The sequence below is a fragment of the Molothrus aeneus genome, chromosome 8 (genome assembly GCF_037042795.1).
Source record: "Molothrus aeneus isolate 106 chromosome 8, BPBGC_Maene_1.0, whole genome shotgun sequence".
Lineage (NCBI taxonomy): Eukaryota > Metazoa > Chordata > Aves > Passeriformes > Icteridae > Molothrus > Molothrus aeneus.
Genome location: NC_089653.1, coordinates 26,837,146 through 26,980,299, shown reverse-complemented (window position 1 = coordinate 26,980,299; position 143,154 = coordinate 26,837,146). Strand labels below are relative to the sequence as shown.

General features: G+C 40.8%; 4 protein-coding genes and 1 long non-coding RNA gene across 9 annotated transcripts in view; 3 read left to right on the top strand and 2 right to left on the bottom strand.

Annotated features, from left to right (window-relative positions):
• The window catches only part of ZDHHC6 (zinc finger DHHC-type palmitoyltransferase 6), a 10,491-nt gene extending 8,575 nt beyond the window's left edge, over nt 1–1,916 (top strand). The window contains exon 10 of the mRNA XM_066554391.1: nt 1,387–1,916. Within this exon, the coding sequence (XP_066410488.1) occupies nt 1,387–1,490 (104 nt within the window). The 3' untranslated portion in view covers nt 1,491–1,916. The remainder of the gene's footprint in view (nt 1–1,386) is intronic.
• A 2,297-nt stretch (nt 1,917–4,213) lies between these two features.
• On the bottom strand, nt 4,214–15,106 carry ACSL5 (acyl-CoA synthetase long chain family member 5). 3 transcript variants are annotated; one of them, XM_066554482.1, is made up of 20 exons: nt 14,951–15,106; nt 14,299–14,407; nt 13,586–13,650; nt 13,405–13,506; nt 12,993–13,092; nt 11,674–11,852; nt 11,002–11,034; nt 10,754–10,805; nt 10,138–10,211; nt 9,618–9,695; nt 9,270–9,404; nt 8,598–8,732; nt 8,430–8,525; nt 7,842–7,914; nt 6,991–7,079; nt 6,794–6,910; nt 6,209–6,352; nt 5,186–5,291; nt 4,747–4,814; nt 4,214–4,354 (listed from the first exon to the last, which is right to left on the bottom strand). In XM_066554482.1, the coding sequence occupies exons 1-20, from the start codon at nt 15,104–15,106 to the stop codon at nt 4,214–4,216; spliced, it is 2,052 nt and encodes a 683-aa protein (XP_066410579.1). The 3 variants fall into 3 exon arrangements, with proteins under 3 accessions (XP_066410579.1, XP_066410578.1, XP_066410580.1); XM_066554481.1 differs by having other exon boundaries at nt 4,747–4,818; nt 5,190–5,291; XM_066554483.1 differs by lacking the exon at nt 4,747–4,814 and having other exon boundaries at nt 5,190–5,291.
• Nucleotides 15,107–41,805: 26,699 nt separating this feature from the next.
• TECTB (tectorin beta) lies at nt 41,806–50,742 on the bottom strand. The gene is made up of 11 exons (XM_066554989.1): nt 50,666–50,742; nt 49,680–49,768; nt 47,853–48,043; nt 47,312–47,454; nt 47,159–47,231; nt 45,738–45,841; nt 45,575–45,658; nt 45,214–45,376; nt 43,400–43,469; nt 42,496–42,528; nt 41,806–42,007 (listed from the first exon to the last, which is right to left on the bottom strand). Exons 2-11 carry the CDS (start codon nt 49,753–49,755, stop codon nt 41,955–41,957), a joined length of 990 nt encoding a protein of 329 aa, XP_066411086.1. The 5' UTR covers nt 49,756–49,768; nt 50,666–50,742; the 3' UTR covers nt 41,806–41,954.
• A 14,912-nt stretch (nt 50,743–65,654) lies between these two features.
• On the top strand, nt 65,655–80,156 carry LOC136559235 (uncharacterized). The gene is made up of 3 exons (XR_010783986.1): nt 65,655–65,721; nt 69,832–69,904; nt 80,089–80,156. It is a non-coding gene; the product is annotated as an uncharacterized lncRNA (long non-coding RNA).
• A 1,895-nt stretch (nt 80,157–82,051) lies between these two features.
• GPAM (glycerol-3-phosphate acyltransferase, mitochondrial) lies at nt 82,052–111,663 on the top strand. Of its 3 annotated transcripts, none has more exons than XM_066554498.1 (21): nt 82,052–82,162; nt 83,605–83,735; nt 85,690–85,812; nt 88,757–88,830; nt 91,709–91,822; nt 93,072–93,221; nt 93,784–93,880; nt 94,906–95,042; nt 96,308–96,407; nt 97,139–97,351; nt 97,731–97,844; nt 99,800–99,885; nt 100,780–100,895; nt 101,674–101,744; nt 102,849–103,113; nt 103,613–103,755; nt 105,098–105,175; nt 105,946–106,083; nt 106,805–106,994; nt 107,104–107,162; nt 108,339–111,663. In XM_066554498.1, the coding sequence occupies exons 2-21, from the start codon at nt 83,634–83,636 to the stop codon at nt 108,453–108,455; spliced, it is 2,487 nt and encodes an 828-aa protein (XP_066410595.1). In that variant the 5' UTR covers nt 82,052–82,162; nt 83,605–83,633; the 3' UTR covers nt 108,456–111,663. The 3 variants fall into 3 exon arrangements, with proteins under 3 accessions (XP_066410595.1, XP_066410593.1, XP_066410594.1); XM_066554496.1 differs by having other exon boundaries at nt 105,943–106,083; XM_066554497.1 differs by lacking the exon at nt 82,052–82,162 and adding an exon at nt 82,236–82,336 and having other exon boundaries at nt 105,943–106,083.
• The last annotated feature ends 31,491 nt before the right edge of the window (nt 111,664–143,154 follow it).

Genomic DNA, 143,154 nt, shown 5'->3' with positions numbered 1-143,154 from the left:
ACTCTATGTAAGTATAGAGATTTAATCTTTGCATATCTTAAAAGCCAGGAGACATCATGTCTTTGTTTGGAATAATTTCTAGAGACCTTAGTATGCATTTATAAAACTAACTGGGGGTGTTGAAGATATTAAAGACTCCTGCTGATCTGCAGAGGGTCAGCACCACAGCCACCTGCGCTGAAGCTTTTACATTTTTCACTTCAGACCTCTTGCTTTTGACTGAACTAAAATTTTACCTGCCAGAGGGTGTGTTGGAGTCTGTTGTTTCTTCCAAACAATTGTTAATTCATTGCACCTGCATTTCATATCTGCACAAGTGAGGCTGCCAGCAGTCACTACACTGAAAGAATCTGTGCTCTTCATGGGAGGTCTGAAACCTTCATGGGCTGGAAGTGCCCTGGCAGCTCACTCCAATAAACTCCTTCAAACATCAGATACAAATGAACACGGCAATAGTTTGTATTACATTGCTTATTGTGAAGATTAGTAGGACATATCTCCTCTGTTGAATGTTGGGTTTTTTAAATCAGCTAAAACCTGTTATGAATGGAGAACTTGGTGAACCCTGAGAGGCTGGATCACACTAGGCTTCAAAAATAGGATGAGTTTTGTTAGGAATGTATAGCAAAATACTGTAAATAAGCAGGAATAAAAAGTAGCACTACAGCAAGATGGCAAATGAAAGATTAAGTAGCAGTTCTTCTGTGGAAAAAAGACAGAATGATAATCTTAAGATGAGTCAAGACTTTCAGAAAAGAAAAAGCATACAGCTTCCCAGATGCTGAAGTAAACCTTCCATCCTCCTGAGCGTTGGCAGAGCCTCTGCTGAAATACTCCTACAAATAAAAGCAGTTACTGCATCTCAGGAAAGAGGAAGATCAACTGTAAAGGGCTGAGAGGAAAACAGAGAAAAATGAGAATTATTAGGATAATAGAAAATGTGACTTATAAAGAAAAGCCAGAAGAATTGGATAGTTTACCTGGAGAGGAGTAGGAAATGGGAGACAGCCTGGGTATGAACACATAGTCATCAGCTGTGTGAAAGTCTGTGGTAGAGAAGTTTGTTTTCTGCTTCCTGTGCCCTTGCTGTGTAGAAAAAGGAGCTGTAAACCTGATTTATAGACAGAAAGATTTAGATAGGGTATGAAGATGAATTTTCTCAAGGAAGGTAGAGCACTGCAAAACTTTGGAGATGTCTGAAAACATTTTAGGTAGTTGGAGAAAATCCGTGCATCTCCAGGCAATGATGTTAGAAATGACTTAGGTGTTCTGTCTTGTAGAAGAAAATAACTTGGGTAAGTGCTTGATGTCTCTTCCAGTCCTGTGTTTTTCCTCAGTAGCGGGCCATGTTTTGTTCTAAGTTAATGCAACTTTTCATGTCTTAAGGTGGAATAAGAGAACGAGGCTGGTTCCCTAGGAATTGTGTGGAAAAGTACCAGTATGACTCTGAAACGGATCAACCAGTGGATGGAGAGAAGAAAAGCAAATAGCCTTCTAATTTTTTTAAATATGAAATGGAATTTTTACTTCAGACCACAATCCTTTACTTGAAATTTTCTGTATATTACTTTAGACTTATGCAATGAATATGTTAGGATGAGGTTTTCTTTTCCTCACTGCTGAAAGGGTTGTATATGCCTGTGCCATGGTTTGCATACTTTTTAAACAATAAATAATTGAAGAAGCCATTCAGTGGATTGCCTTCAAGATGCATCTTTTTCATCACAAGTCAGGATTGTTTTTTTCTGTTTATTCCTCAGCCGCATCTGATTGCTATGCGTGCTGCTTATCTTTTGTATTTCTCTGAAGCTGCCCCTGAAAATAAACACCTGATTCAAATTCCAGATAAAATTTGTTACCTGTGACTTTTAATTATGTGAATTGTCCACCTCAAATAAATGATACATTCATATTCACTTGTGGGTTCAATTGTTCTTAGACCTAGAAGAACTTAGTCCATAGGCATGGGAGTGTATACTGACTGGGAAGTAAACATTTAACCTTGTAAGTTGCTTTTCAAAGTTAAAAAGGCTTCTGGTGTTGCAATAGGAATATTTTGTGCTTTTAATGGCAAAAATTACATCCACCACTGTCTGTTCCCTCTGAAATCTGAGCCAGTACCCAAGAGATCTTGATCCATTTTAGAGTAAAAGGAAGCAGTATCCAAGAACAAAAATTTTTGTGAATTTTGCTACTAATGGTTAACAGCCTTCTCAAAGCATTTTCATTTAGCATCTAGTATGGATTATTAGAAGAAAGACCTTAAATTGGAGTAACTTATACCAGCTCAAGGCTTTTTAAATGTCTCCAAAATACAGCAGGTGCTTTTGTTCTCTCATAGGGTAGAGTTACATGTCAGCCAGGTTGAAAGGTTTTGAAAATCAGTTCATGTGGCCAAAGTGGCACACAAGAGACCAGTATAAGACTAGTTTACACTTGAATTGCCATATATGTTTTATTGTTGAGGCAGTGCCATTCGCCGTCCAAGCATATCTGTTCAGGGAGCCATCACTTCATTGTATCAATAGGAGTACTTCCCTGGCACTGCAGCAGGTGGCATCACAGGATTCAGCCTCAATTTCCACAGATCTCAGTTGCACTGGATTTACTCTCGCCAAATAACTTGCTCATTTTTGTGTCCACAACCAGTTGTGGGATACATTTCTTCTTCCCCGTTTCTTTTTTTCTATTTTCCTCCCCAGTCTCCCCTGGGGAGAAAGATTAGGCCACCTCTGATTTCATGTCACATTACTTTAAGGAAAGGATAAGAAAGATAAGCAGCATCGTTACATGCAGTTTCAAAGATGCCTTTATAGCCTCACATTTCTGACAAGCACAGTAAGTGACACAATGGTTACCCTAAGATGTCAAGGTCTTTGGGCCCAGACTAGAAACAGAATTAGGTCAGTTGTTTTTACTAGTCAAAGCTAGAGCTGCCTAACAGCAAGTGGGGATCTTTTGATAAATCTTACTTTCATTTTGGGATAGCTGAGCAAGAGCATTAAAGAGGGAGAGGAAAAGCCACTAGCTGTCTGAACAAGACAAGGAAGACAATTTTTGTCTGCAGTCGAATTGGCCTAGGAAAGCTACAGATATACCTTCCCCATGTTGCATCCTTGTTAGCACTGCCTTATGAACTAGAGCTGACTACTGCAGGGACAGGGAGGAGCTCTCAGCAGAGACAGCACAGACTGATGGAAGACGTAAGACAGTTTTCATCTTGCTTAAATCATTTTCTGAAGCAGCAGCTTAACACAAGAAAATCTCACATCTTATTTCATGTGGTAAATTCATTCTTTCACCTCAGCCTAAGCTGAAGACAAAGGAAAGAAAGTTGGTAGAGGAGCAACTAGACTACAGGAGCAAACCTGGACTACACTACATTATTGCCTCATGTCTGGAGCTGTGGCTGACCAGTGACAGCATAGGGAACAAGTTCACGTTCTGCAGCAGTTGTGTTTTAGCTGCAGCCATACAGAGCCAGGCAGCTGACAATGTGGTTGCAGCAGAGCCACAAGTAGTTCACACAGGCTTTAATTTGATTGTGCAGTCTCAATTTATTGCATCCTATAACCTTAGGATTGACAGCTAAAGGTTTACACTTATTAGGCTCAAATTCATAAGTGTATAGGCTTTAACACTGCCATTTCATTTGAAAATGTGCAAAAACTAATCCAGTGCCTCCTAAACAATGAACATTTGCTGTAGACAAATGTATTTTGCAAATGATTACTCATTTTCATTATTAACAACTTGTACCATGTGGTCCAGGACTAGGAACAGGAAATTCACTTCTGTATTTGCTAAACAGATGTTAGCATGAATTCATACTGTGTTCAGTCTGATTGCAGATCAGTCCACAATGGGTCACAGTGGAGTTTGTAGTTTCAGCAGGAAAACCAGATTTGCTTTTGACAATGAGAGGTGCAAACAGCTGTCTTTTAAAGGCTGAGGTTCTTGCATGTTACTGCATTTCAGGCACAGTCCAAGAAAGATGAAAGTTCTGGCTTAGCCTAGACAGTTGATGCTCAGTCCCACAGGATGTTAACACTGCTAGTTGTCAGTTATACTACAGCCATCTTCATCCACAAGTCATTTTTCAAACTTAAATTTATTTAAGTTCCTGTTCCCCTCCACTCAAGCCTGTCTTCACCATAGGCCATGTAGTGTCACTGATTTAACTACTCTGTGCAGTTTGAGTTAAACTGGTTATTTACTCCTGAGTAGATGAATAGAGGGCCTCAATCTCCTTCTGGAAGAATTTAACAACGTCTCCTCGCTTTGCCTTCAGTGTTGGCGTCAAGAGTCCATTTTCTACAGAAAACAACTCTGTGTGGATGTACAGGTCTTTAACCTATTAAAAGAAAACCATTTAGTGCATGACACATTAGAAGACAAACAACAGTTCTTCCCAGCTTCCTTGGGCAGGAATTCAGTCCCAGGAGATCCAGTAACTGAACTGGTTTTTTGGCTGACACAGCAAGAGGGTGGAATTCCAGAAGAGCCCCTACAGCCTGTTGTGAGCCTCCATTCCATCTCTTGGCAATTACTACAGTTGCCTTTCACAGCTCCTGGTCTCCTGGTATAGGGACAGGCAGCCAATGTTTCACTGACTGCATCAATCAGGTGTGTGGGGCAGCTGCCTCAGGGCCCCTCCTGGAACAGGCAGTAGCAGGAATGGAGACTTCCCAGCCACTATGTTAGCAATACAGGTGCTATTGACAAGCAGGATTTGAAAATACTCACTTGTTCAAAGGATTTAAGGCCAGCCTCTCTCCCCAGTTGGATCATATCATCTAAAATAGCTTTCTTCACTGCCTAGAAGAAACACAGCAGAAGCAGAGTGGGCAAAGCTGTCATTCTGTAATTGCAGCTCAAAACCATAACCATTTGCCCAGTCAAGGACAACTGAGGATGGCAAGAATACGTATTTCAACATTAAAGATTTCTCATATTAAGGCCACTACAGAGTCATGTCTCTCTTCTCACTGGAAAAGGAGCAGTGATAGCCCTTGAAACAAGAGACACACTCAGTTCCAGTTTTTGCTGTAAGGGTACTTTCATGACTCACCCAGCATTAAACCAGTTCAAATTACTGAAAAGGGGTGGATAGAACAAATTCAGAGCAATGTAGGATTGGACTTAGAATTAAATGCTGTCTCTAACCCACTAAACACAATGCCACTCACAGGGTTTTTGCAGAGCTCTTCAAAGGAACCTTTGACTCCCAGTTTTGCTGCAAATTCTGGAAGCATCTCAGCATCAGGAACCACTATACCTATTAGAAAAGACTGAAAACAAGTGGAAATAGTCAGGCTGAGACCAAGCTAAGGAATACTAAATGTCTTTGTGAGCTTGATTGCGGGCAGTATTTCTATGACAAGTCAAATTTACAGTTCCATTCATTTTCAGAGTTTCAAAGGTAGCTATGAAGATTTCCAAGTCACTGAGAGTTGTGACAGCAGTAATTGAAGTACTGACACCGTTTGTTATGTGTGCTGAATGGTCCAGCAATTACTTTTAGCTGTTTACAGACTGAAGACTGGCCTCTGCTAGCATAGGTAACACCTCTGGCAAAGGAATGGAGAAACACTTCTGCTGTTCAGAAAGTCTGAGAGAAGTGGGGTTGTTCAGCCTGAAGAAGAGAAGGCTCCAGGAAGACTTATTTGTGGCCTTTCAAAACTAAAAGGGAGCTTGCAAGAAGTATGAGGACAAATTTTTAGTAGGGCTTGTGGCAATAAAACAAGAGGTAATGGTTTAAAACTATAAGATAGTAAATTTATATTAAATACAAGGAATTTCTTTTAAGTGTGAGGGTGGTGAAACAATGGCAGAAGTTGCCCAGAGAGGTGGCAAATGCCCCTTCCCTAGAAACATTCAAGGTCAGGCTGAATGGGGTTCTGAACAATCTAATCTAGTTGAAGGTGTCCCTGCTTATTGCAGGGGGGATTGTTCTGTGAATCTAAACTGCACAGAAGTGACCTGACATACAAATCCCACACAAGTATGTAATTAGCCTTTACCCAGCTTGCAGCAATGCCAGTTTTCACTCAGCAAGTCTGTAGGTCTGAGAACATCTTCCTATAAACTCAGCTCTCTTAGGAACAGATTTTGTTCAAAGACTCTTGTGCATGCATACATTTGTGCCCTGATGATCCAGAACTTGTAGTGGAAGGAAATCTTGCAGGATACTCCTAACATCACTTACCCTCAGACTTTCCCCATGCACAAAGACCTGGGCTACAGGAGCACTTCTGATATAGACATTTTCTATCTTCTCTGGAGCAATGTATTCTCCTTGTGCAAGTTTAAATATATTCTTCTTCCTATCAATGATCTTCAGCGTTCCATTCTAGAAGTTAAAAGTGGAGGTCATTAGTTCCAAGTCACTGTCTTATATAAGAGAAGATAAATAGGCTTTGTTTAGTTGTATGAAAGGCACATCTTGAACTAGTCTAGAAACCACATACTGGTCTTTGCTTTCTACAGAGAGAAGGGTTTGTGTAATTTCTCCAGTTAGCTCAGGGCATGATTAGACATCTCCTTTATTCTCCTCTGACAGAAACCAAGACACCTTGTTATATCACTTCTACAGTGAAGAATAGTCGTAACTATGGGCCTAGGAGGTGTTATTTGATACCCTGTAACCTAATTGGTCTTTGGAGCTTTGACTGGAGTTACCTAGTGAATCTACTGTGTAGGACTTTTATCCTAGAATTCCATCTTTAGAGAATACTGTGAAGTAACAGGAATTAACATGCCAAGAGATGGTTTGTGTTAAGCAACTACTCACTGGCAACCACTTCCCTATGTCTCCAGTGTGGAGCCAGCCATCTTTATCAATTGCTTCTGCTGTCTTCTCAGGATCTTTCAGATAACCCTTGAACACATTTGGTCCTTTAATGCAGACCTATAGCAAGTAGAGAACAGTGTTAGTCACCAAGTCTTATGTTTCAGTATTTCTTGACATGCACAGGAGATGGTGCCTACCTCGCCTTCATTGTTAGAGGAGAAGTAGCTCATTTCTTCCACATCATCTAGTTTTATGATATTACAAGCCAGAGGAGCTCCAACATGGCCTAAGAGAAAAAAAAACAAAAACAAAAACAAAAAAGGCTGCAGTGATAGTAGATACTTACTGGGTTTGTTCACTGCTTTAACATGAACCAGTATTATTTAAAGGAGTATGGCATCAAATGTTCAAGCAAGTTGTTGCAATGCCATTTTCAGACAGTTAATGTAGGACAAATAGCAGCTAAGTCTAGATGCTTAGAGCACTACTGGTGTCATCTACCACACCAGCCACGAAGCACTGAACCACTCGTGCCTCCTCAGGACCCCCTCTCATAGATCCTGGTATTCATTTGCATTTCATCCTCGTTATGCTCTGCAGTTACTGTGTTCACAAAGATGGTGACTTGAGTCTGAATTTAGAATATCCAGTATTGCTAAAAAAAAAGCTAAATCTTCAAGGTCCTTCAGGAAAATAGTCAAATATCATGTCTAATATTTTTGAGTAAAACATATCATTTAGGAGACAAAGCTGGTTTCTTAAGGCCATTTGGGACGTCTCTATCCAGTTTGCTCAGCTCTCTTTATTCCTTTCCTATATTCTGGGACAAAGTCTAGACTGACCTATGACACTTTACACCGGGGTTCCTCATCTGGTTGAGTCAAGAATTTTAGTACCTATTAAACAGACAGGTGACTGCTGCTACCAAGAATCACTTTGAGTACCTATGATTTAATTTTCACTAAAATAAAAGCATTACAGCACTTAGGCTTGAGTGCCCCTTTATGTGGACAGCTCTGGGAGACTTCACAAGTCTCAGCTCCCATACCTGTTGTCCAGTCTCCAGGCATTGAGAAAGTGGATCCAGCTGAGCATTCAGTCTGGCCATAAGCTTCAAAGATCTGTGTGAGAAAGGATGAGTATTCCTTGAACATCAAGTCCTTGGTGTGAAAGGCCTCAGTTTCGACTGTGCCCATGCTCAAGTTTTCTTAGGAAGGAAGCCAAAACAACCTTTGCCTTTAAAATATCTTGATCTTATTGGTGTAACCAGATGTTAAGGTTCACCTATTCAAACTTTGCTTTGGTCACTACATTTTCTGTTCTCAAATGTGCTACATTGGGAGCTCATTAACTGTCAGAATAAGCCACAAAACTCAGAGGCAGCTGCCTGACTATGAGTGCTGCATGTTCCTATTTCTGCTGCTCCATTCTTCTTCTCAAAGCCTACAGCTTAGTTTTTTGGTAGTGTAGTTTAAAGTGGGCCCTGCAGAATTTTTTTCCTGTTACAGTTAACTCAGATGAAGCAGTCTGTAAATGCCTGAGACTTGACAGCATTGAGCTGGACCCCAGCTATATCACTGGTCACTCATTTGTGCATAGTCAAACAAGGCTTACTTTTAAAGAAAACTCAGCTTACCTGACAGCCTAATGCTGCTCTAAGAAATGTCAGGACAGAGGGAGATATAGGGGCTGCACCTGTCACCATGATACGTACTCTTCCACCCATGGTTTCCTACAAGTAAAAAGAAGTCATCAGCTCCTCCAATATTACCTTGCTAGCTCCCTTACACTTGGAATAACTTACCTGAATTTTTTTGAAGATTAGCTTGTCCCAAATGCTGTCATTTCGAATGATGCCCTGTTTTATTTCAGCTGTCTTCATAAACACAGCAAATTTTAACAGGAAATTCTTTACTGGGGTGTTTGCACCACTCTGGATCTGCAAGGAAAAGTAGTAGTGACTCTTGGGTTTAACTCACATCTGTACATCTCAGTCTTGCCTTATTAAGAGGCACCAAATCTTACTTCAGTGTTCTAGGGCCTGTCTTCACCACTGCAGTATCTAGGAGGTGACTCAAAAGGCAATACTAATTCATGTTACTGCTGAAACACTACAGCCATAGCTTTGAGGAACAGGGATCCTGTTAGCTGTGCACTTGATTCATTTGCATTACAAAAGTAAACAAAGTTTTTGTCTCTTAACAGCAACAAACATAGCCCGGTCATGACTGGATATGCTGACAAAAACAAAGTTTTTGTCTCTTAACAGCAACAAACATAGCCCGGTCATGACTGGATATGCTGTTCTTATACTCCCAGAACGCTTTCCATCTCCTCAGAAAGGATTCTAAAACATTCTTTTTGCTAAGGGGTAATTAGCTAGTGGTGATGTTATGACTTATTCAATACTATTTTGTATTTGTATGCTTGTTTGGATATATGAACACAAAGAACACAGCTAAAATTGCTCACATACCTTGTCATAGACTCTGTTGAGCAGTCTTGGTACAACTGGAAATAGCGTTGGCTTCAAGGTTTTCATGTCATCTGTTAGCAGCTTGATATCTCCTTGGAAGAAGCCTACTTTTGCTCCACAGCTGTATACCACAGTCTAAAAATTGACCAGACTAACCTTAGTCAAGCAGAATTCCTAGCTTCACTAGCTATAATTATTAGTCTATGAAAAGCAGCATGATTTCCAGTGCCCATTTATTACAAAATAGGGAAAGTTATTGTGTGAATAGGTTTTGAGGACATACACATTGCTAATGTCTTTTGCTATAATTTGGTTCATAAAAGCTCAGATACATATATCTGTACATACCTGCACAACTCTCTCAAACATGTGAGCCAGAGGAAGATAGGAAATGGCAACATCTGAACTTGTACACTCAATTGTGTTCTAGATGGAAAGGAAGTAGAAGTAGGTTAGCATTTTCTATGCCTACCTGAGTTACTTTTACGTAGAAAGTAAATAAAATTGGGATCAGTATGAGTACTTTGAGACAGACACTTTCAATGACTGAAGCAACTCAGGCTCATCCATCACCTCTTCAAGATTTGCAGCTGTCACTCAGCCACACTAAATCAAAATTAGTTTAATGTTTAGGCAAATCTTGAAATAGATGGTTTAGTACTCTTGGTATTTAGGACTGACTCATTCTAGAATAACTTCTATGTACAAGTTCTTGTTCAATTCAGACCAAGTTTCTTGCAGTAGTATTGTCTCATTGAAAAAGGGGCACTTAGGAAAGCATCAGTTTCTGGGAGTGAATGGTTTACAGAAAATGCCCACAATAAAGCTGGTTTCATGACTGAGGGACATATCCTGGAAAGCAGCTTACCTCTGTGCATCTAAGGAAGGCAGCAGCATTTGAAACAACATTCTGATGTGTCAGCATGGCTCCTTTAGGGTTACCTTTGGAGAGATCAAGCGAGGTGAGCTGTGGCTCTGACTGCTTCTGCTGGCAGTTCCCATGTCTAGTTTGGCTCAGTTTGAACTATCTCAGTACTAGGCTCAGTCCCAGCAATTATTCTTACGAGAGATCACAAATATGCCTCATCTTGAGTGCTTTCAGCTATGGATGTTACATAAAGAAGATGGATAGTGAAACAGCAGAGCAATTGGGAGTAGCATAGAGAATGCTGAAACAAGATTTTTGCTTTAGCCCCCTGAGGACCAAAATACACAGTTGAACAACCAATCTCTTGAACATTAAGGCTGCATTTTTCATAGGGTAAGATAGCATGAATTTGGCTTTTCTTGCCCCCAGTTTTAAGAAGCTTTATCACAGTGCACTTCACTTGTAATAACAATATCCCAAGTAAAACTGCAAGAGCAGTTTGACATTGCTCTAATTTACTGGTTTACTTCCATGTTCATAGGATTTCTTTACTTTTGTGCAGGGAAGCTGCATGGGGAGGCTCTTTCAGTGGGGAAGCCTCACTATAAATTCTTACCTGTGGTTCCACTTGTAAAACACACAACAGAAAGATCTTCGGGCCTAGGAGGCTAGAGAGAAAAAGCCACATAAAGTCAGCATGAGGATTATGATGGTTATCTGTAACTACATACAATTCTTAACTGTCATGAATCAGGAATTCTGGGTCACAAAAAAATCTGCCAGCCTCCTCTACTAGCAGCATAGCCAGAGTTCTTTCCAGAGACTAGTTTTACAAGTCTTTAGCTGTTTCATAAAGATACTTACAACTGGTTCTCTGATGTTGTTTTTTCCCAGCTCCTGTTTTAGAAAAAAACCACAGCTTAAGAGATGTGCACAATAGGTGAATAGGTAATTGCATTTCAAATGCAACACTTGTTTTACTACTTTGCCTCTTGATACTCGATCTTATTCAAACAGAAACCTCTTCCTGAATCCAATACACAGAACTCCGAAAAACTGTCTGCTGCAAGTGTGGAAAGGACACATTTGAATGTGTGGAAAGTGATCAGAACTACTTTAGGAATGTGGAAGTCCTGAGTGGAGAGGTTTCCTTTTATTTGACATAGGCCACATCTCTTTACATGAATGCAAGCTTAAGCCTAGTATTGGGATGTCTAAGCAGCCAGTAATTTGCACTTACAGTTCCAATTAGATTCAACTGCCAGCTTAGAAGCCAAATAAATCCTGTTACAACAGGATCACAAATTAAGCTAAGCAAGTCTTGGCTGTTCACAGCACATGGGCACAACTTTAGTCAACTGTTTCAACTCTGCAACTCTGTTTAGCTAAAGATATCAAGTTTCAAAATGACTGCTCATTAAGATGTCAGGTACAGGCATGACAACTGGGTAATGCTTACATTAAAGTGTCATTGCTGCCACAGAAGATCAAGATGTTTAAGCTGGCAAAGTATTACAGAAGCCTTTATCCACCTACCTCAACCTCCTGCAGTGACAGAATTTCAATTCCCACTTTAGCTCCTCTGTCCTTGAGCTCTTTATCAAAGAGATCCATGAGAACAATAATCTTTAGACATGGGGTCTTTTTGTCCTCACAGTTCTTAAGCAAGATCTCTGCTTTTGCAGGCGTGTCACAGATCACCACGCTTATGTCAGCTACAGAAAAGAAATTATCAGGAGTCTGTTTAGAAGACATGAGGCCAGTGACAGCTCAGCAGCACATACTTTAAGAACATATCATTGGTTTGGTGCCATTTGCATTTGTTTATATGGATTCAGTGGCTGGCCTACAGTGCTGAGAAGGTTCCTCCTACCATACTCAACTGATTGGGCAAACCTGATGTTCTGGCAGTATAAAGTGAGGGCAAATGCTGAAGAGCTGAAAAGAAATATCATTGCTCATAGTCAAGATGGGCATTGAAACTTTTGGTATTGCCATGATATTGTTTAGGTTTAGCCATCTTCCTTAAATCAAAAGAAATTTAAGCCAAATTGAAAGAGGTAGCTAAAAATAATGAGTTAATACTTCAGCTTCCCTGTAGATGCAGTTACAAAAGCCTTTTCCTTTAAGTCAGCAAAGGACCTGGATTTGCTTGAGCCTGCCAGTTCCCAGTTAGATTGGTAAATTACAGCTGTGTAATCAATCCCAAAACAACACCTGTTTCCAAGATTCACCACCATAACTGTTGAAGTGGTTTTGCTTGGCAAATCCTATTTTTGGGATGGATACCAGATCACTGTAACAACAGTGGATATTTATTCCCCCCATATCTCTCCTAAGACTGGGGGAAGAAAGTCTGAAGATTTATTTAACTTCCTTGCCTGTTTATTCCATGTTCGCCTGCTGGGTGTTGTTTCAGTAGATTTAACAGATTTAGGCAAATCTTTACCCTTTCCTCCTCCACTCTTTTCATCCTACAGACATATACAGACAGACATATAAATCTAGTCTTAATTTACATGCAAGTCTGGCTGCATTCTCTGTTTGTTTGGCAGTGTGGGAGTTCAAGATTGCAAAATCTCAAATAGCAAATAGTTGAGCACTGATTGCAGAATGATCCACAGGACCTAGCAGATCCTTCAGTGGTCTTGCAATCAAGACACTAGGAGACATAGAAAGCCCCCTGGATTCTTGTTGGCATTGAACCATGTGCCCTGCAAAGCATCTTCACTAAGTGTCTATAAGAGCAGTAAGGTTAAAGCTACTCTGATTTTTGCAAATTCCCTTGAACGTAGCCCTCCCAAAACAAAGTTTCCTAGAAAAATCCTTATGAAAGAGTGGAAGTCAATATTTACCTTTGTTAACAATATATACAATGGCCTCTGGTCCCAGAGTGTCGTAGAGTGGAACAGCAACCATTGAGTAGGTGTAGCAGGCATATTCTGAAATGATCCACTGAAAAGAGAAAACAGCACAACTAAGGAAAACTAGGAGCCTTCAAGACAGGATTGCCTACAGACTTCATACAGCTTGACAAGCCCATGCACTTGGTAGTGGGGGGTATGGAAGGAGCACACCCATGAGAATAAGAGTTGTGAGAGGTCATTGCATTACATGCTTGGAATGGTATGTGATCAGTCAGTAAAAAGGGAATTGGAAAGGAAAAGTGATTGTTCCTGATGTGGCCTGAAGCTATTTAAATACAGACTCTCCTCTCGGCCCAAGGTGTCAAAATAGTGCAGGAAAGAATACACAATTTTTGCTTACCTCTGGCCTATTCTGAGCAAAAATGCCAATATACTGGCTTGATGATGGTTGGCATCCTTTTTGCAGAAGTCCTGATCCCAGGTATTTAGTTCTGTCTGAAACCTGCAAGATAGTTTTTCCCCCACTTTAGTGTTACAAAGCAGAATCCCAAATTAATTCATCTGTCATGTACAATACTCACCTGTTTATATGTCAGCCACTGATAAGGTTGCTTGGGTTTCCTGTAGCCTAGACAGTCACCATTTCCTAATGAAAGAGTTCAGAAAAGCAATTTCAAAGCTCAGTACTGAAGTTGCATAACACTAAACACTTGAAGTGGGAAATGTTTTCTGTCAGGCATTCAGGGAACTGCATGGAGAGCAGGTCAGTGTCCATAGTTAAGCACTTTGCCCAAACCAAGGCTGTAAGACGGTTAGCTTTATCCTTACAAGCAATACTTCTAAGATCTGGTGATATTTGTTCGATTGCACAACCCATGTGAGGTTGAAATAGCTTGCAAACCATCACACATTTCCATGCATAGGACTTGTGAAGTGACATGCACAAATTCATATCTGTTGTAAACAGGCAGTAATTTCACAGGAAAACTCACATCATAAGACAAAGGAGAGGTGTTTCCCCCCCAGTTCCTCTGATGCTTCGTATCTGCTGACTCTTGACTGAACTCTACCATCTTCAGCTTCTGGTATTTGTTCCTGCCCAGTCTCCCAAATAAGACTAGTACTAAATTGGGACAGGGAGAAATATGGTCACTTGTCTCTCCACCCCACAGAAGGTTAGAAGAGCTGTTGCTAGCCTGCATTATTACCACAGCCAAGACACAAGGAAAAGGATCTTGGAAAAATTTTGTTTATTTGTCATAGACAAGTACTAACTACCAGATGCAAAGCTTACCAGAAATACTCACTCCTCTCTGGAAAACTTCATACAGGGTTTTAGCATCTTCAAAGTAATAAGAAAGCAGGTTATTATCTGTCAAGAGTGCAGCTCTTCTGGCTCCTCCCTAGGAACAGAGCATGGTTATGAAACAGTGCAGACCAGATAAAATATCATTTGTTCCTCAGCCATTCTCTCATCAATCCCATTTAAAGCATTTCAATAGCATTGTATTGTTAGGGAAATCTTTTCCCTTCCTGATTTTGATCTACTCAGTCACATGCAGAGAGATTTTCTAGATGGCCCACCTTTATGTTGAGTTACAGGTTATTGAGAGGCCTTGACTGAGTGCTACCACTTCCCTTGTTACATGAAGTCTAGCACCAGTTTCAAAGCTGATGCAGTGCATTCAAAATACAAAAGGAAAGTCAGTGACAGCCAAAGCCATCTGGTAAAAATTCCATCCAACCCTGGTTGGAACAAGCTGCTGTTTCTCATCTCAGCATCTTAAGATCTCCCATCTCCCCACTGTGCTTTTGAGTTGTACACCTGGGAGAAAAGGCTGTGCACATCGGACAGGAGAGCTTCCACTGACACCCAGAGTCAGAATGGATCAGTATTCAGATGAAGCTCCAAAACAGACCATGCCCACAAGCAGAGAAAGCATTACCTCAATTCCTATCGACTGTTTGTTCAAGTCAACAGGAGGTAAAAGGGGTTTTGGCCTGCTTATCACCCACAGGAAGATGACAGCTCCAAATGCAATGAGACTGATCAATGCTGGTGTTGGGAGCGGTGAGAACAACACTTGAAGTATCCAGATCATTGTACTGGATCAGTGGAGCCAGAGCTGAATCTGAAACAAATAGGAGGTTTAGTAGACTTGAGTTAGAAGCTTTAATTACCTATGAGCCATGGTTACTTAAGTAGCTTGTTAAATAATACTGCAAATCATTTCAGCAGTTTGCCCCTGGAGAGTCCTGGTACAATAGTGAAGCACATTTATGCAATGCTTTAGGCCTCTTAAGAGATCTTAAGTCACCTGTCCCCATAAATCTTAATCTATGCTGCATCCACCTCCACAGAAAGCCAAAGCCTGATGAAGTCAGACAAGGAACAAATTCTTTCCATCCTTAAGTAAAAAAATCTGCCTGAAGAAAACCAGTATATAATTTCCCAAATATATCTCCCCATGTATAACTAAAAAATGCCTATGGTTCAGTGATGTGAATTGTGGAAGTAAGAAAATTCCTCAATATTGTTAGTGTTCAATAGGAAATGGTTTTGCTGAAATAGGAAGATAAATTATATGTTGGGTACATCTACATATATGTCTGCAGGACAAACAGTATATTCACTGTCAGCTGCTTTTCCTGGTCATGCCAGACAAATATTTCAGAGAGTGACAGTGTGGTCAGCCAAAAAAAAACCAGCACAAATCAAAACTGTGAAAGCCACTTTCCACCAGGAAGTGGTCACCTGGAAGTCAATGTGTGCAATGGAAGTCTAACTGGGAAATACAGAAACAATTCTGCTGCTTGCATTCCCCAGGGTATCTTCCATCAAGGACAGGGAAGCAAAATCTGAGAATGCAGACTTTCTTATAAGACACAGAGACCTGAGCTTTTTTCCTTAGAAACAAGCATTTTATCTCCAAAATGTTCTGACGTGTTTTAAGATTGAATTGCCAAAAGGAAGGACTGCTTTCTGTCTGAATCAGCTTAGATCTCAGCAAATGTATTTGCTAGTGTCTAAATATCTATGCAGGACACACCACTGCACACTTTGCAAGATGAACAACACTCTCAAACGCCTTCATACAGAATCAAAGGAACCCCATCAGTAGATAATATGTCATCTATCAACTAAATCCCTGTACAAGAAGAATACCAGGAGTCCTGATGCAATGAGTTCCAGTTACCTTTTAACTATAATTCTAATGAAGTTGAAGGTATTTTACAAACCAAGAGTAAGTTCAGACAGGACCTGAAGTCAGAATTTGAGTGTCTGAGCCCAGACTGCTCATTTAGATTACCCATATCTATTTTACAGTTTTGTAGTTTCCAGTGGCAGGGTTAATCAGCAATCCTGGTGTGTTCTCTGGTAAAAAAGGCATGCTCTGCCTGCTCTGCATCTGAATAAGAAAGGGTATCTCAGAGGCTTTTCAGCTAGTCCAAGCTGCCAGATGCACATCACCTACATATCTGAGAAATACCAACTCCCTAGTCCTCTTTCCTACTCTAAACCTTAGTTGCCACATGCCCTTCAAACTCCTGACCTTGGCTTCAGAGTCCAAAAAGATTGTGCTACAGCCTGAAAGGCAGGAACTGCCCTTGGGACTCTCTACTGATAGGCAATTCCAGTCACTGGGCATATTGATCCTGTGGGAGCACAAACCTGTTTGTACACAGCATATCACTCATCTCCCTTTGGACCTTTATCAATTGAGCCTGGATTTAAAAAAAAAAAAAAAAAAAAAAAAGCAGAACCTAAATCCAGGTCTGCTGATCAAATTTACATTCAGGACAAAGCTACTTAGCAGTTTAGGTTTAGCACTGCTTGGTTTGGAAAACTGAAGATTATTAATTAAGTGAATTTGGTAATCAGCTGTTCTTGACACTATATATATCTGGACCATTAATGGAGCAGTTAGCAAGCAGCTTTCTGCAGTGATTAAACTGCATATGGTTTGTCGTTTATATTTCTTCTTTCACTACCATGAGCAAGACACTTTTTACAGCATGAGCACTGAGCAGCTAGGTAGAGGCATTTCCATTCTCCATCATGAAAGGTGGAATATACAAACTCTATTCCTTTAGCTCAGAGCCCACTACTAAATCCAAGTGACAGAGCAAATCACATTTGCACCATTTGTATGTCGGAAGCTTTCTAGACTGACAAAGGAATTCACATTCACTGCATTTCACATGACTCTTCCCTGGTCATTTTTCAATCAGCAGTGAGAGAACAGAGCTATATGCAGGTAACCAGAGACACCACAGGCCTGTACAGCTGCACCAGTTTTATTGGCTGAAGTGTGCTCTCTGCTTATTTTAACAGTACTTTTAAGATGATTTCACAGAAACCACAAATGATAGGTTGTTTTTAAAGTATCATGCTAGAGGTAAGAAACAAAACTATCTTATTTATGGCACCAAGTCCTCTTCTTTAACTTATTGATATGGCTTACCATTAACACTGTCTGACTAGGTCAGACAGATCAGAGCAGTTGTCACAAATAGCTACTGTCTGTTACATGGACTTATTGGACAGAAAATTTACTGAAGACATTTGTCTGACCTTTTTGTGACAAGGATCAGAGAACCCAGTAACCTCAAATGCTCCATGCAGCAGTAGACAAGTCACTGAAAATTTTTCCATCAGGGTATTTCCCTGTTCTCACTGACTAACATGCAAAGTACTTTGTACCAGGACATGTAAGAGGACTGAACATCAGACCCTGAAGGATATGATTTTTTTGCTTGCAGCAAAGAACTCAAAGTCCAGAGAGAACACCTAATCAAGAAATGATCATTTAATACAGCAAAACTTTTGCCTTCAGTTTCTGCCTTTCTGAAAAAGGCTTTCACAAGCCTTTTGCATAAAGAGTAAAGGAAAGATCAGGCAGTAGTTTAATCCCATTGCAGCCTACCCAGCATACCTGTAGGGAGTCAAGGATGATTTTCAATTATATTTGAATGAATTTTTCATTTAAAGAAAGACCTGTTGACAAGTTTCTTTAAAGTCTGGGAAGTATTATATGCTCATTAACTTCTAGGGTTTGGTGGGTGTTTGCAGTAACTTTGAGTCTTCATTAGCCCTCTTACAGCCTTGACTGAAACTACATATGCAGGACTTTGCATATATACCCTTTAAAGATAGAGAGCTTAGTGTTGCATATAAAAAAGTACAGATGCACAAAAACACAGATCTAGGTAATACAAAAAAATGTTTTTCATATCTGAAAAACTATTTTCAACACCCTTACTTTATTAATAGAATAGTGACCGTGTTTTCTTTTACTTTCCAACAATGTTTCCACAAAAGGGCTTTAGTTTCTTCAGTCAAAGCACATAGGGTGTGTTACTTAAGCTGTGGCAAGAGATTGTCAGCAAATTTGTCTCAATTCCCAGAATTAGGACAGTTGTTTCCTATGCCTAGAGCTTTTACTGTAACTATTTGTCAATCCAAGTAGCTGCTAATTTATCACCTCTGGCATCATCCAAATGCCATTTAGTCCTGCTGCCATCAAAACAGAAAAGCCAGAGAGAGAACAGGAATCTGTACTTGATAGACCTTCCTGTCCATAGTGAGAGAACAGCTGCAGCCTAAATCTGTGCTATGGAACAGCTACAACCAGAGTTCATCCCACAAATCCAAGTGCCCCTGCATACATGATACCTGATCTACATCAATTTAGTGAAAACTCAGTGCAGAACAAGAAAAAAAAACAAAGCATTTTGGACAGACACCCACTTCCACTGCAGGGTAAGTCTGAGCACCAGTTGCCTTTCTAAACTTCGGAGGGGTCAGAGGTGGAGTGTCTGACACTCCTGAGTTCTGAGGGCTCAACTCCCAGGGACACAAAATGCACAGGATGTCTCAAGCCACCTGTTAAGCTTCTTGTGCAATTAGATGCTGGACAGTTGAAAGTGTACTTAGGTTGTCTGCCCTGATCAATGGTCAATGGGATAAGATTGACCCACTAAAGCCCCAGAGTCAAAGGCTTCATTTTTATCAGAAGAGATTACAGGGATACCATTCACAGCCTTGAGTTCAGGAGTACACATTCTCATTTCTACTGTACCTCCCCCTTTACAGCTATTCCTTCATTACCTAAAAGGAATTAAAGTTATTCTCTATCTTCTCCACGTGAGATTCTCTCCACTGGAAAGTGGCTGATCTTTGTACTTTTGATTACATAAATATGAAGAAAAATCAGTGTCATCTCCATTGCAAGAGTTCATTATGGACAACAATGCAACCTCTGATACTTGCACAATTTTGGAAGCAACAGTCTGCACTGCCTGGGAGAATGTCTTCTGCAGTTATGTACTTTGCATCAAGTTTGCCTAAGCTTTTGGCATGATCATGACATCTTTTTTCTCATCATTAGTAAGGCAACACTGACTGTTTACAAGCAGGAAAAGTGGAGTACAGCCACCTACACTAATTAGTTACTTAACCATCAGTAACTCACTCTTTCCACCTGCTTACACAGTGCAGCTCTTGCCTGGTGTCGTCCTGCAGACGTGAGCCGCTTTGCCAGTTCTTGCTCCTTGGAAACTTTGTATTGCATACTCCTCCTTGATGCAGCTGAAGTCTTGTGTTCCACAGGGTTTAGGAACATCAAGCTTTGAGCATCCAGAGGAAAGTTAAAGCACAGAAGCTCAGCAGTGATTGCTGAGCAGAGCCATGCAAAATACAAAGCAAAATGCTCAGTAACCTGCATTAAGCCCAGGATATGCTTCAGTGAGGCTTTGCTTTTAGAGTACCTCTTCAGAGAGTCAGAGCCAAACAGTTCAAGCACTTTTTGATCTTAGCTGAGAAACACCATGCTGGAGGGTGGGAAAGGACAAGGCCTTAGTAACTTTCAGGAAGCAGAGTGCTATGGTTTCTGAGCCTTGCTGATGAAACCAATTGAATTCAAGCTTTCAGTATGTTTAAATAGAAAGACCATTTTTTTTTACATAAGGAATTTTACTGTCCTGGATATTACTGTCTCTCCATCAGGAGGGCAACAACATCATGACACTACTTAGTACTAAAAGTTTTTTTCTCAGATAAATTGAAAAGCCAATATTTCATATAGTCCTTATATCAGATTTTCTCTTTGAAACTACCTACTCAGAAACATGCACGACTGGCCCTTTGAAGCTTTTAAGAATTTAAAATACAGTCAGTATAGCAGGTTCTGTTACTGTTTATCCTATTGGATAATACAGGTTCACTCTTGCAAAAATGCAAGAAGTGCCTCAAAAAAAGTGCATTCATGCATCAAAACTGTATTAATAGGAAGTTTTCTCTAGTGATAGGGCATGGTTTTAAGAGCAAGGACTTAAGCTTGACTTGAAAATTCACATAGAACTCCTAAGAAAATTAGAATATTATCACTAGGCACCTTAGCCACACAGAGAAAAGGTAGCACTTAAAGTTTCTAGATATTAATGTCCTTACTTCATATTATCACAGCACTTCAATTATGAAGAGCAAAGAACAAACACATATCTGAACTGAACTCAGCCCAAGGTCCACATTTAACTGATAGCACACTACCAGAGATTTCTTAGGAGGCTCCTGAAAAACTCATTATCTTGAACCCTGCATCTAATCACTGCACTTGCACATTGGATTTACTAAAGCCCATGTGAGTAACAACAAGCAAACTCATGAGCAATAAAACAAATACAGTAAAACTTCATTACTTACACAGAAAATCTGGCAGAGCATGTATAGAGATGAGAACTAGTGAGTAAAGGCACCTACCATTTTGAATATAGGGTAGGAAATCAACCTCTTCTTAAGTAAAAGGGAGCCTTAGTAGAACAGTACAAAACCAACACCACTTAGGTAACGCTCATGTCCAAAACTACAGCCAGTTTCTTGTCCCCAGTTTAAATAATTCAGCAACTAGAAAAGCACATTGGTAATCAATTTGGACACTTTTGGGAGGGGAGCTTTAAGGGAGGAACTTGCATGGGGAAATGAGTGATTGAAAAAAATAAACCAAAAATAAAAACCCCCAACAATTCACCCACACAAGAGGAAGTAATTAAGCTTTTTTGTTCGTTAATGTAAACAGCTTGAAGTAGATCTAAATGAAAAGTAAACCAAAACATTTTGAAATTATATTTATAGTTTATTCTTTCTAAGCTGTTTTATTATTTATTTATTTAAGTTTATTTCTTTCTTTGCTATTATCTTTCCTATGTATAAAGCTTGTAGTCTCAACAATAGAAATTTTCTCTCTATAGCTGCATATATGTTATGGTGAGCAAAACTTTGTAGCCTGTAATACCAACAAAATGATTTGACTACAGCATCTCTCATATACTGCTGCAATGGACTTGCTGGTGGGCTGGATTTCTGCTGATGGTTTTGTTTTATTTGGTTTTGATGTTAGTTTTCTAGTTGCTTGTTGTTGGGTTTTTTCTTTTCTTTTTGTTTTTTTCCCCCAAAAAGCTACCTAGTTCTTTCTGTTCTGTTATAGACATACATAGCTGCAATTATTTGTAACAGGTAACAGTGAATCATGTTTCAAGCTTCAGTTTTGTTTTCTGCTGTGACATGGACTTTTTAAAATGATTTCACAGTTTTATTTCTTTGTTTATAAGTTTATAGCTGTTGCAGTTTCCCTTTTCCTCTTCAATCCTTGTCTAATATAACTGGAATTTTGCAGTAGGTTTGGAGGAATGGGAACACAGTAACTTCACCTCTCTTCTTAATTGCCTTAATCTCAGATTTTAGAATTGTTTTCTCCACGTAGAAGTTTCTCATTTGACAGTTTTCCTATGCTGCATGATTTCAGAATAATCTGCTTAGCTAGACAAACTGTAAAGCTGAGATGAAATTAACACAGCCTGTACTTGCATCCAAAATACAACCTGTACTGGACCTTGGCTTGCTAAAACACATAGCCCCTACTAATTGCAATTATATTTTTATTGCTGCTGTAATCTTTATACTATTAAAGTAGAACTAGCTTACATGTAGTTGTAGCATTATTTAGCCATGTAGGTATCTTTTAGGGAAACTGAGGGTTGATTCACTGTTTTTCCTGCAAGCTGAGCATAAAAAAGAAATAGCTTTTTCTTCATGAAACTTCTCTGCCTTTGGCTTTTCCTTCCCAGACTTCTTCCTGTGGCATTTCAGAGAAGCTATGAGCTTCAGCTTTATTAGTGCCTGTCGGGGGCATTTGTGAGGCTTATAGAGAGGAGACAAGGCCAGGCTCCCAGCCCAGCCAGGTCCATTAGCACCCATTCTGTGTGCCTCTCTTAGCATTTCCCCCCTTCAGAAATCTGGCCTCGGGCTGTTATTTTTCCAGGAGCAAGAGAACAAGCAGTGAGTTTGCCCTGTCACTGGTCAGCTGTTGGATAGCAGTCTGTGTATCTCAGGTGCATTCACTTTGCTGCAGGGTGGGAGAGCATGCCCACAGCACGGTCCTGCCTGGCCTGCCAGGAGCCCAGGATGTGACCCAGAGCTCTATAAAGCTACACTCTATTGCCTGGGCTCACTGGGTGTCACAGCTCCAACACAAATTGGATTAAAGGGTGCACATAGGAAAGCTTCTCCTGAATGATCATTTCTGTTCAATGCTCATAAATTAGAATACAGATGACACTCTTCCCCAGTTACACATAACAAGTGACATGCAAATATTGAGGCTTTTAATTTTTCATAAATGATTTGAATAAACTCCAGATTTTTGAAAGGCACGGATCTTTTTTTGCAAGTACTTTTCTGTCAAAATCAAAGCAGAGTTATGAATCTCAGCCTTTGCTTCCCTTTGTGCATGTATATAAAATTTACACCTACAACACCCATCATACCCATTAGTGACTTAAGATGAGCAGTAGGTAGCTCATGCATATGGGGAGTTCATGTTGTTTCCTTTCTGTTGTCACTGTCAAAAAAGTTTTGCAAAGAGGATGAATCAGGTGAGCTTTTGTAACAAACCTTAAGGTCATAGCACAACATGAGCTTTTGTTATCCAAAGATGCCAAAATAATCTTTCTATATATAGGAAATAGCAGAGAATGTAAATAAGTGAAAGGAAAGCATAAACTCCACTTAGTTAGCATTTATTTTGCTGTCCCTTCAAAACTTAGATTTAAATTTGTGAGTCTGTGGGAGGTGTGAGCTCACTTCATTTGAATTATTTTAAATTCTAGTTTGTTTTCGTAATGCTGTAAACACAATAATTCTTTATTGCTCTGTTCTGCTTTTCAAGGGCCGTGTCCAGCTTTGTAAAGCAGAATAACTGCACTGGAACATAAATTATCTTCTCAGAGTACAAGTGAGTTCCTCAGGAAAGGAGGTAGGGATAGGAGATGGGCTTAGGACTTGCAAGAGCAGCATGATTTTTTCCAGTTCTCTTGCTGGTTTCAGATTGATCTTTGTCTCCACCACCCTCTCTGTACACAAGCAAGAGCTTGGAGAAGGCTCCATCTCTATAGCTAGAACAAGCAGTTGCCATTGCCTAGTACCAAGGCAATGGCAACAGTCTAGTGTGCCATACCCTATGATATGGGCTTTTAAACCATTACAAAAGGCATTATAGCCACATCTTCTATCTTCCTAGTTAGGGATTAAGCTAGATTCTGTTGTATAAAATGTTGCCAATAAGCTTGTGCATGTAAATGACCTAGCATATTGCAGCCTTTTAGTGCTTGTGATGCTGTGAAAACAAATATTCTTATATTTTTGGAACCTGGTTTAAACATTAGTGTGAGTGGGAGCCTGGCACTGCTACTTTGTACACTTTATCTTTAAACAGGCATAACTAACAAATTGATAAGAAAATGGCTTCAACCTGGACTGTAGACAGGTTTCTACTTGCAGCTAGCCTATAGCAACAGGGAGTGTTCAGGTGGCTGCTCTCATTCAAGCTGTGATTTCCCTGTATGCCCCCCCTGAGCCCAGACTTGCTTCTTTAATAACATCCAGCTGTTGCCTTTAACAGCACACAGGGTGATAAGAAGGGTGCATTGGATCCAGGTATTGCAACAAATTGGGGTTATTATCCCACTTGCAGTATTTCTCTGCAGGAACAGGAAGCCCAATACTTGGGAAACACAGGCTCTGACTAGGAGGGATTTTCTTACCTTCCTTCAGTGCTGGAGGAGGGTGGAGGGGCTGGTACAGCTTGCTTCCTTTGCTGCTTTACAACTCCCAAGGGGTGTTCTAGGGTTGGTTCTTCCCCAGCTCCAGTGGTGCTTCCCCAGCTCCCGTGGCAGGACTAAGCCCCGAATCATCAGAGTGTGGCTTTAATAAACAGGCGACACTGCACCCAGGTAACCTTTGAACCTGCTTTGCAACAGGTCCAAAGGTAAAAAAAAAATTATTCCTGATCAAATATAAAGAGCAATTTTGGCTGGTTAAAAATGTTAAACATACAAGTCTTGCACAAGAGCGTTAGAAGAGAGCAGTGCATTGTGAAAACTAACCCCAGCCCTGTGAAAGCTGCAGCCCTGGTTTTTCATAGAGCTCTCATTTACTCCAGGTGTGCAGGGGCACTGAATAAGTCTTGCTTCACTGAGAAAAGGAGCCTCTTAGATTGCACTTTGAGCAAGCAAACATATTCCAGTATTTTTCACCAGATGCTTTGTGTAGAGTCCTGTCCTTAACATGTCCAGCCTTTGAGGCATGGGTTTCCCTTGCAGCTCCAGGGGTCTGTGAAGTAGGGACTCCTTTAGGGTCAGGGCTCCCAGCCCCTTTGGGATGTACAGGGTGCTGGTAATCTCTCCATTGTGCACCTTCCCTTTTGACACTGTGCAAAGGTTAGTGCACTTGCTCAACTGCCAAGTAGACCAAGCCTGTTTTGTGAGAGATTTTTTGTGTTGATTTAAACAACTGTGGTTTTGGTTTGGGTTTTTTTGCCTACCTCTATATCTGAAATGGGAATAAGAGAGCACCTGTGCTTAATGCTGCGTGAGAAAGACAAGTGCTTGTTGTGAGGTGAGGTATGAAAGCTGGGCTAGCAGCTGGAGCTTCCTAGCTTTGCTTCCAAAGGCTGTGGATATGATCTATGGAAGACATTTTCTGCGCATGATCCAAGAGATAGGGCTAAATAGCAAAGTCCTTTCAGCACTCACTTATTAGAGAGCATCCAAAGGAGGGTAACAAAGATGGTGAAGGGCCTTGAGGGGAAGCCATATGAGGAGCTGCCGAGGGCTCTTGGTTTGTTCAGCCTGGAGGAGACAGGGGAACAGCTTCCTCGTGACTGGGAGAGGACAGGCAGGCAGTTCTTCTGTTTGGTGACCAGTGGCAGGATCCAAGGGAATGGAGGCTGTGTCAGGAGAGGTTTAGTTTAGATGTTAGAAAAAGATTCTTCACCCAGGTGGTGTTTGGGCACTGGAACAGGCTCCCCAGGGAAGTGGTCACAGCACCAGTCCTCACAGAGCTCAAAGAGTATTTGGACAAGGCTCTTAGGCACATGGGGTGATCCTTGGGAATGGTTCTGTTCAGGGTAAGGAGTTGGACTCGATGATCCTCGTGGATCCCTTCTAACTCAGAATATTCTGTGATTCTGTGACTGGTCAAGATAATAAGGCTTTTGTTGATCTGGGTCTGGTTTGTCTGAAGAATAAACTAATACTAACACTTCTCACTTAAGACCTTAGGTATTCTTAATTGGTGTAAGGGAACCTGGCTGTATCAGTGGGTATGAATAAAAGTGAAAGTACCTGTGCCAACACAGCATCCTAGACCTTGTGGTTCAAATTTCCTCTTAGGTTTTAGAAAATGCCAGTTTAAGGAGGATGAAAGAAAATTTATAGGGAGGTTTTCCATACTTGGTGCAAGGAGGTGACACCAATGTTGAAGTCTCTTGGCTTGTGTCTATGGTGCATCTTGCATGTGGGAAACAATGCAGTTGATTCAAGGTTTTTACAAGGTATGCAACAGATACTAATAAGTAGTAGTTGGGCAGGTCCCCGTTCAGCCTAAGTGGATATTGCATCATCATCTCAAAAGATCTGGAGTGACTGACACCATCTGTGGTTTTGGCTCCTAGATGTGTTTTATAAACCAGTGGGGGTGGGGAGGAAGGCGAGGAAGCGTAGCAGAGTCACTTGACAAGGAAACAAAGCCAATTACCTGAGCCATCTGTGTGTATAAAGCTGTAACTGCTTTTCCTTCTCCACCCTTTCTCTCTGGTACATAAAGTACATGGCACTTTACCTCATTTGAACAGCAAATTTGTCCAAGTTGTGGTGTTTTGTCACCTTTCACCTATACAGTTTATTCCTAATGAATTAAAACTATTGATTAGTTCACTGTTAAAAACTGTGATCTGAGCCACTTGGAACAGTGAATGGGTCGTCCTTGAGTCTGGCGGGGGAGGCTCTTGGTCAGATGTCCTGCTGAACTGCTAATAGTGGGTAACCTTTTGTCAGCTTGTTTTGAAAGTGGGTGTGAGAAAACACACTCATAAGTCCTGGAAAACAATGGGCTATGTTCTGTACTGCAGGCTTGTCTCTGCACATCATCTGTGTTCCTTGTGGTTTCCAAATGAGTGATGCTGTAGTTTGTGATCTTAGTGACCAAAGCACACAACCAATGACATAAAATAACCTAAATCAGCTGTGCAAACATCACCTATGTCCCAGTTCTGAAAATGAGGAGCTGAAGGCAGACCCACAAACACTGGGTGTTTTTTTCATAAGATTGGAAAAAAAATTCTAGTAATGAAAATAATAATTTTCCCCCTCAAGACTTAATTATTAAGAAAATGGATGACAAGTGCCATGATGACTTCTCTGTAGAATAGCAGGGGTTCCATGAGTTTTAACAGGCTAGTCATTTTTGAAGTCTGAGCAGTTATGGCTCAATATTTATTCAAACTATTACTTTTTGACAGAAGTGTCTGCATGAATGGGGTTTTCAAGATGGTGACAATTTGATTTTTCCTTTGCTATTTGTTATAGGTGACAGAAAGCTCAATAGTTTCCCTTCTTTGTTTAAATCCACTTTCTGTGCTGATCTAAAGTATCACTGGTTCAGATTAACACATCTTTCAAATGTAATCATTTGCCCCTTGTGCAATTCACTTGACTCTTGAATAATGAAGAAAGAGACCAAAAGGGAGCAAAAGAAATTAAAAAGAGTGTGTCTTCCAGCCTTTTTTGAGCTCCATTACTGAATGCAGGATTCAGAGGTGTATTTTAGATACCTACCAATGAGCATACAAATGTAGGATATCCCTGAATGCTGCTTAAAAGTTATTCGTACTGTGGTTGTGCAACCAGTCTGAGCCATGAAAGAGTGGAGCTAAAGGTCATTACTACACAAGCTGGAGTTTAATCACTTCTAGGTACCATATAAAAAGCCCTTTTTTTTTATTGGCCTTGTGAAATCTACTCAAATGCAATAGGTTGTTGAATTATAAACACAAAATAAACTCTAACCCTTCAGCCTAAATAGTTGCCCTTACATAGTAAAATTTGGGGCCAGGATATTATAAATAATTTTTTACTGTGTTAAAACATTTGTGTGAAAGGCATAGCTGTGTCATTGAACTGTTTTAACAATTAAGGAGGCTGCACGTGTATTTGCAGTTGCTCCCTAGTGCCCAAGAACAGCTGCACACTACTTTTGTTGCAGGATGTGGCTGCTGCATAAAATTGAAGAATCTGAGTGAATTTGCTGCTTCCATGTTACCATTGACAATCTTGCATTCACCTCTCTTCATGCAAAGTTGAGTGGTGTGTGTGCCTGTGTCTATGGTTTTAAAAACAGACCAAACAGAATGCTGAGATAACTGTAGGTGTTAAATGCATACAAGTATGAACTGGTACTCTCTACCTTGCATGGGAAAAAAGCATCTGATTTCTATCTTGACCTACTGACTCTAAGCATAACAACTGACATAATTCTACTGATTTGACTGGAAACTTTTTAATATGTTATAGAGTGTATTTACATTGGTATATTTGGGATAAGAATTTGTCCTCAAAAGATTAATTTTTCTGAGCTCTGATACAAAAGAAATATTTGGCATTGATCTCTTCTGTTTAATCTGATAAGATGCATAGATGATCCAAAAACTGAAGCTACTGATTCATTTGCTCAGTAGTTTTCAAAGGCCAGTTCTCTTGTTCCACTTACACATTTACTTGAACATTTTGCTGTACTGCCAGGATAAAATGTGGACAGCATAAGCAGACATGAAAGTTTATGAACAGAGACTTTGACTATTGACCATTCAAACTGGAAGTAGGAAGATGGAGCAAATCTCTCCCAGTGACTTTAGACTTTGGATTTTCATACTAATAAAAGGAAAAAGATGATGTTCAAAGTGAGCAATATTTGACGTGTAATATTTCGATGAGGAAAGTTTAAAGACCACTTGGATTGCTTCTAAGTGTTATCAGTGCCGTAATTTCATTAGGTGGCCAAATTCTTGTTGAAACAACTAAATTCCAATTTTTGTTTTCAAGATAACAATCTTTTGATGTTGCAGTGGTAAATAAAATGGTTTGCTAAGATGTCTGTTACAAGTCCTCTATGTGTTGTGTCTTGGACCTCATCTGTCCACCTGTGCTTAACAGAAAGGATAAGCCTTGGAGTTTAGCACTTTTTCTGATATTCTGAGGAGCCTTGAGCTCCATCTCTAATTTAGAAACTGTCTAATACAGGGACTCTTTTTTTCCTTTCAGGCTGAGATAATGCCATTGATGTTGGTTACCAATAATTATAAACCAATAGAGGTTCAGCCTTTAAAAATGGCAGATCTTCAACTTACAGACTGTTATAGAAACAATGCAGAATGCCTGTAATTTCTGAAATCTTTTCCCTTGATCTGTGCTTCAGCTCAAGCCTTGACTGAGTCAGTTTTGCCCCAGCTAAAGACCAGGTTAAATATAAGAAGTTCAAGACATTGTGAGATTAGGTGTTCCAATGCTTTCGTGATTTTATTCTCTGGTTTTCATTAGATACATAGATTTAAAGGACCAATAAATTATGCTGTTGGATTGGTACTGCCATGATCTTTAATTTCCATATGTATCTCTTTAGAAATCTGTGTAAACAGACCACTGGAGCTAAATTTTAGAAGTTTTTTGAGATCACTGTCATGCAAGATCACAAAGAGAAGCATTGCTTTGAACTGAGAATTTAGATTTTAATTAAGCCTCTCTTGTTGAAGTTGCTTATGTAATGATTAAAGCACTTGTATTTTGGCACCTAAACATAGGTTCAGAAATGGAGAGACTGTGTTTGAGGTAGTTTCAATAGCCCATGTGGGTTTTCAGGGTTGTACAGATAAAGAATTTTCAAATTCAATTTTGTTCCACGTGAAGCTACTGACTTTGAAAAAGCTAATTGCTTGACTAAAAACCCATGGTTGTATATTGCACTTCAGGGGAATACATTGAGGAAAAAAAGTAGTGCTATTCAAATTCAGGCAATCAGTACTTCCTGTGGCTAAACTGTAACCCCTGGGTCATGTTTAGTAAGGGTTTGGAGCAAGGTGAGTACATGACTTTGCATACCTGATTCAGTACAGTGTGATTCAGAATCAGTGTGTGATATATGGGGTTGTAAATGCTCCGATACCCTTCAAAGGCATTTCCTCTGCAGTCACTACAATAGATTTGCAAAAGAGATGGATCTGATGCTTTTAATTGAGCTACAGCAGATATGATTGTCAAAAGGTACTGTAGGAAGTCATGACAAATCGCTAATCAGATGTGTCATGGTGAGCACTTAAGTACAGACACTTCTGTTGAATTTCTATTGTGTTCAGTGTGACTTCTTATGTGTTTTAAAACTAGCATGTTTCCCAGATTTGGACGGAAAGGATCTGCAATAAATATGTAACAAGAACAGGGATTTCTCTTGGATTAGGATGGGAGCAGAAGTGTTTGCTTTTCTGTCCAGGAAGAGAATTTCTACCTGTGCTGTATAATACAGAATGTTACTTCTGGTTTAAATAGAGAGAGATGAACACCACTACCACTGAGGCAATCTTGCACTTCACTGTGGTATTTGCCTCATCCTCAATTACTCTTTTACTGTATCAAATATACCCAGTTGTTTTCCTTCCAGCTGAAGTGTGATAAGCAATACACGATAACCTGTAAAATCTGAGCTGCCCTGGGTTGCAATATATATTGAGTCCAAACTCAGGATGCCATTGAAACAATTAAACCAAAATTCTCTGATTAATTATTATTTAATTAATATCTGGTGACACATAAAGAAGTCAGAGCCAGCAGAATATAAAATGAAATAAGAGGAAAGTATAGAGTCTGAGGTATGGCTGTACTGCCACTTGCTGACAGCACATCTCACTGTGCCCTTCAGTGCCACTCCTGCCTGTCAGTGCTGCAATAGCTCTTGCTCTGGTGAACCTTGCCAATGCTTTGGTTAATGTGCCAGACACCTCTGAGCTTGTTTGGGCATCTCAGGCACCTTGGAATGCTTCCTACACACGTGGCAGTGAGAAGCTGGGCTCAGCTCTCCAGATTGCTGTCAGCAGCCAGTCGTCCTCAGGTAACTTTAGCCCAGCTTTTGTTTAGGCTGATTGTGTTTGCAATGCCAGGGAGTCTTCTGATGCCTTCACCTGTCAGGTTCAGCAGGAGAACATTTCATCCCTTTTCGACCAGGTTGCTCAAAGCCTGAAGTGGAGTTTCTGTTTCTGTGGTTTTCTTGCTTCACACTCCAAGTCCTGGGATTCTGGGGCTCGGGTATTTGAGAACAGCTTGGACCAATGTCTCTCCAGTTTCAGTGGGAAATGGGAGAATGCTGGCATGGGAGAAGGCTTTGTCTAATTTTTGACTCAGACTTGTACCTGTCTTTTTTGGTAAAACCCAGTTTGACTGCTACTTTCCCACAGATGCTGTGTTCTGTTTCCAGGCTTTTCTGGAGGAGTGCTTTGGAGGAAGACTATTGCTCTGAGGAGCCAGGAGGATTTTGTCAGGGGCTCTGTACCCTCTGGCATTGTTTCCTCTGTGTCTCAGCTCAAAGGTTACTGCAGTGCATGCACCTCACTTTCTCCCTTGGTATAAAGTTCTGAAATTCTTGTGATGACCCCGTGCACCTGCCAGTAGTTGCTAAAATGACATGAGACTTTGGACAACAAGCTGGGAAATAGGGCATGGGGAGGAAATTGAAAATTGCTGCCTCTCTGTAAGTCTTTTGTGTAAGTTAACATAGTGTTAACACGGTTTTCCTGTGGCTTCTCATCTGCTTGTGGTGAGAATTTCCTTTGATACAGATTGCTTTGTGCCTGTGCCAGATCTGGAAGCATAATTCCTTCTGCTGGGAAGCTGGTACTTGCTGTTAGGAAATGGGATGGAAGGGGGCTTGTTTGGTAATTATAACAAATGACAGAAGGGTAAGCATATAACAGCAAACCCAGGCAAGTAGTGCTCTTCAGCTGTACTGAACTTGAGTCAGCCTTTTTTGCAGTCAACTCTATCATTTTCTCTGATGAGAAGCTGATTTCTGTTCAGGCTGTTTCCCACAAAATACTTTCTAGAAGACCTCAGACATATTTAGGAAGGAGTTTTATTTGGTCTTCAGCAGTTTCAGAAAGCTGAACCCTATTTTGCTGTGAGGATCTTTCAAACTGTAAAAAGCAAGAGAACAGTTTTAGCTGAACAGAATTGCATTTTTTTTTTTCTGAAATGCTGAAGCACAATGTCTTCACTTAATTTCCAGCTGAGTTCGGGTGTTTTGCAATATGATTGGCTGCAGTTGATACCAGCCTTGAGAAATACTCTAACTAGTCAGAAGCAGACTGCATTTTCATCCCCAGTCTTGTACATCCTGGGGTGGTACTTCAGGCACTGGCTCAGGCTGCCTTGAGTACCTTTTAAGCCTGAGGCAGCACTGCCAGGATTAATCTCTGTACCATGGGATGTTTCTGTACTTGAGGCTGCTTGGAGCTCCTGAGTGTTTCCTCTTCTTTGGCACACAGCCTGCTCATTTCTCAGCCTTTCAAACACAACACCCACCATGGTATAGTTTGCCCCAAAACTGTGCTTTGAGCTTCTCTGGCAGTCTGCCCATAGCTTTAGATGAATTTGCTATGACTGCAGTCACAGCATTTTGACTCACTCTGTAGCAATCCAAAGAAGGCTCTTCCTGGTAGAGGTATGCAATGCAAATGCTGGAAAATATTCCTGCAATACCATATCTCTGTTTATAACTGGTAACCTCCAACTTCAAACCTTCCTTGAGGAAATGATGGCATTTAAGCTGGGCTCATGTCCTATAGCACATATGGAAATCTGTCTCTGTTAGCAGGAGCATGCAATAAATGCTGTAAATACTATAAATGTCAAATCATCATCACCAGTGAGAAATGGATCATTAATTATATGAGCTTTAGGCAGCTGATTCTGAACAGCAGAGGAACACTTGAAGAGTGTTAAACTGTTCAGTCACTTTGTAAATACTAAAAACTGCTAGAATATAGTAAGCAGTATCTGCTCCATGTGCTGTGCATACACTCCACAACAGAGACTTCCTCTGTGCTAACACCCTCTGTTGTCCTCTTCTGGCTGCTGACATCCCCATCTTACTCATGTTTCAGTCCATGGTGTGGAGTGCAGATCATTGCAAGACTTCCTCCTGAGGTGCTGTCACGTGCCACACTTCATTTCATACACCCACATATTGTTGTAAAACCTTTGGTGTAACTAATATAATTAATTATTCCATATTAGAGTAATACATCCCGAACCCATCTTGTTGACCAAATGTAAGGAAAGGGTCCCATATTCCCACAGAGCAGGAGCTTCTATAGGAGGTGCTTGACTTCAGCCTCCCAACACAGCTGGAGGACAACCCAAGGCTCTGGAGATTCTGATGAGTGCTGGAAATGATGAGTCTTTCTTTCCTTTTCTTTCCTTCTCTTCTATTCCATTCAAAAGTGGTGCACTCTGGTGGTTTTCATTTTTTTAATTAAGTTTTTGCAAGAAGACACATTAGGAAACACTTCTGTAACACCCAGATGGATTTCATCTCATTTGCATTCTCATCTCCAAATTTTGCAATCTGTGTTTGTTTAAAAAAAAAAAAATTAATAAAAAAAAAGGAAAAAAACCACCCCAAAACTAAGGAGGTATATCCAGGCAGTAGAATTGATGGCTTCACTTAGCTCTGTGTAGTCACTAGGGTACTTAATATTCTGTAGTACTACTTCATCATTTGAAAAAAAAGCATCCATGCTGTTGCTGGGATCCTTCTTTTTATCTTCTGGGCTGAAGTGCTATTTGCTTTCTTCCAGTCTTGCAGTAATTCCATATGCTTTTCAAAAATTCATACCAGTATACATTGATTCATTATCTCACATATTTCCATGTATCAAATAGTTGTCATAGAATGTAAGAATGTAGAATTTTTATTTCTCCTATCTCCATCCCCTTTCTTTTTCTCATTTCCACCCCAAAAGTGCAAATGCAGCAAGCAAGTGGTCACACAGTAGCTGTTAGTCAAGACTGGTAAATGGAACTAGATACTCTAAAGAGGATACTCCTCACAAATAAAACCATAAAAATCCCCTAGCATCTTTTAATGAGCTTACTATGAAAGATCAAAACATGCATTATGACACATGAGAGAGCAGAAGAGATCAACAATATCATTGAAGTCTTAACTCTGAGGCAACAGGGAGTTGTTAACTTCAGCTAAGCACCTTTGCCCAAGAAATGGATAAAGCAAGCAAATTTTTTTACATTTTTTTTCTTTAGGTTATTTTTGCCTTAAGTCACTTACCTCTTTCAGTAGAATATCAGTTGTTGTTTCTTTAATCTCCTTAGCACTGTTGTTAGCTTCCTGCTTTTTGCTATTCGATCTGCTTACTCAACCATCTTTTATACTGTGACAGCTACACCCTCACGTAATAACAACTTGTTTTTATGCACTGCATTCACCTCAGTGATTTACCCAGCCTACTCAAAACCTTACAAACCTGAAAACACTGTTTTAATGGGATGCTGTCTACCCTCTAGTTGTCTTATCTGTTAGTGGTATTTTTTCTGTGATTTTAAGATTACTTCCGTGTGGCTTCAAGGATCCATAGCAAATGGTATAGATTTACAATAGATCAATATGGTAAAGAATTTCAGTCTGAAATTGATTTTTCCCATTCAATTGAAATGATTCACAAAAGGACTTTCTCAATGAATCTACTTTGACAGGAGAATTTCCATACGCTTGTCGGACATCGAAACTTTTCTAATGGAAGTTCAGTGTCCAGACTTAACAGAGCTTAAAATTGAAGTAAATTAGCTTTTCATCCAGAGCCCCTGTGATTGTTGTTCCTAGTCACCTTAAGACAAGGCATTTAAGTGACCGCCAGTTACATGGACTTTTATCAGAGTTGGGGGGAAGTCCCTCTTGGTAACTCCCCAATTTGCATGGCCAGAAGCTCGAGCAGTTGCCTATTGGTGCAGAGATTGTTATTTTCTAAAAAAGTCTCTCAGAGAGGTCTTGCTGTTTGACACTCTTTCAATGAGGCCCAGCTAGAGGTTGTCCAAGATCAGCTAATGCAGCTGTTCCTGCTCACATCTGCCTCGCTGGGCTCCTCTCAGGTGGCAGGGAGGGATTAGCAGTTCTCTGTGCTGCCGCAGGGCTGGCGCAAAGAGCACGATGAGCTTCTGTGGAAGAGTGGTTAGCTTTCATCTTACAACATTTTTGTTTGCTCTGTTACTTTTTTTTCATTCCTTACTGACCTTTTCCCAAGTCAAATGAATTTTAATTTTTTTTTTTTTAATCAGAGGCTTGAGAGCAAAACTTGTCATCCCTGGATATAAATCTTGATACAGATATACATCATAGGGAAAAAAAATTATTTTTGCTGATTGCCTAATATTTACTTAGGTAACACATGATCCTGTGTAGTTAATTCTGTCTGCTGATTTGGATCACTGTCATCTGTTGCATCCTTTACCTCTCCTGCAAGCTCCTCAGTTTCAGTATTCCCTTTCAGTATGAATGTCAGGCCAAAAAACATAGAAATTTTTTATTTGATCTAGGTATTCTGGTATTGTAAAGATCAGCCATGTTTTGGAAGAGGAATTTAGACAAATATATGTTAGTTAAATAATTGGGAAAAACACATACCTGTAGCTTTTTCTGGAGCTTAACAAGTGCTGTGTGAAAATCCTTCTGAAGCTATCATGGTAAGGAATGCATTACATAGTACTATAAAATATGCAAACACCTGAAATCTGTGGGAGGCCAATAAATCCAAATTGACATACAAGAAGAAAATAAGTCGGTAGCAATTGGAATTATTGAAGATGATTAAACAATTCAGAGTTTCTCTACAGAACAGCTTTTTCCTTTTTATTTTCTGGCACAAAATAAAAGGCGATCTTCTTGTTACTATCTTTAGGTAGCACTTTTTTTGGTCTTCTGACTGAAACATCCCAGTGTGTTGGCATGGTCAGACAGTAAGGCTGGACAATGTCTTTCTCTGACACTTCTGTCAAAATTGTGTCCCCTCTGCAATGAGTAGGACAAGTACTTTATAAACATTCTCTGACAGGACCTCTGCTGCATTAGCTGGAACCTCACCTGAGGTGCATATTTGGGTTTTAACAGTAAATAAATGCTTCCTAGTTAGTTATGGCTAACATACAAGTGTGAACACTTGGTCAAAAGCAGTCTGGTTTTAAGGTTTTATGTGGTTCCCAAAGACAATAGTGTTTCCAAATCTCTGTGGACTCTGTCCTTACTGTTAGTTGTTTAGAGGATGATTATGTTTCTTAGCAGAAAGCCTGTGAAACTTTGCAAAGAGGAAATGTTCCTCTTGTGCAGCCTCTTGTGCAGTAGGGATCCCAGCAGTGGGATCCCACTGCTGATCCCAGTGGGATCAGCAACACTGAGGAAATATCTGTTATGTCTCTGAAATTCCTGAGTGCTGTGATTCCTTTAGAGACAGGCCATGTATCCAGACAGAAGCTGAAGCTGCATTGTTGGCCTTCACACAAGCCAAGAGCCCAGGTCTGGCTGGCTGGGAGGGGGTGAGGGTCCAGGTACAGTGGAGAGTAAGGACTGCCACCCTCTGAGGCACAGTGGCACACCTAGCTCAAGTGTGGGGGAAAAAATGTTGATGTAAGCTTCCTCCCAGGTTATTAACCTTTGAGTTTTATTTTATGTTAGCTATGGATAGTTGTGATTTGTTACTGTGTGTCACCAGGTACATAATAAATTGAGTATCAGAAGCCTTGAATTTATTGTATTGATTTTCTGTATATATGGATTTTCTCTTTCCAATACAGATAAAATAAATGCAAAATTTGCAAGTTTTCTCAATTCACAACTTATTCTCAGAAGTATCAGATCTATCTACCTATTTTTCCTTGATTAATATTCTATTAGTCCAGTAACAGTCCCCTCTACTGGAATGAGTGCCAACTTGATATGTCCCTCTGCCATGACCTGCTCATGACATCCTTTACATGTCAGATTTTCTGTTTGTAAAGGGAAGATTAAATCTTCCAGATTAATCAGTTACTGGTCTTAGAGTACTTTGAAGTATTCACTATAAGGTGCTAGCACAGAAGTGTTGGGCATGGAGACAGTAAGAAGTGCTCAGAATGTTCTTATCAGCACTGATTAATCACCATGTAATTTTATAGTGCTGGGCAAACATTTTACAGTGATAAGATGTCTGTTTTAGCATTAGACCTTTGCTTTAGCATTAGGCCTCAGCTTTAGTGTTCTCCAAGCTGTAGGATCTATGCACCCCACTTCCTATCATGCCTTACTGCATCATTTGCACTCTGCAGAATGTGCTTATGGAAAAGCAGAATGAAATTTAAACCTTCAAGATCTTCTCAAAACACATTTCAGGGCCGTGTTACTGACAAGTCTGTGCTACCTATTGTATATTGTCTTTTTATGATAAAGTTAATTTAATATACATCCTGATTGTGTCTGAGGTGTGTTGATGTGCTTGCTCTCAGAAGAAAAATGCTGATGTTATTTTTCTGTTAGGAGCAGGTGAGTGCAAGCAGAAGAGCAATAGGGTAGGATCCCCTCCAGTGGATGCTTTGTATCACAGTGTGTACAATCTCAGAGAAAGGTGGTCTGTGGGAGGAGGGTATTAATGTGGATGAGATCACATGCAGAGAAAATTTAGCAGGGGAGAAGGCACAGGCTGCCAGAAAGCAATCTGGGAAGGCTGGAGACTGGTTGCACTCCAGAGCAGCAGTTTGCATTGCAGGTGGGCTTCATACCATGGAATCTCACAATATTTCTCTTAGAACCTTATACATAACAGGTTTAATATGCCTATTAAGTTCTAATACCTATTAGAACCAGAGCATATCTAAGAATTTTTAAAGAGGTATGTTCTAGGTTTTCCCTGTAACAACAAAGTTAAAAAAATATATTGGAAAGTAGGGCTGGTCTCTGCTTCTCAGTGCAATGTGGCTTCAGATAGAGCTCAGGACACCTTTCTTAGCCTCGTGTGCCTGACTGCAAGGCTGCAAGAATTACTATTTATTTCTCAGAAGCCACTGAACTTGACCTTTGAAGGGCTGCAGTGATATGCTACATGAAAGAGCCATGGGGTCCAATCCATCAATAGCTATTTTTTTCCTCTGCACCTGTGAGCTGCCCTTTGGATGGGAATAACTTGAAAAGACTTGATCTTCAGTGAGAGGTGAGAGGTTCACTCCTAATACAGACCATGTACATCTCTGATGTGTTTTGTAGGTAGTGAGTCATGATACTGTTCTGAGGTAGGGTTTTTCCTTGTCCCTGACTTGGACATTTAAACAAATTCTCATGGGTTTAGAGAATAAAGAGATAAAGTTGGTATTTAAATAAGGATTAAGACTGGGGCGTTTCTATACATGGCATCTGGATCTGGGGCATTGCCTGTGTTTATATTGTGTAATGTATTGCCAATTCTGGCAGCACATGCACTGTTAACCTTGGTGTGTGTATCTCAGAGCTGAGATCCCCCTACAGAAAGGATTTTCAAGGAGGGATGTGCTTCCCCCTAGCAGGGGCTGCACAAGGTGGGCATGTCAGGTCAGACCCAGCCTGGCATCTGTGCAGCAGGATCGTGTGCATGTCCCCCAGCAAACACCTACTGAGGTTTAATTCTAAAGTTTGCATTTGAAATTGTGAGATCCCAGCACAGGACATGAGGCATTAATGACTGACCATAATTAATTCTGACTTGACAGTCTTGGTACTTGCTCCTTCTTCACTATTGAACATGGGGCGGCAAGACAGGAATCACAGTGCCAACAGCACTGCTTGTTTGGGAATACTAAGGATAGATTGTCCACAATAGAAGGTACTAGCTTGCATTGTGGCATTCTTGCTCATTTTGTGTAAGATTTGACTCATTCTTTCATTGGCAGTTTTTGTTGGACCTCTTCTGAATTGTTATTTGCATCTGCAGTGACTGTCAAATAAAGGCCACCCAGGTTAATGCTGTTTACCATTTGCAAGTGAGAAGTGAACCTCTATTTAATGAAGAAAATATTGTGTAAAGTGTGTCACTGTACTGGCAACATTGTGCTGCAACCTGTGTTGTTATCATCATGACGCCTGTGTGTGTTCATTTCTCTCCTACTTCTTGTCATGACCTCTGTGACCTTGTGCTTCAGCATTGCAGTGCCAAACTGTGGGAAGGAAAGCATGCAGAAATTCATGTCTCATTAGAGTTCATCCAAATGGAAGGAAGAACTGGGACAAAGCCCAACTGGAATCTTTGTGGAGACAAATGTTGGGTTCTAAACAGATTATCTGCATCCTCCCTAAATAATCTTCCTGTCCCTATGTTTCCATGGGGAGACTTGTGTTTGGCTTTCAGATGCAGAGATCAAGGCAAGCATCTTCATGCCCTGACTAGAAAAGACTGGATTTTACTCCATCTGAAATGATGAAGTCAATCAAACTTCATCTTGTGCTAAAATCTTTAGCAATCATTGCATTTTCTGATACATTTTCTGATGACCCATATGCTAGGTTGGGAAAAAAGAAGGTGGATATTTTTTTATGCAAACTATTTAGGATGGACAACATTTGCTTTCTTATGGAGCAGTACTTCTTGAGCTGAAACCTGTTCATGTGTTGCTGTCTTCTCCAACAGATAGACCTTTCCACAGTCCTGGCAGCTCTTTTTCAGTTGTGTTGTGATAGTTTTTGGCAATAAGCCATTTCTAGACTGTTGGGAGACAGTGATACGGAGCAGAGCAGGCAGGAGGGCTGCCCGAGCTCTGCTCAGTGCAGGAGCATGGACAGATGTGTGTGCCACGCAGGCAGGAGATGTGTGTGCCACACGGACAGGAGATGTGTGTGCCACACAGAAGATGTGCGTGCCACAGGGACAGGAGATGTGTGTGCCACATAGATGTGCGTGCCGCGGGGACAGGAGATGTGTGAGCCACACGGAGAGGAGATGTGTGTGCCATGGGGACAGGAGATGTGTGTGCCACACGAACAGATGTGTGTGCCACGGGGACAGGAGATGTGTGTGCCACGGGGACAGGAGATGTGTGTGCCACAGGGACAGATGTGTGTGCCACGGGGACAGGAGATGTGTGTGCCACACGAACAGATGTGTGTGCCACATGGACAGATGTGTGTGCCACGGGGACAGGAGATGTGTGTGCCACACGAAGAGATGTGTGTGCCACGGGGACAGGAGATGTGTGTGCCACACAGAAGATGTGCGTGCCACAGGGACAGGAGATGTGTGTGCCACACAGATGTGCGTGCCACGGGGACAGGAGATGTGTGAGCCACACGGAGAGGAGATGTGTGTGCCATGGGGACAGGAGATGTGTGTGCCACACGAACAGATGTGTGTGCCACGGGGACAGGAGATGTGTGTGCCACACGAAGAGATGTGTGTGCCACGGGGACAGGAGATGTGTGTGCCACGGGGACAGGAAATGCGTGTGCCACAGGGACAGATGTGTGTGCCACATGGACAGATGTGTGTGCCACACGGACAGATGTGTGTGCCACGGGGACAGGAGATGTGTGTGCCACGGGGACAGGAGATGCGTGTGCCACAGGGACAGATGTGTGTGCCACACGAACAGATGTGTGTGCCACAGGCTCCATCCCACGGCCAGCAGGAGCGGCATGGGAATCAACAGGCGCATCCACAGCTCCTGCAATCCTGCACGGTTGGTTCCAAAGCCACACTTCTTGCATAACCAGAAAGGAATGAACCAACCTGCCAAGTCTTTCGGCACAAAACAGCCGCGACAGGAGTGCAGTGACTATTGTAAAAGCAAGGCAAAAGAAACAAGCTTCGGAGAAGGACAAGAATTTGAAGAGGCAAACGCCGCTCGGAGGTGCTGAAACGCGAGGTGTCAGTGGGAGGAGAGCAGAGGAAGGAAAGGGAGGGAATGCAGCAAACGCGGCCCAGAGCCTGAGTGGCGATTATCCCGGTCAGAACGTCCTGCGGAGCAACGGGCAGAGAGGAGGAGAGCAGAGAAGAGGGAGGAGAGCAGAGGGAGGAGAGGGAGGAGAGGGAGGGAATGCGGCAAACGCGGCCCAGAGCCTGAGGGACGGCGATCCCGGATCAGAACGTCCTGCGGAGGAGCCGCGGGCCCGGCGGAGCTCGGCGCTGTCCCCGCAGCGCCCTCTGCTGTGCCCGGCGGGGAACGGCGCCCGCTCCCCGCGCCCTCCGCGCCCGGCAGCACTCACGGACCGAGCCTGCCCCGGGAGCAGCGAAAGGAGCCCCTGGAAATGCACTGAAATGTGCTTATTTTACCGCTGGGGTGTAATGGATGCGTGTTCTAGCTTTGCGTTATCTTCATTACAATGAGCTTTTACCGAAAATGAGCTTTACCAGGGAGCTGAAAATGAGCTTTATAAGGGAGCTGAAAATCCTTCAGAGAGTTATTCTGGAGGCTCCCTCTCTACAAACAATAGTAAAAAAATCTGTAATGCGCTTTTGCTTCAGTGTATGCAAGCACAGGTACACCCACCGTGTTCGTTAATTGGAAGTGTAACAACTGTAGTCATTCTTCCCTCTTTCACATTTAGGATCCTGGAAGTTTCATGGAAAAGTTCTAAGGATGTTTCTGACACTTCCAAGGGGTTTTTTTCCAATATTGTTCAAGTAACTAATGGAAGTAAGGAACATCCTGTTATGCTTTTTGGGGAATTGCTTCGTGTCTTGACATTTCCTGCTATTTATAAATCATGATTTCCCTTTCCACTGCTTTTGTCTTGTTGTGTTGCTCAGGTACAGACCTAACACCTGGACCCTGCTGTGTCTGCCACTGTCTATGCCTTCAAGGAAGTGCAAAGCTCATTATATTGTTTTCCAGTCTCAGATGTGCTCAATAGGCACCCACACCATGTAACCATCCAGCACTGAGCCTGTCCAGTCAGCAAGACATCCTACTCCTACAGTGTGCTCTACTTAATCCAACCAATCAATACTGACAACACTGAGAATCAGGAAAGAAATGTCAGGTAATTAACTCTGAGCACCTTCTAATTACTGCTACAAGAAAAGCGCCCTTTCCTCCCATCCTTGACATGTTAGGCTGTTTTTTGTTTTGTTGCAAGACTTCACAGAACAAACTGGGACTTTGGATGACCAGGCCTGGAGGGGAGTTTGGTACCACACTGAGACTGGCAGGGAAGGGGGACCCTGAAGGCAAATTTGGCACTGAAAAATGCTGAGTTTGCACAACTCTGTATTCTGTTCAGAAACAAGTCCTACTGCCATCACAGCTTTTTGCAAGGAGGCACTGGCAGAATACATAACCCAAGGGTTTTCACTAGTTCAAAATGCCAGCAGAGACTTGGGAGAAGCAAATCTGCTTTGGGATTTTCCAGAATTTGAGGCACAAAGCTCATAGAATGTTTTATTTATCTGGTAAAATGGTGCACAAGGATTTTTAGTGGCTTTCCTTTTTCCTCTGCAACATAAACATCTTTAGTAAAGAAGTCCAGGTCCAAACAGGATCGAGGAAAGTTACGAAGTACAGCTGGGCTGCATTTTATAATAAAATAGCAGAAAATCCAATCACAAAAAGTAGGTGGAAGATGACATCTGCAAGAGAAACACAGGCTATATGTGAGTACTTCCCTGTCAGCTCCCTTTCACCTTCTCTTCCCACCCCATTCAATAAAACTGCATGCCCTAATGTGACTCTGTCAACATATCTAGTGTTAACAAATAGACTTTGAAAGGTGTGTTTCAAAGCCTTTCCAATCAGAAATGCTTTCAGACACCCCTGTTAACCCAGTAAAACATGATTGTTCCTTTTTGGGAAGAGGGTGTGACAATTAGAGAAAGAAGATTGTTCTGTATTGGAAGTAATTGCTGTGATTTTATTGAATGGTGTGAGGGATGTACCAAAAGAAGGAAAACAAAGTATATTACACTAGGAAATAAAAACTGATTTTGAAATGTTCATTCTTCTGTCAAATTTACTGATATTTCAGGTTTTTTCTTTCAGCTATGGATTTTATGTTGACAAAGACACTCAAAATGCATATTTGGGATTGATACTTTCATTGTCATACTTTGCTGTTTACCTGAGAGTGTGTAAAATCTAGATAAACCTTTGCCTGTATAAAAGAGGAAGAAAAAGATTACATCAGGATGATGATTAAAATAGGAAAAGTGCACCAGTGTGCTTTGTAAAAGTACAGGAAACATTTGTCACATTTTGAAGTTCTGAATATTTCTTCCTCTTGGATTTACTGTTTGAAGTTATAAAAGGATCCTCAGTTCTTTTACCTTCTAACATTGATAGGGGTTTACTGGTGCAACATAATGGCTTGTAATAATTCCACTGTGTCTGTATTTGTAATTTTAAATTTGCTTTCAGATTGGTGCAGATACAGTTGATAAACCAGTATAAAGGGCTCTAGTAAAAACATTGTTTGTTCCAAGGACTTGTTTCAAAAGATGAACCAGCTCAGAGAGAAATCCCTGGTGCCTGCAGGAGGTAGCAGTTGGAGGGAACGTTGCTCTGCTGTGGGGAAGGCCGATGGCAGTGCCATCAGCGTTTCAGGAGGGATAGGCACAAACCATCCCTGCAACATATGAAAGTGTTGTGGATATGCTAAAGTACGGACCCACGGCGTAAAGAAACGCTTTCCTGCTGCTTCTGACCTCTCTCCCACTCCTGTGCAACCTGTCAGAGCATGTCTGAACTGCTGCTGAGGTCACAGGCAGGTGAGCAGAGCTTTCACTGCCAGCTCTGTGTGTCAGTGGTTTGGCTATTTATGATAAATGCCAAAGGGGTGCCCTGACTCACTTGGCAAGCGAAGAGAATGTCACTGAGCTCTTCTGCCAGAGTTGGAGGGGACCAAGACTCCTGCTGCCCCAGGGGAAAGGGGTCTGGCAGAGGGCTGTGGCTTCCTCTGCTTGCTCCTATCTGCCAGCTTCATTGCTTCCCAAAGGGAGAAGCACCCCAGGAGCCCAGGCACTTACTGCGCACGGTGATCTCTGCCACCAGAACACCTCCGGTTTGTTCTGCGCGCTGCTTGCGCTTGTCGCATGTCTCAAGAGAGCAGAGAGAAACCCATGTATACCAAAACAATTAAGAATTATTAAAAAACCCCACAGGCACAATTCTTATGTTTCCAACCAAGGAAATTGCTGCATATTTTCTAGGGATTTTTTTTTCTGCGTGTAATTATTGGGGATTTTAGTGCAGGAGAGATTTAAAGAGAGCCTTACAGTTCATTTTCTTGAAGATTTTGGCAGGCTGCCTTTCCCACCCTGCCTTAAACAAAACTCCTGTCAAGAAGAGGGAAATTGAGCTCCATCTGTTTAACCCCTGACCTCTGTGAAGGCTTCTGGGTTGTTTATTGCTGATGATAATTGTTGCCCATTGGGTAGAAACAGGAAGCACCAAATCCTTTCCAAATTGATCAGCTCATGTCCAGCACTAATGATGCCTGTCACAGCTGACAAGGTCTGTATTGGAGGCAGTGCTCTGCAGACTAAAGGTCCTTGTGCATCTCCTGACCTTTGCAGATCCCCAGCTGGGGGCATTTTTGTTACAAACTCAGCATGCAGTAATTCTGGTTATGAGTTGCTTGTAAGCACAGGCCACCGGCTTGGTTCAACCTTAATTGCAGGAGACCCCCAGCTGCATTTTTGAGTGGGAACTGGACTCGAGGGATGTTGCCTGATTGAGCAATTATCCTGCACTGGAGGGTGAGGTGGGAATTCCACACAGTGCCTGAAAGGATGATGTAGGTGTTTGACAGTACTGCCAGAGGGGCACATATGAAGTAATGGGTTTGTGGGTTTTTTTAACTCTGATCTGTGGCTGGATAAAAAGTTTAAGAAATCTTAAAAATCTACAAAATTGTAGACTTTTTTCTGTTGCTTTTGAATCTTATAATTTCTAACAATGTGCTTTTGTCAGACATGCAAATTTTTCACAAGTCAGTTCCTCCTGCTTAGCACTGAGGCTGTATATTGCAAAATGCTGCCTTAATTTGCTCCTGGACTGAGAAAGGGGTTAGAATGAAAAATTGGGCTCACCAGGAGGAGTAATGTTTTCTCTTCTCCAGCAAGAAACATTTGTTGTTGAAATGACAGCATGTTGGCCAAGGAGTATTTTGTGCTTTCATTTTAGGTTAAATAAAATTCTATTTCATTGCATGAGAGAAAGAATGGCAAAGCTCTGACTTGGTCAAGGGTGGAGAGAGAAGTCTTTAAAGAAAGACATTTTATGGGCACCTGCCCTTGTTAAATTATGTGCCTGTATAGCACCCTCACCATACTCCCATCTAAGGACACAAGAATCCACTCTTCTACCTCAGTTCCTGCTCCAGAGACAATTTATGTATTTTATGCAGAGTAGGATGTCTGCAAGAGCAATAACTTACTGCAGCATGGCAGGGAGGACTTTCCTCGGGAAGGGGGACTGGGTGCTTTGGGACTCCCATTGCCCCCAGGGTGCTGTTAGCACCAAGATACTTGGTAAAATGGAAAAAGCTCAACTTTCTCCTTTTTTCTAGGCTTGTGTTTAACTGTAGCTGTTTGTCAGACAGGACTGCAGTCTGGGATATCAACAGGAGCTGAGTTTTTAATGGCTACCTTATTTCTCAATACATTTAAACAAGTTTCCCAACGTTGCCTGTGACATGACAGGGGTCAGGCTGCACAGCTGGGCTCACCCAGTGCCTGCCTCCATCTGCTGAGAGCCCTGGCGCTGCCTCTGCGCCTGCATACCCTCGGGGAGGGCTGGCCATCCTCTGTCTGAAGGTGGCACCGTGTGTTTCTCTTACCACGGGGCAGGAGAACTTCTCGCTGTCGCAGACGTGCGTCTCGCAGTGCAGCCAGACCTTGGACAGCTTGGGGATGTTGCGGAAGCGGAAGGCGTTGAACTGGAACGTGGCCCGGTTCGTTTTCCCGTTCTCGTGCACTAGGATGGAGTAGTCCGTGGCACACCTGTGTTGTGTGTGGAGAAGCAGTGTCAGAGCCCCCGTGGCCTCAGTGAGACATCTCCTGAGGTGACATCTGATGAAAGCATTTGCCCTGCTGTGGGCCAGCTTTTCCTTTGCTCCCTTATACCCCACAACCAGCTTCGCAGTCATCCTCAGGGCTGGGCTGAGTAGAGGGGCTCCCCAAGGTCCCACCAGCACCTACCCCTTAGTGATCAAAGGCCAGTGGATCTGGTAGAAATACTCTGAGGAGGGAGTTGCCCAGCAGTTGTTGAGAACAACTTTAAACCTGGGGAGATACAAACCCCAGATTAGCAAGGAATGTCCCAGTTGCCAATTTATTACTCATTCCCCCTTCCTTTGCCTACCTGTCACTTAAGCCCTTGGCTTCCACTCCAGCAAATATGTCAGAACCAATTTCTGATGTTTCAACCACAAAGGGGGCTTCCTTTATACTTGAGAACTTGGCATTCTTTGAAAGACAAAAGACAAAGGCATCATACATTACTTGTAACATGCAAAGCAAGGCATGATTCAACTTCAGACACCACTGCAGAGATGGGCCCCAGAAAATCTGGGTTCTTATAACCTGCAACCTCCAAACTCTACACTGCTAGTAGGACTATTGCAAACCCAAGATGATGTTTAAAAATATTTTTATTAATATTTGGTGTATAATGATGATCAGTGAGAAAACTTGATGCTGTTGGGGTTGTAGCATGTATTGCATGTATTCCCACAGAGCATGGGTGGGAAGCAAGCTTGCTGCTGCTGCTTCTGGTGGTGGGGGAAGCTGGTGGGAGTGAGAGTGAAGGTGAGTGTATAGAATGGGAATGGAGTTGGGACATGGCCACGTGTTGGAGAAAAGGAAGGAAGACAAGCAGAAATCACAAGAAAAAAGCCAGTCTGCTGAACATGGAGCAGTGTGGTGCTCAGGTGAAAAGTTTTTGTTACAAATACAGTGAAATGCCTACTTTAAATCCCAATGTTTCTTGTTGGGTAAGATGGTAACAAAGCTAGCACCAGAATTGTAAAAAGAATATCTTACTAAAAAAAGAATATCTATCTAACTTACCTAGTGGTAAATACTCCTTTTACCTGGCCTATAATTTTAACACAGTATGTTCCTAGTTGTGCTTTTTCTAGCTGTGCTAAAATAGAGAGGCTGTTTTGGAGCTTTTGACTGTGCTTTTGTGGAGAAAAGATTCCAGGATTAGGAGCTGGCTGTTCCAGCAGTGCAGTGGAGCTACAGAGAGGAGAGGGATGCTTCAAAAGACCTGCCTGATATCAAGGGACAATATTTTGTTGGCAACAAAAGTCCAGCATGACCTAAAGATCTGTGGGGTATATGAAATATCTGTCAGGTGAGAGGATCAGGGAGAAAGCTGCAAGAGAAATGCAGGGAGCTTTGCTGTGTCTATAGAGGCCATGCAAGGCCAGGAGTATGTGCAGATTCATGCTGATCTTGCAGTGGGACTACTCACAAGTTTTGATTTTTCTTATAAAACCTGTCAGCAGGTTAGAAATGTACCTCTCAGCAGAAAAATCTGTCTGATTGTGAGGGATTAAAAGAACAGTTGGCATGAGTCTGCTCTGTTCACTTTAAGTATATCCCTGTTAATCAGCAGAAACAAGAACCCCTGCCAATCTCACTGCAATTATCTGTTCCAGGCTAGTAATGTGCTCCATGACACATAAAAGTCAGGAGCAGCAGCCCTGTTTTTTCCAGCCCTTTGACTGAAGCCTTTGTAAGGTAAAGGTGAAGGTGTGAGTGGCAAAGAGCGCTTACAGAGTAGAAGTTGAGGGACAGCTGGCTTTCAAATGAGCCGGAGCTCCCGTTCTTCACATGGACAGTGGCCACCCTGGGGACAGGACAAAATTCTGCATGAGTGAGGCATGGTGATGAGGACAGGGTGAGACACACTCCCAGGAGAGGATATACCTTTGGTCGAAGGCAGCCTGGTTCACCAGGTAGTTGGCATTGTATGTGCAGGTGAATGAGTAATTCACAGGCTGGCTCTTCACAATCACTGAGGAGTCATTGGAGACGATGGAGTTATAGAAGTGATACACGGGATTCTTGAACTGTGGATGGTGAGACAGAGAAATGTGGGCAGTACTGAGTCCTTGAGGCATCAGGAATAAACTTTGAAACATGAAGACTCTGGCATCAAAACAGGCTCCCCAAGGAAACATGGTTTGGTAGCTCTTTATATGCTCTGCTGCCTATTCATATGCCTTACTAAACATAAGTTCTGTGTAACACAGGTGCAGGTGAACAGCAGACTAATATCCCTAAGCCAGTGAGCATTTTGCCTGGAACTGAAAAGCACAGCTGCGTGATTCTTCCTTCTGCTTCACTCTGCAGTTTGCCTCCTTCTTCCATTGGTACCTAAAGCTTACTTCAAGCTGAAGAGGATAGAACTCTCTCAAGTGAGTGCAGCCATTTCCTGAGTCAGAAATGCTGACCTTCATAGTCTTACCTCTGATTGGGTGCCACAGTATGATTTGTTTTTAGGTGACAGGTCTGGGATTGTGAATTGGTAATATCCTGAATCGTGGATCCCATTGTAGCAAATGCCTCCAAGTGCCAGCTGATTAACCTCCCATCCATAAGGACACTCTGGAATTCTGGTAATGATGGTTTTAGGATAGCAGTACACCAGAATTACATCTGGAAGGAAAATGATACACCTGGAGTTATTCAGGAGTAACTTCCTTTCAAAGAGGTAGGTCCACCCACTTACTTTCCATTGGGCTTAACCTTCTGTGAACAGGGGTGTGTGCTGGAAGGTCTCCTAATGAGAGCAGCTTTTGCTACACAAAACAGACCTTTAGGTTGTTAAATTCTGTCCTCTTTGGAGGAGTTTAGCCTTTGCCTTCTAATCAATGCAGAACTTAGTGAAAATTTTTTATCTTTCTGGAATAGCTGATTGAAAAGCAGAGGCACTGCCGAGGAACGTGAAGTAAAAAAGGACTGCACTGAAAATGCCTCATTAACTTATGCTGCAAAGCTGGCTTCTGTAACACCACTGACTCTGTAAAAATAATATCGGTGAGGTTGTTTGGTAGGTTTTGTAGATCTGCACTGTTTTGTACTGGTGTATAAATCTTGGCCACAACAGACATTCTGCCTTTTCTTTTCTTGGACTGGCACTAGAAATCCAGCACAAACTGAATTTTTCCAATTGTCAAGTCAAAAGCCAAGATCTAAAACTGAACCTAGGCCTGCTAACAACAATAGGAAATGACGCAAACTCCCAGCCCTGTTAACAGCAGTGCTGTGTATTTCCAGACATGGTGATTGCTAATACACACATGAATGCTGAACATCATAACAGACAGACAGACTGATACCTTTGTGACAGCAGAATTGGATATTTTTCACAGGCACAGCTAATTTGAACATCGGATGGAAATTTTAAGGGTAAATATTGACTAACCATTAGTGACCTGAATACTGAGGAAGACTTCCAATTACTAGAGTGAGAAAAAAAGGTACCCCCCCTGGAATTATTCAGTTACTTCTTTTAAAGCCCTTGCCACTCTCATTTTTTCTGCTAAAAGCTTCATTTTGCAGCCTTTCCATGTCTGCTAGGGAATAATCTGGGAAAGTCAAGTAGAGACATTAACGATTTGCTTTTTCTGATTAACAAACCTTCAGCACATGCAAGCTGATTCTGCTTGTGTTAATGCTCAGATTTAAAACTGGCAGCTTAGAGCTATGAAAATTCCTGTAGTTCAGAGAAAGCGCTTGTGCAAATAAAGGTACTGAAATAAATGGCTAGAGGGCCAAATACTTTAGATATACCATGAAATGGCTGACAGCAACCTGACAGCAGTCATGTACTAAGAAGCAAACACTAAATTGTGGCATATTCCAACACATTTCTAGAGCACATTTTGTAATTGTATTGAAATCTATTTTACAGGTCTGGCAATCTGACTGTAGTCTGTGGGACTACAGCCCAGTTTGGGCAGCAAAGATCTGCTACATTTAGCCTGTACTGTTACAGAAAATTTCTAATTGTTTTTGTTCCCTTTACTACTTTATGCTTTTGTGATTAACTTTCTTGCACTATGGTAATTGCACAGAATTAGCTACATGCCTAATTCTTGGTGGGGTTAGGACTTGTATGGAACATTCTTTACTGTGCTAGCTCAAGGCAGGTCATTAAAAGAAATTTAAGGATTAGCTCTACAGAATCCACAGTTTAACTTTCTGAAGGAAAACCTTTTGATTTTGAATGAAAAAACCCTGTGGCATCTTAATTAGAGGAGAAGATCTTAGGAGACTTAAGTTATTTTACCTGCTTTATTTGGAGTGCAAGGCCCTGCAAGACCTCGAGCCAAGATGACCAGCAGATAAATAGCAAGAGTCACCATTTCTTGCAATGATCTGAGGACACAGGAAATAAAAGCTGAAAATGTCTTTAAAAGTGGAAATAAAAACAATTAATTGTCTGCAGTCCTGAGCTTGTAGTAGCTACTGTTAAAATGTAATTTTTGCAGAGAGAAAAAATAACATTACTGATATCCTGTCAGCCAATCTAATTGCAAATATAGGGTAAATCTTTCAAAGACCATTGCTATAACTGGGTCACTATTGTGACAATTTCACTATTTCAGTTTAGTGGTGGCTTTTAATTCTTCTAGTTTGATTTCTTGCAAATAGTCTAAACCTAAAGTGTTAATATAACCAAATGAAACTGAAACAGTGGGATTTGAAAAAAAGAGGAAATAGAAATTACAAGAAGAAATATGACACAAGAACATATATAATGTGCTTAAAATTTAGTGCTGAAAGTATTCTCTGTGGTGATTGGTATTCTGATGCATATAAATTTAAGATAGCTCAGTTTTGGTGATTAATGCATTTTCTCCTTTGCTGCTAAATGTTGAGTTTCGAGGAAAACATCCATAGAAATTATTTGCATTTACATTTCAGACCTCCAACCTGAAAGCTGTTTCCCACAGGGGATAAACATATACAGCCTGTGGGATTGGGACTGCAGATCTCATAATTTCCCTTTGAAGACACTCTTCATTATCAGCCCTCATACATACATCACTAAGCAGTCTAAGTCAGAAGTAAGAAATATCATTTACAGGAAAAAAAAAATCATTCCATTTCAGTAATTCTAACAAAACCAATCAATTTCAACATTTTCACTCAGCCTCTATTTAAAAAATATATAAATATATATGAGTTTATAAAAGGGTCTTAAAGTGCATAGCAGTGACAATTCCTTCTAATTATCATCCCATGCATTCTACAAGAAATTAAGGGTTATACCTATGAGACAGGAAGGAGCCAATTATTTCAGATTTTCATTCCAGTCTTATTCCAAAAGCAGCGCTGTCAGCTCTTTCCAAGATGTCCTCTTTCAAATGAACCCAGGTGGTGTTATCTTCGCTTTATATAAGCAATCTTGTAAAAGGAGCCCATCTCTGGTTAAATCTCAACCTGCCAGTATTGTCCAGTGTGAGAGGAAAAAAAGAGTTATAGAAAAGCAGTTCTCTTCCCCTAGATGAGTCTGCATTGCTGCTATTTGATTTTTACAAATCTTTTTACAGTGGTTTTTTACTGATCTTGCAAACAAGTGAACAGAAACCTGCTGAAGGTACAAAATTTTTTGGTTTGTGAGTTTATTAGGAAGATGTAAAATTTCTGGAGAGGTGAAGGTACAGCTGCCTTCTAGAATTCAGTGAAAACATATTTATAGGAATTACCTGCTTGTCTTACATGGCTTATTGAGAATGTCAAGCTTTTGTGCCATACAAATGAACAAAAGTGGTGACAACAGATCATATATTTACCTTTGGAGTTGTTTTTTTTACTTTTTTTTTTCCTAAAAGCTCACAGGCAGGTAATCTGAGTTTAGGCAGGCTCTTCTATAAACCTTAGCATTATGCTACATAATACTAAATGCACATAAGACTGTGTAATATATATTGAATATTAAACTGTAGATTGTATAAAATTTACTATTGCACAGAAAACTGAAACAAATTTACTCTTTGTATGACCACCAGTCATGAAGTTGCCTGTGAAAGTCTTGTCTAGCTGGTGGGATTTTCTGGTGCCCCATTACATCCTGTTTGTGTCAGCTTATAGTGAAAGGCCCAGAAATAGTGGGTGCACTACTGCTATTTTATACAGAATATGGGCTTTAAACAGTCTTGCCATGGGAACTGGCCCAGGCTCAGCTTTGGGCACTGTGTCCCAAGCCCTACCCAGTCCCATGTGCTGTTCAACCACCTCCAATACCTGTCTTGAGTCACTAAACACCTGTGGGGCTCCTCACAGATGGTCTGGTAGGTCGTCTTGTGCAGAACCTTGTTCTGCCCCATCCATGGCAGGACTTTGGTGTGGATCTGCCTTCTCTCATGCAGTGTTTGGCAAACAGGGTGGCACAGTAATAAAGCTGTACCAGTTATCAATAGTCTGGAGTTTTTGAGGGAGATAGTGGAATGGAAGAGCACGGTGGCCCTGACCTAAACCTGAAATGCTCAACAAGGAGTTTTTAGCTGGCCTGTGAGTGAGGACAGCATTCACTACAAGAAGTCTCAAGCCAGAAGACCTGAGCAAAGCAAGGCCATGGGTGCACCTGCATTGTGAGGGCTGCTCGGCGATGGTCGTGTGCAGGTGAATCTGCAGTGACATGAAGAATTAAGTGATATGGGTGACTTCTTCTGGCAAACTGATCCAAAGCCCTAAACAAAGGTTGAAAAGCTGATCCAAAGCCCTAAAATGTTGAAAAGCCGTGTTGGTGCTTAATTTCAAATATCAAGTCTGAACTAAGATTGAAGCTTTGTAAGGAGTTGCTCTTACTGCTCTTGTGAGCCTGCAAGCCACCACATTCTGATTTAAATGAGATTACTTAAAGATGGACACATGGATAAAATCCTCTGGGCAGGGTTTGTTGTTATTTTAATTGAATTAAAGAACAATCCACTGAACAAGAAGCAAAGCTCATCAATCATTTCTAATTATTGATCTCTCTAACTAGAGATTATCCTCATCAGAAATCCTAAAGCAAGGAAGATTTAACTCTAGGTGTCTATTTTCTAGCCTCACCCCAATCCTGCAGGGATTCAGGCCTAATTATGATTTCCTAAGGCTAAATCTAAATATACACTGTGTCAACATGCACTATTTTTTGTCTTTCTGTCTGTGAGGGTGTTTTTGGTCTGGAAGAAGAAACCAGGGTTTCTGGTAAGACTTTATGATCAACCCTGTTGACAAGAATATTTAGCCCAGAAACAAGGGGACACTTGCAGAAGAGGGCTTGTGACTTGGGCATGAGAAAGGACTCATGGCTGTGTACAAGCTAATTCTTCAAACTCAAAGAATCAGATTCAGTCCTGAGGTTGGACTTGGCCTATCAGGCCTGCACACACAGGGCTGATTTGGAGCATAAGATATTTGGCTAACCTTGATTAGGCATAGTGTAAATGCCTTGCTAAAAATTATGTAAGTGGTCCACCTCACCATAAAATTAACAAAGCACTTAAAACACAGATTAGCTTTTTACTGATAATTTTTAGCAAATACACTAATTAAATTATCATTGGTATAACAGTACAGGTTTCAGTGGAATTACTCCAAAATGGATCTAATCCCATAATTTGTATGAGAAAATAAATATCTCACTATCTTCTCACAGAAAACTTATCTCCATGTACATAATACTCCTTTTGGGCAAAAGGTAGAAAACAGAATGAAAACCATGAAACAAATTTGGCAGTGGTGCCAGCTGGTGTATAGTAGTTTGCATTTGCATGAGAAACAAGCACAGAATGTACCTAAGCCAACCAGCATTTGATACCTGCACTGATCAGAGGTGAAGGCTCGGGGAAGGGTTATGTTTCTCTCAGTAAATGCTCACACTGAAAAAGGAAAGCCATTAACTTGCAAAGCAGACCATTGAGGATTGTTGCAGTTCCCTGAGTCTTTCCAAAACCATTGAATAATCTCAGCAACCTAAGTATTTGTACAGATTTCAACCAAGAGCAAATGAAGGCCTTATTGTGGATTCCACCTACAAGGGCAGCTTGTGTCTCCAGCCTTGTTCCTCACATTGTCATGGAAAGCTGTGTGAGTATCAACTGTCTGACTCTTACATGAAGCAAATCAGGTTCTGCTGTTTGAACCTGCAAGGGATATAGCAACATCCAGTTTTCATTGGTTTTGGACAAAACAATAAACCTGAAGAGTCCCTCAGCTATATGGAAGGACTTACAGGATAATGAGGATCAATGGACACAGGCAGCTGATTCCAGGGGAAGGCAGATCAGCTGACACTCATCTAGAGGATGCAATGTATAAATGATGGTGTTTCCACACACCAAAACCTGGCATACTCAGTTTTGTCTAAGATAAGAGGTGTATTTATCCCACAGGCATAGCAGACATCCATGCTGGGTCTGGAAGCATAGCAGCTGTATTTATATTTGGCCTGATCTGAGTGGATCCTCTTGGAAGTGCAGCACTGTATTAGTACAATCAAATTTTTCTGAAGCCTGATTGAGCTGTGCTGTGTAGACTTATTCCCTCAAGTCATAAATACCTTAGGGATTTAGGATTGTTTTGCCTTTTACAGTGTAAATACCTTTCCAGTAGTTTATTACTCATGGCACGTGGCTGGTCACTCACTTCAGCACATGACTGAGTCACCATCCCTGGAGGTACATGCAGATGTGGCACTAAAGGACATGCTTAGTGGTGGTCTTGGCAGTTAGCACAGTTGGACCTCAAGAGCTTTTCCCAACCTAAATGATTCTACAGTTCTATTCTATGAATGTTTTAGCCTTGTGAGCAGATTATAGTGCAATGCATGAACGTACAGAGAGCCTGGGACACACAGATCTCCTGCACCCCAAGTCTCCAAGTGGCTGATATTGTTCAGTAAATGGCACAAGACCTATCAGAAGAAGGGGAAATCAGAGGAAACTGTCCTCATGGAAGAGTCACATAAAAACCAGAGATGGATGTTCAGGCCACTGGAAGAGAAGAAGTCTTCTGCTCTTGACTTACTCATGTGTTAGCTGTCTGTCTGTGTAACTATGCAACACTGAATCATAATTTTTCAGCAATCACCTGCAGCCATGAGCTTGGTGAGACAGTGCTGCTGCTGGTACACGCACTCCTGGGGTGTGAGAGAGGACAGTCTCTCAGCTGAAGAAGCCTTGATAATTCTGCTGTTCAAAACAGATATTTACAACAGCAAATCTTGCTGAACACAAAATCGTGGCTGAAGTCAATAATCATATTTCATGCTCATTTGAATGCCTGATTCTATTGCTGTTTAGCTTTGCCAGCATATTTAATGTTCTTTGGATGCTTCTCCAGCAAATTCCTGCCTGTTTTGGAGTTTGCTGCTGTTGGAACAGAACATCAGTTTGCAGCTGAGTTTCCTTGAAGCCTTTGTGTGGGTAAGTGCTTTATTTGTTCTAATTTTTTAGGAGATGTCTTGGAGTAGCTAGTTATGAAGGATAAGACTTTGGAGGTTGGTTTAATAAAGACATGGTGCTTGATTTAATGAATGTATGAGACATGTAAAACAGGTCATGCGAGCCCAGAACTGATGACTAACACCAGTCATGTGAGACCTCAGTCCTTGGACTGCCTCTAGTTGGAGATGCCTAAACTTGCTATGTACTTAATTAATTTGTCTAAATGAGGCATGTGTTGCATTAGCAACTGCTGTAAGGTGGCCAAGATATCTGCACAGATATCTGTAAGGTGCCCAAGATATCCCGTGACACAGGACCTCTGGGACACTCGGGCACTTTTGGAGCAGGAACTGGAAGCCAAGGATAGTCAGGACATCTTAAATGACACTGGATGTCTGTGTGTGGGCAGCTGAGTGGAGACCAGCCAGACACACTGCTCTGGTTGGCTTGGCATTCATTTTTGCTCCCCTTGGGAGCCTGAGCAGCCCTGCAAAGTCAGCAGCACACATGCCTGAGCCTGCTCCAGCACCCTCCAATTACTCACTGAGTGCCCAAGGACAGCTTCAAGGCAGAAGCTGGAGCACTTCTGGGGAAAGATAGCTTTGATCTCAACAAGCAAGAACTGGGTCTCCTGTAATCCTGGACGAGGGCTCTGACCACCAGTCTGCTCCAGCTGTTCTTTGAAGAGAGTGTGGCTGTGGCTGCTGGGCTCCACTGTGTCCAGAGCTGCTGTCCCATCTGGGATCTGTCAGAGCAGAACTGCAGGGATTTTCTGCTGAGAACACAGGGATTAAGTATTTTGTAATGGCTGGTTACTGCTGTGGAATAGCATTCTGTAATCACCTGAATGTGGCCTGAATGGCTTCTGAGGTACCTAAGTGCTTTTTTGGATCTCAATCATGCCATCCTGTATAACATCTTGTAAACCTTTTAGTTCTTGTTATCTCAACAACAGGTCTTGATCTCTTGGCTGTGTGGGTGAGGATCTCACCTCAGTGTGGGGGAGGATTTTAAGAGGAAGGTGACAAAAAAGGAAGAATGGACTCTTTGTGTCATTCATTTGTTTAATCTTCTCAGTTTGGCAGCTGCCTCTGACACAGTGACCATTCTCTTCTTGGTCCAGTAATGCTCTGTTTTCTGGGCATTATCCCACTGGTGCTGGGAAGGTTGCTGAAATATGCTGTTTCTCATTTTGGGGTGGGCTATGTCACCACAACTTTTAAAAGAGTCTGCAGCAGATGTCTGATCTTCTGCCTCATTCCTGGCCATGTGTGTTGGCCATAAATAATGCTGCTCACCCAGCCTGCATGCTTTGCTACTGAAAACCTGACAAAAACAGGACTGCAGTGCAGTGAAACATAAAAAGTAGACTAAAAGCAAATTTATCCTCTGGGGTCCCTCAGTGGCAATTCCACTGATTGCTCAGAAACTGATCCTAAATGTATGCTGCTCATTTTAAAAATATGGAAAAGAAAGAAAAAAGCAAAACAAAGACAAATGAAGGGGCAAACTGATAAAGAAATTTCAGAAGCAGGAGGAATGCTGAATTACAGTAAAGGACTTGATTGCCATGTAGCTTGGAAGGGCCTCATATTCCCAAGCCCGGAAACCTTTCCTCAGACTTGCAATCTGTATTGCCCTGGGAGCCTGGAGTGCTCCTGCTCCCTCTTTAACCCCTCTACCCTTACCTCAGCTACAGAGCCCTTCTCCAGCTTCCTTAGTTCTCCATGGTCTGATCCAGCTGAACTATAAACCTGCTTTGTGGGATCCAGATAGGAATGCACACATGAAGGACTGGTAAAAATCATGTTCTTGAAACGCTCTCCATAAATTCATACCCTTTGAAGAGTTAAGATCCATTTGTTTTCCCTATGAAATAAGCTTTCAGTATCTGTAGAGCTGCAGTCTCAAATCCAACATAAACCTTTGCACTTCTATCAGTGGCAGCTGCTGATTAAAATCACAGTTTTGGTTTCCCAAGCTACATAATCCTGCTAGTTCAATCTTAGACCTACTTTTCTCAGCACACTGTATCCATTATACCAGTGTTGTCCTCATTTTTGAAAGTTTGTGATTTTTGGCAGTCTGATAGCATCATCCTTGGAGACAGTCTCTTTTGCTGTGGAAGGGATCTGTTTGTTGTAAAGAGTTATGTGGCTCTGAGAGCTACATGTATCAAACTTAGCTGCATTAATTAGCTGGTGCTGTGCTTGTAAACTGATCATAATAATGCTTATCACAATCTTAGTACCATTATCTCTGTTTTGCAGATAATGGAACTGAGCCACAGAATGGCAAAGCTCAGTGTAGGGCTCTTGAGCTGTCCATCCTGCTCTTACTTTTCCTTTCCCACTGAAATAAGCAGCTTGGAGCAGGGAGTGTCCAGGCAAACTCTGGATGGGTTTGTCTGTGAATGAGAAAAGCTTTCTGGGAAGCTGGAACGATTGTTTGGAGTGCCAGGTCATGTCTTCTGGAACAGAGGACTCACATGTCAGAGGCTCTTTTTCCACCTAAAGTAGTAAACTCCCCCTTGCTTGTCAATTCACCATTTCCACTGGCCTTTATGGCTTTTTGACAATGATTTGGTGCCTTGATTACCAGTTGAGTGTCTCAGTGGGTTTGCCATAAACAAAGATTCTCACTTAGTCAAGACACATTCTTTAGCATTCAGCCACCAAAAAGGTCACTTTCTGAGACTTCCCACAGATAACAGATCAATTTTCAGATCAGTTAAAGGGTATTGTTTTCTTCAAATTGCACCAACACACTATTGATGACATCCACTGAGATGGTTCTTTCCGTTCACCGTGTTTCATACTAGCAGAGAAATGTAACAGCTTCATGCAGTGGAATGGAGAAGAGCAATTGATCTAAAAGTTTCAGGCACTCAGTTGGGTTTTCATTTCTTTCATTATGACTCAACCAATACCAAATAAAATCCAGATATTATTTTTAAATTGGCTGGATCATTAATTTTAATTACTATTAAAATTTTATATTATTATTGATTTCAATTATTTCTTGTAGAATTCACTTAAACACCAAATGCAAGAGGTGGCTGTGGTCCATGTACATTTCTTCAGAGATTTTCATGGGCTCCCTCTGATAGTCAGGTTTGAGAAAGCTGACACCTTTGTGTTTTCTTCTGCTGAGCTGTAGCTGGTGTTGTATTGATCACTCAAAATCAATTCAACCATCCTGGGCAAAAGTACTATTTGCTAGCTTTTAAAATGACAGTTTCTCCTTTATGATGTAGCTTCCAGTGATGTAATTGGAGGAAATACTCAGTCTGGAGCAAACCATCCTTTCGAGCTAAGCTGGCTGAACAGAGCATTGTGGTCATAAAAATGTTTGCAATTATGATACCAATGGCATTCATGTAGTATTTCCTACAAGCTATTCCAGAAAGTATGACACTGTAGTTCCCTTTTATGAAAATCCCTCAGGAATACAATAATGTGATTACCTTCCAAGGGATTCATAGAGTTGTTCTCCTCCATAACCCATCACAGCTTCAAGTACTCAATCCTCCAGGACAGACTGTGCTCAAGACTCCAGATTGATTATGCTGTTAATGACACAAGAAGCTCTGCTGTTGTTTTTTAATTCTAAGATTAGCTAAAATTAGAAGTTGACCTTATGTTCCGGAATTAATTTAAAAACAAAAATTCAAGTTGCTGATTCTGATGATTTCTTTTCTTTAAAGCCACAGCTCCTTGAGCTGTGACTCAGTTCTGAAGTGATTTTGAAATGAAAGGTGTCTGGCCCAACTGATACATAGGAGCAATAAACCCTGAGCAGTCTCCAAGGTAATGCCCTTACATGTATACTGGGCATCTACAGATATGTAAGATTTTGAAAGATCAAGAAGATGTCAAATCCTTGTTTTAAATGCTTGAAAACAGCTGGATAAATTCAGTAAATAGACCTCGAACTGCTGACTGCTTGGATATACCAAAAGCACATGAAGTTGAGGAGTTACTCTTTGCACCTCTGGATGGTCTTGATATCTTACAAAAAAAAAAAAAAAGAGAGAATAAGAAGAGCAGGGAATACTGAATCTTTTACAGCAGTAGGCTGGTAAGATACATTATTGATGCTTCAGAAAGTGTGTAAGACTTAAAGTGCTGAGCTTGAAATACTAGGAAAGAATCTGTTTTCACAGCTTTTTTCTTAATATCAGTTTTGTTTTTTTTCTCAGTGGGCTCCAAAACAAAATGTACCTAAATACACCAATAGTCAGTTCTGAAAATGTAAGCTGATTTGAGAGTATTTGGATACATCTTCCTGGAAGTCCTTTGGGAAAAAAGGATGTAGTTGGAATGCCCACTCTCTACATCTAATTCTGGGGGTGGGTATGGTATTATTTGGGCGTAGGTGAAATCAGTGGATATGAATGTAGAGAAGATATGGCAACAACAGTGTTTTCTGTGTTTGCAATACCATTCATTTCAGGCTCTCTGAGACCTTCACAAAGATTTTAGTCCAGACACCAACTGGCCAGGAGATGGTGTTAGTGATGTACTATAAACAGACACATGAGGCAGAGAAAGGCAAAGTGACTCATGAAATCTGGTGAAGACATCTCTGAGTGATGCCCATCTTTTGGACCCTTCCTTGGCCTGTTCTGATTATTTTCATTGTCCATAATAATTACTATTTAGTGTTGCTATTTCAATATGGCAAGCAAGTAAAATATGAGAGCAAACATAATTTTCTTGTATCTTTGTCAATACATTTGTTAACTGATAATTTATTAACAGATAAGTAAAAATAGAACTGATCAAAGCCTACATCACTCAGGAATAGCAGATGTGAATGAAATAAGTTCAGTCATCCAGACCTTTTTAACCTCTCTTGCAAGCCTTAATCTTGTGGCTAGTAACAAGTAGTTTGGAAAGATGTTCCTCTCTAGGACATCAAATGCTCTATATTTCTTTCCTTCTGCACCTCCTGTCAGGACCCAACTCAGCTGAGATCCCCAGCCTTTCAGTCAGCTTTGTGAATTCCTGTACCAGTTCATTTCTCCACTTCCCAGTCTTCATTTTCCTCATGTGATTGCAACCCTCATGCTCTGTCCTATATGCCACTAAACCCACAATGTCTGAAGGTGTTACTATGTAATGTCATCTTCTGGTATTCTCACCTTCCCACCTCTTTCCATGTTTCCTGTCCCACCACCTCTCTGTGCACTATCCCTTCCACTGAGCTCAGCAAACACTGCTGCTCCATCAATCTCCTCCATTTCATGACTTTGCCCATGCTACTTAAATTTGCTTGTGTGTGAAATATTGGTTGTAAATCTTTCCTTCCAAGAGTCCTTTGCTTTGTGCAGGGTTTCCATGGTGGTTTCCTGCTGGCTTTTTACCTCTGCTCCTTTCACCAGCAGTATGATATTGGCCAGAAATGGCTCTGCAGGCAGGAGCTGGTGTTGGGCAGACAATGGTGGTCAGCTAGCACGATTCCTTGGCAGCAGGCTGCTGCTGTGATCTCAGGTTATACATCCCTGGGTTTGCACTTTTTAAAGCTATTTTAATCATGACTATCAAAAGAGAAGGAAATAAAGTCTCTTGTGCTTCCTGCTTTGCTGCACACTCACAGCCAGCCTGGACCCTTTAGTCTCAGTCTAACCATGTTCTCCTGAAGTGAAGTGAGGAGGCCACGTACAGCCTGGCTCCAGGAGCTCAAAGCATGAAGAGGGAAACTGTACCTTGATATTTCATTTCTCTGCCTTCCTCAGGAGGTTTCTGAAGCTCACTGTGCAAAGGGAACCTACCCCTGCCTTCCCTGAGGTGTGGACTGCCCTTTCCTCTCAATTTGCACACAGGAGGGGCAGTTCCTCTGGTTCTCTTATCTCTTATTTGCCTGTCCATGCCAAAGTTGGGGGCATCCTGACTAGTGGGCAATGTAGCTCAAGTGAAGGGACAAGCCCTGGTATTTGTATCTAAATGCTGTATATAGCTATCTTATCTACAATGGTTATTATCTTTTAGCTGCAACATGCTGGACAGAGTGTCCTGGATGGCTTGGGAAAAGAGCCATTGGGATTAAAGGTCACTGAGCTCAATCATGCTGATGATTTATTTAAGTGCTTGACAATTGTGAGTTTTCTGCTTGGCAAGTATGCTTTTTTTATTATTATTATTTTAAATTATGTGATATTCTCTGCAAGACTTCCTGTTTATGAGCAAATATCTTAGGTCTAGGGAGCTTGGTACCTAAATACCTTTTAAAAATTGATCTAAGAGATTTAGATGACTAACTCATATACTTAAAAAAAGTTAGTTAGGAATCTAAATCTAGTTATTTTCAGGATTGCAAAACTGATGGACTTTTCTCCACTATTATTAGCACTGGAAAAATGTTTTCCTCCTTATTTGCCAAATAGATCTATTGAATTTTGAGTTTCATGCACTAAAGCCTTTTAAAAATTAACTCCTATCTTTCACCAAGTACCTTTTCCAATGACACTACTTTGTCTGCAGTGACTTTACAACGAGGCTGTTGAGCTCACCATGTATTCTTCAGATTGATCTTTATCCTGCAAGTACAGGAGCCTCCAGCACTACTAAGGGCAGCTTAGAGTTATTGCCCTGACAATTCTGGCAGAGAGGGCCATTTGGAAAAGCGGTGTTCAATCTGAAAAGGGTTTGTTGCCCTTAAGTTATTTAAAAATGAAAACTGGTGAGGAGATAATGCTCTATCCCATCAGGGAAGTATATCTTTAGGATATATCTATATTTCTATAGAATTCATTATTTCCATTTTTAAACCAAATTCTATAGAGAATGAATGTGGAAATATTGCAGTGCTCTTCAGGATTGAAAGTCTGGTATTTGATCAGTTGTGCTTATGAATCTGAAAGCACTTTTTGTTTGGGAAATTTTTCTGTGTCACAGAATTCTCTGAAGCAGAAGCCTTTTCTCCCAAGAGTAATTTAGACTGAAATTTTTACTTAGGAAAAACACACTTATTTGGTGTGTTTCTTTTTAAAGATTGGTCTTTAGGAATTGAAAATGCCTGAGTGTGTGCATAAAATTGTATTTAAATACAAAGGACTGGTTAATACAAAGCGAATACAAAATTGGAAATTTGTGTATGAGAATGTAAAGAAGCAGAAAATAGGCAAATGTGTTCAGGGTACACACATATATGGAATCCTAAGGAAAACAGCAGTAGAATTCAGGAAATATTTAATCAGTGGTTTGACCATACCTTTGGCTCAAGCTTGGTAAATATGTGACTACTCAAGGTAAGGATGCCAGAGCAAGAACATTTTTAACAGGTCACTGACTGTTATTTTAAATGGACTCATAGCTTCATGGCTCCCTTAGATATAATGTTAAGAAATTCCTTGTGTGGAATGACATCCTGTTCTGTTGAAATATTTTATTATGTTTACCAGGCTGACAAATCTTTTGATTGCAATTTAATTTAATACAATTTAATTGCTACTAGTAGGATACCCTTCAGGAGCTTACTATCCTCACTCTTGCTGGAATTCCTGTTGCTGTAGTGATGATGTTTTCCAAACATTGTTTTGGAAAAAGAAATCTAGGGTTATCATTAATATATAATTATGATAATGAATTACGATAGCTTCAGTTTGCCTTCCTGTAACACTGTGTGCATAGCTACAATAAGATAAGAGCCTTTAGGTAACATTTACATTAATTATATTAATTAGAGAGTTGTTAGGGTAGTATTACTACTTTATAGCCCTTGTACTGACTATTTTGATAGCCCATGTGCAAGGGCATTGCTTCCTCTAATTTTGGTGAATAAGGACTATCACAGTTACCTGGGAAGAGGACTGTGAGTGCACCTGTGGCTGTGCAGCAGAGCACCCCATGTCCAGTCATCCAAAACGACCAGTTTCAGGGCATGACAGCCTTTACTTTCTTCTGCAGACATGATTAATGTGAAATATATTTCTGAGGAACTGGAAGAAATTCAAGAAATAAAAAATAATTTGCATGTGTTGGCCAGAGACATTAAACTGCATAAGACCCCAAGTAAGACTGTGATTTGCAATTTTAATTTTTCTCATTTTTCTTTTTTTCCTGTTTATCTTTTAGTGCTCATACTTATTGAACTTGAGAGTGTTAACTGCATCCATTTAGACAGAAATTAAAATGAAAAGTTCTCTTATTTTTCTATTATATTGGTAAGCTCTTTTTGTCACTGTGATGGAGGGTACACATCTACATGCAGAATACATTATAATTTTGGAAGATGGAATAAATCCATTTTTTATTAATTTCCCTCTTATTGATAGTATTGAAAGGACTTCAGGATTAGCACCAACAATACAGTTGATTGAATGGCCTTGGTGGGACTTCAATCACAGTTAAAACAGATTCTGTTGCATGAAAGGCTAAGGAAAGGAAATTACAGAGCCTGGTTTAGTGAAGGATTTAAGAATGATACACGTATGCATGAAGAACTAGGGTGCCAAAGCAAGCTGGAGAATTCTGGAGTGGTCTGGTAAGCTCCAAGACAGAACTGAATTCAACAGTTTTGTGCAGATCTTGATAGCTCGAAAAATGCCATTTTTAAAATCATACAAAAGAAGTGTGGCTTCCTTTAATCATTATAGAAGACTCTGAGAGGCAGAGGTAAAGGAGAAAGGGGCAGGCTGATCAGTCCAGGCATTAATTAGGGCCAAGGTCTCTTTTGGAAGTTAATGAGTTTCTAAATAGCTAACGAGCAGCTGATAGGGATCGGAAGAATACTTAGCCTCTGCATCCTGCTTTTATTTCTGCCCTAAAATGAGAGATACCTCTAGGAGATACAGACAGTGTTTTGTGGTCAAAAGTCTTCTATATCTGCTTCTCAGGTGAAAATCCTTTTCTTACACAATGCAAGGGAAAATTTAAATAAATTTTTAGTCTCCTGAGATTCAGAATGATTTACTAGAGTATTTCTTGAGCCTTACTGCAGTGCTCAGGATAGGACTTGAGTGATTTTAACTGTTCTGGTCTCTCTGACCCTGCCTTTGTCTATGCTTCTGAAAGTGTCTGACATAACTGCTCTTGTTTGCCCTTCTCCCTCATCCTTGTAAGCCAGATGGTTTTTGCCATCTTCCTGACCCTGCCGGGTAGACATTGCACTGACACAGCTTTTGCACAGCATTCATTTGATTTTGAAAAACGTTGAAAGGCAAAAGAAATGCAACCAGATAAGTGAATGAGAAAAAAAGAAATAAGATGGGAAGCCAACTGAGCACAAAGCAGGGGGGGATCTGCTCTTAGGGCAGACCAGAGAGGCACTTCAGGCACTTCTTCAGTGTGTGCATGGCTGTGCAGGCACATTGTCCTGAGCAGAGCCAGAGCTGCAGTCTGGTGTGTGTGTGTGGAGCTGTGAGTGTGATACACCCTTAGCTAAGCACCCACCTGGGATACAGGAATCCACCATGTAGAGACAGTGGGGATTTACTCACTCCAGTTCCCAGCTCAGAAGGGTCTGGCCTTTCTGAACCACTTGCACAGCAGATCTGACTTCAGCAATTTTCCGCCCCACCCCACAAGATTCTCTGCTACTCATGTCTTAATAGGTATTTAATAACATGAGTTAAATAGAATATTCTTTTATCTGCTCTAAGATTCCCTTTTATTTTCACCACCTTACCACTGCATCAGGAAAGACCAGTGCATTTCTTTGCAGTTTGAAATACTTGTCATTCTTGTGGTGGCTCTTTTCTGAGTCACAGCTTTTCTAACCAATATAGAAGTAACATTAATATAGCAACAAGTAATTAAAAAAAACTGGAATCTATTTGGCTCACACTACAATTGAGTATGATTCCATAGCTGTAATTAACTAGGCAGTGTCTGGAAGTGTGTTGCATCCACCACCTGCCTCTCCTGTGCTAAATTTCTACTCCCTGTGTTGCTCTTACAAACAGCAATGAAAAGCAAGGCTCAGAGCAGAAACATTTCTTGATTGAATGCCATGGAGGCCAGGAATCCTCCTGTGATGTGTTGGAATGTCTTATGCTGTTCTTGAAACAACCCACAGTGGTAGCTTAAGTCCTAGGATCTTAACACTGAGGGCATTCAGCCTTTCCAAAACAAATTGCCTGCTATCTACTTTTTGGTAAAAATTAATTCTCTCCCACGTGTAAAACAGGTAGCTGCTAATTCACCTAAAGGTTATAGTCTGCTTTTATGTGATGACAGTTTTTCTTAGATGTAATGGCCTAAAGATATGGTTTTACTTTTGCCATGCTCATCCTTCTCTGGTAACTGCTTTTGGTTAATAATCTTTGGCTCAGGACTCTGGTTAGTAGACAATAGACATCACAGCCAACCCCTGTATAAACTGGTTATCTGAACAGGATGTAGATGTCTGTATGGGCAGAATGTGAACTTCTATATAATTCCCTTTAAACTGGCATATGAAAGGGAATTGCCAATGAGTCATGTGCTGTTTGCAGATTAGAGCTTTCCAGAACCTGGTGCCAAGGAAACTGACTTATTCTCTGTTATTACTTTGCTATTCATTACGTTGTGCAATACATCAATTGCAAGCATAAATACATTGTGTAGTCCATGGATGGGAATAAATCTTGGTATGTTAAAGTACGTACATGCCAGGTGCTAGCCCTGCACAGGGAATCACATACAGTGTGCAGTTTCCTTGGATTTTTCATGTTCTATTCGTAGTACTTTGAGGTTTTGTTTTGTTTTGTTTTCATTTGGCTGCTTCATTTTTGATCCTAACTTTGAAGAAATGACTTGAACAAAATATTTCGGGCTTTTTTCGGAAACTCACAGTGCTCACTGAGGGTGTCTCATGTATTTTCAGCCTCTGGGTATCTTTGACAGCTCCAGAAACTTTTGGGAGGACGTAATTTCCCCTTGACTTTCCCACCAAGGTTCTTCAGCTAAGGTATGTTTGTTTGTATTGGTTTTTGTATTGGTTAAGTTTTGTAAGGTATGGAATACAGAAAGACTCTGTCATATTACATAGAACATATTACATATTTCTGTTTTTTACATCTCCTTGTGTTCAGCCTGCAAGAAATTGGGGAACTTTGGGGTAGTACAAAGCCCCTTTCCAGATCTGTGTGTCCAGTTCAGGAAGGACTGGTGCTTTTCCTTGGATCTCTCCTGATTTCTGCAATGGTTTCTGTAAAGCAGCTTTCTGATCCAACTGGAGACTGCTCCAAATCCACTCCCACTGCTGGTTCCATTGGTGGTGGTGGGATCAGTCATTTAGCAGCAGATTCTGCCAGCTGTGCCCTTGCACTGATGGTGAACTTTGGCTTCATGTTAATTTAGGACAGTGAAAGACATCATTCCATGCAACACTTTTTTCCCTACAACCTCTAGAGGCTCTGGGCACAGGCCAGCTGTGTGACCACAGACACGGAATATCACCCTGTGCCTTTGGCTGCCCTTCAGCCTCTGCCTTATATTTTTAGCTTTCAGTCCTCTTACCAGGAGAATTGTCTCTTCTTACAATATTTGTATCACACTGGGTGGATTAGCAGTTCTGCTCACTCCTTCTCTGGTCTCTAGTAAAAAGCAAATATTAAAAAATGACTCCTTAATTTTGATTAAGGAAGAATTGTACTTCCTAACACTGCATGACAAAACATCCTTGTTTAAAAGACTTTGTTTGAACTGGCATCTAAACTTGGATGTCTCTGTCACACAGCAGGCACTTCAGATCACTAATCTCCTGCAGTACAAGCTGGTATTTATTCCTGTCCACTCTCAGATCCTTTTACTTGGCATAGCAAAGCATACCATGCACCCCACAAATTGTGCTGGTGAACATATTTAATTGTACATCAGCAGGTTACCTATAATTAACTCCATCACAGTGAGAGCCTTGGATATCCTCATTGGGAGGACTAATGTCTTCTCCAAGGACAGAAGCAACCCTGCAGGGAAGATGGAGCTGCAAGGTTCTGCTGGCAGAGATTTGAGCTTGTTAAAGCCTTTGATGATCAATCTGAAGTTGTTTATATTTCAACGTCCAGGCTTTGACTTCCTTGAGCTGTAGCACTGGGTAACTACAAATATCTCAGGGTTTCCTAACAGTCCTGTGCATCTAGATAAACTCTTCCTTGATTTGCTCTAATACCAGACTATCAAGGTGGTCAGCTGGGATGAGGCTTGGCATGCCTAGCAGTCAATGGTTTGTCTATGTTTGGAATAGCCAACTTAAATTTTATATTCAGTGCAGAGAAACTGGGTCCTTCAAAGCCTGTTATGAGTGAGGCATCTGCTCTGGGATCAGAAAGCCTGTGCACTAGAAATGAATGTTTCTTCCTAGTGTGAGAGACAGATATAAACATCTAGGCTTACCTGGGTGAAGCCAGGTAATGTGTTGGTCCTTCAGTCCAGTTCACCTTTCCTTAGCCTCTCAGTAATCCCTCACTATTAGCAGGACTCAGCAGGACTTAGGACAATTTTTCTAGGCACAAACAAAGCAGATGAAAGAGCAAGGTGTAGCAAATAATTTGTATCATTGAGACCTGCAAGTCCACTCCAGTTTTGTGCTAATAATGCTTTAAAAAAAAAAACCTCCAAATTATCACCCCTTCTGTACCAGAGCACCACCTGCTACCTTGCAGACCTTGTTGGTCTCACAGATGCCCAGGGAGGCAGAATCACGGCTCCTCTCAGGCTAGAGCTGGGGCTACAATTGTGGTCACAAGGTATGCAATACTGCCCCAGATGGTTAACTCCTCTGAATTAAGAACCCTTAATGGTTTTCTGTGTTTGCTATTTCAGACTTTCCCACTTGATTAGCACCATGTCTGTTTTCACTCATCTGAGTATCTACTAGATATATCAGCAACTGGATTTTCCTAGGTAATATATAATAATCTAATTTCTTATAGGGATAAATTTAAGAAGACTAAATAATGAATCTTCTGATTTGGAGTGAGCTGTGTCTATCCGCCTATTTTGTCTTTTATTGCCATTGCATTTTCAATCTTATTCTTTCCAAAATTAATATTGGAAAGAATAAGAGTTGAAATGGAAATTTTGAAGGTGTGTTATGAACATTAAGGCATGCTGATGTAAAAATGTGAGAACTCCTCATAGCTTTCATTCTGCCTTGTTTCCCCTCCATGGAAAGTGCTGAAGTATGGCACAGCAGCAGCCACCAGCTCATCCCAGTTGCTGTGGAGAGGTGTCTGCTGCAGTACATTGCTGTCACACTGGTGCTGAATGGCTGTAGGTTTTTGTTACCCTCTCTGCTGGATAGCTAAAATGTGTGTATCTGTGTGAGCCTGCAATTAGGACAGCTGAAACCACACATGCATAATAAGCTGGAAGTGGATTTCCAGCCTTGCACCATGGCTCCTGTGAGTAATGCATATGTCACAGGCCTCTTCAGCATCACTGAAATTCCTCTCCTGAGAAGGAACCATTCAGCTCAAGTGTTTGAGGGTCAGGACTTTAATTTGTATTAATATAATTTATTAACGCTTTTCTGCCTCAAACTTCCCTGCATGTCCAAATTTATTGGAAATATTGCTCTGTGTGTGTGCAATGGTGTTCATTGCACGCACACAGAGCAATATTTCCAGTAAGTTTGGACATGCAGGGAAGGTGTCATGTAAACAGAAAAGTTTGTCTGTGATCACAAACTCATCCACAGATTTCAAAGAGAGAAAACTGAAAAGCTTTTCTATTCAGAAATATCACTGCAGAGACCTTGGGAGATGCATTTAGGTGCATGCACTCCTATCTCAGACAAAATCTCTCAAGGTGCATTATACCAGGGCAGATGTTGCAGAGCATATGACAAAGATCCTGGCATGGAGAGGAGAATGAAGGCAGGATGCTGCCTTTGGACTGCATCTCTCCTGAAACACAATGGTATTGTTGATATCAAGCTATCACTATTAAACTGTGATCTCATCCTCTTTCTCCATAAGTGTTGCGTTATTTCTGAACTGACATCTTCATTTTTCAGCAAGTGATTGGGAAAAAATTGCTCTTATTTTTAGATTTAAATGAGAGATGATTAACAACAAAAATTCTCCATAAAGATTAACTTTATGCAATAATTCTATCCACTTTTCATGCAAAAATATCCAACCAGATCTAGGGCAAGACAGTACTAAAACCTCTTAAAAACACTTTTGATTTGGTTGGATCCTACATCTGACTATACCATATTAAGGCTAATGCATTAAATTAGTCTTAAAGCTTATATTGGTTACAGCTGAAATAGCCAAGATATTTCAGCATGAAGATACGAAAGGTGGAAGCTTTCCAAAGTCACCCAAACGGGTGCATTGTGTGAAACTCTCCAGCATTGTTGAAATCAGTTCCAGTCCAACCCCTCTGATTTTCATTAACCTTGAATTGTCACCAGTAAAAGTTAAAATGTATTAAATACATGCTGAAAACATCCTTCAGTGCATTGCTGCAATGGTGCTGCTGCAGAATTTGTCTTTGGCACATTTGGTGCTCTGGAACTTCATGACTATTGTTCTTGTATGCTTTTTCCTTGGTACCTTTATTGGTTGCAGGTTTTCTGTCATGAGGATTTTTCTAGGTAGCTACAACATACCACTGTGGCTTTAGAAACAAGAATAAAAAAATATAATTTGTCTTAGTGAAATTATTTAAAAAGCATTATCATGAAGTCTGAAGCAAATTAATGCTGCCTAAGCTTATTGAGCATGAACTTGAATTGGCATCAGAGAATAGTTGAGGTTGGAAGGGACCCATAGAGGTCATCTAGTCCAGCTTCCAAAAGATGGGCAATATAGTAATCCACTGTGTTAGAAAGATGGTACTGGATGAAAAATGCTTGGATGGGACTGTAAAATGAGGTGTTTTAATGGAAAACATGTCAACATACGGGGCACATTACTTTTCATTGACAGGTGTTATCCAAACCTGTTATTAATTAAGCAATCCAGCCTTGCTTGTTTCTTGCTGTAGGGCTGCAGGGCTGCAGAGGTGATGACATAGGTGTGTGTTAATCAAGTGTCAGTGGATCACATACTTCTCTCTCTTGCAGGACTTAACACTCATCAGTCTAAGACCATCTGAAAATAATAGCTAATTATCCTACCCAACATCCTACCAGGTTGGTAAGTATTCTGCCATTTTACAGATAAAGATAAGTATAAAAATACCAAAAATTTCTGACTGGGAATCATAAAAAATTGTGTAAAGAGCATTTTTCCTCCACTTGTGGTAAAGCACCTGTATAGAATTTATGGACTACTGTGTTACTCAGCCCAGCAGCATTGGGTACCTCTACAGGAGAAGCTACCAGGTGACAGCAGTCATCAAATACAACTTACATCACACAGAGTAGATGGTACCATGCCAGTGTCCCATGCAGAAATGTCACTGCTGGCTTCAGTAAATTAACAAGATCACATTCATATATTTATAGTTTGGGAATGACTTCTTCATGTATGTAAGTAGGGATGTTTTGCTTCCAAATCAGTTTCAGGTACAATGTTGCCTTAAAACATGACCTGATAATCAAACTGTGAAAACCTAGACGCATGAGTAGCTTAACAACATCTTCATCTAATTAGAATTTTATGACCACACGGACTTAAAATACAGTCTTACTCAGCACTCTGTGATTAAAATTATTGACTGGAATGGACATTTAGAAGCCTTGTTATGAAATACATTTATCATGACAATCATAGTGGAAGAGCACTTGTTGTGCACTGAAAGAAGTTGCTGCAAGTCATTTCAGCCATTGGTTCATGTCCAGTAACACTTCCAAGATGGGACCTCTTGACTATTTTAGCATGAATGCTTGAGAAACAATTGGATGCTTTGGGAATGAGGTTAGGTGATGATTTATATAGGAATGGTCAATAAACACCTTCTACCCACCAAGAGCATGTGAAGCTTGTGCAATGATCTTCTTCAAGCTTCTGACCCAGGATAACCCATGTTATCTGTCCATCCCATTTGAGTGTTGTAAGAACAGCTGTATGACCTTATATATTCTGGTATCACAGTAATGGGAGCTGTAACTGCCTCAGCAAGACAGATAAAATAGCAGAGGACAGAGATCATCCCTGGCACCTCTCCTGGGTACCTCCTCTCTATGGATGAATCATTCTTTATCCAGGCAGATTTTATATATGTCCTTTCTCATGACCACATACATATGTGGCTGGATTGGCAGGCCATGGTAATGCACTGGTTATTTTGCTATATTTTTGGCATAAAAGAAAATACAGTCAGAAAATACATATAGTGCTCAGGATACTTGCAGAAAATAAATTTTCTCAGGTGTCATAGAATGGAGAAACATGCAAAGTGGAGCAGCCCAGTTTTTTTCTGAATCACTGCCTGTTTTACAGTTATCTTTTTATGTGTTCTTTCTTCACTATTTTTTAATTGAACACGAGAAATCCCTGATTAAAAATAACTCTGTGGAATGACGTTTGTATGTACCTGTCAGTTAAAACAATACAATTAGGATGTTGTAGATGACAGACAGTTCTGGAATAACCAGTACAAAGAACACTTAAAAAATTAAGACATGAAGGTCAGAAGATGATACATAAAAGCTTCATCACACTTCCCGGATTTTTTCTGTCCTAATAGATCCTGTAGTTTGTAAGTAGAGGTTTAACTGAGCATATAGAAATAAAATGGCAGTTTGCCAATAGTAGGCAAGGAAAGAAGCCATCCTATATGGCAGCACATGGGTTTCCAAACTGTAGGTGGTAGAAACCACTTTGGAAACCTATTTCATTAAAGAAAGAATGATGTTCCTGTCAAACACAATTACAGTGTTCTCAAGCATGGCTGAATTGGATGTACCTTGTAGCAATACTTCAGGAAAACACCTTGATCAAGAAAAGAATGCTTTGGTGATTAATTCCATTGACATTACTGTTGCCTAAAGGGCTCTGACAAATGCAATGCTATTTTAATTAGGGAATTAATACAAATATATTCTGATAAATTGAATTGTTGGCATGAAAACAAACTGGTTTTATTTATTTATTTTTAAACTGGGAATTTAAATGAGAGAAAAATATGTTATCAGTATTTAGGCTATTTTCCTTTTTTTACTCCCAGAAAACAAAATTAAACCCCAACTTGGATAATCTTGCGAAAGATGTACTTATTAAAGCCACAATTTGACATCACTCTCCATGAAGTCTCTTTTCATTCTGGGGCTCTCCTTCCCCCATGTTTATGCTCTCCTTCAATAACAGGAAACAATGCTACTCCTCACAAGCAATGGGATGTGACTGTCTGAGCACAGCTCAGACACTGCTGTGTCTACACTACTACTCTACACAGCTCCAGCCCCTCCCTCAGTTACTCCTCACACCCTCCCACTGCCACTGCAGTTGTTCCAGAGTGATGGTTGATGAGGACTTCTCTTTCAGGTGGATAATTTCCCCTCTCCAGATCACTGCACACCTCCCTGATGAGAGGGATATATTTTGCCACCAGCATATTTTAACCAAAAAATCCCAAAGGTGTGTTTTCTTGAGAGGTGGGAATAAAATGCAAAAACTGAACAAGGAAGGCTCAGGTCTTCCTTGATAACAGATACCAAGATAACAGATACAACTTCTTGAGTTTAGAATAGAGGTGTGGACAGCCATAACTGCCTGACTTTAGGCATACCTTCTTAAGGTAACATACCTTGTTAAGGTAACTAAGTTAACCACTGAGATTAAAGTATTGCCTGAATTAACAGTTTTAATTAAAGGACACTAATAGCCTTTGTGCACTAAAAAATGGAGTATGTTCTACCCCTGTCCTAAATTTGAGAGAGCTGCTGTGCCCTGGCATCATGAAGACACACTCAGACATCAAACTCTAAGTGTCTGAACAGTGAGTGAAAAATGGGATGACAGGAGGAGAAAGGCCCAAGTAACCTCAGTGCACAGAAGTAACTTGTTTGCTGATGAACTGTTTGTTTTAGACCAAAAGTTTATTATTGCAGTCAGTAAAGATATGAGTTGAACTGCACACACATTTTCTGGCAGCGTTGGTCAAAGTTTGTATTAACAGGTTTTGAAGGATAAAAACTTCACAATGAAAATCCACTTTGTGGCAGACTATTAGGCCCACCAGCAACAGAACTACAGAGCATCCCAGGAAATGGATTTAACACAAACCCCTGTTTTCTGCAGGTAGAATTTACTTTCTGGCACTGCTTTGATGATTACTCAAGATCCTGTGTGTGCCATAGATTTTCATCTGCTGGTGGTGTTTGCATTAAGTTGTGTAACTGCTCCTTAATGCCTGTTACGTAAGGATGCATAGATTGCAGCTCCCTCAGGTGTCCTGCACAAGCCACAGCTGATAGTGTGAGCCTGCTTTCAAAGGTTACTCTCGGCTGAATTAATTTCACATTAATTAAGTGCTCCCTGCTTAAGTTACGTTAATACAGAAGTGGGGAGTATAAGCTCAAGTAGGGCTCAGAAAGGGCCTGTGGTTGTCCTGTAATAGAGTGTATAAATTTTGTGATATTTGTACCATACACCACTGTGATGCAGCTTTCCTGGTCAAGGGGGGAGATTTGCTATTGGCTTTTGCCATGCTATGATTTTACCCCAAGGATCTCAGGCTATATGAGATGAAATTAAAATAACATGTAGGTAGAGAAGATGTCAGACGACATACAACATTCATACAACGTCCAAAAGAGGGTTTGGTGGTTTTTTTTTTTTAATATACTAAGTTTACTGTTTTAGCCCTTTTTCTTGTATTTAATTTTAATTAGGCTAAGTCAGGATCTGTACTGAGGAAAAAGAGTAAAGATATCTTGGACACTGCTCTAAATACAGAATGAAGTGTAAAATGGAAGAAAATGAAGAGAATGCAGATGAGAAAAGAAGTCTCAGTTTAGCAAAAGTGAAAGTTTAAATCTGAAGGATTGTAGACACAGTTGGCATTTAAAATATTTTAGCTATAATATTACCTCCGTTCCTTCTCTATCCTTAATTTAACACCTTTCTAAATGATTCATTTGAATTCCCATAGCAAACACAAGTTACATTTAAGGCATTTCTTCACTGGAGGGTTCCACCAGGATGTATTTTCTAGTGTGGTCCTCTGAAAATGCACTCCTTATGCAGCCTCTTAAAACTCTGAACATTAAATGACTACAGGGATATCACATATATCTATGGTCAGGAAACATCTACATAGGGTCCCCAGAGGAATAGAAAAATCAGAAAAGCAAAGACACACAAAGACGTGGATCATACTACTGACCATAAAGTTGCAAAATGGCAGACTCTGTAACTGTGCATTGTTCTGCTTCCAGATATTCTAAGTACAGACATGGATGACTTTTTCTCCACATCGACCTTTTTACAAGATTTAAAAATGCCTAGATTAGAAAATAAATATTATTTCAAAATATATTGGCTCTTATTTTGAGGGCTGATCAGAAGCAGATAAGGTATCTATGCCAGTCCTTGAAGTATTAGTTAAAATATAGTAACCAAGTTATTTTTAGTAGCAGGTATTGCTTGGGTAAACAAGCTATGAAATTTTGCTTCATGTTTCATCATACTGGGTAGGATTGCTGATGGTACTTCCTGGTCCATACATACTAATGATCTACCAGAAAAGCTGAAACTGAATGAGGAATGGTCAAAAATGTCAGATGATGCCACAGTGTAAGTTGGACTTGGGGCTGATATTTGCAGCATACCTCTTTTGGAAGACTGTTCCAGAAATAACTTGCTAAGTGCACAGGAGCCTTCTCCAGTTTCCGATCTGGCTGGTGCTTCCCAAGTATTTTTTATGCATTAACTTAATTAGCACATTCTAAGCACGTGTCATGTAATATGTAATATATAGTAAACACTAACTATTCACAAACATGTATCTGAGCAATGTCACAGATGAAAATGCACAGGAAGTTCTTTTGTGAAAAAAGCTGGTGGGGAAACACAACTGAGCTTGATTGGAGAAGCTCAGTTTAATCTCAGAGACACTGCAGTAGCTCAGGATGAGCAGAACACTTTTTGCAAGGAAGAGCCATAGGCAAATGCATGCCCAATATATTTTGACCACTAAAGCAGATTTCTGAATGCACATTCAAAGTGCACTGGTCTGCTCATTACTTTTTGTATTTCATATATGACATTTATCACTTATTATTAGCATTATGATATTTACAAACTGAAAGAGGGGAAACTTTGGTTAGATATTAGGAAAATGTTCTTCACTGGGAGGGTGGTGAGATACTGGAACAGGATGCTAAGGGAGGTTGTGGATGCCCCAATCCTGGAAGAGTTCAAGGCCAGGTGGATAAGGCCTTGAGCAATTTGGTCTACTGGGACAGGTCCCAGCCCATGGTAGGTGGGCTTGGGACTAGATAACCTTTAAGGTTCCTTCCTAACCCTTAAGATTCTATGATTCTATTATACCAGTATAGTCAATCCATAACATTAATTAAAAAGTTCAGTCACAAAATGCAGAGGTGGTTATCTGCAGTTTGCTAATGTTTTTCCTCAGAAGAAGTAAGACACTGTGGCTTCAGGGGGCTCCTCTTCTTGCTTTTCAGCCTGAGTTCTATTGCCTGTTAACAGCAATTCTAGTTTACCTGAACTACTGCGACGCTTTCAGTAAATTATGCTGGTAAACAGGTGCTCAAATTTGCTCAATTTTTTTATGCTGGATGAAATGTTTTTTCTTTGTAACTTTGTGTCTCTGAAAGACAGCACTTTTAAAGCTAAAATCTGATATAATCTTCGCTTGTACCTCAGGTTAAGTTGATGACATTAAGTTGATTACAAAGGCACCAGTCACTTCTCTCCCTCAAAAGACCTGGCTCAAAACATCTCTGTCCTACAGCCTGGGGTACTTTGCTTCTAGAAATATTTAGTCTCTTTGTAGGTAAAAGTAGAATAAACCAGAACCCTCCAGAAACCACTCTTGCTTTATTCATCCTGTGGAAATAATGAAAGGGGAAAGTGTAGCAAGAATAAAGTCAGCATGTATGACACTCTATTATCCTAAATCTGAAAGAGCTGTGGGGTGACTTAGCCCACAAGCAGCTTTATGCATCCAGCCTGTCCTGTTGTGACCCATGCAAGTTTCTTGAAGCAATGGCTGGTCATGTGTGAAATACCAAGTTAGTAATATGTTCTGTTGTTTTATAAAGGGGAAAGACAGGACCTGCAAAAACATCATCTAGAAAGAGATTATAACCTTTTCAAGGCCTCTGCCACTTCAGGTGAATATCCTGCAATAACTAGGCAATTTAAGATTTTAGGGTATACAAATAAAAAGATTTCTGTTCTCATGAAGGAATAAGGTACTTAGGAAAGTATTAGGTTATGCTTCAAACAGTGAAAAAATAACCTGTGTAAGATTTTATCATGATATGAGTTGAATATCTGTAATTTAGTAACTGAAAAAGTATACTTTTGCTGGGTCAGTTGGTATAGTTTTGGTCAAATGATCACCCACAGTTTTTGAAATCCATCATTGTAATACAAGTTCAATGGTTGGCTGGATCTTAGGACTTAAGGACATTTTTCTGCAGTTCCCAGATGCAAGAGACACATAAGTGGGAGTGGGAAAAATGCCTTTGTTTGGAAAACACACTGTGGGAAAATTGCTCAACATGATTTGAGTGTCAGAATTGGAATGTAACAACTGGTGTAGCCAGATTAGTCCAGAGAGAAGGCCAAAAGCAAAAAACTGCTTTTTGTCAGGGTTCTCAGTTAATTTTGTCGTGCTGAGACAACATTTATAGTTGACTTTTTGTTGATTGTGTTCATAGATAAAATTTCAGTTACATAAAATTAGTTATGTATATCTATGGTGAACTGCAGACTGGAGACCTTCTATTTTTTAGTGAAACTGGCTTACACAAAGGAAATATATCTAGACATCTATAGGGATTTTTAGTTCCTTTGTGCTTTTTGCAAAGCCAAAATCAGCAAATCTGTTTTGTTAGCTTAGATAAACTGGGGAGCAGGGAGTGTTGCCCTTTGTAGGTGTCTCTCTGTTCATCTATATGAGATAATCACATAAGGGATTTGGAGTGTAAAGCCTGCAGTGGAATATAAGGCAGACTGCATCAGGACCATTGCATCAGAGCAGAAATGATGCCCAGACACTTTCATAACTCTCCCAGGTTGTTTCAGAAGATGTCCCCAAAATTCTGTGGAAATTTCCCAACGATCAGATCTTGTGTCTTTCACTGCAAAGGCATTAAGACTCTTCCAGTGTCCCCCCAGCAGTGCCTTGATTAAGGTCCCTAATACCTGAAAATGAGGGGAGGGGTGGGGTATCAGGTGATTCAACACCTGGGTCACACAATCTGTTGCAAAGCCTCTTGTGCACTGTTGTTGAAAGAGCTGTCCGTGATCCCAGCTTCCAGTATCTACAGTACTTTACAAGATGTGACAAGTCCTTCAAAAGCCAACAGCTGCACAATAGAGCAAACTGGAGCAGTGAAAAGTGCCTCCTTTTCAGCTACTGATGAAACACTTGCCTAGAACCTCATATTAATTAGGGGTTGTGTTATTCTAGAAAAATTCACTGTTCTGTGACTCAAGGATAAGTCACAACAAATTTGATAAGATCACGATTTTGTGATTTTTCTATAAGATGCCATTTTTTTCAAAATGGCCCATACTGCCCTTAGCTCTCAGATTTCTCCGTTTTCTATTATATTCTTTGCTTTCTTTTTTAGAAGGGTAGAAAGCAGTTCTGGATTCCTGGAGAGGGAACTAGATGAGAAGAAAGTCTTTGCTTTTTGCAGAGAAATTGACAACAAGTACAAGTTTATTTGGCTTGGCAATAAAGTTATTAGTGAAACTTGAAGTACCTGCAAATGCAATTTATCCTTTAAACACCAGATTGCCCCACACATACCAGTTTGTAATGATTTACAAATGGATAATAATTTGGAATATCCAACAGAATTTAGGGCCTATATGCCATAAATTAGTTGCTTCATCTGTTGTTTTTTACATAAAATCAGGTCTTGGATAGAATGTCAGCTTTGCAAATACCCTCAAGAAACAGAAGTGGAAAAGTGCAACCACCCTTGTAATACATCCCCCTTGCTCTCAGCAGGCAGGGGGAAGCCTGCATTGTTATGGCAGATAATTGCTCAAGGCACGAGTATGGGAGAATCTTGTTCCAAATTCTGCCATTCCTCATTGCTAGAGTTAAAATGCTGGCAAATCCCTTTGGATAGTTAGGATTTTCTGATTTGTACAAAATGCAAGCGTGTGTGTAATTTCTTGATAGAAAAATGGTGCTAAGTTTGGAAGTGTAAAAGTTAGTTATACTGGGTTTAACCCAGTTAGTTATACTGGATCTTGCTGTTAGAACAAAAGCCTTTTTTGTACTCATGTGAGTAACAAGGAGTTCAAGGGAAAAGCTAGGAGCAGCTTGGGCTAAAATGCCCTTATCTTTTCAAAATTACAGAAACACAATATATTTCATAGGAGAGAGTCACTGTACTCCTAATGAATTTTGTATTTGTTCTCAAGATAAGGGGGATGAAATAGAAAAGAAAAAATCATTTGTCTTGAAAGGAGATATTAAGTATACTCAAAGCATTTTTACATACAATCTTATCAGCCCATTTTGTGGCCACTTGCCACTCTCAGATGCTCTTAATATATTGTATACCAAAGGCAATAGTGCTGACACTGAGTTCTGCCACTGGCAAACTGCATATTCATTATTGTTCATAGTCATGTGAGGTCAAGTTCGGTCACTGCAAACAAAGAACCTTTGTCTGGATCTTTACTCCCTCCTCACACAGTTTTTGGTTTCCTAACTTTTGTAATGCTCCCCAAGTTGAAAGTTTCTTTTTAAAGAGGATGCTGTGTACTCTTTTGTAAACATGTCTCCATTACTAAAAGTGACATCATGGGAATCACTGGAAATGAGCTCAGAGAACAGAGCCAGGGCAGAGCCGATGTAAAAAGAAGTCCCCTTGTCCCTGCTCCCTCCTCCTCTGCACAGAATTGTCCAGCAAACAGGTACTTTGTTGAACTCTGCTGGAAGCTTCATGAGGAAATTAAACATAGGGAGGACTAATCATTATTTTAGAAAAAAAGAGTCCTGCCAGCTCTTTTTCCTCTGCAGGCTGCTATGCGTGAATGTGGTCAGCAGCTTATTCACACAAAGCCAGGGTTCTGCTCATTGGCCATCATATGCAAATCACCTCCCTGGACTCATTGGCACGGCAAACACTTCAGTTTAAGGACTTTAAAAAGATGGATTGCAAAACTCAGGCATGCTCCCGCTCCTACTGAGATCAGTGGCAAGCCTCCCATTGGCTTCAATGGAAGCAGGAGAGAATCTCCCTTTTCTGGAAGTGAAAACCTAGCGGTATTTGGGCTTTTTGGAGCACATGCAGCTCTGAAAGTCTGTTCCTTCGGGGCATTCCAAAATTTTTCCCATTTGCTTGATTCCATGGCAACACAACATCACCATCAAGCTTTCAATACTGAAATGAGATTTTACTACTAAGCCTGAGGATTTATACAAGTGTAAAAAGATCTTGCTAAGCTGCAATTCCCATTAGACTAATTCAGGATCCTTTTCAAATGAGTGACGAAATTATCTCTGGATTTATTTTACAATCAGCCAAAAATTTTTTAAGGTTTGAAAAATGGGAAAATTACTCTACAATCATATAAGAAACATTTTTCATTATTACACAGAATCACTGTTTAAGTAAAACACTATATCTATTTACTATCCTTTTCAAAACAGTCTAAAGAATAGCCTAAGCAGTTTTCTCATAAATTATACTAAAATCAGACTCTAGAGACTGCACAAAACTACAACAAAGCCATTGAAGCTTTTCTTCTGATTTTTTGTGTTACATATATCACAGAAATAACTGTTTTGCAACCAGAAAAAATATACCAGTGTAAAAGTGTAGAATGAAAAAACAAGCCAAAAGCTCCTGTTAGGTTTTAAATGTACTATAGTTCATCTTTTATAGAGGGAAGCAAAGCAGACAAGCTGGCTTTACACTCAGTGGTTGAGAGTTTGCTGTGAGTTACACCACAGCACACTGAAAACAAGTCCCCTCTTTGAGCCCCTATTTTTATGAGTGGAAGGAGAAAAAAAATCAATGTGATTCCACACCTAGAGAAGGTTGTGGGTAAGCAGTATTGAGGGTCTTTCATAAAGTACCTACTAAAAAGCTCACAAACAACACCACAAATGCAGTGAAACAAATTATTCAACATCAGTAAGAATTTTAAGGGCCTTATGTTTCCTGCATTTTCTTAGACTTGATATATAATTTCCATCTCTCTTATAGTCAGCTTTCATGTAATCCAGCTCTTGAATCATCTCCGCCAATGTGATTTCTATGATTCAAGCTCTGACTCCCCTCACTGCACAGACTCACGCTGGAAGCAATGACCAAGATGTGGGCTGCAGCATTTTATTGGGACATGCTTCTGTGATCTGCTCCTTATACAAAGAGAGTTACAAAAGCACAGGATGTAACACTGGATTTCACTTTTCTGATTGGAATTCAGAGCTTCCCCTTTCGATGCTTCCAACACCCCTGGGTCAAACCCTGAGTGTTTGACGGGATGTGGCCCTGCTGCCGATCACCAGATCAAAGACACAAATACTGGACTGCTTATTGCCAGAAACACAAACTTTATATGAGTTGTACATTTCATGTTTGTACATTTCACAGTTGTACATTTCTAGCTCATATCTTCTTGTATTTTTTAATTTGAAGAGTAGGTGTCTTTTATTCCAACAGCCACGTTGCAACAAAATAAAGTATTTTTCCTTGCTAAAGGAGGAAAATTCAGACTCAAAATCCCTTCTGACCCACAAACTGCAGAGTGCTCTTCGTAAACTACCAGCTCTAATACTCCAGTGGTATTCCCCGGAGGCACTCAGTTGTGGGAACTAGGGCACTTCTCCTATGCATGCAGCAGTTAGGGTTCTATCTACACATTTTCCTTAATGTATGAAAGGCAGTTGTAATTCTTACAATTCTCATTTGTAATAATTTCAAAACAACATCTAGAAGGAAGACCTCAAGGGGAAAACTAACACTTTTTGCTACTTAAATCTCTAAGCAGAGTATTTGCATTCGTATAAACAGTATCTTTTATTTTGTCACTTTATTCCTGTATTGCACTGCTGTGATTTGGACATTCAAAGAAGAAATATAGGCACGAGCCTTTCTGCTGGGCTGTAACTCAAGCCACAGAGAAACTGTCTTTAAATAGCCCAGGAATGCCAAAGCCAAACAATACTCTCGCCCTTGTCTGGTTACATGCAGCAATCTCAATCAACATTTACTTTTGCGCTCAGTAAAAGGCAAACTGGCACTGCTGCAAGGCCGGGCGGGCAGATCGATACCTGTCCTGAAATTTCTGCGATTGCTCGCAGCGGCAACTCTGAGTCGCTGCAAACCCATTTAAAGACTTCGAATAACTTTTCTAGCGTTTTCCTGTTCAGCAGCTCAGATTTGAGAGCTAAACAGCCGTGAGTCGCTGCTCTCTTTGGGCTGGGGAGGTGGGCGGTGGAAGCGGCTGTTGAATAATACAGCGGCTGCACCAGGGCAGGGCTGGGCACGGCCGGGGGCCGAGGGCTGTGAGGGCGGGAGGGCAGCGCCGGGGGCCGGGGCCCGGGGCCCGGGGCCGGGCAGGGCCGCGCTGCGGACCGGGCGCTCAGGAAGTCGCGTCAGGCGCGGCGCCGCCGCGGGCCCGGCGGGAGAGCTGGGGCAGCAGCGGAGCCCGCGGTGAGTGCGGGCCCGGGGCCGGCGGTGCGGTGCGGTGCGGTGCGGTGCGGAGCGGAGCAGAGTGGAGCAGACCGGGCAGCATGCACGGGCCAGGCGGCAGGCGCGGGCGGCGCGGGCCGGGCCGCGCGGGCGGTGCTGCCCCCGGCGGCGGGGCGGGGCAGCGCAGCGGCTGCCGCGTGGCGGGAGGGGCGGTGCGGCCGGAGCAGCGCGGGGCAGCCGGCGGAGCGGCAGCGGCGGTGCGGAGGGTGCGGGCCGGCTGAGGGGCGGCGGGCGCGGGGCCAGGTGGGCGAGGGGAGCCTCGGCCGTCCCCGCGGGGTTCCGGGGGCCGGTGGCGGCGGCTCCCCGCGGCCGGCGCTCGCCCCTCGCGGCGGCCGTGGAGGCGCGGGGCGGCCCCTTGGCAGCAGCGGTGCCCGGGGCCCTGCACACCCCCACCGCGCTCAGCGCCGCGGTTTTATTTATAGCAGGTCTGGTGAGCGGCGGGGCTGGAGCCCGGAGCGCTGCCGAGGGAGCCCTGGTGAGCCCGGAGCGCTGCTGGAGCCCGCGGGGATGGCGGTGGCCGGCAGGTGAACAGCGCCAGCGCCGCAGCGGGCAGCGGGCGCTCGGGGGGCGGGTTGGCTCACAGGTACGTATGCGGCTGCTACTGCTGCTGCTGCTGCTGCTGCTGCTGCTGCTGCTGCTGCTGCTGCTCAAACGGGCTTTTAATTGCGTATTTTTTAAAGTTCATCTTTTGTGTATACCGGTGCAGCCAAGGTCACCTTGAGCACGAGCGGGACGCATTTCGGTTCCAGTATTAGAGGTCTTCAGGCTTTTTTTTTTTTTTTTTTTTTGTATTTATTGGGAGGGTTATATAGTAACTTGCCTGAGGACTAATTTAAATAAAAGGCGGATTGGATGTAACAGCCAGCAAAGATAAAGGGATGAGTTCGGTACTTGGGCTGTGCAAGGATACGCATGGTCTGCATGGTTATACCGGTTCGGACTCCAGGTTGTAGTGGGAGCTCTCTGCGTGCACGTATTACGGGATGGGTTTGTGGCAACTTGGGGAGGGCACTAGGAAAAGCAAAAAGGTTGGACTAAAGTTTTAGGTCTTGCTCTTGCAGGTGTTAGCTTAGCATTCTGGGTGGGAACAATCTCTTTCCTGATGGCCCACAGCTTGGCCACAATAGAAGTTTCCTTGCAGTGACAGATGGAAGAGGAGGTTTTGCCTCTTTAAAGTGCTGGGATTCTTATTTCAGTGGCTCTCAATAACAAAGCAGTTTAATTTGTAGTCTTTTGCAAATACACTGTACAACAGTAAGTTGTTTTAGTATGTTTGCTGTTCCTTTTTTTTTTGGCCAAGGGAGAATTATTTACCGTGCTCATACTATGAGCTACAAAACTTCCATTTCAAAATAATTAATCAAGTTGAGATTTCCTTACTTCTCTTTAATCCCACAAGACTGAAATGTCACTTATCAGCAGCATGTTCACATTTAGATGTGTGCTTTTTTATTGAGCACTCCTTCTTCCCAAGGAATTTGCAAACTGGTTTGACTACAGCTAGACCAGACACATAAAATATACTGTGGGATAGGATTAGGTGAGAACATTAATGACAGTTTTTGTAGATCATAGGCGTCCTTGAGAAGCAAATTATGAAAGAGCAAGGTCAGAGTGCAAGAGAATAGTAAACTTATGAAAGTGTCTGACATGCGTATCCTTATGCCTGCGGGGTTTAAACCATGCAGTAAAGAACAGTGGAAAATTACAAGGGGACTATAGTGACCTGTTATGGGAAGAAGGGCAGGGAGAGAAAAGTGTGCAGGAAGCTGGTTGGTGTGCTGTGTTTTTGGAAGTCAAATGTGCTGGGGTTTTAGCATATTAAAATCATGCCAATTTCTAGCTGCAAGGAAGTGTCTTTGGAACTGAACTTTTACTGAAGGGTGAAAAAATACCAGTTGCCTAATTTATTGCTAGATGCCTGGCACTGAAATTAGGTGTGTGTTTCTGTGCATGCATATAAATATATGAATATACAGATAAAAAGGATATCCTTATATATATGCACATGTTATTATTTTGCAGTTTGTGATCTTCAGTTCAATTCCTGTGTCATGGATGAAACTGCTTTGTCCCTTGGAACAATAGATGTTTCCTATTTATCCACCTCAGCAGACTGCAGCATCAGTAGATGTAAGCATTCCACTGAAGAGTGGGTAAGTAAAAATTGGGAATGTTACTGGCCCTATTTATCTTACTATTTCTTCAACTTGAATGTGGACTTTTTATTTTTATGAAGAATGAAGATAAGGAATTATGTCTCTCATGCATGATAAAGTTTGGTTTTGATTTAACTTGAAACATGAGGAGGAACCAACAGTTCAATTTTGTGCCAAAGAATAATGTTGCTAGAAAAGTAAAATCCTGTCAAACTCTATTGGTAGTCTTACAGTCGTCTAGTGTAACGTTGCTAATCATTTTATATAGCAGTAAACGTAGAGAATCCCATTCTGGAGTAGCCAAAGTCAAACAGAAAGTCAACTAGGAAGCTTGTTGCTCTTCTGGGTAGTGTAATTTAAAGTGTGCAGGTGAAATGGAGCTTGATGCTGAAGTTGCACAGTCATATAGGCATTGAAGCTGGAGCAAGAGTGCAGTCCAGGAGGCAGAAAAAATTGGTGGATATAAATAAGGAGCCTATTAAAAGTCTGTGTCCTCCATTGAGTGAGTCTTGGGATTTGGAGGGGACAAAGGAGAGAGCAGAGTGGTCTGGGTGGAGCCAAGAGCCACATGGGGACTGTACTGGTGGTAGATGATTTAGCAGCATAGGTCAGGAGGAATTAGACATGGATCTGGAGAGGAGGAGCTTGAACTTGATACAGAAGAAGAATTGGAAACATGGTCAGAGTTGAGGGAAAGGGCAGATGTCTTGGCAGCTGGGATTTCTATCTAGCTAGATCTAAGTTCCATGGAACAGCAAGCTGCAGTAACCAGGAGGTCTGTGAGAAAGTGGAATAAGGGCAAGCAAGTCAGAAGAGATAGAAAAGAGGTTTTGTAAGAAAATGCTGGAGAGATATGTCAGGGGTTGGAGGCAAGCAGAAGGAAGATGACATTGTTAGAAAGTTGGTTTGTTTTGGAGTTAGCATTAAAGGAGGTGGTAGAGGAGGGATTATGGCAGGCTTAGCATCTTGATATTTGTTTATTTCAGATGGAAGAGTTAGCCTTGGAATATTTGCCAGTTTGTGCTGCTTGCCAAATATGATACATGCACAATTTAGTTTTTAAGCGTCTTCAGCATAGCTTTTGACTTTCTGGGAGTTTCTCACTGGGCTGAGTATGTGATGATCTGCATTTGTGTCTTCAGTCTTGGTTCTACCCTATTGCTCTGCCACTTAAAAGTTCTGTTTTAAACAACATTTTGGTTTTGGTTTGGTTTGTTTCTGTAACTTCTCTTTTAATACTGGAAGTAACTTTCTTCTCAATAAAATCTGTGGTTTAAAAATGGCAACCCAGTTCTCATTCTCAAGCAAGCAATAATTCAGTAGACTTTAATGGAAATAATCAGGGTCTTTGGAAATATAGTTAACTACAATTTTTGCATTATGTCCTAACATAGAGAATGAGTTCTGTGAATGCAGTCGCTCTGGATTTTTTTTGTTCTGTAATCTTCAGATAGACAGTGTAACTTTAGAGAAGGCACAGGAGTTCCTTTTTCATATCACTCTGCTTGAAACTGCTGCAAGTGCCTACAGAGTCTATGGAGTTGATATTTTTGGTACATTGAGTCTTCTTGCAGATTTACAGAGTGATATTCAGTTGAACTTTAAAATACATTGTTCATATTGCAAGCACCTTTACATTATTGAGAATGTAGTGTACTGTTAATTTCTTTCAGTTTTCTCAGCTGGCAGTTTCTTTGGTGTTTCTTAATTACAGTTATCATTCCTTTGAAAATTTTGTATATCAGCTCAGGCAGCAGTGCTTACATAAGTACAACCCTGAGATTTTGCTTTTATTTTTTAAAATTGTAGAGAAATGTTGGAAAAAATTCTACTTTACATAATTGAGGGGTAATTTTTTGTGTGTGTCTGGCAGCTCCTCTTCCTCAAATCTCTCCCATACACAGCAGAGCACATATTTCTGCATATTTACACAGTGGTCTTTGTTCTGCAGGGAGAGTGTAACTCTCGTCCCACTCTGTTCCGATCTGCCACTTTAAGATGGAAGGAGGCTCTGCTGAGCAGGAAAAGGCCGTTTGTGGGACGATGTTGCTATGTATGCACTCCCCAGAGCCGGGTAAGAAGATTATGGGATGGATTATGTTTGACAATAATGCATAGTTGCAGCGTAATGAAGTTGCAGTAGTTTCCTTACTTTCAGAATTAAGGTCACAATGTTTTTTACTTCATGAAGTGCTATAGTTTTTTACTGTTGTTTTCACTCCTTTCACTGTGGTTATATTTAATTTGTCATGGAATTAAAGCATGGCACACACCTGGTTTGCTGCTTAGTCTCCCACCTCCCAGTGCAGACTTACTCCTTGCACAAAACTCTCCAGCTCCTCAGAATTACTACTAGGAAATGGGATAGCAAAATTATCTGGTGTGTTAGATTAATAATGGGAATTTGGAGCATATAAAAGTGTGAAAGTTTGCTTTTAGGACACTTTAATTCTCTATCCACTGAGTAAATACAGTTTCCAACTTGCTTCGTCCTGTACTTGAGAGAACAAGTAAATTTTCTGCACCTGGCTGATTTTCTGCACCTGCCTCTCTGCCCAGCCTGGAAACAAGGACTGCCAGTTGTGATAGTGGGGATATTTGTCTGCTGGGAACAGTGTCAGGATGGTGGCTCTAGAGAGGTTGTGCAAGCTGATTTAAAATGTGAACTTTATTGAACGGCATTGGGCAGGCTTTCTGTAAGCTCAAGATGCAAAATGCTGATAAATGGCACAATACAGTCTGCAACCAGTTCATCATGTAATTTGGCTATGTGTACACCCTGAGCTTTAGATTGCACTCAGTTACACCTTCATTGGCTGGGCTAGAGGGAAAATTTGCTTCCCTCTTTGACCAAAGAGAAGTTATTTCATTCTGTTCCTCTGCCAGAACAGAAAATTGCAGCAATGACATACAAATGTGATAAAGAAATCCAAATGTATTGTGAAGGCTGTGTATGATATGGGCAACAAGACAAACAATTAGATAAACTGAGACTACTTCAAACAGACAAGTCAAGTGTTTTGACTTACAAAAAGGTGTGTGTGAATCCTCAGCTTAGGGCTTTATGCATTTAGTAATTAGCCTGTTAGTAATTAGGCTGTTCCTCTCAAACTGGGAATTATGCATTAAAAATAACAATCTCGTTCTGTATTTTGTCCATTTAATAAGAGACTAATTAACTATCCTGAGATCCCACTTAAGAATGGAGCATGACCTATTAAGCCCTTTGTTGCTTTCTGCTGTAAGGGAAAAAATACTGTCCCTGCACAGACAGTAACAAAGATAATGATCTCATTAGATTCTAAATACTTTTTTTGGAGCTGCCTTTTTCATTATTTTTCTTAAGAAAATAAATAAATGAGGCAAATTTCTTTTAAGTGTGCTGACCATACTAACAACTTGCCAATGCTAAGAGTGGAAAGTCTTGCTTCTCCCTCTCATTTTCCTTCCTGCTCTCCTGAGGGCTGATCAAGTTCACTAACCAAGCAGAAAACTACCTGCTTTATTCATTTAGTCTGTCTAGCTTAGTTTTTTGACTTGTCTGCATGAAGTTGGGATGTTAAAGGTGTAATGAATGCTAGAGGTGTTCCAAGAGGTGAGGCATAGAGATCAGCAGGAAAGGCCAGGATGTGGTGGTGGGAGCTGGCCTTGTTCTTTGTGCCAGCAGGGAGATCCTGTATTGGCTCAGTTGGTTTCACAGAACCACATGCTCTGCCTGACACAGGACTGGAGAGGAGTTTAATAAGGAAAAGCTAAAGTGTAACAGTACTGCTGGAGGATGAGTTCTGTAGTGAGTTTTTAACCTGACACTTGGAGCACTGCTATATACAGGTATAGACTGGCATTCAGTGGTACTGTACTTTGTTGCTGATTGTTTGGGAGACCAAGAACAAGTCATCTTCTCTTTGCCAGAACACATCATCAGCTTATCACATCCACAAAAAGTCACCAGTGTATAGTCAAAGACATTAGCATAACATGGAAGTTTCCTCTTAAGGCCTCAGAGCAACAATTGGTTGATAGTACAGCATGGTTGTACTTTAGCAGGGAGCAGAAGACTCTGCTCTCACTGTAGCACATAATTTCTACCTGATTTGCAAATGACGTAGGACAGTCATATATTTTAATTTTGTGGTAAATGGTGTGTCCTAAACAAAATACAAATGACTCTTACCTGACTCCCATTGCAGAATTGGTGATGAGGTTGTTTTGCAGCTCTGCTGTTGCTGGTGACCATCTTTCTCTTTGCTGTCCTTTTTTTGTCTTCTTTGGCACGTACAGTTCCAGTAGTTTTAGCTGTAGTTCACTGCTGGCAAGGTACCAATTTTATAATTCTATATCATTTAGGTAGAAAGAAATCAACCTTTTGGTCAAAGTATTCACTTGGACTATGGAAGAGTAGAATTTAGGTCTTCCTGCTAAGGAATATTTGTTGTGGAAGTGCTCCTAAACTCACCCCACTTAATACCTTGGCATGTGGAGTCTGTAACAAGGCTGGACTGAGTTTGTTGTTCAGGCAGAGCAGGAATGTGGAGATTTGCCACCTAACCATGGATGGATATCCTGACCCTTGGGCTGTTGTGACATGATGCTTGTTCTGCTGGCAAACTGGATTCTACAGACTGAGCATCAAATGCTGGTGGTTACAGTAATGCCCAGTGTGGCTTAATAAAGTTCTGTCTCAAAGATGAGTTCTGTATTATGATAAGTCCTGGTTTATATCACATCAGAATCTGCTGAAATATTGTGGCTTGAAGAGTCTAACAGTACAACCACACAGTAAAGCCTAGAGAATGCTTTGAAAGTATTGGACTTGAGAATAGTGATTAGAATTCCATTTTCATTTTAGGAGTTTGTGTACTGTATAGGCAGGTTCAACACTTCTCTGGTTTTGGCTTTGCTTATAGTACAAATGAAGAACATTACATTATCTTAAATGTTATGATGAATGTAACAGACAAAGCTATTTTTATGTAATGAAATAGTCCATCAATCTTTTTTTTTTCTTGGTTTTACAGGATAACTTCTTCAATTCTAGTATTCCTTCTTTGGGTCTACGTAATGTCATATATATCAATGAAACACATACCAGGTATTGTAGCAAGTGTTTCTTTTGCTTTTAAAATTCAATGTGCTCTGATTTTATGACAGAGAAATCTTTATTATGATCTGGACTGAATTGGTATATATTGTGGTCCTAAAATGCAGAGATTTGGTGCTGACTTCAGTGTCATGCTTGTTAAATCTGGCTGTGTGTATTTGGGAACTGGGCAAAGTCCTTTGGGGTTCTAGACAAGAAGTATAGGGGTCAAACCTGTTTCACAAAAAACCTGAAATTTTTTCACAAAAAAAGTTCCTTCTTCTTTCATGCAAATGGCAGGAGCATCTGTGGCATAATATTGAGGGCACCCAATTTATTCCCTTATGCAGAATGACTTCAGGCTGCCCTTTAATTTACTGAGCAGATCTGGCTCACAAGTTAGGTGTTGACTATTACCTCTTATGGCAGTTAACCTGATTATGTCTTATGAATCTGTCTCTTCTCTGTCTCAGTGGCAGAGTGCAGGTTCTGAAAAGTGTGGTATAAATGAAAAAAAATCTAAAAAATGAAGATGGGTCTTTGCGCTGTTGGAATCGTATCTTGTGTTCTGGGATGAAGATACTGGAATTGCACAAAAATATTCTGTTCTTTGGAAAGTTAATAATGCTTGCTAAGTTTTTCTTACAGTAATCATTAGCATAAGTAGGTCCTGCAGTGTTTGTTGTAGAGTCAGAGCAAACAAAGAGAGGCCAGCAGCCTGAAAGAAATGAGCCAAAGTGTCTGAGGGAAAGAAAGGCAGCATTGTGTGTGCTTGAGAGGGAGAAAGCTAATGTTAGAAGCTGTTCTTTATTAAATTTGTATTAATTATGGGTTTTTTAAGAGTTGAACTTGTAGGTTGGAGTACAGAAAAATAACAGAAATACTGTTTAACTTTTTAAAAATCAGTTTTGAAAGTCTAATGCTTGAATGGTTTTGAATGGTCAAAGTTACTTGAATTGAAAATATTAGGAGAAAAAAATATGGGTTAATGAATTATTCTGAAATAAACACATCTAGCTCAGAATAGTGAGAAATATAGTGTCATTATAGTGTGAAAATGGGCAATTTTAATGAAGTTCTGATGTCTGATGGGCTACATAGTCACAGGTCCCTGGCTCTAGAAAGCAAGAGGTTCTCTTAAACTGCCAGCATGCTGTAATGTACTGACAGCCTTTATCTGAGGTACAACTGCCAGTTTTAAATGTCTCTTGACTGGTCCATTCTGTGTCATTTTTGTCTTCTCTTACTGATACATGATCAGAAACCAGATTTTTCCAATTAAACTATATTATGTCTAAGCTGTAAAATGAACGTAGAAGCTTTCATACCTTGACAGATCCCTGCAATAGCTGTGTGCTGTTCTGATATGTTCATAGTTACCAAAGAATATTGTCAGAAAGCATGTCCTTTGCTTTCTAGAAAAATCAGTAAGGCTCTCAAACTTTAAAGAGAAGGGGGATAAAGGAAAAAAGCAATTAAAACAGGGTCACCAGTCTTCTCTGACAGCACAAATAGCTGGTCTGAAAATTTATGTGATCATTCCATGCCGCTGTGTGCCCATGGCTCGTGCATGTGCACCCATCTTAATTACAGTTCACTCTAGGGCTTTGGCCTTTTGCAGTGTAAAAGTTCTGTCTCATCTTTCCTTGCTGTTTTTAACACATATATAAACTTACTGAAGTGTGGTAGGGAGGTTTAACAGCCAAGATCAGTAACTCGAGTGATGACAGCGGGTGAGACGTTGGCGGGGCTCCAGCATGGAAACCACCATGAGCTTTGTCACCCATGGTTCAGTTTGGGACACTCACTGGAGCAGCAGCCAGGCATTGCACCAGCAGACCCTGGTGCAGGTCAGCACACAGGACAGGAGTTTTGCATAATGCTTATTGCTCTGGGCTTAAAAATTGCCAGAATTTAATTTTTCATCCAGCTATTAATTCTGCCCCATCACATCATCTCTGCTGTTTGGGGGTCCCAGGTGTTTGGTTTGTGTAAGTGGTGGCTTGTCCTGGTAAATGAGGGAGTGAGGAGAGGAATAGTGATGAATATCCACTGTGGGGGAAGGGGTGTAAGCCATTCCTGTGTCACAGGCATCTTCTGTGATGTTGGATATTCCAAATAACATTTTCTCAGGTGGTTTCTGCTTGTATGACTGAGAGAGTAGAGGACAGGGTTAATTAAAAAACAAGGGACTGTCTTCATAAGTTACCTTAAACACTTGAATTTGTAGTGAGATTTACTGATTATTTTGTGGTTATACTCTTGCTAAAACTTTACTAGGAGAAGTAATGGAGAAGACACATAGGACTAGGTGTTTGAGGACACTGTAAAGGAAGAAAAGCTAACTAAAAAAGTGGGTTTAGTTTTGATGGCTAACACAAGCACATTTTCAAAAGTGTTTGTGAGAGTTTACCCTGTGCTTACGTGAGCAGCTTTCCCAAGAGGACTTGGTGTTCCTTGAAGAAGTTGACAAACCTCTCAGCTGGGCATTTACTTTCCTGGGTGAAAAGGGGCACCAAATTGGAAATCAACACTATCGCTTCTTTTGGCCTCGCTGAGCTGGCGAGTTGGTTCTGGGGACAGACAAAATGTATATACTGCTTTGGTTGCTGTACTCCTGTGATTCTCTGGGTGTTTTAAGGCCAGTGTCACCCTGAGTTGAAGGGGTGCCGATGTTGGCTCAGATGTTTTGTGCTATGCATGAGTTGTTTCATCTATAACATGAAGATATTGGCACTTTACTGGAAGATACAGAAGCTTTTAGACAGCCATTTATAAAATTTTACTTACTTTTGCTTCTTAATTGCATTTTTAGTTGTTTTTAATGCTATTGTTTTTGGAAGCAAAATATTTTGAGGATCACACTGAGATACCCTTCATATTTTTGTAGGTACAGAGGGTGGCTTGCGAGACGCTTTTGCTACGTCCTTTTTGTGCAAGAGAGAGATGTTCATAAGGGTATGTTTGCCAAGAATCTGACAGAAAATGTGCTGAATAGCAGCAGGTAAGATAACACAAAATTAATTATTTTAAAAATTTTTACTACATTAAAATATGCCTTAATTTAGAAACTGCAAGTCAGTTTCTAAAATCAGACTATTTAAAATGCTAGTAGATGCAGTATCTTTAGCACAGCCTTTCAGGAATGTAGCTTGCAATTTCTGTTAGAATAGTAAAAGAGAGGAGGGGGGTTTAAGGATTACAGGTCTCTAAATGAATGGTGTGTAGTGGGGGAACAGCAGACAGTACACAGAAAAATAAATTGATACATGAGAGCTCTTCAAACTTCTGTTTATCTAATTCATATGTAAGTCATTACCACTGAAGTCATACTGCAGTCATCAGAAATTGTCAGTATTTCAGATAATAGGAAAGCAGCATTTTGGAGTACTCTGAGTGTACACCTGGAGAGTACAGCAAAAAATGGAAAGAGGCTGTAGAATGGAGTACCGAGCCCTAATTTTGTGGGGCTTGTTTTCTTTTTCATATGCCTCACTTTAAATGGCATCTTGAGCCCCTGATCAGCTGTTCAGGTGTCAGTTTTCTTTGGACACAAAGAAATTCAACCACCTGCTTGCTCCTTGAGGCTACTTTTGTCAGAGGGCACACACTGCCTACATTAACATTCCTAATTCTCCTGAATTTTTAAAGCTTGAGTCACATCTGAAGATGATAGTGTTGCTTTTGAAAAGTAAAGCAGACTGTGTTGTGCTACAGTCAGGGTGTGTTAAAGCCACTTACTGTCTCTTGGGTATGTTTTAAAGGGGGAAAATAGCCTGTATAAAATTTTGTTAGACTGGGTAAAACTGAGAATTCAAGGGCAAAAATAATCTAGAAGTTCAAAATAGCAACTGCATAAATCTGTCTAATGAGGTATGTGAAATTGCTGTGGCATGAAAAAGAAAGCATTAACAAAAATGAGACTGCACCTGTTCCCCCCGAATTTTTAACTTTATTAACCATTTCAGAAAATTGGCAGTCAATATTTTAATATTAGTACCTGTGAATTGTGTATGTACTGTTCCATGTAGTCACCTTTGAGCCCATTCAGTCATCACCTGCCTCTTAAATTAGAGCTTATAAAACTGAATCAAGTTTAATGCATTTGGAGTACACAATAGTTTAGTGTGGATGCTTTTTATGTTTGCAAGTTACTCCTGTAATAATATGTAGCTCATTCCTAGCTGTTGTTGTCTGTGTTTTGGACTCTTCTGTTGTGGGGCTGTCTCATAATCTTTACTTTTTAATATTAGAGTCCAGAAGGCCATTGTAGATGAAGCTTCTGAGCCAAGTACTCCAGGCACTTTTGTTCAGACAGATCCTAAAGCTATCAACAAAGTGAAGAAAAAAGCTAGGAAAATTCTCCAGGAGATGGTAGCAAATGTGTCACCTGCTTTAATCAGGTAAGAAAAATGTCTCATCACTATTGTCAGTGAGTGGAAGAATGGACAAGCTCTTTCTGCATAATGCCAACAAAAATAGTAGTTATTCTTCATTTTTAGATGCAGCAGAAGTCCTCTGCCTTTATGAAGAATATATTTTATTATAAGATTAAATAAAACTTTTCCTTCTCTCACAAACCTAGTTTTGGTGCTAATGCTTGGATCAGTATTGGCAGCATTTGTTATTTCAGGCTCATATGGGCAAGAACAGCTATCTGCAGCATCACAGACCAAAAGATAATTTTTCCATTAGCCTATTCAATGTTATAATTTGTAGATATAAGTATCTCAGGGAGAGTCTTATTTTAGATAAAATCTTCTTCTGTGGTATCTACATTTACTACTAGGGATGATTTTGTCTCTGTCATGTTCCTAGTTCACAGCCTTCACTGAGGTTGATACAAGATTTTTGTCATAACTGCAGGAGGCTGAAATGTGGCTACTAACCATAGGCAAAACCTCGTTTAACAATTGGATTTTATAGTAATTTTTAGTTTTTTGAGTTGTGTTTGTTTTTCCTTAGGTTGACTGGCTGGGTGTTACTGAAGTTGTTTAACAGCTTCTTCTGGAATATCCAGATCCACAGAGGTCAAATTGAAATGGTCAAAGCAGCAACAGAGGTAAGGGAGGGTGGGAAAATGCAGTAAGGTGGATTTCTGAAGTAGTTTCTAATAGTATTTGCAGCACTTCTCTTTTTGTGAGAGTTCCACTAAGTCTGTATGAAATGCAATTGTAGGTAGAACTGTATTGTACCTGAAATACAATAAGAACACTGTGAAATAATGTTCATAATTCAATACATGCTCCTAGAGTTGTGTAACCTAAAATACTATGTAAACTCTGAGTTCACCTTTGATTCAGGATCAGATTTTAACTATTAGGCTGAATCATTATCTCAGATGACCTTGCATCCAACATAATTTCTGCTTTTTGAGCTGAGGCAGCCAGTAATAAATTAGTAGATCTAGTCAGGATTTTTCACTTTCACTTTGATTTGGAATAAAAACCTTTAAGAAACAACATTTCCCATTTCTTACTAGAAATCTGTTTCCAGTTTTTCAGTATTTATTGAAATTGGTCAAACAACCTCCTGAATGCTACCATTTCTTTACACTCAAATGAATTAACTTGTCTTGAAGGATTTACCTTAGCTATATTGATTAGATAAATGAAACAAATAAAAAAGTTCCTGTTCTTTTCTGGGTTTTTTTGAATATTGTGTTTGGGAAACTCACTATTCATAAATCCTTGCTAATATCTAATAGAAATACCAGTACTTTGGTGTCAGTGAGGATTTTCCACATCACTTTAATTGTTTGATTAGTGTCTCAGGGCTGTGAGTCTGAACAAACTGGGAGTATTTGTTTCCATTATATTAACAATGATTAATCTGTTAATGTAATGGATACAATTGAAAACTACAGTCCATGAAAACTAATACTAAAGACAAGTTGACTAAAATGTTCTCATTGTCTGAGCTGAAGGAAAACCAGAAGCATACAAACTCAATTATGGTAACTGGAAAATAACATCAGTTTAGATGAGATGATGCTAGCAATCTCAACAGTGGATTTAAGAAAAGGAGTAATATTCCATGTTTCTTACCAACTGACTTGTATCTTATTTCCTTCTCTCCCCACCATAGATGAATTTGCCTCTTATCTTTTTGCCTGTTCACAAATCCCACATCGACTATCTGCTGCTTACATTCATTCTTTTCTGCCATAACATCAAAGCACCCTACATAGCTGCAGGGAACAATCTCAACATCCCCATCTTCAGGTAATAACCTCTCCTTGTTTGAAATAAGACTGGGGTGGTGGGATCTGATCTACTGCACAAAATATCTTAAGTGTAAAATTATCTGAACGTTATTGGGCCGTCATGTAGAACTACTTTGGTTCCTACGACATGTTCAGAGAGGGAGCATCACAACATCCTTCTGAGAAACTCTGTTACAACCTTAGTAGGGTAAGGAGAAAGGATATTCCTTTTTTGGAGTCTCAGAGTGGTTAGATGAGTAAGGAAAGATGATATGGGAGAAAGAATTGTGAATGGACAGCTCTTCATGCAGTTTAGTGAGCTGGCTAACGAGCAGCAACAGTACTGAGTGAATAATACTTAGTGGAAAAGTATTTCCCTTGAGCCTGTGTTTAAATTATATTTCTGGTGGCTGAAGAACCTGAGCTATTTTAGATAATGTTTTGCCACTTAGACAGAATTTGGGCGTATTTGGTATCTAAAGAACGACTGGATATTATAGGAAATGATGAGGAAAGAAAGGGAATGCCTTGTCTTCAAGGGTGTTTTACACCCTGTAGGTGCTGGTCTGTAAAAATCCCAGTGAAAAAGGCATTCATATAAATTAGCAATTGAAATGCTAGTTCTTAGTGCCAACAGAAGAAAGAAAGTTTAGCACAGATAATCTTAACATTACTTTAGGCACTGGGCACCCTGAGTTCTGCAGCATTCAGCAGACCCATGATCCACACATAGCATCCTGTCTGCAGAAAAGTATATTCCTGTTTGGTCTTTTGAGCCAACAAAGGATTTTGTTTCAAGAAAACAGCCCTATTCATCATTGCTTCTGTCAAGCAGAAGGGATATCCTCATGAGAACTTCTTGCTGCACTGTGGGATAAATGCAGGTGGTGTAATTGCTGGTGCCAAGTGGGAGCTGCCTGCAGATTGCTCTGTTAAAATCAGCTGGGTGAGCTGATTCTGCAGTTGAGGGGAGTGTGCGTCACACCATGGGCATGCAGGCTGCGCAGCACAGCATGGACTGGGGCCAGCTCAGGTGAACTCTTACATGGGTCACCAGCATCTCAGTGTGCAAGAATCTCCTGGTCAGTGACCTGTCAAGGCAGTGAAGTGGAGCAAGACAGGGCAAAGAAGCCAGTCCCATCATGTGCAAGTAGTGTCATACAGTTTAGTCTTTAAGAATTTCAGTTATTTGAATCCCTGTTGTGTGCAAGAAATTATTTGTTGGAGATGTAGTAGTTTCCTGCAAGCTGAAATCAATGAGTATAATCCTTCTTTGGTGTGTAGCACATTGATCCGCAAGCTGGGAGGATTTTTCATTCGTCGGAAGTTGGATCAGAACCCTGACGGTCGTAAGGATTTCCTGTACAGAGCTTTGCTCTATGTGGTGTGTATTTCTTGTCTTTCTTTCTGTAGGCAGCGTTTCACTTGGGTGGCAAGTGGGAAAAGTGAGTTCCATCACTTTGGAAATTTATTTATTGCTTTAAATTTGTCTTAAGTTTTATGCTGTAAAAGGGGATTCATTTTTGTATGAAGGTTTGAATTTATAGAATAAAGAAAACTCCATGCTCAGCTCTTTTGAGGATGAGCAGATATCCACCTTGCATAATCCTTATTAAAGAATGTGGAATTAATGCTCTCTGAGTTAACTTATGCTTGTTTCACTGATGTCTTTTGTTGTGAAGCATCTCTACACTGATTCAGTTAACACAATGGAAGTCTGTTCATGATGGGCTGATGTAATCCTTTGTGCCATTCAGTGTAGTAGCTGTTTTTGCATCTTGGAAGATGGGATGTGCTGGGGAACCAGAAGGAAAGATGAATGTGAATCAACTGCATCAACCATTGCTAGAGATGCTTTTTGAATAAATGTCATTATACTGCTTGTATATTCATGCAAATTCAGTTGCACATAGGTCTGGGCTTGTGTCAGGCATAAATTACTGGGGTTTTTTCCCACAAGTACTCATGCCAAGTCATGATCTTCCATTGCTTTTAAAAGGAAATAGTTGCCAACAATATACCTGAAATATAATTGTATGTTATTATATATATATGTATGCCAGTATCATTAGATACTTACTTATTTTTTCTATTTTCCAATCTTCTTGTATTCAGCACATAGAAGAACTGTTGAGACAGCAGCAGTTTCTAGAAATATTCTTGGAAGGCACACGGTCTCGAAGTGGAAAGACATCTGGAGCTAGAGCAGGTCTCCTGTCAGTGGTGGTGGATGCTCTCTTCTCAAATGCTACTCCTGATGTCCTAATTATACCTGTGGGAATCTCCTATGATCGCATAATTGAAGGTCACTATAACAGTGAGCAGCTGGTAAGAGCAATCAAACAACTTGCTTTGCCTAGGGGATTTTCTGCTTGTGTGCAGGAAAACCTATTACATAGTTAAAGGTTATGCTAGTCCTCTGTTCATGGACTCAGGGTTTGAGTTGAGCCATGAGTCACAAAATGTCTCTGACAGGGAGTGCTGAGGTACAGGTGACAATCTTCTAAATGCAAATTCATGACATGACAAGTAATATGTTCAAGGGGATATCCACAGAGAAAAATAGTTCTCTAGATGTACTTGAAGTTACAAGGTGTGTCAAAAGCTTTGGGCTTGCTTTGTCTGCTGTTGCATGCATTTTAATTTTAAACATAACCTTTTAATTGCAAAGTGGAAGAAAAGCAAAACAACCACCTATGTTTTCTAGGGCAAGCCTAAGAAGAATGAAAGTCTTTGGAGTATAGCTAGAGGAGTCTTCAGAATGCTGCGGAAGAATTATGGGTGTGTCAGAGTAGATTTTGCACAACCATTTTCCTTAAGAGTAAGTTTGATATCTTAAAGTTCTTTTTGAAGGTTCGACATTTTTGGTTTTTCAATAGTGGGACACATTTATTTTGATTTTCTCATTGTGGGTTATCATCACTAGCATTATCTGCTGCAGTCCATTCTGGCAGGACAAAAGTATCTCTGTTTTTGATGAGTGTTTGAGTCTTTGGACACATCTGTATTAAGCTGAAATAGTCTCAGAGTTGATATATTAGTTTTGAAACAGTCTAAGTATTCTTACTGGTGGGGTTATTTGTTTGTTTAACAAGTGATCTGTAAAATGATCCTAATACTGTCTAGTAATTCTTTACATTTGGAGTTGAACAACATTTGGAGTTGAAGGAAGCTGAATACTGTTTTCCAGTTGAAGGAAGCTGAATACTGTTTTCCAGTTAATTTAATGACATCTGCAATGGTTGAGGAAGGGCATTTATCTCGCTGGATTTTTAAAATTGCTAAGAAAATTAGTAGCTATAAAAGTGTCATGGGTAATATATCATGAAAATCTGTATATTCTTTGAAAGTCATCATTCATTATTAGTTCACAACTATTACCTAGTTTCTCAGGGAATGGGATAGTGTGGCAGTATCTGCCTTTACTCTAAATTTTCTCAGATCTCTTTGCAGAATCTGCTGGTACTAATCTCTATTTCACTAATCTGTATTCTGCCACAGTATACCTTATTTTTAGTGTGACTTTAATAAGATTAAGCACTGCAACAACAACTTACTAGAACATTATTCAAATTAATTAGGTGTTCTTCTTTTCTGCCCTATTTCTCTCAGAAAAAGCAGTAGGGTTGGAGAGCTTTGGAGGGTTCAGTTACCACAGCATGAAATTATTGTGACCAGCTGCACTGCATTATAATTAGTGTAGTAGGGAAAGATACTAATTCACTTCCAAAGGAGAAGGCTTGGGCTATTCTTGGTAGGGAGTTAACAACTCTTCTTGGATCAGTGTAAGGAAAAGAGGGCTATCTGCCCTCTTAATCTAGTGAAAGCTAATCACTCTGTACCTTCCCAGCAGCCTCTGTCAGGTCTCATTTGTACCTGTGTTCCTTATTGTGCCTTAGAATGGTGATAAATGACAAAAATCCTTAAAGTGTGCCTTAGCTCATATTTGGAGAAGTGTAACTGTAGTTGTGTCACTGCCGGTTCTTCTAAAGCACACGAGCTTTGGGGGTTAATTTTGGGCATCTGCAGTTCTATGAGCACAGGCTTGGAAGCAGAAGAGTGTGTGAAAGAGGCTGTGGAACTCTTTTAAGCAGCTTTCCTGGGAAGGAGCTGTTTTCCTGACCAGCAGGTTAAGTGGCTCTTTAGTTTCCCATTCTTTACAGAAACTGAGGGAACACAGTGTCCTGAAAACAGAAGAATGTAAATTTTAACCTATAAGGAGAGGAGTTTGGCTTTTGAGAAATTTGGGATTCAGGAATTCCAAGCATGCAGTACCCTGCCTGCTTCCTGGGGTCTTTAGTTTGTGTCTTGCAACCAGAGTTTGGTACAGCAGTGTTTCCCTCTCTCCTGGTGTTTGAGGGAGGCAGGAGTAAGCAATAATTACAGTCTCCATGCTGGTTCTGAATGGGTGCTAGCTTTTGTTCTCATTCACGTTAATGAGGCAGTTCTCATTAATTTAATCGTGGAACTCATCTCAAAGGAGTTGTTCACAGCAGGGTGCTGACAGAGGTTATGTATTGTTTTCATTGCAAGTTTTTCTATGAAGTACAGATTCCTTGCTGTGGGAAGTCTACTTTTTGCATAAAATAAAGTAAAAAGTGAATAAGCTGTTGAAAACTTTTAATATCTCTGACCTTATTACTGCTTTTTTAGTGTGACCTATTTTTAATCAATTGCATTTTTGAATAATTGCCTTTTTCCTGTAATAGCAGTATCAGTTGCATGCAAGAATAAGATGGAAAAAGTACAAAAAATAATGAGCCTTTTTTTTAACAGGAATATGTAAACAGCCAAAGCCAAAAACCTGTGCCTGCTCCTTTTTCTTTGGAACAAGCTTTGTTACCAGCTATACTTCCATCAAGGTAGAGATTTTTTTGGGGTATTGTTGAAAGGGAGGACAGGTTGGGATTCGTTTGTTTGTTTATCTTTTTTATTGTATTACATTCCAAACAGTGCTTGAATTCCCCATGGATAATCTAATTGTTTATAGAAAAGTGCAAAACTTAGGCAATTCTAACTGCAATTTATTCAATTTATTATAAGAGTTACATTCTTCCTGATGAGCTCTGTTCCAATAAATTTATAAATTTTATGGAATAATTTAGGGGGGAAAATGCCATGCTTAGGGAAAAGTAAAGGATTTGTTTTTAAACCTCACAAACATTTCACAAGGTTTTTGGAATAATTCCAAAGCAAATAGGACCTGTGAGTGAGTACTCCTTGTTTTCAAGGAGACGACTGTCAGAACTGCAAAACTGCTTAAGGATTAGTTCTACATTTGTTACATAGATAGACATTTTAGCTGTTTTTTTTAGGAGTTACACAAACCTATGTGGTCCTGGTGGGGGCAAAGTCAGTTCTGTACCTTTAGAAAGTTGTAAGTCCATACAAAAGACCATTTCTAGTTTGTAGAGAAGCTGGACTCTGTCTTTCAGGTAAATTTGTTTTTTCTACTGTTGTCCATATTTGTTGAAGAAAAAAGAGCAATTGGTGTTACAGCAAAGTCATGAGTAGCCATAGAAAATCTTGCAATTTTTCTTCTGGTAGTCTTATCATGGATTGTTCTGCAATGCAAAGAAATAATCAGGAAAAGTTGGTAGAGCTTTTTGCTGATAATATTTTCTGCCCCTACCAGACTGTAGTGGTATTTTGTGCTGTAGTTAATGTTAAGTATACATTAAAAAAATCAGTTTATATTGTTTTACATTTTGATCAGAATCCAAATGTCATCATGTTTATTTTTGTTCTGCATTCAGACCTAATGATACTGTGGATGAAGGTGCAGAAGCCTCACTGCCCAACTCCAGGGATATCACCAGTGAACCCTTCAGAAGAGAGCTGATATCCAACTTGGCTGAGCACATTCTGTTCAGTAAGTGTTGAAGAGTATCACTACCACAGAATCATAGGGTGATGAGGATAGGAAGGAACCTTAAAGATCATCTCATTTCAACCCCCCTGCCATGGCCAGTGACACCTTCCACTGGAGCTGTCAGCTGCCTGTTTGGTTTTGCTAAAACATGAATTTTCTGTGTAGTAATGTTACACTTCCTAATTGTCTCCATCCAGGTGATCATTTCATGACTTACATAATCTTGACAATTCTCCATCCTTTATCTCCCTCCTTTCTCTTCAAAGTTTAATAAACTCCTTTTTTGATCAAGTAGAAGATTTTTATTCTGTTTGTTGGACTAGTACACTAAACTTTCTGTACTTTGAAGTGCTTGATTATCATATTGATGCACTCATTGCTTGTCTCTTCATGTAAGGAGCTATTGGAGTGTCTTAATGGCATTATTTGAGATCATACATGAGCTCATCTAGCTGCATGGACCAGTGTTGCCAGGTTTTATAGGTTATGTGATGTATGCTTCAGTCAGCAGGCATGTGGCTTGTGGTACTAGAGATACACAGGAAGCAGTACTTACCTTAGTAAATATTTAAGCTTTATTTGGCCTTCTTAGTCCAAGTTACTTTGATTACTTTAATACTGTTTCTAGACACACATAATACACTTTGTATTTTATTCAGTGGGTACAGTTCTGTGCCCACATCCATGTAACTATCTTTTAAATAGTGGGTACTCTTTCATTTGTAATGGTATTTGGAATGTCTCAGATGCTCAGCAAGTTTATCTTGTTCACCTCTAGCTGCTGACAAGTCCTGTGCTGTGATGTCTACCCACATTGTTGCCTGTTTGTTGCTGTACAGACACAGGCAGGTAAGGCTTCTGTGTTGCTTAAATAGCCAAACATTGTTTTGGCCTTGTTAAATTATTAAAAAAAAAGTATGGATTTTACTATTGCATGATACTGATTAAAAAAAGAAAGAGGCATTTAAATTAAAGTGGATTTCAGGTAGTCTGAGTGCTGATATTTTAGTTAACAGTGGGTGCTTGAACACAAGCCATTACTGATGGGATGATAATAAATGCTCATGTGGCAATATATCTTAGTAATTCAAAATGTTATGTTTTTATTAAAGATTACCTGGGTTTCATTTATTGTGTTAGGGTTGTTTTTTAGATCTCAAAACACATTCACTACTGAATGCTCTAGAAACTGTTCCATTAATTTCCAAATTGATTTTACTGTTTCTCAGTATTAAAATAATCTATCACAATGGCAGAATGATACTAATGTTTACCTGAAGTCTTGTGCATGAAAATTTGAAGAATTTTTTTTTCCTCCTACAAGTTTGTTTTGTATTTTTTCTAAAAGTCCTTCAAGTCTGAACATTTTATTGCTTGTATATTGAGAACAAATGGAAAAATATTGGTCACTTGTATAATCCTGCTTGTGGAGGAAGTGTTACCAATCTCATCAGTCCAGTCTTCCCAATTTCCTAAAACAGTGGAATCAAATAAGCATTTTACAATGTGATCTGACTCCATCTTGAGAGAAAACGAGAAAAGGAATTGCCTGAGGAAAGTATTTTCCTCATGTTCCACACCAGTTGTTCCATTCTGTTAAGTGCAATATTCCCAGCTAATTGATCATTCACTTTATAGCATAGGTAATGGAAACATGATACTTCTGACGTGGTCTTGAGGTATCTTGAGGTATTCATGTCTCTGCAGGCTGTGAAATAAACCAAGAAGCAAAGAAAAACCTTGCATTCCCAACTAGTTCCATGGCTGTGTAATTCAAAACATGTGGAACTACTTCATCAAAACCTCAGTGAAAATCAGTTTTTCTGATATGACTGTTGTGCTTTGGATTATTGGTTAGTGTATTGTGTTTGATATATACCTGATTATGTGGTTTACTGATAGATTCCTGTGCAGAAAAATTGTTTAACTCTGTTGATTCTATGTTTATTGTAGGGAACTGATCTTTCCAGACTGGTAGAAGATTTCTTCTCTATGAAGGAGGAGGTCCTAGCCCGTGACTTTGACTTGGGATTTTCAGGGAACTCAGATGATGTTGTCATGCATGCCATCCACTTGTTGGGGAACTGTGTAAATATCACAAACACGAGCAGAAACAATGAGTTCTTCGTCACTCCCAGCATCACAATACCTGCTGTCTTTGAGCTCAACTTCTACAGCAATGGAATACTTCATGTATTCATTAAAGAGGCTGTTATTGGTAGGTTTTGGGGTTTATCAGGGAAAGACTTCTGTGTAACCCTTGAAGTCAGAGTATCTGCACAGAAATCCCCATCAGTTTCTCGTGTTATTTCCTTTAATACAAATTTTCACTTCCTGTTTCAACTCACGTTTACCTTAACAATTTTAAAGCAAACTTGTATTTTGTTTGAGGAACGTTCCCATTCTTTTTTCCCCTCATCCTTTATCTTTCTTGGAGGTATTTTTGTATTGGTCACTGCCATAGGCAAGGCACTATCAGAATTCTGAGCCAACATGGCAAAAGCTATGTTTTGGTGAGCAGTATTTTAATGAGATTTTGTTTTGATCTGACATTACTGGACAAAACATAGTGGTTAAGTCTGTCTCTATTCCTGAATGGCATGTGTAATATTTGACTGCTTTTAGCCCCAGAAGTGAATGAAACACAAGTTTGATGTTTCCTTTGCCATAAAGCTCTTTGGAAAATTAAACTTTGCCTGTGTTTGTTTCTGCTCCAGCCTGCAGTCTTCACGCGATTCAGAGCAGGAGGTACAGAAATGGTACCAGTGGTGCTTCTCCCAGTTTAATCAGTCAAGAGCACCTGGTCAGAAAAGCTGCCAGCTTGTGCTACTTGCTTTCCAATGAATTCTCTGTGTCTTTGGTAAGTAATTGCATTAATTGTCCAGTTTCTGTTCTGCTTGCTACTTTAAAATTACAGGGTGCTTTCTACAAGTGTCACAGCTCTGGTCTGTTCACTGTCAGTGCAGTGTGATGGTGATGGGTATCAGTGGCTGTCACACTCTGAGTGCCACCTGCTGCTCCTGCCAGTGCTGAAGTGGGTGATGCTGGGCTGGGCCTGGGACATTTCTGCTGTGCTTTAGGCCTTTCCTGAGCAAGGCAGCATTAAGAAGCCCACCTCGAGTTGTGGGAAGCTGAGAGAGCAGCTTCTCTAACATATTCTGTATCATTCCTGTCATTAGCTCATCACAGCTGTATTTGCATTCTGCCCAAAATATTAATTTATTTATTTTCTTACCTAAAGAAACAAAAGTCTTTGTGAGTACCCAGCTCCTGTGAGTTTGCACAGGTGATTGAAATTGTGTTGGGAAGTAAGGCTCCATATTCTAAAGATATCCCTTATTTGCATAGGAGTGCAGTTCTCATGTTGTGCCACACCTGGTACTTAGTGGAAATTTTAAACATGGCCTGACTTCAGTTTTTGTTGTTACAAAACACTGATGAGAGTTGATATTATCTCACTTTTCAGACACTGCATACTTCCAATTTTAAGTGCTAGATGTTATTTTCTCTTATGTGTAGAAGTTGATTAAAATTCTAGAGATTCTTCAATTAGCTCTTACATTTGTACTCATATTTGACTTGTGCACTTTTTACAGAAGCATAAGCCAAATTTAGTATTTTTGTCTGGGTAGTAACGTTAGCTCATATACTGGAGTTCTTTAGTAATATTATCCTTCTGCTTTCAGAGTTAATAATTGATTATTATTTTTTTAACTAAGAAAATATTTCCTAAATTATTATGAATAATGTAAAAGAAGTTGGATTTTTTTTATTCCATTTCAAAACACGTAAGAGAATTTCTTGGAAGTGTCGTTTCCTTTAAATTCCAAATAGATCACTGTTATGAGTTTCAATAATTTTAATTTTATGATGATTTTATTCCAGAACTGTTAACAAACTAAAATTTGGTTAGAGGCTATTAAAAAGGGAGAATATTTAATGTGTCTTTCTACCAGTGGTAATGCATTTTGGAAAAATCTTGGACATGTTTTAAATATCCTATTTCACTACAATTTTTTTTAATGCCTGCCAGGATAAACACAAGAGTGGTGCAGTGGGATTATGCTGATAAAAGTTTAACAGATTGCATAAAAGAAATAATTCTGCTATATCTAAAATATTCATACTGAACAGGGAATGATGTTGCTGTAATGGGTGTAATGAATGTGCCTTTTTCACTGCATTCCTTTTATGTTGTGCAGCCTTGCCAGGTAATCTATCAAGTTTGCCACGAGTCTGTGGAAAGGCTGATCCAGTATGGCATTCTCCTGGTGGCTGAGGTAAAGTGGCAGAGATGTTGTAGGATGGTGTGCTGTACTATGGGTGGTTTATGCTCCTTAGTTGTGAGACTTGTTCTAAGTATATGTTGTTACTGAAAGCTGAGTGCCCAGGACTGAGGCTGCTTCACTCCTCTGTTCCTAAGTGTCAGACAGTTGGGTACAGTCAGCCTGTGATGCTTCATGACTCTGTGTGTAATTTCATTTTACCAGTAAGGCTACTAAGGAAGACACCTATTTTTGTACTGTCTTGAAACTTGGGATTTATTTTATTATTGGAGCCCTTTCAAATGTAGCATAGCTACATGGATTTTTTTACTTTCCACTCTACAGGAGTCAAGAGTCCAGACCTTTTGTCATTCTTTAATTCCTTTGCATTGATCTCAGAATTACTGTAAAACTCCTCAGCTTGCAGTTTCAGGGTTGTAGGGGAGTCTCTGTATGGTGCAGTTTGCCAGAGGTGCACACTGCAAAGAAAATCTTAGGAGTGGAGGCAGCTGATTCAGTGTGTCTTTGCTTCATAAACTTTTTCTTTTTGTGCACAGTAAACAAACCTTGACACCCAGGAGGAAGCAAGAAAAAAACCCAGTCTTTTTCACCAAATGTCTCTTCTCTCTCCTTTTCTCAATGCTGCCTATAATTGAGTCTCACCTGCATCCATTAAATGGCGGTTAATAAATGCATTAAGTCAGATGAGATTATAAAAGAAACCTATTGCTTGCCTGGAATTGGAGTTTTACCTATTTACCACCTTGTTTTTGAAATTTAAGCAGGATGATCAGGAGGATGTTAGCCCCAGTCTTACAGAACAGCAGTGGAATAAAAAACTCCCTGAGCCATTATCTTGGAGAAGTGATGAGGAAGATGAAGACAGTGATTTTGGAGAGGAGCAGAGAGATTGCTACCTGAAGGTAATATTTTCCTTGTAATGTTGAACACTCTTGTGAGAGTTATAAATTACTTTGGTTATTCAGGACAGGTACTGATAACTTTTTTTGGTGGGTGGCTTTTTGTTGGTTTGCAATGTTAGTATTTTTGTACAGTCCATTTGTCTCCTTCACATGAGGAAAATAGCTAAAGAAACATAAACAGTCTTTACAGGGAGGTGGAGGAGCAAAGGGTTAGAGTCCTGAAAACTGAAAAAGACTCAAGTACCTTGGGTTTATTCCTTACATGCAGCCTAAAAGAGGCACATCCAGCTGGTATTTATATTCAGCCTGTGTTTCACTTCATAGATTGCTTATGTTGATTTTAGATATATTACTAGTTTTCTCAGAGCTGACACAAACACTTTAGGATATCTTGTTAACACATGGAAACTTCTGTCTGTCTCTGTGAATGTAGGGCAGCCCTTCTGCTGGCTGCAGAACAGCATGATGTCTTTAATTTTATCTTGGGAAAATAGTAATACTCTGGAGGAGGAAAAAATAGCCTTGGTCTGTAATGTTCAGTGCTTGTTTTGTCCCTCATGATAAGCCTCTTTTTTCTGCTATGCTCCCATTTTGTGCTGTGCTCCCACACTTGTTTTTGTACAGGTTTTTGTGCTTTTGGTGTTTCAACATGTTATGCCTTGCAGGTCATTTCTGGTTTCCACTGGTCTGTGTCACTGAACCTTTTGTTGCCTTTCCTTAGGTGAGCCAGTCTCAGGAGCACCAGCAGTACATCACTTTCCTGCAGAGGTTACTGGGACCATTACTGGAGGCATACAGCTCTGCTGTCATCTTTGTGCACAATTTTAGTGGTCCTGTTTTAGAGTCTGAATATATTCAGAAGCTACACAGGCACTTAATAAGCAGGACAGAGAGGAATGTTGCTGTGTATGGTATGTTAAACTGGTTTTCGAACTGGGTTTGATGCATTCTGTTCTTTCTACCACAAGGTAGCCCAAATTGAATTTCAGTTTGTTTATCTCTGGGTTTTCTCTCTTGCAGCTGAGAGTGCTACCTACAGTCATGTGAAAAATGCAGTGAAAGTCTTCAAGGAAATTGGAGTAAGTGTTTGCTGCTCAGAGCTGGGGACTGTTAAGTTTCATTTCAATAATGAGCACAATTTGGACATTTCATGGAATCTGTTTAGTGTAATTTTAAAATCAGTGATTATATCTGTGGAAATGTATTTGGATTTGGAGCATTTTGGTTTCCTTTAGGCTGAGGGCTGTAACAGAGACCACAAGCTGCAGAGCAGGGCATTTCTTGCCTCTGGGAAGGCAAGAATCCTCTGTCTGGATGGATGGGTGACTAGACATTTTTATTCACAGCAAATGAAGTTCCTCTGTTCTACTCTGTGTCCCTATTGAACAATATTGAAAGGCTGAGAGCATGTTCTGTGCTCAGTAACAGCTAAATTTAATTTTGAAGTCTACTTAAATCTTTAAAAAAGCATTAGTTATTGAGTTTTGGCTTAGCAGTGATTGATGCTTCAGAACAACCATCCTTATACACCTTCAGTGTTCACCAGGAGGACACAGGTCTTCTTTAAGATAAATATTTAGTTTTGTACTTTACCACTAGTATTTCAAATCATCACCCATGTAGATTTTGCAAGTGAAATGTTTTTCTTTCATCAGACTGGCATGGATTCCTGAATGCCACATAAGATACAGCATTATAATTTGGAAACTATTGACATGTAGGCAAAATGTTGCTGGGTATGGGTTTTGAAGTTTTTGCCTTTAAATTCCAATGTATTGAATAATCCAACAATAGCTGGCCAAGTAAAACTATCTTTCTGTAGACTGAATAGCTGTGAGGAAAGTACATACTGAATCCATCATTTTCCAGCAGCAGGATAAACCAGAATGAAAAGTGGAATTAGATAATGTTTGTTGAGCACCTTTTATAGCATAGCATCTGAATTGTTTTTACAGTGCTTCCACTTTCAATCAGATGCCTTTGATTGGTTCTTTTTTCCCTCACTGTTAAGATTTGGCTGTTTATCACGCACTGTACTTATTTCTCAATTTCTTTTCTTCCATAACCCCTGAAGGGCTTCAACCTTGAGTGAATTCTAATAATACCTCAAGGCATTGCCATCTAAGCCTTCAAGAAATGAAAAGAAAGTCTTGTAAATGAGGGAAATCTTAGTATAGGCCATAACATTTTAATCTCAGAAGAAGGAAGATTCCTTTAACATGGTGATGCTTACATGTGTTCATGCTGTGCTTCAGGTTTTCAAGCAGACTCAGCAGAGGAAAGACACCATTTTGGAACTTGGCACTACGTTCCTACCTCAGAGCAACAGGCAGAAACTGCTGGAATTTGTCATGAGCTTCATGGTGTTATAGACCACACACAGCACCTTTGTCCAGGGACACGAGGACAGGTTTTGAGACTGTGGCAAAGCCTGGGGACATTTGCTAATCCTTCAAACTGTAAGGTGCCACTGTCTGGGTAAGGCCTTCTCTGACTTGAACTACTGGAAGACAAGTGCCTTCTTACGTGTGCATTTATGGGTTTCTTACAGTCCCAGTCATGTTGTAATACAGCGATACTCAGATGACACTTTCGATACAAGCAATTTAACTTGTTGCAAAAAATGAGATAAATTATTAGACTTAGATGTAAAAAAAAAAAAAAAAAATTATCAGTGTTACATTTTAAATAAACTTTTAAAGACTGTAACAGATGCACAAATACACATATTGGTGTTCTGTAGCTAACCCTGAGATCTTGAGTTTAGTGGCAACACAGTTTATGGCTTAACCAAGTAACTTTCATTCCAATTCAGTTTTATTGTTTTAATAAATGGCTCAAAAATTTTGCTTAGGCACGCTATATACTTCATGGATAAAGCCATAGTTTTTCATAAGTGTTAACATAAATGCCAACATTCTAATGAAAATTAGAGGTACAGACATCTGAGAATAATGATCATGTAGCAGGTGATTGTGAGAAATGTCAGCAGGCACACCTTGCACTATTAAAACTGTGTAGTGCAGTGGTAAATTGCACTAATCACTGCTGTCAGGAAGAATGTGAGTAGTGTTCTTGCTTTTATTATGGCATCTGTCATTCAGCCAGATAAGTCAGGAGACAGTTGCCTGAATGTGAATATCTTGTAAAATCTTAGATTATTATTTAATTGAAAAAAAACCTAATAAGTTCAGGGTTTATTTTTTGTTTTGTTTTGTTTTGGATTTTTTAATTAATAGGATGTCAGATTTTTTTAATTGGAGTAAAGTCTTGATTTGGTGAAATAAGTTTTAATTTTGACCCTAAAAATTTCAGCAATAATTTTGTCATTTCTTTGGAAACAAGTGTTCATATTATATTCTGTTGTTGAGCAGACCTAAATTGATATGAAGTAGTACCTCTAGAAACACAGAAATATAAACAATGTACTTTAGACTGTGATCTAACTGACTTAAAAATGAAATTATTTCACAGGCAAAACTGAATGATTAATAAATTCTGTCCTATGAAACAGGACTCTGGTGTTGCAATTTGATCCTTTTTCATGGAGGAATTGCACTGTAGATTTCATCTTCTCTTCATGGGAGGGCAGATTAGATTGCAACCTGTAGTCCTGTATTTTAGTACCGCTGATTTGGCTGAAGCAATAACTTGGTGGTATGTGAAGATGGTTTGCTTGTGAAATGTGTTTTCCCTCCTTTATGCCTTCTAGATGAGGGAAATTAAACATTTCCTTTGCTGCATTGCTTTGCTTGATTCTCACATCCTGACCTTGTGAGCAGAAAATCCCCCAAACTTCATCATGTAATCTCTGTTGCTTAACATAAACATGGAAAATCATACTTGAATCCCAGCACTTGCACTGTTATGCCAGCACAAAACTGATGCACACAATTAGAGTTGTGGCCAAGGAGCTTGCATTTGTACTGCACATTTGTCAACAAGAATATTTCTGTAAATTTTTTTATTAAATGCTATTAATATTTGAAAGCTGCAGTTTATAGTTTATTAGCATTATACTGTTAGCACTGTGAGATGCATGTGTTTTGTCACTAAACCAGGTGCTCTACAACACTTAAAGAATTTCTGAACCAAAGCTACATTAATATGGATAAACACTGACCCTTGAGTCGCTTGTGTTCTTATGTCCTTCTGCTGTCTCAGCAGGACTGACTACATCACTCATAATTTGTTTTGTGAAGGCTACCAGCTGTTTAGAAAACCGTTTCATCTCATACTCACTGATGTGCACTGTTCATCCACCTGATGAATTCTCCATACAATGTTTGTTGCTGATGGCTTCCATTTAATATCAAAAAAAGTCTAGGTGCTTCTGAATAACGAGCTCTCATAGTTTACTGCACTTCAGCAGATCTGGGGTGTACTAACAGCAATGTTTGTACATAAATTTTTTTTTAAAAATGAAGCAATATGAAGCAAACAAAACTTGAGTCATTTTATTAAGAATGTTTTGCCAACAGAGGTATTGGTTACCATAAAACCCAGGAGTACTGTGGTCACTGGAGTGTTCTGGCTAGGTGTTGCAACTAAAATAATTTATAGCTTACATTAAAAAAAATTAAATAAATCTGGTTAACATAAATCAATGAGTTGGTAATAATGCATGTGAATACACTTTAATGGATACTTATATATGCAGGGGGAGGGCCACCTCTAAAACTGTTTTGGTTTTGTATGAAAAAAAAAAACAAACCTGCATGTGATAGATTGGTACTATGAATCATATGCCACTGGAAGCCCTTGCATTCTGCAGCAAGTGTGTATGATGTATACATGTATATATGCTAGTATGTATGTTCTGAAACACAACATCTATGCTTTTCCCTAAAATTAAAGCACAGAATGTAAAATTATCAGGCTGTAACAGTCAAAGAGACTGTACCAACACTTGCACTGTATTTACACCTTCAGTGTCTTCTGATTTTATTAACTTTTCATGTTTGCTTTGCTGTTAAAATTCCAGGTCAAGTTGATTCAGTAAAGTTAACCAGTAAAAGAGAAAAGACTGGCCCTGAATTACCATAACTGTATTTTAAGACTTTATAAAGACTTACATGGATCTCGTAATTCTTATGAGCATAATACTCAGGTGTGCAAACCTTTTTGGGCCAGTGTCTTTTCATGCTATGAGAAATTTAACCTCTCCACGCCCATCCTGTAGATGTCCCATTTTTAGAGAGATGGAAATGTGGGATGGCACTCCCCGTGTTCCATGAGTTCACTGCCTGTAGCCTGGGCAGGGCATTGGCTCTGTGCTCTGGGCAGCACAGGGCTGCACTCACCACCTCTGATCAGGAAGCATAGACACACACTTGCATTCAGCTGCCTGCCTGCTCCTCAGAGAAGTGCCCCAAGCACCACGTGGAAGAAGCTTGAGCTGGGAGGTGATGTAAGATACTGTTGTTTTTGTGTTTCTGTGCTGAGAGCCGGGAACTGCTGACTGGAGAATGTTACTGTGTTTTACCTGTTATGTGTAATGCGTGTTTGTTGTAGAAGCACAGAGGTGTACTGGAGTCATTTTAATAAATTAAAACTGTTTGCTAATGTGACATTTAACAAGCTCTTCTAGTGTTCTTTTGATTTATTTTTTTGTTGTTGTGGGTTTTTTAAAATAACTCGCTGAGATAATTCATTCAACAACTTTATTACACTGCAGGTAGTTTCTGAAATTAAACCATTAAAATCCCTCATTGTAGATGTATCTCTACCAGTGTATGAGCTGGTGCAGAGACACTTAAAAAGCAGGTTGAAGTGACATCCCAACTCCTGAGCCACTGTTTTGTTGCAAAGTGGAGGTGCCATTTTGCCTCTCTGTTCCCCCATCCCCACAAGGTTATTGCACATGGAGTTCTTTTGCAGTTCCTTTCTCCTCATGGGGGTGTTTGTGTGTCATTCAGCAGCCTGGGATGGCTCTGATGCTGCAGACTTCCCTTCTTATGGTGATTTCAAGCTGACCTGGAGTGTAATAAACACCTGTCAGCAATTGTGACAGCATCTGGCAAATGTGAATTAATTGGAATGGGGCTTTAATAGAATAAAACCTGCATAGATGATCATTACCTAAATTGAGAAGGAGGGATGCTGCTTCACTCTTCATGAAAAAAAAGTTCTAATCAGCTGATTCTGTAAGAGGCCTCTAGCAATGTTCACATGCAAGCTAGGCTCAATTAATTGACAACTCTAGGCTGAAGCAGGAAACTTAGAATTCAATTATTGTCAGTATCTTGAATTAAACCCAATTCTTGTTAGTGATGACCTTATATGTTATTTCTGTAAATGTCTTCCTATTTCTCAGTCTTTTGAAATCCCAAATGTCAGATAAAACACTTATCTCTAGTTTTTGTTTAATTCAGTTTTTATATAATAAAAGCTTGTCAGGCTTATTTAGAAGGATCATTGCTTTGAGCTCTCTGCTTTGTTCTCTTATGGTACATCATGTTTTGAGTAGCCCTGTGTTTTGAAGGTAAGATCCACATTGATCTGAGCTGCTGCTTGAAAGATTTTCTTTTCAGTTTTTATTTATAGATGTTCCTTGTGTTTTGCACTGCTGGGCAAGAATTATTGTCCTTATTTATTCTCCTGTAAGTCAGCCAACCTGTTAATGTAATTATCCAGAAGGTATTAGCATAGTTGATGCTATCTTTAGAATAAGGGACTTTCTGTCTTTTCTAAAGAAACATGTAGAAAATGTTCATCACTGTGTGTTGTGCCAGAGTTCAAGCCTGAGAGACCATAAACCCCAAAAGATTTTCAGCTTTCATCTGTCATAAAGCATTGGCAGTAAGAGAAACAAAAGCTATTTAATTAATTGCCAAGTAACTATTAGTTATATAAATCTATGTAGGCATGTAATTATGCAGTGCAAAATTACAGTAAAAGACACATAGCATAATTGCTGTGAGTAATTTGCATGAAAAGGTTGTTCTCCAGCACAGTAATTATGTTGGTTGTTAAGCTGATAGTATTTGCAATGCCTTGGTCTCAAATGTTTTCCAGAGTGACAGTCCCAGAGATGTGAGGATACCCAGATACGGAGATCAGATGATGTAAATTAGGCTCAAATATTCACTGAACCCATGCATGGTCTTAGACACATCACTCTGATGCTGTTTTCTCTTTTCATTAGGAAGTAATTTGAGGTACACGTATGAAGTAGATTTTTTTCCTCTCCTTGAAGCACAAGTCACAGCCAGAATGAAAGAATTTTGGAGTTGAAGGATTACTATTAGGAGTGGACACGATTTTAGATCTGTTCTTGTCTGTTCAATATCTTCATTAATGACATTGGGAATGGAAGAGAATTTGCTCTTTACATTTGTAGGCAGTAAGATCTGGGAGAGCCAGGTAGTCCAGTGGAGAACATCATGATCCCAGGGGTAATGATATGTTTTAAGAAAAGATCTGAAGGCAAAAAGAAGAAAGCCATTCCAGCCAGGGAAGTACAGTGCATTACATCTGAGAGAGGACCAGCTGATGTACAGGCACAGGAGAGGAAATAAACCAGCTGTGTAGCAATTCTTTGGAGAAAACTCCAATTTACTGGCAGACCACAAGCAGAAAGTGCCTTGGAAGGGTCCTGCTGCCATGGAAAGGGCAGGTGTCATGTAATGATACCCTTACTCCTGCACATGAATGACAAACACAAGGCAAAACTTGGCAGGCCACAAGGTCTCAGCTGGGATACCATATTCTGTTTGAGGAGTTCTGCTTGAAGGATGCTACAGGCAAGATGGAAGGGGAAATAAAGGTTTTCCCTTTCAGGCCCCTATACAGAGAAAAAAAGAATCTGGATTACACCCTGGCTATTGGATAAAAGTAGTGAATTTAGTCTTCAGTTGCACTGAAAAGAACCAAGGTAGATAATTTAAAAATTTTTTTACTGTGAGCAAAGAGAAGTGCTGAGACAAATGCCTTCCTGGTCTGGGCATCTTTCCTGGGCAAAGTAGAAATGGGTTTGTACAAAAGCAGTTTGGTCTGGCTGCTTTGGCTGGTGATCTGGCTGATTCTTCATGTTTTTGATCAGGAGCAGCTGTAGTATGAATTAGACTTCTTGTCCCTGTAATCATTGTAATCACAAAATATATGAGGGTTTTATTAAGGTTGTTCTGTAAAAATGTTTTCTTAATGTTTCTGCTGGTCAGAAAACAGATGGAGTGCCAGCAGGGAGCAGGCAAGGACTGGGGAAGAAATCAGACATGACATTGTCTTAGTGTGTTGTGGGAGCCTTTTCATAGAGAAAGGTGTAGGAGTCTCCTGCCTCAGCCAGTAGTAAAATCCCTGGTGAATGGAAAAGGGGTGAGGAATCCTGCCCCTGGCATTTTCATCTTCCAGAGTGTTCCTGGCAGATAACAATAATAAATTACAAATTAACCCTGTAATCTGTTAACAGTTTACAGTTTAACTCTGGCACTGCTTTGGAAACACTGAAAGCCAAGTGATATTTCCTGAGCTTTGGGCTTACTGCTGGCTTGACTATTGCATTATCTCAGGAGTTCAGGCTCTAGTGATTGTATCTACACAAAGAAAACAACATTTATAAATGCCACAGAATTGACAGTGGCACTCTTTTAATGCATTTTCTCTGGAAGAGTTTCCAGGATACCCCAAAAGTACTTAAGCAGCCTCTGTCAGAGAGCTCTGTGCTCTGTAATTGGTACCTGGGATGGTTTGTTGGCTGCTCACTGTGGCGTGCCTGTAAAACCACTGTCACACCTTTGATTTGGTGTCCCTCTTCAGATGAGGCTGAGGAAGGGCTGAGGTTTTGTTCCCAGTTAAACATTTTGCATATCTGTGGATGATTTCAGGGGCTCACCTTACAGCTCTGTTAATGTGCAGGTTTTTTTAGATTTAGCTGAAGCCTAATTTTAACCACGGTGTTCAGCTTTTTTAAAATCAGACTTCCTCTTGTCTCTGCAGGATGGAGAAGGCCAATTAAGCTACTACCTGTCAGAAGGCAGTAAAAGCCTTTTTCTGTGTTTATATTTCCTCTTCATTAAACTAAATTACCATAGTTCACCACCTTTCCCTGCAAATCTCTCACTTTGTCTCACTGATTGGCTGGCCATTTATAACCTCCAGTTTCCTTAGTGTATCCTTGAAAAAATGTTTAATAATCCCTCAAAATAAATCATTGTGTGTAATAAAATGAATGTTCCCTTTCCTAGGAGATGAGGAAGTTTAAACATGTTTTGTGTTTACAGTTTTGTTGTTTTTAGATACAATGTGAGTTAATTCTGGTACTGGACTTTAAAACTCCTGCTTTCTTTCCTCAAAACTGCAGATTCTGTCCCTTTTACCCCAAAATGTTTCTTCTTGTCAAAGAGTTTAGGAAAACTGGTTTAGATATTAGGAGAATTCCATCCCTTTACCAGCTGTAATCATTAACCCAAGTTGTAGTTTACAGAAGTCTGAAGCAAAGAAGCATGAAAATATTAGAAGCTGGTATTTCTGGGTATACTCCTGAGAGCTGGAACAGCAAACCAGGGCAGGAGGTTGTGTGTGTGTGTCTTTGTCTTTTAGCTGGTTTATATGAAGTTATCCCTTTGTCAATGCAGATGGCAGTAAAAATGAAAAATGTTGGAAACAGTGACACATGTAGTTAATTTTCTGAACTAAGTAAATTAAGAACAAATTGGTTATTAATAATTCAAAGGAAAATGCTAGATAAGAAATTGGAGCAGCTTTTCTATCACTTTCAACTAAAAGATTAGTCTGAGCACAGCAGTCCAGAGCTCCCTTATCTCTTATTAAAGCCCCAATTCTTCATCTATTAAAGAATCAGATCTAAATGATGCAGCAGGCCTGAGATGTTGCTGCTGCAGTTGCCTGGTGTGTTGAGCTGGGCTGCAGATTCAGTTAGGCTTAAGGTAGGTTTGTGCAGGAAATTTTGGGTTTGCAGGACCTCCTGGAGGTAACTGTGACACCTTTCTCTCCTGGTCCAACTAGCTCAGGGTGATTTTCTTCTTCAATACAGCCTCTCTCTTTCTTCAGTTCTCCCAGTTGCTGCTGTGTGTCTGCAGCAATGTCCTCTGTCCTCCCTGGTACACTGATTTCTTTCTCCCAGCTCATTCTCACACAAGGGGTTAACCCAGAGTCTGGCTGCTCACTGCTGTGTAAGCAACTTAAGAGGGTTCTCTAAATTGCCTAAAAAACACTCTTTCCCCACTGTTTGCCTGCTTTAACATTCAGGGTGTACTTTTACAAACTGTGTCTCAGATCTAGCACAGCTACCATAAAATTAAATAAAACCAGGCTTTCCAAAGGAGATGTGTGGTTACCACTTATGTCCATGAGTAGAAAAAATCCCTGATGGCTGTAAAACAGGATTAAGGACTTTGCATTTTAAACGTTTTTTCTTTAGAGAAGTATTGTCATTTTGCTCGTAGCAAAACACGAACGAGCCCAGCTCCATCCCCGGAGTGTCCAGCAGATGGTGGTGGAGCTTCACCTACAGCTGCAGTTCCCTCGGCGGGACCGGGCACCACATTCCCAAACCTCAGTGCCCAGGCTGTCCCTTAGAAACAAAACATCATTTCCTTGGCAGCCAGCTGCAGTATTTGCTGGACACGGGAAGCACTTCATTTGGAGCTGGTTTTATCTGTGGTTGTGGTTGATTTTTATAGTCTCAGGAGTCAGGCTGTGTTTGACACCTGGCACAAACACCACCTTGAAAGACCATGTGGAGTTTACTTGTCTTCAAGTGAAAGTGTGCATTAGGAGAGAAGCTCTTCACCCATCTTCCTGCACTCTCTGGTGCAGACAGGCATTTTAAAGGAATGAAACTATCACTCCAAGACCAGACCTGACATGGCTCAGGTTTGGAACTATCCCAAATGCAGGACCAGAGTTCTGTGTTGAAGATCTATATCAGACCCCCTCCCCTTGCACTGTGTAAACCAATGCTCCTTACAGCTCTGGGAGGCAGAGAACTGGATCTTCTGCAAGGTGGAAAGGAGAGGGCAGGGCTGCCAGCTCAGCTTATCCCCCTTTAGATATAAACCTTCCTCTGATGCTGCAGGACAGCTCCAAGACTTTGTCTGAGTATGGGTACAAGGTGTTATCACAGTATCACAGCATCTTCATAATTATCCTGCAAAGCAGTACAAGCACTAATTTAATTTTAAAGTATTCTGCAGGCTTTTCCTTGTGCAGATAACCTTCTTGATCTCAAGCATCCCAGAAAGAAGTCATTAAAACACCAGTGAGCATGCTAATTCATCAGCACACAGAGGTTTTTTACTTAAAAAACCTCCTGATGGCCCCTCTAGTGCAAAGCAGATTTGAACCTGCCCTCAATAAAAATGGAGGAGTCCAGTGAGTTTAAGAAATCCTTTAGGTAAGGGGGACAGTGCTGCCCAGCTCACAGATGTGGGGCTGGACAGGGAGATGGCTGAGACCCTGCTGAGCATCTTTGTCCCAGTGTCCAGGTGGCTTTGTGCACCTCAGAGATGTCACTCATGCATATCTTGGCAAGACTGTTTGGGTTTGTTGATCCAGCAAATCCTGATATTTCCCTTCCCTCTCCCTCCTTAGTTCTCCCCAGTGCTGTGTCCCCTGTCCCTGGCAGCTGGCTTGAGGCTTTGCTGGGAGCACAGCTGAATGAAATTCTGCACCTTCACCCCCTCCATCCCTTTTCTTATGGATTATTTTTCCGGCACATCAAAGTCCCGGCTCAGCTCCCTCTGACCTCTGGTCACTGTCAGCGTTTCTGGATCAGAAACATGGAGCTGGCACCAGGGGGGGGCAAGTGAAGGCAAGATGGACCCACATGAGTCCCACACTTCAATCAGAGTGTGCTGCCAAGGCACTGTAGTTTGGGAGCTTGGTCCACTGATCCCTTGCCTTGATACAGAGCAGGGACAAGATCATTCAAACGCCTGCAGGAAGCAGCTGTAGGCACTATATGTCAAGAAATAAACCAACTTCCAGCTTTCCATCTCAGAAGCAGCTCATGCCACCCCTCATCTCCTCACGAGGGGTGGGAGCAGCACTTGGATCACACAACAGCAGGGGCCTGTGGGGACAGGCAGCCACACCCCAAGGAGCCACACCCCAAGGAGCCCTGAGGAGCTCAGGAAGCCTTTCCTGAGGGCCTGGAGGATGTCAGCACTGCCTATGGGGGCAGAAAGCCCCAGGTTACTTGCTGAATTATGCCACATTGAATCATCCCACATTAGACAAATCCACGGGCTTGATGATTTCCCTTTTCCATCACAGCTGAGTGGAGATGCAAACACACACAAAACACATTCTCTGTAATTTTCCTCTGCATGGTGGATGTGACCTGAAAAATAAACACATGTTTCCCTGTGGGCTGTGATGTTTCTCTGACTGGTGCTTGTGTTTGCCAGCTGTAGCACATCCCTTCCAGTCTGGTGCCTTTGCTGAGACCCCCACTGCATCTCTTTGCTAGTGCCCTGCAGCAGGGTGGGACTGTTTCCACTCTGCTCCAGCCTCAGTTAAACAGTGTTTTATTTCTCTGCTGGCACCAGGAGCTGTTTGCAAGTGAGGCCGAGGTAGAAGCCTGACATCACTGAGAGGCCTCAAGAGCCTCAGTCTGGTCTGGTCTGCCTGTGGCTGTGCTTGGCAATTTTAAGGAATGAGGTTCTTCAGACAGCTGAGATGTCTGTCTTCTTTTTCAGACAATTTCCAGCCAACTTGCAGAAGCCTGGGTGCTTGCAGGTGTTCTAAGGAGCTCTCCTGCCACCACAGTGCAGTTCAGCCCTCTCTGGATGCAGCAGGCAGAGGCTGAGCTGCCCACCCTGAGCATCTCCTCAGTGCCCTTGGATCAGCTCCTGCCTGAGGCACCCTGTGCCTGTGGCATGATGGCAAAGGGCTGGGGGAAGATGTCTTGGTGGGGTGGTTAGAGGAGACAGAACATGGATTCACAGGAAACATTTCATTGGTTTTGCTGTTTGTGCCTTGCCATCCTTTACAAGTATAAATAGGTTATCCACTTTTTAAAACTGCCTGTGTTACTGGCTTCTGGGCATTGCCTGTTTCCACACAACCCATAGGGGACACAATTGCTGCTGGAAAATGAAGGGGAAAAACGAGTCTTTAATTTGACCTGCAACATCAGAGAATTTGAAAAATTGTGAGTGTTTTTATAGAGCTTTTATATCATCACCCTTTTCAACTGAGCATCCTGAATGCTTTATAAATATTAATTAAGTCTCATGTGGCTCCTCTGAATTACGTAAAGACAGAATTGCCTCATCCATCAGAAGAGAGGATTCAGGAACTGCTTAACAATTTGAGACACCATTAAATGACACCAGTTCAGTGAATAAGAACCTAACACCCACTTGAAACTTCTGGGTAGGAGAAAATGTGAGGCAACTAGACTGTATCCTTCCACTCTTGCAAAAGGTAGTGTTGGAGCATGAAGGGCTCTTCTCTTCTCTTCTCTTCTCTTCTCTTCTCTTCTCTTCTCTTCTCTTCTCTTCTCTTCTCTTCTCTTCTCTTCTCTTCTCTTCTCTTCTCTTCTCTTCTCTTCTCTTCTCTTCTCTTCTCTTCTCTTCTCTTCTCTTCTCTTCTCTTCTCTTCTCTTCTCTTCTCTTCTCTTCTCTTTCTTCTTCCTCTCCTGTCCCTCCCCTTGCTTTGTGGAAAACCTTGTCTCCCTGGGTAAACTTCATCTAAGGGCAAGGCTTCAGAAAAGGAGCCCAAAGGGAAAATGCTCATAAAATCTTCATCCCTCCTCTCTCTCCTGGATGTTACTGATGGCTGGCAGCAGGAGCTGCTGGAAGAGAGGGCTGCTCCAGGAGGGTGGAAGTGCTGGGGTAGCGCAGGAGTGAAGGGAACTCCATGGAGCAGCGTAGAGATGGGAGCAGGATGGTGAGGCCAGGCTTGATGTGTGAACCTCTTAGAGAGCAGAACAGAGGGGTTTAAAGGACTGCCAGTTCTGATATCAGTGTGCTCCTTTGGGAAGGAATTGCAAGATTATTCCTCAGAATCACAGAGGCTCATCCAAAGAGGTGAGCTAAGAGCAAACTGCAGGCCAATTACATTCCATGTGTTAGATAAATCACTTACCGCAGCCAGCTGAAAAACTTGGGCTTGAACTCTGGGTAATTAAAACACTTAACTCATAGTACAGACTGGCATTTAATGAATTCAAAGAGGCATCAGATTTTTACTCAAATTTCTTATATCCTACTGTAATTATTCTTGTTTTCTTTCTCAAATGCTTGAGAAAGGTATTGGATTGTTTCCTTAGCTGGACATCTCCAGCCGTGTCTCCCAAAGCTACTCTGGATAAATGGTTTCTAAGAAGACAACAGACCAGGATAAAAGTGAAGAACAGAGTAAAAAAATATTGCATTGGAAAATCCTGGGATTTTTTTTTTTTTGTAGTATACCAGATACAGCAAGGCAATCTTGAAATGTTCTAAAAGTTCAGTGAGTACAGAGGCAATGGACACAAGCTGCAACAAGGGAAATTCCTATGGGACACCAGGGACAACACATCCCCTTTGAGGGCAATGAAATGCTGCAGCAAGGCCACAGAGAGGCTGGTGAATCTCTGCCTGTGGAGGGCTCAAACACCAGACTGGACAAGGTCTGAGCAGCCTGAGCTGCCCTCTGCTGAGGCAGGTGGGGGATGCTGAACCACCTGACTCCACTGGTCCCTCTCACCCCAAATGATTCCATTATTTCACCCCTCTTGGGAATTGGAACAGACCTGTGGAATCTCTGTTTTAGATCTCCAGGCCATCCTTAGACAAATTAGGAGACACAGGCAGTCTTTGAGACTTAATTTTGTGTTGCTGTGAGAATTATGATCACTTTAAGGTCGTGATTGCTCTGCATTTTTAAAAATGTAAAAGTGAAATCAGTTGTCTTATTGTATTTCATTTTTTCATCACATATGAATTCACTCCTGCTGAGTTTTAATCTACTGTGAATTTTCTGGCTTTGTTTCCTGCAGAACTTCTTTTGAAGAGCACTTGCAAAGAATTGCATGGACTTTGAATGGAAATGAGAAGTAATTCATGGGATAGATCTGTTAATCCTGAAAGCCTCCGTGCTGCTTCTTCATACACATCAGGAAAATATGCAAAGTTACAGCAATCAGTTACAGCATGGCTGCAATGAATCTGGTATTAGTCAGGCAAGGCACAACACATGAAGACTGATGCTGGAGGAAGGTGGTGAAAGTGATTTTTTTTTTTATTTAAATGGTCTCAGTTCAATCAATTCTCTGCCTTCTCAGCATGATAACCCCATCATGATTGTCTCTGTGAAACAAGAGGATTGACAGCACTTTAATGTGTAATTTCATTTTACAGCAGTTGTTTTCCTACACATAATATTTGTGAAGGAAAAGTAACAAAACCTAAGTAAATGAAAATAAAGTTAATTATAAGGTAGATTTCTCTGTCTTCTTCCTCTATAGAATCTGTATGTCTTTTCTGGTTTTTTGCTTTAAAAAAAACCCCTACTTTTTAAAGAAATGCTGCATAAATAACATCTAATAAACACCAATCTCTTGCCTTTCCAGTCAGGAAAAAAAGGAGTATGTCAGTACATTGCAAAGAAACAAATGGTAACAAAAGAGTGCTGGGAGCAGCTCAGTCAGGTTATAACTTTGCCCTCATCCAAAGGAGTTTGTGAAGAGCACTATAAATTTCCAGTGACATGAAGGAGGATTTCAGCAGTGACTTACCATTTGTCTTTGTTCCAATTAATGGTTTGGCTCCCAGGTAAAATAACAGAAAGCACAGACATTCTCAGAAATTCTTTCATTTCTTTCCCCTCTCTGTTTTTCATATTTTGTGAATCATGCATAGTAAACAATGTGTCAACACTGCCATTAAAAACCTCTGGTTCTGGTTTTATACATGTGAACTGTAAAAAAAATTGCTTCAGGCTCCAAATTTGCAGGGTCTTGTACATGAGATCCTGTAAAACATTTTATGAATTCATAAAAATGTGTTAGATTCTGCTCCAGCTCCTGGATTCAGTGTCTTGAATCTCTACCACAAAACTTGAATAATGTGTTTTCAATACACTTTTATTATTGAATTTCTTAGACAGCCAATTATAAAATTGTGATCAGAGTTTCCTTACAGCTTTGTTTCTTCTTATCACAAATTAAAAAGCATGTTTGCTTTTTCTGCTGTGTTAGAAATTGATTCTTGACTCAGGTAATCACCACACCATTTTTCTCTCAGAAAGGTTATCACAAACTTGCACAACTCTCACATTTCCCTCACTTCAGCCTCTCCACTTTGCTAGTTTTAAATAGTTCTGGAAGGATTTTGGATGGCATGGGCAGCCTGGTAGCAATCTTTAAACAGTGTTACTGTACCTACAAAATCTCGCTGGGGAGGATTTTAATTCAGCAGAGTGTCTCTCCAAAGTGGTTGAGGGAATTAGGTTTCCAGAAGGGAAGAACCCAGGATTTTGATTTGCTCAGCAGAACTGAAATAAAGTGAATTATCTGTGATATTGTAGAGTTAATAACCACAACCCTTAACATGACTCTTTAGTTTCTGTGGAGTGTCAAAATGCAGGATTTGTCCTGCTGTGAGAAAACCGTGTCTGTGTCACCCTGCCCCTGACAGCAGCTTGGGGTGTGGGCTAAGACATAAGTCCAAAAACCCTCCCAGTTAAATAACTTGGCTTAAAAATTAACTTCCAGATCTCCAAGTTCATGCCTGAGAGCCCAGGCTGAAATGCAGGGCAGCTTTCATTGTGCGATCTCCTTTTTCCCTCAGTGGTGCAGCATCAACGAGTCTCAAAGGCTCCTCGGTGTTTGCATGAATTGCTCCTGCACAAGCACAGGCATTTCCTCTGAGCAGCTTGCAAAGGGTTTCCAATTCACATTAACTGGATTATCTCTTTCCTTTCATGAGGATATGTGCAGGAGAGCTCTGTTCCTATATCCCACTTGATATTTTACAGCTGTATCTCCCCCTCTTCTCTTAAAACTGCTGTTCCTGCTCTGCAGCTGATCATTTGGATTAGATGTTGGGATGTCCATCAGCATATGAGAAAGAAATATTCAGTCTGGAATAGGCCTTTTGGGGCTCTATATGAATGTGACATTTATTGTTTCTGATACCGAATTATGTTGTAAAGTTTATTTTTTCTGATGGTCAATTCTGCTCACAGGCTGCCTTTTAGCTGGGGGGGCACTGCATCACACTCTGTGTCAGGGTAATTTTTCCTGCTGTGGGATAATTTTTAAGCAAATGTCAGTATTATCCCTCACTTCTACAACAGAGAAGGATGGTAGTAGTGGTATGGAGTGAGACTCAGCCAACCAAAGAAAACACAGCAGGAATCAGCTCCTGCTCCCTGGTGAGATCTGGGCAGTGTGGATGTGCCCTGCCTGTGGTGTCTGTGTGTGTGCAGGAGCAGAGAGTCCCTCCTAACCCCTCCTTGGCAGGGTGTGCTCTGACCCTGTGAACTCAGGCTCTGTTACACTTTTGATTTCATAAAGCTGCTGCCTGACTTGGGGAAGAAATTAGAACTTTCAAAATTAGGACTTTTTGTTCAAAAATAAAAGCTAAAATTCAGAACCAGGTTGCTGTTTCTTCCTTTTATTTCCCTCTGCCCTGGCAGGCTCCTCCTTCCCAAGAGCAGCCTGTCAGTGTGGGTTGCAGGGTCCCATCTCTGCAGGTGCCAGGCCACAGCTCTGTGAGTGCATCCCTCCTGCTGATCTCAACACTGCCCTAAAAGCCTAGAAGAGATTTTTCTCCCCATCATTCAGGAATTGGGCTCTTGGGTTACTTCATGGCCTTACCACTGAACTGACATGGTCAATGACTGTAATTTCTCATGTAGAGAACTCTGAAAACCACCCAGGACATTGAAGGTACTTTGAACTCTTTTTCCTGAAAAAGAGCTTGTGTGGCAGAAAGATGGAGTTTTCTTGTTACTTTGTTCTGTAGTAGATCTCCGTTTAGATGCTTTAAGAAAGGAGTTTTACTTTTTTTTCTTTCAGTACTGCCCATGTATGAAACTGTCTGAAAGCAGCAAGGGAAATGACCCTGGAAGAAAAGACATGGGAGCAGATTTCTTGTCACCTGGATAAGGAAGGTGACAGGAGGAGGTTACTGCCCTTTCAATACCTCTCTGCTAAGGTTAACAAATGCTTCAAACCACATCCCAAGTTTGGTCTCCTGTAGAATGTTAAAAGCCACTAAACTGAATCCTGTGGAAGCTATGTTCTTTAGCAAGCTCCTGTGACTGCTGGCGCCACAAATGTGCTCCATCCCTGCAGGCAGAGGGAAGATTACCCTGGAGAGGGACCACAGCGTTGGAGGGGAGGCACAGCACTCCTGAACAGAGCTTTGTACTTCAGACTTTGTCAGAGCTGTAGTGCAGGAGCCCTCCAGTGAGTCTCTGTAGTGTGCCACACTGCACAGCAATTCAGAAAGAGCTGCTTTGTGTAGCAGTCATCTCTCTGCATCTGCAGTGGGACAGACAAAAGTATCACAGTCTGACTAAATTCTTGTGAAATCTCCTATGACTGACCCAGCAAATGATGCTTAGCTGGCTAAACCTCGTCTTTAGAGAAAACTGAAATAAAATCTGAGGCTTGAATGTTTGCATTCCTTGAATCATCAGGATAAACATCTGAAGGTTGTGGTAGTGCCTTGGGTCCATCAGTAATAAAATATGTGTGTGAGCTTGCGCTGTCATTTGTTTCATTTCCAGTAGCACTTTACCTGGTAGAAGCAAGCAGAGAGACTGAATGGCCAGGAGTGATAAACTGCTGTGTCAGAGAGTCAGTAAACCTTAGCCACAGAGTCCTTCTGCTTGTCACAAGCAAGTGATTTAAAACTTTTATATGTTAGCTTCTGCCAGCACATTATGCACAGATCGTCTTTCTTCACTCCACCTTGCAGCTGTCACCTCCAACAGAGAGCTCAGAAATGATAAAAAAATCACCTCTGCAAACAGGACTAAGAAACCACAAAGAAAACTCATTAACTCATTGCTTGTTGTAATCAGTTCAGCAAGAGCTGCAAATGAGTGCTTTCCCCGTGGCATCTCTTACCAAAAGCTTTCCTTTAAAGGAAAGCTTAGACATGAAAATGAGGGTAAAATGCTTGATGGTCCCTAAGGTTTTAGAGGAATTCAGTTCCTTCTACAATTAATGGAATTTGGGCCTGTAAATGCCTTATGTGGCTTTGAACATCCTGCTTGACTGATATTGGAACTGCCAGAGCTCATCACGAGCTCCCAGGGGCGAGCACTGGCAGGGCCTCCTGGGAGCAGAGAATTCCAGCAGCCAGGAAGAAGGAGGGTGGGCTCCTCCATGTGGGTATGAAATGCTTTGCTTTCATAGCTGCAAAGCCACAGTGGTTACAGATCTTCAGTGGGCACCTTCAAGTCTTCGATTTCATGTCTTCATATGTGCCAGAAGTCTTCAATTAATTAATTAGGCAATTATCTTTTAATAGCTCTTTTCTGCTGCACTGGGCTACACATGTCCCTTTGGCTGGCTGCTATGTGACTGTATTCAGGGATCAAACATTCTATTTCTAACTTTAGCAGTGCTCAGAGTTCTCCTTCAGCCCAAGACCACCTGGTCTGCATTGCTGGCTGTGTCTACACTGAGCAAAAAGTGGAATTTGTGGTAATGACTGTGACCTGCAAGGTCTGGCCCCAGCTGGGGGCATCAGTGGGCACCACTGCCATGGCAAGCTGTGGGGCAATTATTGGGGTCACATTGCAGGTAAGCTTTGGAATGAGAACTCACATTGAGGGTGTTTAGGTACCTGTTGGCAACTCTCCTGTAGCTCTTGTGAGATCTACCTGTATGCCCACAGCAATGGTCAATACAAATGCTCCAGCTGGTTCCGTGTGAAGTGGGAATGTTGCACCTTTGGTGTGACTCCTGCTTGGAAGATGTGACTGAACAGATTGTGTCTTGTCTGGTTCCCACTGCTGGAGGCTGCTGCCACAAGAAAGGTGATGCTCAGAATCACTCCTTGCACAATGCAAACTGCAGAATAAATCCCAGGAAAATTTGGCAAAAATCACGGACTTTAATCTCGGAGCTGAAGTGTGTTTGTTTTAGTAGCTGGTTTGGGAGGCACACTTTGAACTCCTTCTTAAAAAAAGGCTTGTTTTAAAATTGTGAAAGATTGTATTTCTGCAGATTTCATATTGATCTTCTGTCATTTGAGGTTTTTAAAATAGAATTGTTTCTTTTTGCTAGTTCTAAAATATAAAGATTTTCTACTTCCAGAAAATCCAGGAGCAGAAAAATTCAATAGTCCTAGGATGGATCATGCCCCCACTGGCAGTCTCAAAATAGGACATCTAAAAAAGTGAGTTGTTTGCATGAAATTTATCTGCTTATACCAGAGAGAATTTTCTATGGTGCAGCTCTCTTTTAGGAAATCTTACAATATTAATCCCACAGTGATAACCAGAAATTTTCTCCATCCAAACAATGATGAACAATTAGAAAAAAACCAAAAAACGCAAACAGAGTGTGATGAACTGTACAAAATCATCCCTGTGGCTGGCAACTTTGTGTTCTGCAGTAGAACAGGACAATTAGAACTGAATAATAATATTTCCCCTTTCATTTGTTTACCTCATGTTAGGTTTGAAAAATGTTCTATAGGATTGTCATGTCCTTGCAAAATGTTGATAAATATATTTTTTCCCAGGTGATGGGAAATGAAGGTGAATGGCAGATGGCACCCCATGGGACTGGCAAATGAAGTCAGGGATTTGAGAGATGGTAGAGAGGCCTGAGGATGCCTGGAAAGTCAGAGGCAAAGAATGAAATCCAGCTTCTAACCCCTGGCTCATACAGGTCTGCCAGCTCTCAGGAAATATTTGTAAATCTTAGAGAAGTTTTTGGCTAAGAACCCTGATGCAGGAAAGGGAAAAAGAAAATCAGCATAGTTTGGATTGACTTTCCAGTTCTGAGAGAAAACTTTAAAGGTGTCAGGGATCTAATTGTGCCTTAATTGCCTGTGTAATGGGACACAGTTACTTTGGAATATGCATTTCAGTGAGCCAGGGGTTGTAAGAAGCCATGTAAATTATGCAAACTGTATAAAATAGGGTTGAATAAAGTATTTCTGTGGGTCCAACTCTCTTATGTTTTACGATTTAAGATCAAGAAATTAATGTACAGTGATTTAAACAGCTCAAAATACTGCACAAGAGATAATTCATCCAAAAGGACTTACAGGCAATAATTCAGTCAGCTGGTGAACTGAGTGCTAATGATGAGCAAGGAAGACTTCCAGCATTTGAGAACTGTTAGCTGGATCACCTAATCTGCTACTGAAGATAATTGCCTAGCAATATCTTTGAAAAAAACAAACCGAAAAAAAGTTTAATCCCAGCACGTGTTCATGTAGTTGAAGGAGAGCCCAGAAAGCTGCTGAGATCATAAAATGGAAGTTTATTTTTTGTTGGCTTTTGTACTGGAGTTAACATTTGCAAATGTAATCTTTCAAGTGCAGGATGGGTCACACTGGCAGCCCTGGAGGGTGCTCATGGCCGTGTGTGTCCCAGCCCTGCCCCTGGTCCAGGAGACCCACACCAGCTCAGGCAGGGCTGTGGCTGTGACCCTGGCTCCTGCCTGGACTGGACCTGCTCTGTGAGGAGCCCTTGTCCCAGGTTAATCCTTTGGAAACATCTCATAGCTTTGTCTCCAGTCCGTCATTCTGAAATGCCCTTTGCTGCCATCTCCCAGATGCAGAAGCCATCCACTAAACAGTTTCTCCAGTGTTTTCTTGGATGGTTGACTGCTTCTGCCCATTCTTCACTTTTTGGGCTAAAATGCTGTGGAGCAAATGCTCCTGAGTTCTGTGTGAGGAAAGGCAGCAACCAACACTCAGACCACAAACCTGTGGGTTTGTTATGGAATGGGAAACAGTGAATCAGCTGAGAATCAGGATTAAAGAGATATGCTCCAGGTTTCCAAACTCTGTGGAAATAAATCAGTTGCTGAACACTTCTTAGCCAAAGAAGAACCCACCGAGCTACATCCTGCAGCCCTCAGGAGAAATTGTGACACCCCAGAGCAGGGAACTGCCCTGACCAAGTAATTTGTGTTCTCCTGTTTTTCTTTTGAGGTGAAATGTGGGTGCTTTGATGAAGCCACTTCTGGATGGGATCTTACCAAATGTTTGGCAGTGTTTGAAAAAGTAAAACAGTATCTTTTTCCAGCTGGGCTCTGGGAATTATGATTTGGGCCAGTGGAGCCCTCTTCAATTACAGTGACTGGAAAGTCAAGCACATGCTTCTTTACTGGAGACACCTATAGTACCTGGGAAGAATAAAGTATCTTAGGGAAAGAAAAGGAAATAATCAAATAAACATTTTACCCATGAACCAGAAGAGCAGCAAGCAGGTTAAAAAGTGACAGTTCCACACAAAAAAACCCCAAAAAACAAAAAACCAAAAAGCAAAAATAAGTAAGCTGTAAGCTGGACAAAAGACTAAGAGGAAGGGAAATTTGTTTGGGATTTGCTTGTTTTTCACACTAAAACTCAATTTAATTTTTAGTGAAAGATTGCATATCAAAAATACAGCTTTTCTTCTATGGCAGATTTAATGCCCAAGCATGTTTAACAATGCATCTCCTTGCCCAGCTGCTTCCATGGATTTCCTGGGAAGTTGGAGAGCTTCACTTTGGTCCAATCCCAAATGATAACATCTGTATTAGCAGGGTGGAGAAATATAATTTTTTTCTGTTTGCCTGCAGCTGTTGGAAGCATCTCTGAGCTTCCTCTTATTCTCTAAGGAGAAAAGTACAGGTGCAGGAGATTTAGACTCTGCAGCTTTGTGACCACAGGCTATTTATTATCATTGCAAAGCAAAGAAAGATACTGTTTACTTTTTATTTAATTACAGTATATTCCCACAATACTTTTATGGGAGTTCACACTAAATCTCTGTGGTAATTTTCTCTGCCTCTTTGGGCTCAAGACCTTATGAAGATTTTGGTGATTTGTTTCAAAATCCATTCTCTTGTGGACTTGTAGGGGTTTTGCGATGACAATTGCTGCACTAATTCTTACTTGCTGCACAATGTGCTAATTAGTTTTGAAAACAATTTTGCACTTACTGGGAAAATATAAAAGCAATTGTTTTAGTTGCCAGTAGAAAACAGTGTGGACAGGAATGGTGACTGAAGATTTGTCCATGATACTTAGAGGAACATGTGCGTGATGTATTTCTGTTATGTGGTCAAAACAGTGCACCCTGTTTTAATTCAACAGCAGTAGCAACAAAACAAAAATAAAAGCCAAATTCCTTGGGTGATGCATTGTGTGTCATGACTTTCCTAACTGATAGCACTGGTGTTGGTATTGCTACAATACTAACAAGTTTATATTTATTATGAATTCTGTTTCATGGTTCTGCTCATTTGTCAGATAATATCCAGAACACAAACTGCTATTCAGTGGAAAGCAGCAATAAAATTACTGTACAGCTTCCTCCTGCCTTTTCATTAACCAAAGAAAAGGCTCTGGGTGGAACAGAGGTAATTCTGGCTAAGGAACAAAGATGAAACATTTAACTACCCCATTAGATAACCTCAACCAAAAGACACATGAAGCTGAGTGAAAGAAGGGGGGAAACTTCTCTGTAAGCACAGGGAAAACTTAAAGTGGAAGTTAGCTGAAAAAGAGAATTGTGTGGGCTGAGTCTAGAGGAGCAAAATTGGTAACTATAGTTTGGGGGGAGTGGGGACTTTAGGATTCTATTGCTATGGTGAGATGTTCTGTGCTTAATACTTGGAGATCAGTCCTAACCAAAACCAAGTTCAGTCTGATATGAAAATGCTTGAGCTGCTCTTTACTGTACAAATAAACTTGTAAGGAAGAAAGAAAACATCTTGGTAGGAGATGAGAGAAAAAGACCCACTGCCACTTTCACAGGTGGAGAACCTGAGCCTTACTCTGAGATCCCACAGGGAGCAGATGGGGCATTCAGGGAGGTTGCAGGGTGCCAGAAAAACTGAATCACATTCAAAGGGTTTCAAGGAGAGTTAAAGAGAGCTCAGAAATCCTCCTGGTTTATTCTGGACTAAGGTCCAGGAAAGTCTGTGGAAATGCTTGTGTTTTCTCTAGTGGATTGAGAAGGACACCCAAAATATTTCTTCTTACAAAACCTGTTCATGGCACATGAAAAGAAAGCATGCAATTAACTGTGAATAGCCAGCTGTTGGAAGTGAACCTGGAGAATAATGATTTACAGGAGTGAATCACAGCCTACCCACTGCTTGTCTCCTGTCTTTTATGCCTAGGCCTTAATGTCAAAAATGTCATCAGACCACCTAAACTGAGCTCTGTCATCCAGCTCTTCTTACTGAGCTTGTAAATTCCATCTGATCAGCCAGTTTTGTCACATTGCTCTGATTTAGCTGCTAACTTCATCAAAAGAACAACTTTCCTGCAGAGAAAAACCATACAAAGATTTCTCATGCCAGTTTTTGAGTAATCAGCTGCTCTGGGAACTTCTTTCCCTTCAGTAAAAGTAAATTAATCCTATACCTCTTAGGAGGGGCACATCCATTCCTAACTCATGCATCTGAAGCGCTGCAGATATTAACAACAGCTAACCTGGTCCTTTTCTACTCAGATCACCTTCTAATGCATTTTTCCCTCAGTTCTGTAAAAAGACTCATGTTTTACCAATGTTACATGATTTGTATGGTTCATTGCTCACACCTGCAATATGAGACCTTCTCCATTTGCTCCAAGTGAAGCTGAGTTGCTGGTTTAATTAACCAGCTCTTTGAAGAAGATAAAACCTGAAGAAAGAGTTGGGAGTGGTTGTGTTTTCCTCTATAGCTCTTTGTGGGAAGAAGGTGCCCTTTTCATAAGGAATTGTTAAAGGCATTTTTAGGGTCCTGCTGGGCTAAAATAAGAGAAATCTGAAAGTTGGCTGAAGTGGTCATGTGTCTGAAGATGAGGTATGTAAATGTATTGTAGTTGTGACTATTCTTAGTGTCTGCTGATTTCTGAAAATGTTGGAGCTGTTTGGTTGAATGGCATCTATGTATATATATAAAAGTACTGTACTATATATATAAAAGCCTTGATTAGCTGATAGTGGTGAACTACAGCTAAGTCATCGTTAGTCCAGAGGAAAATTAGGCACAAGCTTTTGCTGTGGGCTCCCTTCCAAGGGCTGGTTTGGGAGCTCTTTATTCTGTGTCAAAATAGTAACCAGAAGAACTCCAGATATAGGTATAGGCTTCCTACCCTCCTGAACAGAGGAGATCTAGTTCACTTCTTTCCTTAAAACAGTAATTTCTGTAGAGGGTGTGGTATTATTGCTTTAGATGACATTTAGTGGAGGCTAATCCTCTTGCAGGAGATGTTGATGCCTGTAACAGGGCTCTAGGCAAATGTGGCAGAGACTTGGAGCATTGCTTTTTGTTTGTTTCTTAATGTGGAAGAGATTCTGTTACTAAAATCTATTTGTCTCCAGGTGCTCTTCATGGTCTATTTAATGCAAGCATTTTCTTGTTACACTACTGCCTGCCTCTCTGCACAGATCCAAAATAATGATTAAAACCTGCAGTGACTCAAGGCTTTTCTCTGGGAAAAATCCCAACTAATTCTAGTAAGAATGTTTACACTAAGATTCTCTGAAGTAGCTCTGAGTCTTTTAGTAAAGTGCAACTGTGGAGGAGATCATGTGCTTTACCCAAAACTGTGCAGGCTGTTATCCAGGATTAGATGCTTAGAATCCACCTCTTAGGAGGGTGCATCAGTGCTTCTGATGCACTTCTGAAAAGAAATGCTGGATTTTTAATAAAAGTAATGAATAAAATTGTTTATCTGCAAAGCACATCTCAGGAATGTCATAGGAACTTCTTGCTCTCCCACATCCTTTTCTTCCCTATGCCTGGGGTTTGTGACAGGAGCTGCAGAAGTTCTATCCAGAGGTGTAAGCCTTACTTTCACTATACCTTGGTGTAGCTGCTGGATTTGTACTTCATTTGGGATTGAAACCTTTGCTTGGAAGACAAAAGATGCTGGAAGATATAGGGTGAATTCTGACCTGGAGATTAACCCAGTTCCTTGTGTCAAATGCTATCACCAGAACTTGGCAGGCTGAAACTGATTCTGGTTTCAGAGTAAGGGCTGTAAAACAAATCAAGTTAAGCTTTATAGGACATGATAAGCAAAGAATGTATCAAACTTCTTTTCAAGAAGGTAGAATTCATTTAGTGAAGACTGCTTAATTAGTGATGGACTATTCAGTGATAGAAAGTCTGTGGTGTAATAGAGGTACAGATTTTGTATTTTGTGCTGTTAATTGTGTTTCTCTCTTCTATGTTAAATGACACTTTGCTTTCTTGTCAAGGTGTTTCTGAATCAAGAATTCATAACTAACTTAATCATCTGTTTTATTGGCATGCTGGTTATAGTAGCAGCCAGAGGTTTTTGTTTAACTGAACTATGAAGAGCCAAGAATTGTACTCAAGTTTTAGTTTAGGGAGATGTAATAGACATCTTTCATATCAGCTCAATTTGAATTTTCAGACAATTTACAGATGAAAGGTGATAGATTAAATAGTGGGTACAATACATGCATTTGCAGTCCTCTGTAACCTTCAGAGCAGACAGTGGGTTGCTGCAACACAGAGCCAAATCCTGATGCAGTGTTCTCTGCAGGTGGTGATAAATGGAGTGTATTACTCAGCAGGGAGTGGGTCTTCCTCAAAGAGTTGAAGGATGATGCAGTGAGAGTGGAGGGAAATAAGGCTTTTTTTGTGTGTGTATGCGGTAAGGCTGCTTTCAGTCTAGTACATAGCAAGTGGCCTCAAAAAATAAATCAAAAATCTCAGCCTTATGCCCAATTTCAAGAAAATGCTGTGCTAGACTAAGTAGGAAAAATGAGGTGTTGGAAGGGTGAAGTTGACTGAATGGAATAACTGTATGAGTAATATATTGTTTTGGTTTCTAACAAACACTGCTGTGTGACTAATGGTCTTTCACTGGATGAAGACCTTATTCAGCAACCCAGCTTTGAGAAGTTGAGCAAACAGGTAAATGCTCAGCAATACCTATAAACAAGTGTGCTGCATGAAGAAACAAATGAGTGTGGGGGTGGCTGTTGGACCTGCTCAGGAAGCTTGGTAGATATTCACATATGATCAAGAGGGGGCTTGCAGAGCTGCTGGGGGACATTTGCTCCCAGATCTCTGTGAAGGCTCTCACTGCAGCTCTCCCCCCTTGTCCCACTGCAGGGGGGATAGAATGTAAGAAAATAAAGGTAGTGCAGAAGGCAGTCTCACACCTGAGGAGCTGCTGCTGTACTGATCACCAAAGATTAGGAACAGGCCTGCCCTTACCAGGCCACGGCTGTGTCCAATAAGAAGATGAGTGCTACAAAAGAGTGGCTTAGCTGGGTGAGGAGAGAGATGGAGTTTGTTGGCTGTGCTGTGAAGATGAAAGAGTCAGTGCTGTGAGGAGCTGCCCCTGCGAAATCACTTAGAAGGTATGGAACTTTTGAAATAAGTTGACAACATCCCACACTGTGGGTCTGTACCTATTCTGGTTTATCTACGTGGCATCTAGGTAGCTGCTTCCATCAGATTATCTTCATGCTCTTTCACAAAGAGGGAGGAATGGAAGATTTTTTTTTTCTTTCCAGTGGAATACTCCCTATTTTACTTTTAAAATATAGGTTAAAGCATTTTGAAATATTTTAATGATCCTTCCCTATGGAGAGGAAGGCAGCAACTGGCATACGAAAAACTTACTGGTAGTTTTTAGAGATTAGGTCTTCTCCCTGCTCAGCCAGGCCCTCAACCACGAGGGCCTGGTTGAACAGGGAGAAGACCTAATTTGCAAAAGTATCTCCAAATGTAGTGTTGGCTCTTCGTTCAAATGAGTCTCTGTTCCAATGCATTTAGACAGCTCAAACCCCAACATAATGGTGACTTACTGGTATCCACCCTGCATGTCCTTGTGACTGTTAGGCTCACATGAATGCCCCCAAAGTGGCTGTGGAATTCTGGGCACAAATTCTGCTCAGGCATGTCCATATATCCTTTGCTAAACTCCAGTGTTTCAAAACTGTCCTCAGTGCTCACAAAAAAAATAAAATCTTAGGGTGCTATGTATTCCTGTAGGCATTCAGGCCATTCCAAAGACAAGTGAAGCCTTGCAAGTCTGACTGGGACAATACAAACACCCACATTGACTTTATGGCTTTGGTGCTAAGAAATGTCTGTTCCCTCTGTTCTTTGTGAATTCCAAGGTGCAGCATTGCTCTATAGGATTATTTTTATCTTGAACAGTCATTTTCATTGTGGAAGATGCCCATACTGAAAGGAAATGTGACAGTAGCCTGCAAGCTGTTGGAGCCCTTTGCAAGAGAACTATTATGGATTTCTTTCCCTTTGTAAAAGGTGCTGTGTTAAGGATGGATCATGTACCCTGTCTCACAAAGCCCATGATGTGACTCATGAGAGTTCTGCACTGACCTGCTGGGCTGAAGAAAAATGAAAATAAATCATTGTGCTCTGTGATGTTTTTTTATTTTATTTCAAATCAGCCTGCCCTATTAATTTTCTTTCCTTTTTTTTTTTTGAATCTGTGCTATTCTGTTTCTCATCTGGAAGTACTCTTATGCAACATCAAGCGTCAGATTTATGGTTCAGATTTTTTTTCTTAAGGGTCTTTGGGACCCTTAAGATTTCTTGCAGTTGATTGTGTTTTGAGGAGATGCAAAATCTGCTTGAATACAAGTGTGCTTCAGGGGGTTTGATTAGAGCTGAGGCAGAGTGTGGTGCTGGCAGTGACGTTCGTGATCTGCCTGCACTGATGGGGTGTTTGATATAGATTCTGTTGTAGCCCTCTGCTGGAGACTCTGTCCTCCCTTTTGTTGTTTTCATGCCCTAAAAATGTGTTTGCCCTGACTTTGAGAGCAGCTTTAGCTTGTTCATTTTTTAGTCTCTTTCATCTGATTCACGAGTGATCCACTGTTATTGAGCTACTCTGAAGGCAGGGCCCTGGGGCATGTGGTTTTTAATGTATGACAAAACCTTACTGTGTGTTTAGGGCAGTGATGGACTTTAAAGAAATTAAAGAACTTCAGGCTGGTGTGGTGCCTCTGTGGGAAGGAGTAAGATCAAGACTCAGTGAAGTACATTTTGGAAGGTGATCAGGAATTCTGTCCTAATACTTGGCAGCATTGAGTGCATGAAATTTTGCTGTGAAGGTCAGGGATGATGTTTAAAGTACTTTGACTGCTCCTGACAACGCAGCTCTGTGTCTGAGGAGAGATGATCACCTCTGGAACAGTCTGGATGCGTCTGTTGCAGCACTGGGTCCTGCCCAGCTTGTCCCAGTAGGGTGTGCAGGCAGGGGGGACAGATCCCTTCCCAGGTACTTCCAGCACTTTTTGTGTTGGCTTGCTTCAAAGCTGAAGGGATTCAGTGTGGGGCATGTTCAGGCCTTGTGTGGGTGGGCTCCCCACACTTAATTGGCATTAAGACTCGTGGTCTGGGTGTTCAGTGCAAGGTTGCAAAAGGAACTTCTGAGTCTGGGCCGAGGGAATTCTGGTAGAATTTTCTCACACTGCCTTGGTTTAGATGAAATAGCTTGTTGGCCTTAATTACGGTAGGATGAAATTGTCAGCTATGTTTTGATCCTGGTTGTGTGGGTTGGTTACAGATGTTCAAGAACACAGTACCAGTATCTTGTTTGCAGTCTTGTTTCTGCTGCTCTCTAATTGGTCTCAGTCATATCACTGAATAGAGGTTTTTATTCCTTTTTGCCTCCTGAAGTGACTGGAAACACCTGCTCAAGTCTATTTAGCACTACAGGTAGAACTTGGGGAAAAAAAGCAAACTCTTTCATTTTTTTTTCTAGCCTTCAGTATGAGAAATTGGCCAACGGACTCTGTTCTGAAAAGCCTATTTGTCTTTCCTTATTTTAACCTGCCTCATGAGGAATTTAGGAACTTGTCTCTTGTGAGCTAAGCAATGTGACTCAACATTAAGCAACTTAGAATACATTGTGTTTCAGCCTAGCCTACAGTGAGTAGACAACTGATGGCGCTTCTCAATTTTTAAGAAAGCAATTGTCATGAGAGGTAGCCCTCGCTACTTGGCCAGGGGATTGGTCTTTACTTGTTTTCATCAAAACACTCAGACTTTCTGAATAATGTCCTGAAGGGAAATGGTTCTTGGCAAAGGAGTTCTTAATTACATTCTATTTCAAATTTATTTTACATTCTGATCTTTAGCAAGCAAGTGTAATGGGTTACTTCTGAGAAACTGGCATTGTGGCCTGCCCCCTGGGGACTTCTGGGGCGGCACAGAGAATTACAGCTGTTATTAAACTTCTTGCAGTAATCACAAATTGAAAACACAAGAAGCCAGGAAAAGTGTCTTGCAATTATCTTTGAGTCACAAACTTGCAGCAGTGCCTAATTCACCTCTAAATTAGAAAGGAGATGTTCTAGTGCTGAGAAATATGCCTGCATATTTTAGTGACATGATGAATTGCTTAGATGCTTTCAATCTGCTGTCATTTAGTGTTGACATTATCTGCATTCAGTATTTTAATTAGCACAAACAAAAATTAGGTAACAATGGTAAAGTCTTCATCAAGAACGAATCAGTATCCGTTTATATACCTTACTAGAGTCACATGGGAAATAGTGTAGGGAATACTTAATAACCTCTGAAAGAGGATTAAAAAGCCCTTTGGTTCGTATATATGTACTAATAAGCCTGGTGGTGATACAAAATGTAAATAATGGATGTAGTACCTTGTCTTGAACAGCTCCTTTCTTGCTCTGCTGGTGGGAATACTTTTATGTGGCAGCTGGATAATGAGCACAAATGCTGTACCTTCCCCCTTTGAATGCTGCAGCTATGCCATGGAAAGCAGTTTGTTCTCCAACTGCAGCTATGGTTCTGGAGATCAGCATTGTTTTCTTGTAGAAGGTCACCTGGGGCCAGAGTGGGAGCTTGAATTTCCTGGCAGGGGTCACCTGGGCTGTTCCCAGCAAGTCCCTCTGCTTGGCAGGAGGGTGGTGCATCTCAGGCTCCTCTCTGGGAAGTGCCTTGTGGTAACAGAGACTCTGGGGAGGGGCAGAGCTTTGCCTTTGGCTCCAGCTCCTTCTGGGCACCAACTCTTGCTGTGTCAGCAGCACAGCTCCTGTGGGGTGCTGGGCTCAGCCTGGAAGCTCCAGAGCTGGGAGTGAGCTCTGCCTGTGAGCTGCAAGATGCTGTTGGGTGAGAAGGACAGCCCTGCTCCTGACAAATGCCCCTGAGGCTGAGCATACTGTCCCAACAAGGTGGACATGATGACATTTAGAATAACTCCAAAACCTGAACACCAGCAGCTCTGCTTTCACCAGAAGTGATGTGAAGCCATCCTGCCTCATGGGAGAGTTTCCTGCTTTTGTTTCTCTGGAAAAACCAGTTCCTGCTGGTCTTGGATTGTCACCATTTACTTTCTGCTCCATGTATGGTGTTGATGAAACTTCCCAAACAGAAAATGGCTTCTGACATTGAAAAGCCTACAATGCCCTTGTTTTCACTCTGAAACTGTGCTGCCACTCTGTGTGCTCTGTCCCTACATGAAACTAAGTTTTTGAGTAACCTTCCTCTGAATTTGGTCAACCCTGTAAATTGCTGGCACCAAAGGAAAATTCCTGTTGTTTGCAATAAACAAAATGTTTATACTTATGTGGTGGTCAGGGACATTTTATTAAAAACTTACTTTGGAAATCACTGCTGAATTAGGCAAATTTGTGCATTTGCTGACAACTGTAGTGCAGAATCATTAATGCCTTTTGTGAGTTACTTCTTTAGGGTATGGGATTTACTTCTCAAGAAAAAAAATAGGAATAATAGTAATTACCAATTCCCTGGGCAACATCTAATTTCAAGCCTGAATTTCAGTGTATAAAACAATACCTGAATAGAAATAAATCTTTATATGTTCTCTGGGAGGACTCTGCCTATTAGAGCAATTTAAAATATAAGAAATAATAATTAATGCTTTCATCCTTTTAGCAAAACTCTGCACGCCCATTAACTAATTACTCTCCCTGCCTGCTGATATTAAACTTAATGCTGAAACATTGCATTCATATTCACAGCTACCATTTTGGTCTAGAAATAATTGTAATAATGCACACATAAAATTGTAAAGCACCTTCATTTTTCCACATGGTACTGAGATTTAGTTATTGAGTTACATGTAAAGAAGGGATTTGGGGTAAATAACTCTGAAAACCATGACTAAAGTATATAATAGTTATTCTACAAAACAAATATTTTCATGCCCTCAGTGTTTTAGGTCAGGCTGTGAGACTTGATGCTTTTATTTGCTCTCTCCATTTTGACTACTTTCCAGGCAAAATTTTAGACTATATTTTTCTGCTAGAATTTTCCTACTGATAGAGCCTAAGGTAAGCTCTGCTGATCCCAGAGCAGCCTGGGGTTCTTTTCTATGGCTCTCTGATATCTAAGAAGATATGAATTTTCCTCCTAAAGCTTTTCATAGCTCACTTGCTTGCATCCTCTTCCCTCTGGGTAGATTTTGAAGTCATTCACACCTGAATGCTCCATAGCAAGTTTTTTACAACTCCAAGATGCACTCTTGAGTCTCCTACCCTTCTTGAGGCAAGAACCCCCTTCAGTTTGCAGGAATTCCTAGGGAGAGTTGCTTGGCTCATCCTTGTGGGTTTCTAATGTGGGCACTGGGCTGCTGAGTTTTCTTTGTCTGGAGAAAAACTTTGGGCTTCTTGGTGTGCTCTGGCTCTCCCTGATGTTACCAAGCTGCTTCTGATCCCAGCCAGGCTGTGTTTCCTCTGGGCCTTGCATCTAAAGGGGCTGCTGAATGGAAGGGAGGGCAGGACTGGTGGTGTCTGCATTAAAATTCCACTCCATGGAGATCCCTCACTTTGAGCTGTCTGAGCAGTAGGGCTCTGCAGTAACCAGTGGAGAGAAAGGACAGTGGCTTTTTTTGGCTTCATTGCTCCCTTTTTGCTTCACTTAAATCCCCTAAATGTGGAGCCCCTTAGCTTTTTAATATAAAATGCGGTGGGAAAGAAGTCTTCTTTCTGGAAGCTCATCTCTAGTGTCAGCTTCTAAGGTGGCATTTATTTTTGTCCATGTTACAGGACTTTTCAAGTGGAAAAACTAAAGTTAATTTCTCTGAGCTGCACTGGATCTGTCATGCCAGGCCCTGATCAATAATGGCATTTTGAGGGCCCTTCTAGCGCTGCACCCTGACTCTGGCAAAGGGCTAAGTGAAGGCTTAGGGAAGAATGAATGAATTGCCTTGAGTGTCCCCCTCTCCTCTTTTGTCAGCCCAGAGAATTTCCTGAGCTAGGAATGATTTCTTTCTATATCAATCAGCAAAATCCTCTTGACATAACTTCTAGGGACACTTGGTATCTTCAGCACACTCTTCCCAAGAAGGAATATCTTGCACCCTAAAGCTGAACAGTCCTTAGCTTGTTAGGTCAAATTAATTTGTTTAATAAACACCAACTTTCTTTTTTAATCCTTATCCTATCACAACAAAAAATATGAATTTGGAAGCTAGACAGAGCATCCAAGTCCTGAGGCCACTATTTCTGCAAAGGTAGTGACCTGCTAATGTGGCTACTGAGTAAAACTGTGGTAGAAGAGTATTTATTTTCATCATGGAATATCCTGGGAGTCTGTAGAGCAGAGGTCACAGAGGCTGAGTTTCTTCCCAGGCTCTTTCCTATTTCCTGACATGAAAGTCCTATTTAACTGGAGCTGTCAGACACAGAAAGATAAGTAAGGTTGTGGCCAGGCCTTGGGCCAGGTTTGGGAGAGCACGTCCCCATTCCCCAGGCAGGAGACATAGGGACTGACGTATGTTTGCACAGAGAGTACTGGAAAAACCAAAAGTGATACTGAAGCAAGGTGTTTTTTGATTAAGACATGTCAGTTTTGAAGGTAAAGAAACTGTCTGGGGAAAAATTGAGTTGGGTCTGGTGCAGCAGACTCTCTTAAAATAAGAACAAGTCTGTCTTGCTGTGTGAGCTGACACAAAGTCCTTGTGTCAAGGCAGTGCTGAGCAGTGCTAGAGCACTCCTGCAGTCATCTGAATCTTGCTCCTTGGGATGTGCCTGTTCCTGTGATGAGTGGCACTGCCCTCTCAGCACAGAGGGGCCTGCATTTGGCTCTGCTGCTGCAGCAGCATTCTTGTTCCTGTGTCCTGCAGCCCAGTGGTTCCTACTCTGCTTTTATGTGCTTGTTTTCCAGCTTCCAAGGGCTCCATCTGCTCCCTTGTTTTGCTCCTCTTGTTCACCCAGGCTGCTCTCTGCTTCCCGAGGAGGCTGCTGGGCTCCTGTACGGCCCAGAAAGAGCCACAGGAGCATCCTGGGCCACTGAGCTGCCCCTCTATTCTTTTCCTCTTCTGTGCAACAGCAGCTCACTGCACAAATCTGCACAGTTCTTTAGTATCACCCACAAGGTAGGCAAGAACACTTCCCTCCTCCAGGAGGAATGATCAGAACATTCTTGAGTTAGTGCTGCAGAGCTCTTCAGGTCTGTTTTGGTCTCACTCAGCAGTGTGGCTCACTGTAGGAACAGACAGTTCTTTCCTTGAACTACTGGTGGGATTCTGAGGAAAGCTAAAAAGTTGAAGAAATGTAAAATCATACTTTTAAGTTATTTCTGTTACTTGTTTTCCTATTTAATAGGAAAAAACATTTCTTCTTTTGTCCATCCTTAGTAAAATTGTTATTGGGGCAGAGGATTGTGAACCATGTCTGAATATTTGCTTTCTTCCTGAACTGGAGCACTTTTTGACACTTATAAAGTGTCTGGTTGTTATGGTGCTTTGGCTTTTCTTCTGAGTGGCAGAGCAGGACTGTCATCAGAAGCACTGGGCTGAGGACATGTGTAACCTGATGGAAATGATAAGTAACAGACCACTTCAGGTGGAGCCTGATTGTCTAAGACCTTTTAAATCAAAGTAGAAAATATAAGTGGGGAGCTTTTTCCTTTCATCCTCTATCTTGGAGGCATAAATATTCAGGGATGGTTTTTTTTTCTCTTAAATACTACTTTTTTCTAGGCCCAGCACAGGGATTGATTTTCTAATCTGGTTTACTTCTGATTACTTGGAAGTGTTCTCATTCCAAGGAAGGTTTAAGTGATTCTTACACTTTGCTTACTACCTAGCACTGTTATAAAATGTTTTCTTGTGGGCTTTTGCACTGAGTTCCTATGGGTTCCAAGCAGGAAACTTATTGGTAAAAACAGGAGATGTGGCTGCATGCATTATGTTTGTAAGAGTGTCTTGATGTACATTTAGTACCTTAATAATGTGAAAATAAATATGAACTTCTTAAACATAGTTTCTAATTATAAATAAATATTGAAGCCTATTGGTTTCCATGTTGCTTTAGTTGTAATTTAGTGTAACTTTGGGCTGTTTCTGTACTATTTCCTGCTGTGTTTTGGAGTTTCCTCTAGACTGACCGAGATCCAAGCCGAGAACAGGTGTGTTCATTTTGATGAAGCTTCCATGATGAGGATTTCGAGATGCCCTTAGGTTGAGAAGATGCACCCGGGATTTGAACCAAGCTCTGGTGATCCCTTTGGCAATGCTTTGTCATCAGGAGAATTCCCTGTTTCTTAGTGACAGAATCAGTTGCATTTTTCCTATCAAACCCACGTTTTTCACTTAGCTGACCTGCCTCTGTGTTTTGTGTAGCTTGGTTTAGTCAGAGACCTTTTTCCTCCAGCTGAGAATGGACTAATCAGTTGTCAGCTGCTGCCATGCTTGTTTTCACTCAACTTGAAGCGAAGCACCTGCCTCTGGAGCTGATGGGATTTCCTGTGTGTGGAAATCTAGAGTACAGCATTTTAATGCGGGCCTTAGGCTTTGACTGGCAAGAAATAAATTGGGAAGGGAGATTGTGGTTTCTTCTGGAGTTGTGAGGATGGCCATGGGGACTGCTGAACTCTGCCACCTGGTAACACAGCAGGGGCTCTGCTGCAGGTGCTGCCTTATGACTCAGCTTGTTGGGTTTGCTCATTAGTTACAGTTTAAGTGAGATGCTTGGGATGCAGCACAGTGGGAATGGAGAGCAGGTGAAGCACTGCTCAAATTGATTTTGGAGACAACTGCAAGCATCTCTTCTTCCCGTCTCCTCTTTTTCCTTCCCTCCTATTTCTCACTCCCTTGAAAATAGAATTGTTTGTGGAGAGATGTTTGAGTTTGCAATGTGTGAGGAGGAAGTGCCTTAGCAGGGAGACTCAGTAAAAGCTGATGTAGAATCCATTTAAGTGGTATTATATCAGTTGCTCAAATAAAGGAAAAGACAGAAAAGTTAAGGAATAAGATAAGTGCATCAGTTTCTCTCTGATCTGGGTGGAGATTGCTGTTGTCCTGTGGGATAATGCATTGCCCTGTCCAAGAGAGATTTGTGAGGCTCAGTAGTTGTCACTTTTTCCCAACAAACTGTGGGAAGGAAAAGTCATTATCTGCCACTCAAACCCTGGACTGAGTTCTAGTCACAGCCATGCTCATGGGGGGACAACTCAGATTTATTATTATTACTATTATTATTTGTGTGTGTGTAAAATGTACCTCTCCTGAATTGCTATATCCATCATGAGCTGGAATAAGGCAGTATTATTAAAAAAATCTTTAGTTTGTAAGATGGAATAATTAAATCACCAAATTTGAAACACTGTCATTTCCCTTTGTGGGCAAATTAATCATGAAGCTTGAAATAAATATTTTAAAACAATTTTGTTAGTCAAACATTATCAAAACAAGTAATCTTAATGCTGCTTCATTTAAATATATTGTTTTCAAAGATTTTCTTTCATCAAAAAACCCAAAACAGTTAATGAGAAACTCTGCTCTGCCTGTGTGAAGTTTGATGGGTTAGTGAGGGAGGCAGTCAGCCCCTGGGGATTTGATTCTATACAGAAATGGATAACTTGTGTTCTCTGCTATTATTTATGATTTAATTAGTAGGCAGAAAAGGCTTTTTCTCCCTCCAGATCCCCTCACCCTGCCCCAGTTTTTCACTGATTATGCAAGTCAGAATCTGAGAAAACAAGTTGTC

Coding starts and splice junctions, on each gene's coding strand:
- TECTB (XM_066554989.1), bottom strand. CDS start 49,755: ATGGTGACTCTTGCTATTTATCTGCTGGTCATCTTGGCTCGAGGTCTT. Junction 45,842..47,158: donor TGTCCCTCAACTTCTACTCT/GTAAGCGCTCTT, acceptor TGTCTTTCAAAG/AATGCCAAGTTCTCAAGTAT. Junction 42,008..42,495: donor TAGATTTTACACACTCTCAG/GTAAACAGCAAA, acceptor TTTCTCTTGCAG/ATGTCATCTTCCACCTACTT.
- ACSL5 (XM_066554482.1), bottom strand. CDS start 15,106: ATGATCTGGATACTTCAAGTGTTGTTCTCACCGCTCCCAACACCAGCA. Junction 7,080..7,841: donor GCCTGGAGACTGGACAACAG/GTATGGGAGCTG, acceptor TTTTTCTCTTAG/GCCATGTTGGAGCTCCTCTG. Junction 4,355..4,746: donor GCCTTAAATCCTTTGAACAA/GTGAGTATTTTC, acceptor TTCTTTTAATAG/GTTAAAGACCTGTACATCCA.
- GPAM (XM_066554496.1), top strand. CDS start 83,634: ATGGATGAAACTGCTTTGTCCCTTGGAACAATAGATGTTTCCTATTTA. Junction 103,756..105,097: donor ATGAATTCTCTGTGTCTTTG/GTAAGTAATTGC, acceptor TATGTTGTGCAG/CCTTGCCAGGTAATCTATCA. Junction 106,084..106,804: donor AGAGAGATTGCTACCTGAAG/GTAATATTTTCC, acceptor GCCTTTCCTTAG/GTGAGCCAGTCTCAGGAGCA.